The 116,817-nt window shown below is 48.3% G+C and overlaps 8 protein-coding genes and 1 long non-coding RNA gene across 15 annotated transcripts; 5 read left to right on the top strand and 4 right to left on the bottom strand.

Annotated features, from left to right (window-relative positions):
* The first annotated feature begins 586 nt into the window (after positions 1-586).
* LOC122375008 (E3 ubiquitin-protein ligase TRIM37-like) lies at positions 587-13,593 on the top strand. 4 transcript variants are annotated; one of them, XM_043354143.1, is made up of 16 exons: positions 587-778; positions 1,144-1,282; positions 3,845-4,107; positions 4,450-4,660; positions 5,032-5,178; positions 5,502-5,671; positions 6,074-6,178; positions 7,976-8,080; positions 8,606-8,785; positions 9,127-9,241; positions 9,513-9,743; positions 9,972-10,080; positions 10,314-10,489; positions 10,806-10,989; positions 11,557-11,791; positions 12,100-13,593. In XM_043354143.1, exons 2-16 carry the CDS (start codon positions 1,214-1,216, stop codon positions 12,260-12,262), a joined length of 2,463 nt encoding a protein of 820 aa, XP_043210078.1. In that variant the 5' UTR covers positions 587-778; positions 1,144-1,213; the 3' UTR covers positions 12,263-13,593. The 4 variants fall into 4 exon arrangements, with proteins under 4 accessions (XP_043210078.1, XP_043210074.1, XP_043210077.1 ...); XM_043354139.1 differs by having other exon boundaries at positions 647-925; XM_043354142.1 differs by lacking the exon at positions 587-778 and adding an exon at positions 848-883.
* Positions 13,594-13,773: 180 nt separating this feature from the next.
* On the top strand, positions 13,774-20,498 carry LOC122375006 (coiled-coil domain-containing protein 63-like). Its single transcript, XM_043354137.1, has 10 exons — positions 13,774-14,336; positions 15,030-15,232; positions 15,656-15,824; positions 16,151-16,294; positions 16,537-16,718; positions 17,016-17,200; positions 17,342-17,631; positions 17,949-18,096; positions 19,033-19,276; positions 19,750-20,498. Exons 2-10 carry the CDS (start codon positions 15,081-15,083, stop codon positions 19,916-19,918), a joined length of 1,683 nt encoding a protein of 560 aa, XP_043210072.1. The 5' UTR covers positions 13,774-14,336; positions 15,030-15,080; the 3' UTR covers positions 19,919-20,498.
* A 3,408-nt stretch (positions 20,499-23,906) lies between these two features.
* Positions 23,907-40,334, bottom strand: LOC122375007 (short stature homeobox protein 2-like). Its single transcript, XM_043354138.1, has 5 exons — positions 40,106-40,334; positions 31,634-31,860; positions 30,321-30,378; positions 26,542-26,762; positions 23,907-24,883 (listed from the first exon to the last, which is right to left on the bottom strand). The coding sequence occupies exons 1-5, from the start codon at positions 40,332-40,334 to the stop codon at positions 24,632-24,634; spliced, it is 987 nt and encodes a 328-aa protein (XP_043210073.1). The 3' UTR covers positions 23,907-24,631.
* Positions 40,335-46,549: 6,215 nt separating this feature from the next.
* Positions 46,550-60,415, bottom strand: LOC122375005 (transportin-1-like). The gene is made up of 19 exons (XM_043354136.1): positions 60,364-60,415; positions 59,707-60,011; positions 58,208-58,283; positions 57,804-57,953; positions 57,246-57,352; positions 56,853-56,989; positions 55,730-55,934; positions 55,195-55,374; positions 54,123-54,315; positions 53,595-53,747; positions 52,808-52,980; positions 52,094-52,513; positions 51,506-51,752; positions 51,115-51,213; positions 50,727-50,822; positions 49,809-49,884; positions 49,198-49,372; positions 48,823-48,945; positions 46,550-48,589 (listed from the first exon to the last, which is right to left on the bottom strand). Exons 2-18 carry the CDS (start codon positions 59,833-59,835, stop codon positions 48,838-48,840), a joined length of 2,724 nt encoding a protein of 907 aa, XP_043210071.1. The 5' UTR covers positions 59,836-60,011; positions 60,364-60,415; the 3' UTR covers positions 46,550-48,589; positions 48,823-48,837.
* A 2,048-nt stretch (positions 60,416-62,463) lies between these two features.
* Positions 62,464-66,177, top strand: LOC122375004. Of its 2 annotated transcripts, none has more exons than XR_006255317.1 (3): positions 62,464-62,920; positions 64,662-64,790; positions 65,360-66,177. It is a non-coding gene; the product is annotated as an uncharacterized LOC122375004 (long non-coding RNA). The 2 variants fall into 2 exon arrangements; XR_006255318.1 differs by lacking the exon at positions 62,464-62,920 and adding an exon at positions 63,605-64,245.
* Positions 66,178-67,290: 1,113 nt separating this feature from the next.
* Positions 67,291-74,809, top strand: LOC122375003 (glutaryl-CoA dehydrogenase, mitochondrial-like). Of its 2 annotated transcripts, none has more exons than XM_043354135.1 (10): positions 67,291-67,422; positions 70,259-70,379; positions 70,521-70,691; positions 70,926-71,067; positions 71,304-71,395; positions 71,753-71,882; positions 72,254-72,470; positions 72,712-72,941; positions 73,772-73,932; positions 74,427-74,809. In XM_043354135.1, the coding sequence occupies exons 2-10, from the start codon at positions 70,259-70,261 to the stop codon at positions 74,492-74,494; spliced, it is 1,332 nt and encodes a 443-aa protein (XP_043210070.1). In that variant the 5' UTR covers positions 67,291-67,422; the 3' UTR covers positions 74,495-74,809. The 2 variants fall into 2 exon arrangements, with proteins under 2 accessions (XP_043210070.1, XP_043210068.1); XM_043354133.1 differs by lacking the exon at positions 67,291-67,422 and adding an exon at positions 67,585-67,655.
* Positions 74,779-81,342, bottom strand: LOC122375002 (NSFL1 cofactor p47-like). Of its 2 annotated transcripts, none has more exons than XM_043354131.1 (7): positions 80,885-81,342; positions 78,548-78,714; positions 77,927-78,100; positions 77,276-77,530; positions 77,016-77,153; positions 75,692-76,042; positions 74,779-75,132 (listed from the first exon to the last, which is right to left on the bottom strand). In XM_043354131.1, the coding sequence occupies exons 1-7, from the start codon at positions 80,984-80,986 to the stop codon at positions 75,000-75,002; spliced, it is 1,320 nt and encodes a 439-aa protein (XP_043210066.1). In that variant the 5' UTR covers positions 80,987-81,342; the 3' UTR covers positions 74,779-74,999. The 2 variants fall into 2 exon arrangements, with proteins under 2 accessions (XP_043210066.1, XP_043210067.1); XM_043354132.1 differs by having other exon boundaries at positions 75,692-75,916; positions 80,885-81,115.
* A 7,848-nt stretch (positions 81,343-89,190) lies between these two features.
* On the top strand, positions 89,191-101,503 carry LOC122375009. Its single transcript, XM_043354144.1, has 5 exons — positions 89,191-89,318; positions 90,237-90,406; positions 97,828-98,226; positions 98,490-98,634; positions 98,852-101,503. Exons 1-5 carry the CDS (start codon positions 89,298-89,300, stop codon positions 101,207-101,209), a joined length of 3,093 nt encoding a protein of 1,030 aa, XP_043210079.1. The 5' UTR covers positions 89,191-89,297; the 3' UTR covers positions 101,210-101,503.
* Positions 101,504-105,430: 3,927 nt separating this feature from the next.
* Positions 105,431-112,007, bottom strand: LOC122375010. The gene is made up of 5 exons (XM_043354145.1): positions 111,912-112,007; positions 109,474-109,643; positions 108,796-109,194; positions 108,394-108,538; positions 105,431-108,128 (listed from the first exon to the last, which is right to left on the bottom strand). The coding sequence occupies exons 1-5, from the start codon at positions 111,930-111,932 to the stop codon at positions 105,723-105,725; spliced, it is 3,141 nt and encodes a 1,046-aa protein (XP_043210080.1). The 5' UTR covers positions 111,933-112,007; the 3' UTR covers positions 105,431-105,722.
* Positions 112,008-116,817: the final 4,810 nt, after the last annotated feature.

Here is a 116,817-nt window from a genome sequence, read left to right as displayed (position 1 = left end):
CCAGTGCAGTAGGTAGATGATACAAATCCCAAGTTCGCTGTAGAAATACATTACCTTCCTAAGCAGTCGCAGAACGCCAGTACCCGAATACCAGAGGCAAGACCAGACGCTTTATTTACGTGCCGAGAATCCACCCAGTGTTGTGGAGAATGCCAGGTGCGTTGCCATAGAAACGACCAGCTGTGGCAAGCACTCTATCAAAAGGATTCAAATGTGAAATCTTTGAAACCCAAATTTTATATTTTCGGGTACTTTTTAGCTAACTTTGTGATATTCTTTTATTGCTTTCAAGCTATCTAGCCTGTAGACTCATAAACATACCAATATTTTATTTTTACGTCACTTACCGTAAGTCAGTTCCCATTTCTGCAATTGCAAAAGAATGCTAATTGTGATATATTGCAGCTAGTTCAGGATAAAAATCGCAACATATTTTATTTCGAAACATTTAATTTCAGCTTCCAGCAATGTTAAGGTCAAAAGTTTCAAAAACAGAATGCAAATGTATTGTTTTACGTCATATCATAATTGGGTCGTGAACAGCTGGCAGAAATTTCTGGTTCCGGGTCTAGATTTACTTCCTATTGTGTGACTTGTAACTTTATTTTCGCACTTTGGTAGCAGGCTTTATTATTCAGCTGTTTCAATATTTTCAAACACAAACCTTACAATAAGGACATGTATATCTTTTTTAGCGCTTACTTTGCCCAAGTGTGATAACTTTCGTTGTCTATTGATTAGAATTTTTCAAGCTAGAGAAGAGCAGAATTAGTGAAAAGTACGATAAATAGTTGATACTCAACAAAAGAAAAGAGAAATTTCGTTTCTAATCCCCAATCCAAATCCCAATCCGTGTGAAATGAATGAATGAACCGAATGAGATGTGGATTCAGTGGACTCATTCAATCTTTTAACGTTTGGTCTGGTAGATGAACTTAGGGACAAGCTTTCTCCATTTGCTTTGCTTCACAAATTTCATAAATGCCTGAGATCTCCGTTTTGATAACTAGTGGCTGGTGCCTGGTTGTGGTGGGATTGAGTTCTCAGTTCAGTGCTGACTCCTTTGTGTCATTTCGCTTTATCTATTATCACCTTGTCCTGCTGTGAAAGACTGATGAATGAGTGTTTGTATTCCTTTTCCAGGTCATGCTTTTGTGAACTATACCATGTGAAATAATTTGCAATTAATACCAAAGTCAAACAAGAAGTGAAGATGGATCCCGAGGAGCCTGCCGAGAGAAAAAAGCCTGAAGAAACCAAGGAAAATGAACACAGTGTGGAGGTAAGGCTAAACTAAAGAAATGTAGTGTGGTACTCGGTAGAAGCATTTTTTTGTGGCATGCTGCTTTCAGACTTGTTCCCTGGCCTCGGGCACTTCTACCTTCGGCTTTCCACAGAGATAGTGGCAACATATAGCAAGTTACAATGCTGTGTTGCAATTCATCCCATATACTGGCATCAACATCTCAAATGTGTGATAATTTTTTGCTTCCAAGGTTCATAACATGCAAAACATGGCACAGGATCCAGTAAATGTGCAGATGAAGTATGGTGAAGATAAAAAACAATCCAACCTGACCTAACCTTACCTACTGACCTACAACATTGAACAAACCAACCTACAGCCTACAAACCTACAACCTACCAACCTAAAACCTATAACCTACCAACCTACTACTTACCAACCATACTTCATCTACACATATGGCCACTGCCCAGGATCCTGCTGAATCTTGGATCCAGGGCTCTTTGATCTGAGCTGGATCCTGTGAGTTCCTAAGAACTCAATTCTGAAGAATGCAAGAATGTTTAGTTATTTCAAGGGTTTTAGAAGGACATATTTCCACAATAATGTGCACTTAAAGACCATTCATTTGGTGATTATCTCAATTTCCATGCCTGGTTGCCTGGGATCCAGCCTCAGGCACAATCTTGGCTGGCCTGCTATGATACACTTTCCATGCCTTTGGAAGATATGGTCACATCTGTATTTCTGTATTTTAGAAGAGAACAAATGCAGTTAGCAGTGTAGGGCATTCCTCACTCAAGCTATGTGGGTATGTGACAGATGCCAACATTCATACCCTGAATGCCCAAGGCTTGAGATGTCCTTCTGGGGGTTACAACAATGTTATTACACAAGTTCAACCTAGATGCAGGCTTCACAACCAGTCACTCATTCAAAATGTTCAAGGTCTTCTAACAAAGGAAAATAAAAATTCAAATGAGAATTATGTTGGTGCAATCTTGCTTCTTATTTATTTCATTCTTTCTAACAGAACACTGCCATTTCATGATATCAGTCACCCCAATCGTAAAACTCCAGTCAACCCCTGTCAGTGCAGACAGATGTCTCATTCCTCCATAAGGCCATTTCTCATCATTTCTTTGATGCCCAATCGACTTATAACCCCTGGCAGTGTAGTGCAGAAGGGAAAGCATTCTGGGAATGAGCATGCAAAGCACTCTGAGCAAGTGTGTATGATTAGCTATGATAAGCGAAAACACCTGGATGTTGCTTGGTTGTCGTCAGTATTGTGGCACCATTTATGACCCTCATACCTACTCAATTAGTTGTATGGTATGGATTGTGTGGTGTTTTTGAATGAGAACTGGAGCCCATTTGCCCAGTGAAGAATTACATAACAGAGCTTACAATAGCATGAAAAATGCTAGTTTTGAAGTTAGATACCTGTGCTTAGAACATTCCACCTTTGCATTGCTGCCAGATGATAAGATTATCATTTCCCTGTTGATTTTAGTGTGAAAGCAGTGTTTCAGTGATTTCATTACCATTTCTTGAAAAGTCACATATATGTGTTTGTGTATGTTGGTGCTGTAGTAACTAGTAAGGCATATTTACTCGGTAACTTTTTCGAATCGTACAGCCCCTGCTTAGTCTCGAGTCAGGCCGTAGGTACTGGAACGGCCGCTATGCCCGGCGTCAGTGCCGTATCGTTCGAGGCATGAGCCGGCTGTGCACCGGTTATCGATTCAACAGAACGCCGTGGGCCCGGGGACGGATAAATAGCGCCCCGGCAATACCCCACGCACGTCTGACACGTCTCCCTATCGCCGCCGTGAATGCTTGTCGCCCTTTGCGTGGTCGATATGCCACCCTGTACTTTCTGCGTCCGATGGGGGACGTTCTCAATCGCTGGCTATCATCGGCCATTCTTACTCTGGCTGGACCGGTCTACGGTGCTCGCGAGTCTCATTCGCCGTTATTTATCTCACGTATATTATATCTTCTCTCTGTGTCACTCTTGATCTGGTTCATTTATCCACATTCCACGAGAGAGTTCGTGCATCTTGACGAAACCCGGGTCGTGCTGGTCGCATCCTGCTCGGATATTTTTGCCGGCGCCACATCTTTGGCATCTCTGTGCACGCGTGGTGTGTCGCTCTGGTTTGCTCAGTCAGTCACTGTGTCGCTAAGCTGCCATCTGGCGAGGAAGTGTAGGTCGTGTGCGGTGTCGCCATGGCCTCCAAGTCTCCGCCCGAAGAGGTAAACGACGATTGAGCTGAAAGCACTCGTAGCAATCGGTATTTTTGTTCGTAATATCTTGTTGTGTGCTTCTTTTCTGATTCTGTATAAGTCAAGTATTGGTTGTTACCTGACGAATATGGGCTGTGCCTACTCGCAGTCTTCGATCGCAACATATCGATATGGCACAATTACTTTTCTCACTACCGTTCCGAATCGTTTTAGTGTGTTCCATTCTTGTGCTCCGATATTTTCCCTTGACAGCTGAGAAGCCAGTTTCCCCGCTCTCCGTGTTCTCCGTGACCTGCTATGTTACCGGTGCCCTCCGTGACCGCCCCTCCGCCCGTTCCTCCTCAGAGCCTGGCGGAGGTGTTCCGCTGTTTCATCTGCATGGACCGTCTGCGGGACGCCCACCTGTGCCCGCACTGCTCCAAGCTCTGCTGCTACATGTGCATCCGCCGGTGGCTGACGGAGCAGCGCAGCCAGTGTCCGCACTGCCGCGCCAGCCTGCACCTACACGAGCTGGTCAACTGCCGCTGGGTGCAGGAGGTCACTCAGCAGCTGGACACGCTGCAGGCGGTCGGCGCTAACCTCAAACTGGACACCGGCGAGCGAGACAAGTGAGAAATGTCGTCAGAGGGTCGCGGGGTGGAAACGGATGGGTGTGCTTGGAGCGGGGAGGGATAGTGATAGGTGAATGGATAGGGCACATTGTTGTGATTATGGGTTTTAGAGGCCGATCTCTGAACTGTATCATTGTCATGGTAGCTGACATGTAACGTGAAAGTTGTGTGCTTTTAAACCTGACACTTTTACGTTTTTAGCGCGTTTTATTTCATTGCATAGGATAAATGAGCAGAAAGGTGTTTCATTAATTACGTTTCACTGGCTCAGGTCCGATTTGTCACATATCGTTTAATAAGCACGTTCGCATGTTAACCATCCCCGCTGTGCGCCGCCAGATGCGAGACCCACCAGGAGAAGATGTCGGTGTACTGCTGGACGTGCCGCGAGTGCATCTGCCACCAGTGCGCGCTCTGGGGCGGAACCCACTCGGGACACGTATTCAAACCCCTGGAGGAGGTTTATGAGCAGCACGTGGGGCAGATCAAGACCGAGGTGTCACTTCTGCGCAGGAGACTGATGGAGCTCATCAGTCTCGTCCAGGAGGTGGTGAGTGATGTGTCAAGGTGGGACGGTATGGTGAACTACTTCGTAGATCGCTCTTCTTCTTTGCTGCCCCTCGGAACTACATTAATAAGCTAGAAGGCTTTCGCGCCGTATGTCAAACAGTCCATAGCAGCTGGGGCCTGCTAGGGCTTAGTTTTATTGGTGTCAGTAAGTAAGAGACCGTTGCGAGTGACCAGCGTTATTTACGTGATTAAAAGTATATTTTTTACCGAAAATCTTTTAATGTCTTCATTTACCGGGTGTCATATCTGTATAACACACGCATGATGTTCAAGTACGTATGTACGTAACTGAGTAGATGTCGGGCAACATTGTCTCCGTATAACCCAGTGCACCCCTCGCCGTGTTCCCAGGAGCGTAACGTGGAGTCGGTGCGGGCCGCCAAGGACGAGCGTGTGCGTGAGATCAGGAACGCCGTGGAGCTGATGATCGCCCGGCTCGACTCGCAGCTCAAACAGAAGCTGCTGACGCTAATGTCGCAGAAGAACCTGCTCACCCAGGTGCGTGCCCTGGGACCAAATCACACTCGATATTACCTTATACGCTACGCAATGCGTATTCAGTTGCGCTTTAACATTGTTTGGGCGATGCATGTGCTGTGGACGATAACCATCGCTGGGAAGTGAATTAGAAATGATAGTGGTGAATGGGTATCACTCTTGATTTGAAATACCTATTGTGATTAGCAGTGTTAGGTTCGGCACGTGCTTGTGTAGTGTAGACAACCTAGCATTTGCTGAATATTATCCGTTTCCCATTCCCCAAAGTATTAGCTCCTCACCCCTGACATCCCAGTGCCTGACTCCCTCCCCGTCCTCCGCAGGAGACGGAGCAGCTGGAGAGCCTGCTGCAGGAGATCGAGCACAGCCTGCACACGAGCGCCCGCTCCGAGCTGATCGCCCGCTCGCCCGAGCTGCTCAACATGGTGTACCAGGTGCACAAGAAGCCGATGGCCTCGTTCGTCACCGCCCCCGTACCCGCCGACTTCCAGAGGTGAGATGACGCCCGCTCCAGAGTGTTATGTTTTGGGAGCGACAAAAGGGTGGTGACTGGTCTAGCAGTTACCATGAATGTCTGATGGGGAAGGGAATAGAAAGTCGGAGTGCATTGCTTTTTTTCGTAGTCATGCATGCTTTGTCTGTGGTTCCATCCCTTCAAGCAGAATATTCACTGTATGTATGTATGTATGTATGTATGTATGTATTGACGATCAAGAGCAATCCACAATGGAACTTCAGTTTTTATAGTGTTGCAACGATACACAATTAAACCGATGTTAATCTCTATTTTAATGGTTGAATGCTTTTGTTGCCTAACCCCAGCCTTACGTCCCTGTCCCGCCTATCTACCACCCTCTCGCCACCCGTGTTCTCACACCTCTCCCTTGTGTTTCAGTGAGATCGTGCCGCCGTACGACAGCAGTACGTTTATCATGTACCACTTCAGCTCGCTGCAGAGCAAGGCCGATCCCGTGTACTCGCCGCCTCTGCACGTCAGTGGGTGAGTACAGACACGACGCAAAGTGCTGTGGGACCTCTGTATGTCAGTGAGTGAGTGCAGACTGCAGAGACACGACTGGGGGAGGGGACGGGGGTTACAGAGGCAAGGCTGACCCTGTCTACTCGCCGCCTCTGCACGTCAGTGGGTGAGTAATTGAGTATCAGTGAGTACAGAATACACACCACTAGGGGGTTACAGAGACAAGGCCGACCCCAACTCGCTGCCTCTGCACGTCAGTGGGTGAGTAATTGAGTATCAGTGAGTACAGAATACAGATACACACCACTAGGGGGTTACAGAGACAAGGCCGACCCCGTCTACTCGCTGCCCCTGCACGTCAGTGGGTGAGTGAAAACACGACGCTGAGCGCCGTGGGACCTCAGGTGGGTGAGAGTAGAGATACCACTACTGGGGTTACAGAGACAAGGCTGACCCCGTCTATTCGCCGCCTCTGCACGTCAGTGGGTGAGTACAGAGACGAGGGCGCACTGAGCACTGTGGGACCTCTACAGTCTACACGTCAGTGGGTGAATACAGAGATACGACTAGAGGGTTACAGAGGCAAGGAGAGCCTGTCGACTCGCCGCCTCTGCACATCAGCGGGTGGGTGAAGACACGACGCATAGCGCTTTGGGTCACGTCGTGTTTTTTTTCGTGTGTGCCTGTTGTGGCGGCGGGATATGCCCATTACACCCTAATGTGATGGCTGATTAACTGAAGGTGCTGTGTTACACCCTGTCGTATATTATTTCAGGTTATTGTTTTGGCTAATTCTGTACCTATACACAATGCTGCCACGTCAGCTGAAGGTGTACATTTACAGCGGCAACTACCTGTACATTTACACTGATATCGTGTGTCGTTTCAGTCTGTCGTGGCGTCTCAAGGTGTACCCGGACGGTAACGGAGTGGTCCGCGGCAACTACCTGTACATTTACACTCATATCGTGTGTCATTTCAGTCTGTCGTGGCGTCTCAAGGTGTACCCGGACGGTAACGGAGTGGTCCGCGGCAACTACCTGTACATTTACACTGATATCGTGTGTCGTTTCAGTCTGTCGTGGCGTCTCAAGGTGTACCCGGACGGTAACGGAGTGGTGCGCCGGCAACTACCTGTACATTTACACTCATATCGTGTGTCATTTCAGTCTGTCGTGGCGTCTCAAGGTGTACCCGGACGGTAACGGAGTTATCCGCGGCAACTACCTGTACATTTACACTCATATCGTGTGTAATTTCAGTCTGTCGTGGCGTCTCAAGGTGTACCCGGACGGTAACGGGTGGTCCGCGGCAACTACCTGTACATTTACACTCATATCGTGTGTAATTTCAGTCTGTCGTGGCGTCTCAAGGTGTACCCGGACGGTAACGGAGTGGTCTGCGGCAACTACCTGTACATTTACACTCATATCGTGTGTCATTTCAGTCTGTCGTGGCGTCTCAAGGTGTACCCGGACGGTAACGGAGTGGTCCGCGGCAACTACCTGTACATTTACACTCATATCGTGTGTCATTTCAGTCTGTCGTGGCGTCTTAAGGTGTACCCGGACGGTAACGGAGTGGTCCGCGGCAACTACCTGTACATTTACACTCATATCGTGTGTCATTTCAGTCTGTCGTGGCGTCTCAAGGTGTACCCGGACGGTAACGGAGTGGTCCGCGGCAACTACCTGTACATTTACACTCATATCGTGTGTCATTTCAGTCTGTCGTGGCGTCTTAAGGTGTACCCGGACGGTAACGGGTGGTCCGCGGCAACTACCTGTACATTTACACTCATATCGTGTGTCATTTCAGTCTGTCGTGGCGTCTCAAGGTGTACCCGGACGGTAACGGAGTGGTCCGCGGCAACTACCTCTCCGTGTTCCTGGAGCTGAGCGCCGGACTACCGGAAACCTCCAAGTGAGTTCCACTCCTCCGCCGGCTCGGCTGGGCTGCTGCGGTGGCATAGTGAAGGCAAAAAGATATTGATCAAGCTGCACGCACTGGTGTAGTAGCTTATCGGAACATAATTCATGGTTTAATTAATTTTACTATGAAATGAAATTTTTATGATGGATCTACGTCGGTATGTCGACACTTAAGATCATTTGACATCGGCTACCATTGACGCCAAATGGATGGATCCGGTCGTTAACGCCTGAGGCCATTCATGTCGTTTGGCGTGGTCGCTGTGATGAATGTTTGATCAATACTTGCATTCATATTTCATTGAGGGCGATAGCGCACAGGGGGTAGGGGTTCTGATCTGAGGATCAGACACCACTTTTAGATAGTCATGGTTTTGTGCGTTGTGTCTTTACCCAATGAAAATCCGAAAGAGGGATTTCGCTCTCCTCATTACTAAATCAGCCTTACAAGCGAAGGTCATTATGTTTCATAGCATTGCTGATGTGTCCCTTCTTCATTCCCTTCCTCTCTCCCCAGATACGAGTACCGCGTGGAGATGATTCACCAGGGCTCGCGCGACACCAGCAAGAACATCGTACGCGAGTTCGCCTCGGACTTTGAGGTGGGCGAGTGCTGGGGCTACAACCGGTTCTTCAGGCTCGACCTGCTGGCCAGCGAGGGCTACCTCAACACCGACACGGACACACTGATACTGAGGTGGGTTTGTGGGTACGGGATTGGTGAGGGCCGGGACTGGGAGGTTTGTGAAGCGAGTGTTGATGTGGGGAAAAGGCGGCTTATAGATGAGGTGGTAGTGAGAACCATTATAGAATTAGGGAAGATCGTTTGGGTTTTGTTGATGCTGATAGAGGAGGACGTTTGGACCTGAATCAGGGTTTGGTGAGCTATATTTGATCAATTGCATGAAGTTTTACCGCCGAATCGGATCGATCAATTCAACCTCTTGCACTTGCTTTATCGTTGTTCTCTACCTAGCTCTTACCAGCTGATGTTACCGAGTGGATATTAATTGTGTGTGTACTCGTGTCATATTGCAGGTTCCAGGTGCGGCCTCCGACGTTTTTCCAAAAGTGTCGCGACCAGCAGTGGTACATTAACCAGCTGCAGACCATCCAGGGACAGTATGTCGCCCAGATCAACGACCTCAAGGAGGTAAGGAAAGGATCCAAATCCGGGCACTAATACTTTTCAGGAAGCCGAAATTCTTAAATCTCATAAAACGGTAAATCTCATCCTAATTGTTAAATGCTGCTACTTGCTAGGGATGTTTTATGTTGCGAACGTGCTTGGTTTAGCAATTATCATCAATACTGCTGCATGACTGTTTGTATTCTAGCTGATTACCATGCTCAGTGCTCACAAGATCACATCCATCTTTAAACCCGTGTCAGCCCACTGACCGCTCCCCGCTCTCCCCCGGCAGCGTATCGCCATGGAGCTGACCCGCGTGGCCAGCGGCAAGGGCACACCGTCCGGAGACTGTCACCAGCAGATGATGGAGGCCGGCCTGGGTCCGACCAGTATCAAAGGCCCGGCGCCGCACCCGCACCCGCTGCCGCTGCCGCGACCCAAGCCGGCGCGCAACAAGAAGGTGGAGACGGTGGGGGTGGAACTGGAGGCCGAGAGGCAGAGCAATACGTCCAGCGACTCGGAGGTACGTGGTTTGGATGTTTTCTTCACAATATCGTTGTGCGGTGATGAGCAGCTAGCTAGTGCCTTTTTAGTAGGATAAGATTGTAGCTCTAACTTCCTTGCACAGCTGTTGATTGGAGCCTGAAAGATTACATCCTCCAATTTTACCATTTTCCGCTCGAGTGCCGATCGGAGCTTTTGGCACGTGACGAGCAACTTATTGGAGTCGTCATGTTTGCTGTGTTTCCAGGACATCAGCGAAGGAGAGCACGAGGTGTTCGAGTTCCTGGAGCCCTCCCTGACACACACCGAAGAGAACTCCAACGACGAAAATGACGTCGACGACGAGGCCATGTCGGGTAATAAACAACACCGAAACGCTTCCAGTGCCTCCGTCACGTACTTTGTAAAGCCAGTTATCTCATGAATCCAGACACTGAAAAAAGATGATCGCACAGGTGATACTTTACGCTGTTACCATATCCTATGACAGCACAAACGTCGTTCCCAGATCTATCTCGGTGTCTGCTCTACTCGCGCGGCGCCTCTCTCATCTACTATTCTCTGACTCCCTCCAACCACTCGTCCTCAGGTGACAACGACGTGGAGCGCTCTCTGACGGGCTGTCCGTCCTCTCTGCGCGGCTCGGGCCAGCTCAGCCTGCTCGGTGACTCGCTGCTCTCTGCAGAGCTGGACTCACTGTCCGACACTATGGGTGCCGTGGGCGGCTGCGACCCACGCACCACATCCACCTCGCAGGATGACCAGGTAGGGCAGGGCTCGAGCGAAGATGTCAGTGAAGGTGACAACTAACTGCGATATTTGACAATTAATTGCGTGCCCTCATGAGACTATGCCTTGAGTGTCTTCGGTGAATAGGCGTTTGAAATAATCTCACACCTGACAGTTCGCATTAAGAGTAATACACTTGTTATTACATGTGAACGGCTCCCCACCAAGCTCCCATGTTGATGAGTCTGTCAAAATGTTAGGTGGCTGAAAATACGCTTAGTCGCTCACCAACGCTCATTATTGGACATAGTTTCTCCTATAGACCGGCCCTGACTTGTCGGCGCCGCTGCAGGTGATGCTGCTGCACCTGCTGGACATGCAGGAGCGGTCGGCCAGCGGCGGCCGGTACCGCGCCTGCGCCCGGCCGCGGTCGCGCTCCCTGCGCCGGCCCCTGGTCACCGCCAACAGCGTACTGCACACCCTGCAGCTGGACAGGGCGCTGGACGGCTCCAAACTGGCCGACCAGCTGGTGGCGCGTGAGTGGGGTGGGGTACGGGGTACACTGCAGCTGGACCGGGCGCTGGACGGATCCAAACTGGCCGACCAACTGGTGGCACGTGAGTGGGGTGGGGTAGTCTGCAGGGGGCCGAGCGCTGGACGGATCCAAATTGGCCGACCAGCTTGTGGCCCGTGAGTTGGGAGGGGTAGAGGAATTCATTTTTAAGAAGATAAAAATAACAGGAGATGACCCAAATTGTCCAGCTCAGAGCCGGAAGATTGTCTTCATGTCTAGCCTATAGTCGTACTGCGTACATTATCTATATTTCATTTTAGTGGCTTTCGCACCGCTATATCGCTTGCTGAATGATTACTCTGATATTCGAATGTGACCCGTTCCGTCTTGTGCCTTGCCGCAGTAAACCTTTCTGCCTTGTGTCACCTAGTTTGCAGCTGACCCTCCCCCTCCGTCCCGCCGCAGTGAACCTCTCTGACCTTCACCACCCAGTTTGTATGTGACCCTTCCCCCTCTGTCCCTCTGCAGTAAACCTCTCTGACCTGTGCCACCTAGTTTACAGCTGACCCTCCCCTCTGTCCCTCCACAGTGAACCTCTCGTCGGACCTCTGTCGTCCCGGCGTCTCCGGTCTGAAGACCAGCGCTGAGTCGGACCAGCCGCCGGCCGTGGGTGCCGTGTCGGACCTGGGCCTGGCGCTGGACCCGGTGCCCGCTGAGCTGCTGTCGGCACGGCCCGCCAGCTCGTCCTCCTCGAGTGGCACCCTGACTGCGGAGAGCGAGCAGCCGACCCGCGCCGCCGGCGGCAGGGCCTCCTGGCGACCAGGGTGAGTGGCGAAGGGTGATTAAGCCGGCGGCAGCTGACTCCACTGTTCTGTTAGCTGTTTTTCTGCTGATCCTGTGAATCGGGAGTGTAATTTCAGCTCGTAATGCCGGCTCCGAGGTTCAGTCTTGCATCCGAGAAATAATTTTTACTTACCCGTCGAAATGACTAGATATGCTAATTTGCTTTGGGGATTGCTTTATTTCGATTAATAGTATATGTTTAAGCGTGACACAGACTTGCGCCTAGTTTTGCCACCGTCACCCGTGGTCCAGTTCCCATTCGCTGACCGTCTCTCGTTCCGTCCACCAGCCGGCAGATGGCAGCAGCTGCAGCGGCCAAGTCGGAGCCCAATCCGGGCCCGGCGCGGGCGGCGGCCAGCACCGAGGTCTCCTCAGGAGCGGCCTCCTCCCAGACGGTAGTCGCCCAGCCCGTGTCAGACCGAGAGCGCAGCTCTGAGCCGGGTGGCAAGTGAGCCGATCGTCCCGCTGTGGAAAATGACACGACAGAAAAATACTTATCCCGTTGAAGGATGTATGGCGGCCCGGTGGTGCACAGACTGTCGAAGAAGAGGTCTTTGTGAACCAACACGGGGTAAAGAAGGGATGGGGTCTGGGGAAATGCACACACGGGTTACAGGAGCGGTACTGGGGTACGTGATGGCATCCGTACCGGGGTCTTTGGGCTCAAAATGATCCATCACTGGTCAAACAGGTCCGCCAGGGTGGCAAAGAGCACAAATAGAAGCAGTCACAGCGACGTCTTGGCAACAGTCGCCCTGATTCTGATGGTAAAATGATCCTTAAAAGTCTTACTCGAGTCCGCTCCAGAATGCAGAATGACGACGAAATTTTGTCCGGCCACAGAGCACTGCCCATTTTAGTAGGATGGTAGCAGCGAAACGCTCAGCTTGAAGGAGAAATCTCATATTGCACATCGGATGCTTCTCGGTTAGAGACAGCATACAAGATCGTGCACGATGCGAAAGTGCTAGGCGGATGGGATGTGGGCAGAACGTGGATAAATGTGGACAAGGCGTCGAGTGGGTGTAGACATCAAAGGGATTTGTGTTTGGATGACCAACAAGTGAGCAATGAGGGCGAATGAAGGACTCCATGGAGCCGCGGAAATGCTTATACTTGGACGTGGGCGAGACCCGAATTATGTGTGCAATGCTATGTGTGTTCCGATGTGGGATCGGGGTGGGGAAGGTCGGTGTGGGGGGGGCAGGCTCCTCCAGTCTCTGGCCTTGATACTGTCGGGGCGACCTCTCAAAGCCTCACTCCGGGTGATATACTACGTGCAACCCAGTCATCGGCGCTTGAAGCGCGCCGCTCGCATTCTCCCTGGGCCGTACGGTGTGCAATCTCTGTCACATGTCCTTGGTTCCGCGCAGGGTTGGCCGCTTTTCACCAGTCATGTTCAAATTCTAGCTGCTACCGCTCGCTGATAAGTGTTTTGTTTCGTTTTCGTAGTGGTTTTTAGAAGTGCGTAGATGTTGGCGTGAGAGTAAGGTCATCGTTAGCTTTAACTTCCGTTCTTTGTTGAGTTTGTTTGTGAGAGTCGCTACTGGTTAGGAGACGCCCGTCATACGTGCGAAATTTCTCGGTTCTGACCACTTGTCTCGCTGTGATACGCTGAATGTCATTCCCTCTCTGTTTGATTTGTGCACCTAAGCCGGTGTACTGGGTTTCACCCGGATGTGTGGGCGAACTGTCGGAGCGATAGACAAAACGGCTCGTCGGTGCGTGTTTTAACAGCGGTCGGTGTGGTCGATGGAATGGAAATACACTTTATGCTGCTTTTGATGATGTCTTTGTTTGCTCTTGTTATTGGCAGATGGTTATTACCGTTTTATCTGGTCTGTTCTGTCTACGTAATAATCCTAATAACGATGAACTTCGTTCTGAGGAATACGGCTTGCTGCCACGTATCTATTCGCTAACAAATTTTAATGAAATATTGAACACGTGCGAGTCATATATTTTGTGTTCAGTTCCTTCCCTGCGTGGAATTAGGGGCAGCATCATAAAGCTAAGACGTTGTTTTAAGTCCGGATGTCAGTTGTGATGGTGCGGCATGATTGCCTTACAATGGGAACATGCCACATTCGGAGGTGTACTTTTTCATTCTGAGTCCTGTCAATTCCATCACATGCAGGGTTTCCGTACCCTCAGTTTACCACTATACCAAGGCCATCTCACTATACTACAATGCCACGGGCCTTCAAAGCTTTCGACGTTCTGGCTTTCGTGCAGTTCGCTCGTCCGAAGGTGTAGTCGATCTCGACGGCGTTGCTAGGCAACAGAGTTGCTGCGATCGTCGGTTGGGCACGCGTGAACAGCTGGCTGCGGTCGCATTTTGTGCAAACGTAAACGAACGATATAACGAAACACTAGCCATTAAATGGTATTTATTTAACAATTTTGTATGCATGGTAAGACCACCAAATTATTGCCGATGAGTTTCTGTCATAATCTACGATGGCAATCCGTGATTGCTTTGGAATAGGCTGAATGATGTGATGAGGTGGAGACTGAAGCCTGAAGGTAAGATACAGTTCTTCATTACTTTCATAAGTTATGTTTTGAACTCTGTCCTTCAGCTGCATGCACTGACCGCCTTTTCGCCGTTGCTGCGTAGCTGAAAAATGTGCATTTCAGCATTTGCTCATTATGTGAACATTGGAGTCTTAGCCAAGTTCCTCTACATATGCTTCAAAAACCTGAAATATCTTACGAATCGTAAATAACCATTTGTATCGTTTTGTCCTTGCATTATCATTTACCTTGAAACGGGTGGGCCTCCCGTAAGAAATAATTTCATTATTGTCGCTAGATGGCGTTAGCATGGAACGCCTGAATCTGTAGGCTGTACCGGATAGCTCCTATACTGAAACACGGCCTTTGAGTACGCTGATCGATATTACGCTTACGCTCAACGCTGCGCTTTCATTTCCGGGCAACGAATCTACGAGGTGCAAAGAATAGCATTACTTCAATGGCGCTCCGGTAACCTTTTGTTGGAAATTACTGGAGGTTGATAATGACTCTATTTACCCCATTACCCAACATTGTCCTATATCTGCAGCACAGCTCTCAACAACACCAATACGGCTTAGGATGCAAGGAGGATAAGAACGGCGTAGAGCTTTGTGTTTAACTATGTTGAAATATAGTGATGAGCGAGTGCATTGAGTTGTATTTCCTAAAAGTATAAAATGACTATTCACTTATTTTCAGCGTTTGAAGAGTTAGCTTAGCATCATCATCGCCTGTGAGGTATCGTCAATTATGGATCGTAAGAAACGCTCGGAGCTGGAGGAGAATGAGCTGGAGGGGATCACTGAGACAGAACTGGCGCGGCTGCAGCGCCAGTACCGTATCATGGACAACGACAGGAAGGCCTACTACAAGGAGACGCAGACGGTTCTCCGCAAACAGAGGTTAGAGCAAAAGACGGCGGGGTTTCGGACGGCCGGTCATGGCTGAGATAGACGGCTTTTTCAGTCAGAAGTCGCTGGCATTTTAGATTTAAAATCCCATGACTTAATTGAAGACTTCATTCGTAAGAATTAAGAGTACTAGGTCTCATAATAAATCTTCAAGTAGCAGTCAAATTTTTACTTATATACGATTCCTTCTGCAGATATACCGATTGACTTAATTGATCAATACCGAACGCCTTAAGTCACAACTATAGCGTAGCAATCTTGCCGAATGCCATCTACGACGCACATCCGTTTAAAAATCCGGTCAAGCGCCCTTTTTCTGGGATTCGTTTAAGACGTTTATTGAATGCTGTTTGCTTGAGTAGCGTTATTGCCTTGAAAATTATCATAGTTCTTACACTTAATCTCATATTTCAGGCGAATTATCGATAATTTGATGGCTGAGAAGGCGGAAATTGATACCGACATGAATCTCATTAATTCAAATTACAACACACGAAAGAATAAGGCAGCTTCAAACAAGCTCAGCTCCTATGTTGGGAAGCAAAAGCAATTGCTGGATGAAATAGAGACCGAAAGGCAGCAGGTGAGGGCTAATACTTGGCAAGTTGTTTCCTTTAGACAGCTGGTTAATAGCGCACGCAGCACTTGTTCCAAATGAAAGATGCATGATAGGATTCACACAGATGCGATAAACGATGCTTCTAAGATCTCAACAATCATTGTGTTTTAATGTTTGTATTTCGCAGCTTCGACCAACGTTTTATGCTTAACCGTTCTCAAGTAATAATTGAATTATTATTTACTGTTTCTCGAAAGTCGAATTAAGTAAAATACCTAGAACAGACCTCGTACTCAGCCTTTTTAAGTTAATGTGGACAGCTTTCAACATTTTAAGTGTTTTTGTTTCAGTTGGCCGATATAGAGAGTCGCATTCGGAGAGTGGAAAGAGAGATACCGAAGCAGGCCAAACGAGGGGGTGCCAACGACGTGGTTCGAAATAAACAGTTTCAGCTGCAGAAGAAGGCACGGCGGCTCGATAACAGGCTCTACACGGTATGTGCAGCACATTTTTTTTATCTAGAACAACATAATATCCATCTTAGCATCTATTCAAGTCATTGAGGTAGGTGTGCTGTCGAAATAGACTGATAAGTCTTGGAAAGGCATATTATGGAAAGCAAACGGAAACGTGTAGCTCCATATAACAGCTAAAGTTTCGGCTTAAAAAAACATGACTTGATTTGTATTGTATAATATTTGTAGTGTTGTTTCTATATATTTCCTTTCCTTCGCAGACAAATGTGAAATTTAACTCGATGCTGGTTGAGAACAACAACCTGCGTTCTGAGATTGATCATTTGCTGATCGAAAGAGCCACGTTCAACAAACAGTACCACAAGCTGATCGATCGGCTGGCCGCCACCAAGCAGAAAACGTCGGAAATCATCGACCAGGCCACCCAGGCCTATGACCAGCGGTTCGTATCTCACCGTCTCTAACTTGTAATATTGCATTTACATATGTGTTCTGGTTTGATAAGTTTTGTTTCTGCGTTTGGAGTAGTGTTATTCGGTTCTGTGAGCTCACATAATTTAATATGAAAAAATAATAAAAACCGTAATCGCCACGCCGTATGTGGAAGGCTTGTGATGTTAATTTCATGAACTCAGGCTTGTGGTGTTGATATTTCTAGACGCATTTGCTTTTACAGATAACATTAGGCTTATTATAATTAACAAAAATAATATAAAAACCGCTACGCTTCCTTCATCAGCGATGAAGCAAATTCGAAGGCAGCGGCGTTACGGGATCGGAACACGAAGGAGTCGGTGGCGCACATGACGGAGCTGAAGGACCTGCTGCGCACGCTGGATCACGACCACAAACTGAAGGAGTTCATGTCCACAAAGGCGCATGAGAGGCAGATCGAGGAAGACGAGGAGAAACTGAAGAAAAAAGGTGAGGTTGCGCTGTGCATTATGCTTATTGTTTGCGCCTAAGCGATGCATCGTCTTCTTAGCACGTTCTTAGAGTTCTGTCTATCGCCATAGCCCACGGTAGCTTGTACGCTTGTTAACAAACATTTTTATTCACCGTCAGATCATGAAAAATCAGCAGAGAAGACGGCCGAGGAAACCGTTCAGGCATACCGCGAGGCATTCCGTAAAATCCGAGACATCGCGGGAGAAACGGACGTCAATAACCTGATAGCGCAGTACGTCAAGATGGAGGATAAGAACTTTGCACTCTTTAACTACGTTAACGAGCTCAACACAGAGGTAGAAACGCTGCAGGAACAGATCGCCATGACCGAGGCCGAGATTGAGAAAACGAAACAGAAAGACGTAGAAGAAACGGAAAATAAGAAAGAGCAGATTCAGAAATTGGAGGTGAGGTGATCGTGCTTAGTTTCAGGTGCGCCGTAACATTCCCGTACAACATAATACATTTGAAAATCATGTTTCCTCGAATTGCGAGCTTTTGCATTAACGTTTAACCTTTTCAGTGCGTAATGCCGAATGCTTGAGGCAGAATAAGCGGTAGATATGACGGACATGTTTTGCATAGAACTAGGAAATGAAAAGTATATTTACGTCCCTCATTTTGGCAGAACATCTCTCCTCCCTGATAGGCTATTCCGGCTTTTCGCCTCAGCTGACCAATCCTGTGTCATGTGTTGATCCTATAACGTCTCTGTGTTCCGCAGCGCGAGGCCCAGGAGAGTGCCGAGCTGGCGGACCAGGCCGAACAGTCGCTGGAGCGGTACCAGGCGCTGCTGCGCCAGCTCTGCCAGGGCGTGGATCAGCTCGTCACGGAGACCAAGTGCGACCGGTCGCCCATTCTCGAGCTGCTCGGTGAGTAACCGTATTGAGATGCCTGTTGCATGCTATCACTGGTGCTGGGAAGGAATCGGGGTAGTAACCGAAGGCTTGTGTTCAATTAGGAAAAACAATATTCGTTATAGAATCGAGTTTTCTATTGAAAAACAAACCTAACTTCCCGGACAGCTTTGCATGGATAACAATTGACGGATTGTGTTACCTACCATATTTGAAATCAATTGGGCACGGCATATTATTTGCTACACGGAATATGTAATACTGTGCCGCATCCGGAACACGGAATACTTTGCTTAGGGGCATTCATGGTATGGTTTCAAAATCACGATCTTGTCGTGAACTTGTCATATCTCGTCATGTCGATCGTATTCTTATTTCTTGCAACAAAACTCAATGTCAATTTCACGACTCGTTGCCCCATAACACAGCAGTGGTCGAATGACTGGTAGACAGTGGTCCAGCTTAAATGTCTTGTCCACTGAGTTCTGTAGAAACGCCCATGGCATCTGACCTTTGAAAGACGATCCCTTGAGATGGAACGTTTCCGGTCGGGTACGAAATCTGCTTCACAGTCTTACGCCGGAATGTCAGAACGTTTAAAACGGTTTTGAAAGCTATGATTTGCGGTTCACATGTCTTATGATGGGAAAATGGTGCAGTACTCCGTAATATTTCGCATAACTATGTTGCGATTTACAAATATTTTACATGCCATACGGTAATATGTGTTACATGTTAAAATGCTGCTCTAAATGAAGTACGTTATTAATGCATAAATGTTCAACCACCTTTTAGTAAGTTATTGAGCACCGCTAAACATCTGCACATCTGGATAACCATTCTTATTTCAAACAATCAGGCCACTGTTAGCAGGAATGTAATCAAATCGTATTTAACCATTCCCGAACAATGAATGCAGCATGATCGACATCATTCCTTTTTCCTCGGCAGGCGACAACCAGCAGGTGACTGAGAACAACATCATGACGTACCTGACCATGGTGGAGCAGCGCGTCAACGACCTGCTGCGGGTGCGCAAGTTCATCGACTTCCGGCGTGACTCGGCCGAGGGCCTGGAGGACTCTGAGAACTCTCCGTCGGGCTCGATCGCCTCGGTTCGCCAGCAGAGCAGCCGTATGTTGCTGCCGCAGCAGTTGGCCGCAGTGGACATCAAGGTGGCCGCGCCGTCACCGGGGTAAGTGCTAAGGAATGAGGAGAGATGGCTGAACCAGGGTAAGTGTCGGATAATGGGGAGACACGGGAGAGTAGGTGGGTGATAATGGCGAGGATGGGTATTCTAAGAGGTTTGACAGGGAGGCATGGGATCGATGGGGTTTGTAATTCGTGATTAATTTCGGGTGCATTTTACTGGCAATCCCGATTTTATCACGATTTTCTCGATTTTGAGGATTATCAAATGACAGATGTGACATATAAGTGCATGTATGGCCTAAACTTTTGAATTCATTTTAAAAGAGATAAAGTTTTGCGTTTTATCTCTCTTTGCGTTTTTGGGGTAATTTTTGCGTTTTATCTCTTTTAAAATGAATTCGAAAGTTTAGGCCATACATGCACTTATATGTTTCTCGATTTTACTTGTTTCCATGATTTGAAACCGTTTAGTTTCTGCGTCACACTGATATCTCACGTCCCTGTGACGCCTTGCAGTGACGAGAGTGAGGCCGAGAGTGACGCCGTACCGCTAACCGAGGATCAGATCAAGGAGAAGATGGCAGTGCAGGCCGAGTCGGCACAGGCGTCCGCACAGGACAAGAAGAAGAAACACCAGCGCCACAACAGCGCTCACGGGACGTCCAAACCCAAACCCATCGTCTAAGTCGGGGAATATCGGAAGTCGATGAGTTATGAAGGATCTTTTTTTTTAGTTGCCCTAAGTGTGCCCGGTAAACAGAAGGTTTTAAACACCATGCCGTGAAAGTGAAATTATGGCGTGATTTTTTTTTTGAATCTAGAAAACGCACTTCATTGCGATAGTCGTCTTACTCTGATTAAGTTTACCTGAAATTTAGGCATAGGAGATGACAACCAATAGGAATGCCACTTATCACAGTTTCAGGTTCGTCGTGTGCTGTTTTGCTTAGTTTTTGCCGTTCAGTGCTTTTCAAGATCACCGAAGCTATACAGGCTCAGCTAGTAGGCGGACGTAAGAAACGTACACCCTTAATTAGGGCTTACTTTCACTTATGCTTTCATCTAAAATCTATTTACGAACGATGATGCCTTTTGCTAATGCTTCGATCTATGCATTTTACATTATCGCTTTGACTAAGATTATTTGTGGTCTATTGTGTATACTGGTGGTTCTGGTGATCATTGATCATGCCGAAGTAAGTGAGCTTCATGTTCAATTAGCTCATCGTCAGTGGTTTTGTCTAATATACCTACATGAGCACAAACTTGTTATGCAAAACAGGTAAGTGCCAGAATCATGGGTACTGCTTCTGCTATCTGGTACCGATAGTATCAAAGATTTATCAATTGTTTTGTCTAAAATAATAGTACACATATCAAAGCCTTTTTGACAAATGTCCCACGAGCTGATTGTATGTAGAAGTTAAATGTGTTTGAAATATTTCCGTTAGCACTAACAATCAAATAACTTATCCATACCATCATGAGCAATTAATTGAGAAGATGCTGATGTCCGTGGGTATGCGTTGTGTGCGTTTGCCAATATCTTCTCCGCTTCCCCTAAAAACCACCCCTCGGCCGTGCGGTCGAGCGTTGGGACTTGTTTGTGTGTGCGCGCGCGCGCGCCTCCGCCGCCTCTGCTGCTCCACCCCAAAGTCCAGCGGCGCGTCGTGCGGTCGAGCGGAAACCGGCCGCCGGCCACCACACACATATCATCGTAATCCAATAATCGGCCCAGATGGATTAGCGCCGGATAAAATCTGATGTTTGCCAATGGCCCGTGATGCGAGTGGACCGGGGCTGGAATAGCTGGTAATAAAATAAACATGCTCGGAGGCGGCCGGCGACCGGCGGCGCCGCGAGCTTCTGGTCCCAGTAACGACTTGTAGCGGCTCTCTAATGCTGCCGTCCCGGGCAATTGTCGTTTGGGCCGCGGGCGCTGAGAGCAGGCCGATACATACAAGACGGATGGACGACTGAATGGTAAAAACGGAGCGCCGCCGGACGACGGAGAAGGGTGGGGGTGATCGGTGGTCGCCGGCCCAGCCGCGTCGATCGGACTTAGCAGGGTCGCGCAGCAAATGGAAAACTAACGAGAACAAATGTCGCCGGCGTTCGTTTCCGATGTGGCAGTTTGCAGATGGTCTCAGCTTTGTTGGCGTTAAATGTAATTCAATGTCGTCGATTCGTTTTGAGTGCGATCGGAAATAGCATTGCGCTTTTCGAGATAACAATATAAAGAAGTGAAGCGATCGCTTTTCTTGCATCTTGAAAAAACAGTCGATAAGCAAGGCTAAGGTCTTTATTTTTTTAAGAAATGTGCATTGTGGATGAGCGCATTGCGCTGGTCTGCGATTTATTATGTGATCATGAGCTGCTGGAATACTCGGCCCTGTCAGAGGCCACCAACGGTCGACTTGTGCTCAGTCGGTGCCAGTACAAATTGACGAGATGACTCCTGCGCTCTCACATTAACTATTACCACGAGTACATCGCCGAACAATTTATTTAGGGTTCCTTATACCTACACATGCACAAAGGTGGGCAAGTAAAGCTTGTGCAAGCTGGCGTGGGAACAGCATTTACATGTTAATATTGCGATGTTGGTAGCATATTAATGGGTAGCTTCCGATGTACTATATTACCCGGTAAACTAAAGAAATTCACATGTTTCGGCAAAAGCATAGCACATCGCAAACTTTTCCGAATTCGCCACACTTTTGCAATAGCATACATGACGAAATCGCCAATGAATTCAAAATAAAGACAAACATATTCGAGCTGAGACAAATATATTCGAGCTATATTTATCAAACATTTCGCTCCTGAAAATGGTTATGAATAAAGCATATGCTACGAGTATAGCGGATCTCAAAGGAATTTATCGGATATATCTGATAAGTGCCTAGAATACTTTTGACGCTTATCCCTTGCTTTTGTTATTACATACATAACTGACTAATTTTATCCCCGATTATTCATAGAAGAGATGATTGACACATATACTTTTTGCCACATAATAACTTTTACAATACCTTTAATACAGGGGAACATAAGTCTACATCTACACAGAAATATGTGTCGCTGAGCGCACTAGCACATTAGGCATACCCAGACTGACACACATACCAAAATAACAATCGGCACATAACAATTGTGCCGGGGAACGCTCTCCACAAGAATGACAACAGCCCACCCACATTGCACGTGTATCTATTTACCCCTTGATGGCACATCGCGGGTTACAGCATGCCCTGCCAGCGTCCAACTTTAAGAGGATGCTTCAGCTGCATTTCGTCCAATAAAGCACGCTACAGGCAATAATATGTCCGAAACACTTTCTGTATGCTCCCGGTACATCCGTGCCGAATAAACTCAGCCCTAACGGAGCTTGTGCCCCAACATCGCGCACAAATATTATTAAAAAAAAACGCGACGAGCTTTACCTTTTCACACAACTAGATGGACCTCTTTAACCTTCGCCCCAGTGGGGGGGGGGGGGCATATGTTACCACCCTGTCGCGTTTTTTGCGTGTGAATAAAAAACCGCGGCGCGTAGCGCCGCGCCGCTTGGGGTAGCTTTTGGTACATTAATTTTGGACAATGTGTGAAATTTTTGACCCAAGGTCATGTCAGGTCAGGTCACGAGGTCAAGTTAACTGACCAAGCCTAAAAAAAAGTTTGCAATCATGTCCAGCCTGCAGTGTTTGTCAGAAAGGTTTGAAACTTGGTGGATTGCATGCTGTTATGGGCGCCTACAATTTGTATATCTCGGATTTTTTTATATCCGTGACCTAAGGTCAGGTCAGTGGCGTGACCTTTCCATTACAAGTCAATGGAGAAAAATGAAAATGCCTCTAGATCCGTGTGTACGCATCGGAACAGTCCAAATATTTCAGAATCACAATGATTTAGTCCACTCGTGATGACCAAGGTGTCATTTTTGCTGATAGCCTCTAGACAGGTCATCCGAGGTCACTTGAGGCTACAAACAGTTTTTTGCCAATAACTCGCGATTGGAAAGAGATAGAACGCTGGGGATGGTCTCATTGTGTTTGTCTTGTTGAGACGCATCGACTGATATGCAACATGACCTTTTCCGGTAAGGTCATGACCTTGACCTGAGGTCAAATTTTCAAGTTGACCTTTTAAGGTCAAATTATAGTTCATTCGACGCGTCACGGCGAGGGGAACACGATTCTGGCAATAGAAATGTCGTGGCTTTTTGTAGTCGAAAGTTATTGTCGAAAAACACTTTTCGTAAAAACAGCTATTTTTGGAGTTTTTGCCCTCTGGAGGCTAAACCGTTGACCTGAGGTCAATATTGATAATGACCTTTTCAAAAGAAGAGTTCAAAAGCTATCGTTTGCTCTTCCATGCGTTTTTTCTAGCTACCATAGTTCCTGAGATAACGGCATGTTTTCTGAAAAATATAATGACAATTGGCAAATTTTGACCTTTGATGACCTCTGGTGACCCCAATATTGCTCTAAGGTGAAAAATGACTGAAATACTTTCAAACGTACGCATTGATAGCTATCGACTGCTTTTTACCGCGTCTTTCTAGCCCTCTTAGTTTTTGAGTTAGAGGTGGGTGGTAACATATGCCCCCCCTCACTAGGGCGAAGTTGGCTGAGACCGCCACTGGGGCGCGGGTTAAACCACCACTCACATTTAGGCGCTTGAGATCTGTTACTTTTCAGAGATCACTATGAGACCGTCGTAATGAGCTCGAGTAGGTATTTGTGGTGCGAAAATAATCAGTTTATCAACTAGCGTTCCGTGAAGTTAATAGCAATACCAGCAATGTTTAACGAAAATTTTGTTATTTATTCAAGCTGCACTGAGAGCAAATAAAAGTTGTAGTTACTTGCACTAAGCACATATCACTATACCAGTTTATGCAGCAAGGGCACGCTAGTGCAGCACTGACATTGCAATGACTCCATTTAATGAACGTTTCCCTATTCTGACTGCACTCCCTCATTCAAAACTGCTTTTCTGGCAATTTGGCTCATCTGAAGAAGCCTCCTGGCTCACCGACTCACAAGTTCAGGTGTCTAATGACTCTCTCCTAGTGTGGCTCAGACCGTACTGAGACCCCTAAGACTCCAATCGGTGAGAATCTGGCTCTACCGTGACTCATACCAGCGAATCTGACACTGTTACTCAAACAGGAGACTCCGACTCCGTTGTTCAGATCGACTCGACTCTGAATTCAGGACTCATACTATTAAAAGCGCCTTTGAGTCTGACTCTGGGACTCAGACTGAAGAGACTCCGGAGTCCGTGACTCATACTGGTGAGACTCTCACACCAGGACTGACTGAGGAGAGTCCGAGGCCAAGTCTGGTGAGACTCAACCATGACTCAGACTGGTGAGACTCAAACACCAGACTCAGACCGGTGAAAGTCGGGAGCCAAGCGCCGCTCCCAGACTCTCGGCGTGTTTGCGGGCCTTCATGCGCAGGTCGGCGATGCTGCTCGTCTTGGAGGCGAGCCGGCCGGCCGAACTCCATACGGCAGAGCCCAGTCCCAGCGGGTAGCCGGCGCTCGGGTAAAACAGCAGCGGTGGCGGGGGTGGTGGTGGCGCGTGGTGAGAGCTCGCCAGAGAGGTCACAGCTGACAGAGAGGCCGCCGCGGCCACGTACTGAAACGACAGCGGAAGGGCACGTCAGAAGGGGTCCGCAGAGACAGCAGAAACATGTTTGGTGAGTCTGAATAATAGGCAGTAGGCACCTAACAATTTAACACAAGTGCAAAACGCATATATTTTTGTCATGCTGGCCAGTGACCTGTCATTGCAGCATCCAATTGATCATGCGATGGCGTAAGATAGAGAGTGTTCACTTGTAACCAACCGCACTTATGCCCACTTTGGTGTTATTAAATTCCTTGAGGTTTCATATTTGGTTTTGAAGTGAAGCACTAGCCATTGCGGTAAATGCAACTGCTCGTATTGCCGTTAATCGCATTTTAAAAGGTCGACCGACCCTTTGCTAATACGATGCAAAGACATTCGACCACCGTAATGAACGCAAATTTTATGCGCCGTCACCGAATATAAATTGTCCCCACCACTATTCAAATGGGCTGCCTTCAGCTGGCTAATCATTTAGCTATACAAATGGAATCATTGGCGCGTATTTGCCCGCGACTCCAATCTGGGTATTAGATTTGGTGTGACGTATCCGAGGGGGCAGCCGAGCCACGGGGCCGACGGCGGCTGTCGACACGATCGCAACCGACATACGCCGCACTGGAGACGCGTTGCCGTGATGCGGCCCGACAGGCGTGATCTCAGACATGCAAATTTGAGCGCTTCGACAGCCACGAGGGTGTATATGCAGATCGGCGCCGGCCGCGGCGCAATTAAATGTGATGGGACCGTCTTATGTGGATTGTAAAGAGATTTACAGTAAACACGGGTTAATGTGGTAAAGAACATTTAAACATTAATTATTCAGAAGGTTTATAGCTACGCAATACACATCCAAAGAAAACTGCAATAAATGCGATTGGGAATTTATTTCAAAAACTTAACTGCCGTTTTCGCTTCGAAAACATGAAATCTAGATTCTAGAAAGTGTATCGCTCCGCATGTTAACTACAGGTAAGGCCACATCAAAGCGCGTTTTTCATTCCTTCAATGAAAAAAAAAAGTATATTTAGGCTAGCAGCACGAATCGAGTGTGCCTACAAATGGACTGACTACCGACTCCTAAAATGAAAGCAGGTGTATAATAAAGGCCCGGTGGCCGGTAGGTACTGAAGTCCCAGCAACTCTGAGTCTGCTTTGAGTCTGCCGTCCGGCCGGCCGCCGCCGGCGCCAGCCGTCAGATGTCGCTCGATCGATGCAGGGGGCGGAGCTAATACAAATCTCATTACCATTGGTCGAATGAATAAAACGCCTGATGACGGACGATTCTCATTGGACGTAATTCGATTAAATGTTTCCACAGGGAGAGAATGAAATGTCGCGTCGCGGACGCCACTTTGCCGGGCCCCGGAACTGGGAGAGGGTCGGAGGGCACTGGGAGGGTGCCGTAGCTGGCAGTCTGAGAGAGGACCCGATGGTATGTAGCTAGGCAGAGATGACAGGAAGAGAGCCAAAAGAGGACATACAATTGTTATGTGCCAACTGTCGGGTTGTGGCTTTGCTTTTGTAAAATGCGGATCTACGTCATATAGGTAAGTAGGTATACCACAAAACAACATAAAAAGACACTGCACGTTATTTAACGTGTATGTACAATGTACATTTGTGCTACAGTTCTTCGTCGATCTAATGACGTATACGCGTCATACCTGGAGCAGGGCCGGGTCGAGTGCTGACAGCCGGCTGACGGCGGCGGTAATCTGATCCGGTGGCGGCACCAGGTGACTGCTGTGAGCCGCCAGTCGGCCCGGGTACGGGCTCAGGGGCGTCATCGGGCACGGCTCGAGCGGCACGCCGGCCGGCCGCGCCGCCGCCCCCGACGGGCCCGACACGCCGGCGGCAGAGACCGTCGGACCGAGCAGCATACCGGCTGGGGAGGACGGGCATAGAGAGGTGTTAGCAGTTAGAGTCCGGCATGCGGGCAGAGGGGTGTCAAAGGGTCTGTCGGTAGTAGAGGTGGCAAAAGGTGAAAATTTTGGGAACCAGACTCGAACCAGACCCGACTCGGTATTTCTGGAACCAGTCGGACCCGGTCCAAGTTGGAATGGGAACCAGTTGGACCCGTTCCCCAAAAGTCAATTAATACAAACTATTCGTAGGTAGCATTAATTGCATCATGTAAAATAGCCTTTTACCCACTGGAAATACTCATGAGGTACAGTGTGCAAAGAAACATACATGAGCAAATGTTTTCTTTCCATTTACTTCATATTTTGCAATTATTTGTATTGTGCATGATGTATGGTACAGGGTGTTTCACAATAAATGTTACTTTTGAATAGCTTAACCCTCGCCCGTAAACGGCGATCTGCCACCTTCGCCCATGCAGGGGGGGGGGGGGTTGGTGCTACCCCCCCCTTGGCGTTTGAAAACGGAGCGTTGTAGAGCTTAGCGGAAAAGACCAACGGATTGCTCTCGCCGAGATCTCGCGATTGGTGGTATATTTTTTTGGTCCTAGGTCAATATTTGACCTACTTTTGACCGGTCAAAGGTCAAATTTTCGGAAAAATAGACTTTTTTTCAACTTCCCGCGGCGATTGCGGCAAAACGGTGGGAGATATCGACTTGAAACCTTCACTATCGTGTTCATTGATCAATTCTCTATCGTTTGGTATGTATTTCGTTTCCCTAGCTCTAAAAATGGCGCGTTGGGAGCGCCGGAAGTCGGCAAGGTCACAGTCGGCGGCAGAAATTCGAAAAATCAAAATTTAAATTTTTGAAATCTGATTGTATTTTTGGATTTGGGAGGTCCATTTGCTCCCTATAGAAGCTAATATTGCTGCATATTCCCATTGAGGTGACAAGAATTAGCAAAATAGTGGTTCGGGCGCTTTTCAAAAATAGTACTGGACGCTGTTCCTCTTGTGACGTCATAGCTCCGTGACCTGACCTGACCCGGTCAAGTTTCTTATACCATATGATAGCCAATACTTGCCCCAACATGCATGGGAAGTTTCATCACGATCCATCAACCGATGTCCGTACCACCGGCAGGAAACCTCGGGCGTTGGCACTCAGTTTGTGAAAATCCGGCCGGAGGCTGTTCCCTTTGTGACGTCATAACTCCGTGACCTGACATGACCCGGTCAATTTTTTTTTATCAAAAGATGCGCAAGGTTTGCCCCATAAGGTACCCAAAATTTGGCGGCGCTGCGCGCCGCCGTTTTTGCACTATTTCCGAAAAGCTTCAGGGGGGGGGGGGTTGCACCAACCCCCCCTACATGGGCGAGGGTTAAATGAAGATCTTACTTGTTCGTAAGCGCGTAAATTTTATATGCATTTTGCTGCAAATTTGTAGCGGTTTTTAGTCCTTACATTTTTTTTTACAAACCGTCAACGGTTCCATCAGTATGGACGTGCAATGCCAACACCGTCAAAACGGGTCAATTCGCCGTGTACAGATGATGAGGCGTTATGGGTGGTTATGCATTACGGCGCTTTGCGGAGTCTGACCGCAGTGCGACGGAGTTTCGGTAGCCATTTAAAAGGAGGAAGGATATTCCGTCAAAAATGTCTTTCAAACGGGTCGTAGAAAGGTTCCACAAGACTGGAAACACGAGACCAGCCCCGACTCCTGGCCGGACGGCGATCCCAGAGAATCTGGTTGAAAAAGTCAGACGGAAGGGTGGCATAGTGGAGAACCCGTGAAGGGTGCTGAACTGAAAGTTATATGTTCATCAGTCTTACTGTTCTGCTGTCTCATGTGGTAATACTTATGAGCCATATTGTAATACATGTCACTGAAACATCGTCGTTTGAAAAGCAACATTCATTGTGAAGGACCCTGAAGCTTAACAGCGAATTGACCTGTTTTGATGGTGTGGACATTGCACGTACATAAAGAATGCAGTTGGTGATTCGTCATAGTTTTTGTAAGGATAAAAAACCCGAAAGAATTTGCAACAAAATGGATATGGAATTTATGGGCATACGAATAGCTGAGGTCATTTTAAAAGCTTATCAAAAGTAACGTTTATTGTGAAACACCCTGTAGGACCCGGTTGGACCCGTCAGAAAATTTCCAGGAACCGGTCTGGACCCATATGGGCCCAGACCGGTTCCTAGACCCATATGGGTCAAAATGTCAAGTGGTGCGATGTTCATTGCTTAAAACACATAAAACTACCTGAATTAACTGATAACTACTATTTTTTTTTTTATAAATTTAGTCCGAACCTTTTGATGGGAAGGATTCACAAGGACAGAGCCACCGCTAAGCGAAGCTTGTTGCGGTGACCCTGCCCTCTACCCTCCGATCGCGCAATTCCGATTCTATGGCAGAATTTAGAGTCCAAAGTTTAACGTGCGCACAAAGCCGCGCACGGCCGGTCCCCTCGCTGACTTCGCCTGGCTACGGCCTGCCACTAACCGCAACCATACCTGTCAGGAGGCCCATAAATGTCGAGCGCCCGTCGCGCTTCGAACCCGGACTGTCATAACCGGGAACGCGTGCTCTCACCACGTGGAGTCCAACGCTCTAACCAACTGAGCTACGGGACCGGCAAATAAATATCAACATCATTGCATAATGCATAGGCCTAAAATGGGCACACAGTACACACAGCCCTGCATCGAATCTACGGTGTGTTTCTACCGGCCAAGTGTCTCACAAAATTAAATGACGAGATTTGTAAGCACACTTGTTTCACAGCCACCTCCCAAATCGTTTCTCCGAAGTGGTTTAGCGTCCCCAGGCGACGCACCATCTCTGAGTGTCACCATCCCATAAAACGTCCCTGGCCGAGCCGGCGCAGATTCATTATCATTTCTCTCGCGCCCCGCGGCGATTCCCGATTGCCGGGCGCGGCCAATTCAATTGGCCGATTCGAACGCAGCGCGTGTCAAGCCGCTTTCAAAGGGCAAATCAACTGATCATCCATTTGGGCGTTTTTTATTGAATGGACGGCGGCGCTCTATTGGATTAAGATCCCTAGGCAATAAAGGGAGGTATGCATAAACTCGTTAGGCTGAGCTGGTTACACACAAATCTGCGGCGCCGGCTCTGCGGGATTCGGGCAGATTGGATTATCTAAATGGGGTAAACACACCGCAGGAGGCGGACCGTCATATGTGGAATCGGGGCGGCCGAGTGTCAAACGGCGCGCCGCCGTGCCGATAGCAGACGGAGTCACGGAGCGCTCAACGAGGCTATACGGCCGAGTGTCAAACGGCGCGCCGCCGTGCCGATAGCAGACGGAGTCACAGAGCGCTCAACGAGGCTATAACGGACTGGATGTGGGTAAGAGGAGTAACGAACTACTCAGCAATGTGGGTAAAGCGAGATGGACATCAACTTGCTAAACATTCGTGAAGTTGAGTCATTATAAGAACGACTGCAAATAGGCTTCGTTCTGCTTGCTAAGCGGATGTGTGTGTGCTGCCAGTATGATTCTTTGCAGTGATTTAGGCAGCTAAACTTTTAACTTACCTTTGTGTATTTGACTTTCATGTTTTCTGCATTTGGCTCTGCGGTTTTGAAACCAGACCTGAAAGAAATTAGATACAAGTCAGAGATGTATTCAACAAAAGTAATTAATTATTTCATATCTGGTCATTACCCTAGTCCTTGGCACGTAGTGCGCGAAACAGTAAGGACTGATTTTGCCGTTTAAAATTGGAATGTATTCGTAAGTCCGTAAATTGTGCACACAGCTCAGTGCACAACCGTTATAGACAAATGCTCCGAATGCCTACATACCCTATGCAGCCACTTACCGGGTTAGGTCACACATCCACCCCTCTCCATATGCCTGCCACAATCTCCACCATCAGGCACAATCTCCGTGCCGATGACACCCAGCCCACCTCCACCTCTGCGCGAGGGCAGATCTCAGTTCGCGCCCGGCGAGTGAGCTATATGTTTTGGGTCCACCGGCCGGCCGACGTCTCTCCAAGGAGCCATTCCTCGGAACGCCTCCGGGCAATTGGCCCTGACGGCTGCTTACTTACCGGCGTTACTGTCATATTAGCCGATTTATCCGAGCAGCCCACGCCAATGATAATCAGAGCCGGAACCCGGAACGACCCGGCCCACTCGGGAGATCCCCCGTCCTCCCGCATAAGGACAGGAAGGCTGCGGTGGCCCTCTTATCCTCCCTCCCTCTCTCTCTCTCTCTCTCTCTCTCTCTCTCTCTCTATCTCTCTCTTTCTCTCTCTCTCTCTCTCTCTCTCTCTCTCTCTCTCTCTCTCTCTCTCTCTCTCTCTCTCTCTCTCTCTCTCTCTCTCTCTCTCTCTCTCTCTCTCTCTCTCTCTCTCTCATGCCCTGTCTCATCCCTCCTCTCTCGTCGATGTTTCGGCACAGAGCAGTGAATATGGAAAGGGACGGGGAACGGAGTGGCTGTCAGGTTACGGCCGTCAGTATTGATTGAATACCATTCGGCTGATATTAGATATACATAATAGCTGACAATGTATCGGGATCACCAGGGGTCAATATTGATCAGTCGCTAATGATTTTTGCACCTGAATTTACTAATTATGCATTTAAAGCTAATGTCACGCAACGTTGCTTAAAGTTTCAATTTTTATATTTAGGTTTATTTCTACAAGTCGTGCTACCATTTGGAAGTCAACGAAAAATTTCGACCAATCTTTTCAAATTTTAGCGGAGTTTCATTCTAAAACAAAATACATAAAGAAATGTTATCGGGAATATTGTTCTGTTGACCCCCGTCCCCTCACTGACCTGAATTCTTACCGCCCTGAACTCCCACCTCACTGAGTGACCCCTTCTCAACTGACCTGAACCCTGGCCTCGCTTAGCCCCAGCCGCTGGCTCAGCTCCTCCCTCATGAAGGCGTCCGGATAGTGGGTCTCGTCAAAGAGCCGCTCCAGCTCCGAGAGCTGCTCCAGCGTGAAGTTGGTTCTGCTGCGCCGCTGTTTGACTTTTGAGGAGCTGGAGCTGGAGTTGGAGGGGTCGGCCGGAGCGGCGGCCGAGTCGCTGTCCTCCTGACGACTGCAGGGAGCTCCTGAGAAGGAGGAGGTGGGGTTAGGTGGGGGAATTGTGTGACAACGGGAACGGCCTTTTGAGAGACAAGATAGAGGCAATGGGAAGAAATGTACTAGGGAAGGGAAAATGTTTGAGAGCAAAGATAATTAACCGATTGTTGAACACCTCGAGGACTGGAACGAGAAGTGGTTTAAATAATTTGAATATAAGATATTCGATGTTGACAGTTGAACTCCTGTATGACAGGTATTTGATTGAAACAGGCACATAAACAAACTGCTCCACCAGAGCTGTTCAGCTTCGGTCATGGTAGCCCAAAAGAGTTCTCATGAAGTAAAATTTTACTCGTACGTGTTGAAATGTGCCGAGGGGCGAGGCGTACCTAAATTATGAAACAAACTGATATGAGCGAACTTAGCATGAATTATTATGAGAAAATAGCCTAGGTGCTCATTGGTCTTGTTTTCACCGTGCTTTGTATTTTGGCTGAGAATTAGGAAGCCATTTTCATTAGTTGTAGCGGTGTCTGGATAATTATCACCACTTAACACCATTACCCAAATCAAATCTGCGCCGGTATCTCGGTTTATTCGCCGGTCTCGGCGGCGCCGCGCGACCAAAGTACCTCCCCGATGTGTTCCGGCGTCATTAGTGCCATCTCCTTGGTAGGCCAGCCGGCCGCTCTCGCCGCGCCCGGGTCGCCCTTTGGGTCCGTACTTCTCTCCATTAGCCCTGCCCGGCAATTGATTTTATCTGGCCGCCTCAGTTAGATGGTCGTGCGCCCGGGTGATCACGCAATTAAAGCGATATAATCGCCCCACTAGTCCGAAACGCCTCGGGGGACGCATTTGTTGCCATCGCCCTGATCACATTAACTACACGTTGAGTGAATCCCAAATTAATTTAATCACATTAACTAAATGGTCGTACAAAGGCCGGCCCTCAGTGCAGCGCAGCGGCGCGCTGGCCGCTCTGGGGAGACCAGCCGGCGCCGGCGGCAGGTGGGTCTGCGCTGAGCGCCGACCGGTGCTAGCCAGCGGAGATTACACGTTTTTATCCAGCGTTTGGGTCAATCGGTGTAATGTAGTAATGTCGCCCGGGGGAGCGGAGGTTGGAGGCGAGGTCTGCCCCGGCGCCCCTCTCGGTTCGTCTCGGAGGGAGGAGGGCTCTTTGTGCCGCCGGGAGAAGGTTCACGGGGAGCAGTGGAAACTGAGCGAGTGCAGCACGGCAGGCAGGGGAGAGATGGGACGGCGGACAGGATGGTCAGAAGGTCAGATGGGACAGATAGAACAGACCGGAGGTCAGGTGGGAGGTCAGACTGAATAGATGGGACAGCGGACGGGATGGTCAGGGGGTCAGACGGGACAAACAGGAGGTCAGCTGGAAGGTCAGACCGAATAGATGGGACAGCAGGGATGGTCAGGTCAGACGGGATAGACAAGACAGACAGGAGCTCAGATGGGACAAATGGGAGGTCAGGACTCAGGGAGATCAAAGTGGATTAGACTGGACAAATGTGACAGTGGACGGGATAGAAGGGAGAGCAGACGACTCAGGGTGAAAAAAAAAACGGAGAGACGGGATCATGAAATGGTTACACAGATCACGAGGGACAGAAAACGGGACAAATCGGAGAGCAGACGCGCTAATGTGGATCAGAGGGGAGAACAAAATAATCACAAAGGTCAGCTGAACAGACAGGACGGACTGTTGGCACTCAAGGCAGGCCAAAGAGATCAGAAGGGACACAGGGATTGGGTTGAATACATGGAAGAGCAGAAGAGACAGAAGGTAGGGAATGTCAGACAGTTCAGACGAGGTTCATCAATGACGAACAACAGATGCTTGGAAAACGGACAGTGCTGTCTGTCTACTGGTTCTGATGGTGGACTGGCCGGAGTGTCCATAACTTCGGCGAGCCTCCCGGAATAGGGCAGTCGATAACTGGGGCGTTCCACGACAGATCGACCAAAAAATATCGCGAAATAACACCCTACCTCTCATATTTTGATGAAATTTCGTCTACGGGGTTATCTATCCTGGTGATTCGTGTTGTGACATTTTCAATCTCATTCGTCGAACACTTTGGGAGATATTGCCCCAGGCAACGTAATGGATACCATAAAAACTCTAAGTTTCATCTGCAGATATTTAGCTAAATACTTATTAGATTCTTATAAAACTGCATATCATCACAATTAGAATTAACCAAAGATTTTGATGATATCAACTGTTTTTGAAAATTTTGATCTTTTTATTTTTTAACATAAAATTGATTTATAAAAATCAAATTTTGAGAACGTGGCCATCTTTTTTTACAATTTATTTTTTAAGCAAAAGTCTTCTCAACGCATTTATTTTCAATGATGAAAGTATAAAAAACATGTTTTTGCCCTAAAGGTCGCTATACAACATTGAATTTCGTCGTACAGTGGAAAAAATAACAATAACTGTCAACCGGTCTGAACGGAGTACGGTCAAATGCGATCAAGAGATCATTGCAACGCTGTTTATTCTTTTTTAAAGATGCTTAAGACACCTACGAAAGCTAAGTTAGGACCCAAAGATTCAAAAACGTCATAATGGCGTATTGTTTTCAAGAGAGCGAGGTTTAACCCCCTGTGGCCGAGGGAGCGAATGCTGTCCACCTTTGACGGGTTTCTCATCGCTGCTGGGGACGCATTGGCGATAGAGTGCTGAAGCCGGAAAGTTATTACAATTTATCTAGTTGATTTATCTTGTGACATCAAATGAACTTTCATATAAGGTCACTTTACTGAACTATGACGTCATGTAAGTGAACCTATCTAATGCTTAAAAAATGTCACTATTGCGAAACGCCAAACAATAGTTTACGGGGAGAACGTACTTCACGCATTTTTTTGCAAGGTCCGATGCAGGATGCTTTAGTTTTGCTGGTGGACCTTGCGTGACGTCATAATGACGCAACGTCATTTATGACGTCACTAACGCTGATTGAGTCGAGTTTTTCGTTAATAGATTCCGAACAAAATGACGACATTGAGGGGAGGGACATCAATGCACTGAGAATGAGCTGTCGAATCGACAGATACTTTTGCTGTAGGTAGCCGTAGGTATTATCTCAATCGACCAGTTTCGTGACCTGAAATATTTTGCCAGATACCGAAATGACGGTGCTGCGAACATTTAGGGGATTTATTGACCGAAAATTGGATCCCTGCCTCAAGGCATTTGACCTGACCTCAGAGGTCACCGGTTGGCCGTAATGATAAAACTTTATTTTGAAGAGGTCAGCTTAAGATGTTTTCCTCAGGTCGAGGCCACATCAAAACCGCTGAGGTCAAGAAACTGGTCAAATGAGGCCATTTCAGCCGTTTTCACGACGGATATCAGACGAATCTAGCCAAAGCTTTTACTGCAGCTATTTTCATAACGTAATTTTATTCCCATGTTTGAGTAAAAAGTAACTACTGATAATTTGATAAATAAGGTCAATAAGCAACTAGCGCAGCCTAGGCTAAAAACAATTAAGAATCAACTATGAACCAAATTTGACCGAATCCCATCAAATATCAGTAAATGTGTGTCAGATAACCGTCGTGAAAACGGCTATTTTAAGTATATGATTCGGTTCAGCAGGGTTCCCTGAGCTCACTGGTGGCTTACTCGACTCGTTAGATAAATTCCATTCAGTCATTGACAAAAAGAAAACCGATGACCTCACACGACCATACAAAGTAACGGCATATATGACGCATTGCAAGGTCCTCAATGTAAAACCTAAGAATCGCTCATTGCAAAAGTGTATGAAATCACGATTACAGGCGTTTGAGATGGGCTTGGATTATTTTCGGCATCCAAATAACAGTTTCAATGTGTCAATATTTCCCATTGACTTATATTAGTGAAGTCACGTGACCAGCTTGACCTCGGGTGAAAATTTAGGAAAGTTGATGGAATCGATGTTGTGAAATCTCAAGAGCCGTTACTGCCGTTACTTGTTTCATCCCCTGCAAAAGGTTCCCTTACACTGAGAGCACAGTGCAAAGCTGCAACGTTTTGCATCATTCTGAGATTTATTTGTGACGTCATAGGTCAGTAAGCTGACCTGAGCCTGTTCTGTTGGCGTCAAACAGATTCGGATTAAATCAATGTTGAAGTATGTAAACTTTCAGCTCTCAAGCTTTACAGCGTTGCAAACAATATCGAGAAAATCGTTGGGGCTGCACATCAAACCCTCCCCTTCGGCCGGGTGGGAATAAAAATACCAATAAAGTGAATGTTAGTGAAACATGGAGCATCCCAAGCCACTCACTACCTCGAAATGCATTAATTTCAAAACGTTAGGGATGCTTCCAGTTCCAAGAAAACAGAATACAATATCGGCGAGTTTTCAAGTACTTGTAATTTTGTCACCCCCACCCACTCTGACCTGGTCACGCCCCTGGCAATTGCAATCAATTACCTTCAAGCCGCATTTTGGTACTCATGTAATTGTTTTTTGTGTGCCAAATTTATACATCAAAATTACTGAAAGTCCGTTATTACCAGGACAGAGCGAACTTCATGCGATTATTAGCTAGAGCCTTCTCCTCATTTGACTCTAACACAGCCTCGGCTCTTATGAACGGAAGTTGTGTAGGTATGTCCGGCCACAACGTTCGATTCACAATGTTGATAATTCCTAATGTTTCATTGGCGGATCCAGCCGGACTTTTTTTTTGGGGGGGGGGGGACAAATGGCCGAAATAGCCCCTTTAAAACTCGGGTCTTTGGGGGGGGGGGGGGGCAAACGGGCTTTGGGGGGAGCATGCCCCCCTTGGATCCGCCAGTGTAAAGTTTCATCAGTGCAAGCTGCTTAGAACCATATCAGAATTACATGCGAGGCAGCCGATTTCAGTGTTAAGCTCAAAATCAATTTTTTGGCCGTCATTGAACAATGTTCGAAACTACAGCGAAAGTGAAGCAAAAAAACATTCAATTAATCGCATGCCTGGTCTGTGAATGTGAGTGCCAGGCTTTTATATCTAAATTTCATGAAACAGTTCGAGGGTATGTGGGTAAGAGAATGATTGGCCCTGGAAGGCATCATCAAATGTTCCCTTTTACTACAAACATTGTCGTAAACAAAAAAATATATAAAAAGTTAAAGGCAAAACATGTCTCCAATTTTTTGGACTTTAAATTTCCATATCCAGAGGCATCTTTTGGCATAATATTTTTGTCAAAAATTAAATGGCCACCTTTTGAAAATCGAAAATAAAAAATTAAATATTTCAAAAAATCTTGTAATTTTGAAAATTTTCAAAATATTTTGGTGAGTGAATTTCCTACAGTCAATGAGGATTCCAGTGATATACATATTAATGTAGGTTACTGGCTATATTTTTTGATAATACGAGTTTAAAAGAGGGTTACTCTGGGCATTTTGAAAAATGCCTCTGGCTATAACTCGTAAACCCTTCGTAGTATAACGCTAAAAATAGGAGATTATGAATCTACGGTACGGATAACCCCATAGACGCAATTTCATCAAAATCTGAGAGGTAGGGTGTTATGGCTTGGTCGATCTGTCGTGGAACGCCCCAACTGTCTCCGAATATTGCTCCCGAAAGTTGATCTATCGCTAATGACACGGCTTATGTCCATAGCTGACGATTCATTTTTATGAGGAGATGAGATTTATTTTATGGTCATTGGCCCTCCAAAATTCACTTATCGTTCTGAAGCGGTAGATGACGCAGGATCATAACTCCATTGCCCGGAGACCGGAACCCTAAAAAGTTGAATTTGTACATATTTCTTATCGTGAAATCAAAGTCAAACAACAGGCGGAAACTGGAAAGGGAGTTAAGAACATGGTTGGCATAATTAGTTAGGGCGTGTTATAAATCTAAGCATAGGGAATATTGCGTGTTGACCGAATGAAGTACGTTTTTGTCGCTAAGGCATCATCATAGTTTGATGAACATAAACGAGTTCAAGAATTCTGAGGATGTAAAGTGTATGACATCGGCCATTTTCCTACCCTCACAAGCATATTCTGTCGTGGAGATTTTAGACTTTCTTTTAATTTTGCGTGCTATTTTCTTCTCGTCAAGGTTACATGCATGAGGCGTCGATTTCTACTGCTATTCTTCTTGTGTAGCTCTCTTTCGGAATTATCGTCTCTTTTAAAAAGAAATGGACAAATGCTAAATATATTCTTTGGTGCCTGCAATTTATCCCCTGCGCAGTCAGCACGGACACTTTTTCAGAAATAATTAGTATCAAAACAAACTCAAATGTTTCGAGGACCATGAGAAAATCCATTGTCATCATTCCTGTATGATACTTCATTGTAAGTGCCTTAGATTACAAAAGGTATTCCACACGGGCTCCCACTGCAGGAACCACGAACCGAAAATAGACCGACTTTGCAGTAACTATGTGCAAGTAGTGTTCTTGGGTGTTGAGTGTATTTTCTTTCACTTGGTGTTTCCCGTACCCACAAAAAGAAACGGGAATGCAAAAGCAAAGCCCACCATAGCACGAGTCACGCTGAATGATTGCACATATAGATAACATTAATCAAGTTATTATCTATGGGAAGTTATCTCTGTTGCAGAGGATGTAGAAGAACTAAACCGAATAGCGATATCGCGCCGCGATCCATATTTTCAAAATATCACACAGCATCCAGGCTTCGCATATGTAGTAGCTACTAGCTACATTCTAAATTTAAAACCGAAGCTGGAAGGTGTCTTCCCAAATGTGGTAACCTTGGCATAGGCTCACCTCGGCCTGGCGCATAGGCTCTTCAGCCGGCACAGAGCGCAAGCGACGCTCAGGCGCGGCGGTCTAATACCTGCGGTGGTATACTGTGCCGCTGCACACGCGAGTTAGGCGGGCTAGTCTACCACTCGCCGTCCGGACTGAGGCGGAGGCTGTCTGCGGCGGCGCTTTGAATCGGGATGTTTTCAGCTAGCAAGTGCAAATCTTCGCTCCTCATTAAAGAAAATGTAGCCCAAATTTTTCAATTATCGGTTTGACAGACCCAGATCCCACGCCAATCAGAACTAGCTGCACGAGCCGGGACCGCTATCTTGCGAATCTGTGATCAGGCAATGCCGGGTAATCGAGAGAATTTGAATGCCAAAGTTTAGCGGGCTCTTCAAAGCCGAGCATGGTCCGTCCTATTGAACTTATTTCAGCTTACAGTGACTGTTCTGACAACCACGGCACAAACCAATCCTAAAAGGAGCCTCGAGCGCCGGAGACTCGAGCCCGGGCGAATACCGTGAGTCCAACGCTATGCCAACTGAGCTGCGAAACGGAATTGTTGCTGAGCTTGAATAAAATGGAGAGATTTTGGAATCTTCCATCAAAAGTCGTCTGAATCTACGGCGCTTGAGGTGGACCTACTCACCAACACTACTAGCCAGTCCACCAACTTCATGTGAATGTTGTCCACAATGAACGACTATCCGCTCATTGTCAACTGAACCGAGTCGTTATGCAGCTTTCTTTCATAACAACGATTATTCCAACAGCAATATAAATCTTCAAATTACTTAACATTTACAGGGCTCACTTAAATTTTAAAAGTTCAAGTTCTTGACTTCTAGCGAGCAACCTTTTTAAGTTTACATTTTGCCACCATTTTCAAACGTTCAGATTGAAATAAATGCGCCTTGCAGTCATTTTTCACAATTCAGTTTGAACAGAAAAGCCATGATCGAGCGGCTAATCGAAGTGCAAAAACCATGAACCCTCTGATGCATTCTAACAAAGGGTACATTGAATAATTATGAAGGTTACTTCAGTAGTGGCGGAACACCCTCAATTAAAGGGGGGGGGGGGGGGCACTGCCGACTTTTGGTCCCATTCTTTCCATGCAACTCCAGTAGGGCTAATGTTAAAATGCCAAAATCAAAGGGGGCACGGTGCCCCGGTGCCCTCCCCGTTCCGCCGCCTATGGCTTAGCTCATAGGAAATCTTCTTATTTAGATGTTGTCTTAATCAAGAGCTTTCATTACTATGTAAAAGTGAAGAATTGAAGGACCTTGTGGCTTGTTGCAGAGCGTAGTACGCACTTAAGTGAGAAAACTCACAACAAAAAGCAAAAACAAGTTACGACACGTGCTAGATGTTTGCATTGCCGAAGGCATAACACAGCCTTACCTACTGTCTAGAAGATATTAATGAGATAATGATTCACTTAATTTTCATGCTTTGCAATAATCGAGACAGATCAAAGGTGTCCAAAATGACCGTCATCATATTCATTTTCATTGCCGTACCTTCCGTCTCATCTGACTTGAGCGTCGGTGAGGACGAGTCCGGCAGCACGGCCGTCCTCATGTCGACAGGCTGCTGCTGGTCCTCCTCCTCCTCCACACAGTCCTCATCGTCCTCACTTTCCTCCTTCACCGGCGGCGGAGGGAGGAGGGTCACCTCCTCTCGCGTCGCCGCCTCCTCCGCCGCGGCGCGGTCAAACGATTTACTCACGAACTCAGTCAACTGTTCCATGGCTCACAGTGCAGAGTTCCGTTAGCCCGGTGTCTGAGCCCGCCGTGCCGCCGCCCGCCCCGCTCCGTCCTCCGTTGAGCTGTCGCCACGCAGCCAGCCGCGACCGGCCGACATACTGCCTCGGGGCTTTATACTGACGAGCTCCGGGCACAGCCGACCAATGGGCGGCGGCCGGGGGCGGGGCCTAGCGGCAGCGCCGGCCGAATTAAGCCACGTAATGACAAGCGGTCGCCTAGTTTATCTTTGTCGCCGCGCTTGCATTGCGAGGGTCCGTCGTTTGTCTCCGTAATTATTTGAATACTTGGGCCAAATGGGACAGATGAAAGCGATGATGAACAACAAGTGGTAAGCATTAGCGCCGTAATGCAGGCGGGGTCGGAGTTTGCAAAGCTCGTTAAGAAACGAGACGTATTTCCAAGTGACTGCATTATCAAATCTACAGTGTTGAGCCGAGTCCCTTGTAGAGTCCACATGTGAAATTGTGACAGAAATGCAGCAACGTGTGGTGCCAAATTTTGAAAAGGTTATTGTTTTTCGTATCATTCGCTGCCATAAAAAGAGCTTAGACAATACCTAATCCCATTGGATATGCATTAGACGCGATTTCAATTAAACTTTGACAAAAATAATGTTTGTGCACACCATTTCTGAATTGTTAACATTCATGGAAACGGCAACTCGTTTTAGGCTTGGCTATTCGTTTTAGAGGCGAATGGTTAAAAAATGTCACACTTTGCAACCCCATCGTTAAAATCATAGTTTCACAGCTCGCTTCTTTCATGTCTCCATGGATAGCCTTTGAATTTTGTCCCTTGGGTGATACCGGTTATTTGAGGTGATCAATATTTTTTTCCATCGAATTGAGCGAGTCACGATGGACGACATGGCTCAAAAGAAGCCGCAAAATCAAACGATGCCTTCCTTTCTACGTAACACGACCATCATAGGCTAAAGTTCTGGCTTAGCCCGCCTTAGCCGTTGAAAACCGTCATACAAAAACCAAGGATTTCGACGCGGTCGGATGTGACAAACAACATGGTTCAAGTAGATGCTCTTGGTTTGTCTTTGCCAAAGCTGTTCAACAAAATACAATCAGACTTGTGGACCGTTGCCCAGACAACAAAGGTCTCCAACAAAAAGTTGTCCGTTAACTTGAGATCTTCGAATTTGACACTTTTCACCACGTTTCTTGATGACCAACGCGCTCGTTTTTTTTCTGCGACGCTCTAGCTGAATGAGGGACGAACTAGCAACCGCGAGGGAATCTCAACCACCACTTTGTACCCCTGCAACTTGAAAACTGACATGAAATCTCTACTAAACTTTCAAGTTTCAGATTAATCGTATCAGATCAGTTATACACGTAAATATAAGATTTATATCAATATCAAAGGCGTTTAAAAACACGCAGTGTTGAGTTGAATAACGGGTGTGCACTTAGTTTCTGGAAAAAGATTGATCATCCGTATCTTTAAAACTATTAAAGCTATCAAAACAAACTTTCGTATAGTGAATAATCATTCATTTTGTTATGAGCATGCCAAAATTCAGACCAAACCGACTATTTTTTCATACAGAAAGGAGCTTACAACTAAGTCATGAACGCGGAAAAGAGTGGCGGAATTTTCACAAAAATAACAAAAATTCCAGAGAAACAACTTCTCTTCCCATTGGCGCTTTCTAGGTATTGCTAGAAAGAAAGCTTGTGCCATTAGAGGAACGGCACAAGCACGGGGAAGTGCGTGGCACATGCACAGTGTGCAGGTGTGTTGATTCGTGGCGAAAGTGCCCCAGCAGAAGAGGCTCGTTCTGGTAAAAGGTATTCACCATCTTGTGAGCGTTCCCGATACGTTTCCCGTCCTCCCGTTTTCCATTTTTCGAAGAAAAAATTCAAATTGTGATATTGTATACCAAAAAGGGTAGAGATACCATGATCCAGCATTCGGCAGCCGATAAAAGCAGCAGAGGAGCAATGAGACATGGATCTGTAAGCTATCATGATAAATGCTCAGTGCACAGACGAATCAAGCAATCACCTGTGGATGCTGGAATTAGATCGCCTAAAAGGGAAATTTTATGTAATGAAGATGGGGTAAAACACCACTTCGAGAGGCAGGCGCTCACAAAATGTGGAACCTCAGCCTGTTGACCACTTTTGACGCAATCTCCTGGTCAGTGGACCGCCAAATCCCCACGTGCGGTATCCAATCTTATGTTAGCCCTATGTAGCCAGTGCCGACATCGATATCTTTTGACAGCAGTGCTTAAATAAAGAAATTTTGTCACATTGGGAACATCACTACCCCAGGAAAGTATAGGTGTCATGATCACACCACAATGCAGTCACTGTGCGCGCGGAGCGCTGGATCTACGGGTCGCCGCACATGTAGGTACCGTTTGTGAGTCGCGAAGAGAATCTTCTTGGCATATCTCAACGGCGACCGAATGTGGACTTTTGAAGACAAAATAGTACTAAGGAAGATGTTAAGTGCATATCAGCGTCTATTTGGAGTCCATAACGCGCTAGCCATCGCCACACCTGGACCTGGAGGTGCCGCGCAATGTCAACAGGAGGCGTCTGTATAGCACGTGGGCTCTAGACCGCCTGGGAGGAGAGAGCGCCTAATTCTTTTGACAGCTTTTAACTATTGTTGCAATTTATATATGTGCCAAATATCATCTTAGTCTAAGTTCAAACACTTAAGTTATGGCAGCACAAACTTTTTCCAGAAACTAAGTGCACACCCGTTAGTTATCGATAATCGAGCAGCTTGGTTCTCGACAATTGTCACTTGTCACCGACAAAGGATGCGTCGAGCTATCAGGGACTCTCACGCATCCAGTCTCTTTCCCTCAAAATCCGCTGCAGCCATACACTTTGTGACATCGAAGAAATCCGAGACATCTAAATAGTTCATGTTATTTGAGCTACTAATGACTAGCCCGTTTACAATCTACAATAATTACACCCAGCAGCAGCCGGCTGGTTGCACCCCATAATCACCCAGCGCACCCCGGCACCCATTACACCCGTCGTTGGCACCCCGCAGTGACCCGGCGCACCCCTGGCACGGCCACATCGTTCCGCACACACCACTTGCGGTTATGAATGGCAGTCGTCTCTCCGCCCTGTTGCGGCCCTACTGCTGGTAATATCACTGCTGACCGTGTAGCACGCCGGCGACTGCGGTAGACTACCGGCGGACGGCCGGCGGCGGCGGCAGCGAGCGCTTCATTTGTCCTAGTTACCACTGAGCGGGAGGTGCGCAAGACCGGAGCCGGCATGCGGGCCGCGACGCGTCATCAGTCATCCGTCGGACCCCCGCCGGCGCGCGCCGCAGAATAGATAACGCGCCAGGCTTTTAGTGGTTTGGTAAGGCGATTACGATTGCGATTAACCCAAGATGGATGGGAGGCGCTTGAGAGCGACGCTCGCGGCGCGCCCAGCATGTCGGCCGCTACGACAGCGCGGCCGTAATCAGGTTGGCGTGACGGTACGGGCATCGAGGGCGATCTCCGACAGCCATTCTCCGCAGCCGCCGCCGCCAAAGAGACATATTTCTGGCGAGTATTTTGGGGCGAGATTCGGGTGGCACGCTGGGTACTTCGGAAGTGGTAAAGTGGTTATTTACTGGCGTCCTTAGGGCGGCTTTAGGGGTGGTTTGGAAGTTTCGCGGCCGATTTCTGAGACGGTCTCCGATATGGTCGACTGACGCCATCTTGCTGCTCCGTCGCCACTGTGTCGCCTCCCGTAAAACGCTCGGTAAGTGATTAGAGCCACCGAATAAAGTTCAACGGTTATGGCGATCGGAGACCAAGGTAGGTCCCGCGGCAGCCCTTCCATGTCGGCCGGGTCCATCAAGTAAGAGGCAGTGGCCGACTGAGAGCGAGCGAAGCATTATATCCGGAGCAATTCTGTGATAGCAAATTGAGATAATCATTGTTCACTTAATGACAGTTATGGCTGCAGCGATTTACTCGATGTTCGGGCGGCCAACTTGAAACGAGCACCGCCCGACGTGGACCATAAAGAGAGACCGTCTCGGCCATCGCAGCGGACTCACATCGGCCGTGCTCGCCGGCAATCCAATCGGCGGCGAGGGGACCTCAATGACGCTGTCGCTCGGTTGCCGACAGATGCTACGAGCCGATCGGCTGGGTCGGAAAGAGATGGGGAGAGGTGGGGGAATGGGGAGAGGGTTAGTGGTTACTGATCTACCAAGCAATAGAAGATGATTGATACCATGTGTCTTTGATTTTAACAGGGTCAATTCAGATGCAATGTACGGGGCTCGAGACGTATGATAAGACGCTATGACGCTATTTATTTTCACGAGACTGAGCCATTTCGCAGTTCGCCCAAGAGCGTTCTAGGCTCTAAGTAGGAACACCAGAAAATAATTTTTAAACCTTTTTAGGACAAAGGACTTCATTAATTAATTCGCCAGCAAATAGTTTGATGAAATCATTTTAATAGGGGATTACCTCTCGCCCGGCCGTCCTCCGTCCCGTTCACCGCTCGGCGGAGATGGTAGACTGTCCCGCAATACACAGCTGCCGCGCGGCACAGTATGACGCTCGATTCACGACAGAATGGGGTCTGGCAGCGCGGCGCGTGGACCGCTTATGATAATGGTGAGTGGACTGGTTGAGCGTTGCTTTTTTACTGACGACACCCATGGAGAACACAATGCCAATAAATATTCTCCCATCAACCTTCCGAAAATATCTACGTTGATGTAACAAACGGGAAGGCAGGAGATACGCCACATGCCGTTTATCCGAGCCACTGACCAGATGTACCTATCTCGGCCGATCTTCTACCGCCGCGCTGCCTACCAATACCTTAAGGTAAACGAGAAGCTGAATTCATTCACTTTTGTAATTGCTTTGCAAACAAGAGCGCTCTTTCAACTGTTGGAGCCTGTTTGTTCAGTTTAGGGCGCGGTCCTTTTCCCAAGCACCGTGCTGCCAGACCCCATTCTGTCGTGAATCGAGCGTCATACTGTGCCGCGCGGCAGCTGTGTATTGCGGGACAGTCTACCATCTCCTCCGCCGAGCGGCAAACGGGACGGAGGACGGCCGGGCGAGAGGTAATCCCCTATTAAAATGATTTCATCAAACTATTTGCTGGCGAATTAAACAATTAAGTCCTTTGTCCTAAAAAGGTTTGCAAATTCTTTTCTGGTGTTCCTACTTTTAGGTACTAGAGCCTAGAACGCTCTTGGGCGAACCGCGAATGGCTCAGTCTCGTGAAAATAAATACCTACCTACCAAAGGAATAAAACTTCATCGTAGGTAGGCATACCTAAACCTGAACAAGTAATAAGCTAGACTTTCAACAGTGAAGCCGACTTATTCTTGCAGAATGCTTTTTGCAAGATGCCCAAAAGGACGTCCCGAAAGCGTTTTTGACACTGCATGTCAAAAACAAATTCTACAGAAGGACCATCCTCTGATGGGCCCATTCTGAATTCGCCAATCGGCAATCGCCAATGGTTGAACAGTGAAACACCGATCCAATATTGCACTACGCCGATCGGGGTGGGGGTGAAGAGTAACAGGAGCAGTTAGTCGGGGCGTGCGATCCAAAATCTAGTTAGCGAATGAGCGTAACAGGGTAGGAAAACACGACTAACTCAATGTCAACGGACCTGATTTGGAGCCAAAGTTGGACCAAACGGGGTGGTAAAATGGGTAGAAGGCGGAAGGACCCCTTTCACAATGTAAACGTCACTGATTGACAATGGAACGAATTTTTTCCTAGACAAAAGCAAACTTGTTTCACAACGTGAATTGGACGGAGAAGCCAGAATGACATGCACGTACACACTACACAGTTTTACAGCGATCAAACAGCGAGAAGACGAGAGGGTTGTTAGACCTGGTGAATTCTACAGGTCACGGCGGTGGCCGCGTGCAAGACGTCATTGCGACTTGCGAGGGCTTCGCCGAAGAGGCCTCTTTCAAGATTGTTTCCTTACGATTGCGTTTGTGTTCTTGGGTGTCTTGACTGGCTATCGCCGCCCAGCGCTGCTTTGCGGCGTTACGTCTGCCGCTGGCCACCAAAACCTTTCACTTTCGGCCATAAGGATCATGGCCGAAAATGAAAAGTGTGTAACTTATAACCCGTGTTTGTGTTATAGGCTGTAGTCGCCGCGTTACTCTCACCAAAGTCCCGGAAACGCCAGATCCTCTTCACAGACACATTCAGATTCACCGGCAAGGTTCAGCCACCAGGTGTATTATTTCACAGCGCAAATCAAAGCCGTGACACATGGTGAAACGCCTCCCTTTATTTGCTAGTTAATAACCGACCGTTCTGGACAATCCCGAAGCTGGACACCGGCTAACGGAGAATTTTAAGCCTAGGAGACTTACAACAGAGAACGTCAAGCCTTATTGTATGCTTATCAGCTACCCCTCCCCCCACCCGCTGCTGTTCCTGTGGGGACCCTCGCACCCCCTCCCTCCCGGGGGACCCACTTGGCGACACCTGACCTCAAAATTTGCCTAAAAATACCCCGGCCAGCCACCGGACCGGCTGGCGATTCGGACACCAGCCGGCGCGGGGCGAAAGAGTAAGTCACGCGTCCACACACTCCTAAGCGTAAAATCACATGAGGCGCGGCGCGGCGCGGCCGCTCCTATCACAGACCTCCCGGGACCGCCGGAGACGGCGCGGGCCCGGGCACGCGGCCGCAAACACCGCCACAGCGGGCGGGCTGCGACCGCGCCGAGCCCGCGGTCTCACTGCGAGTGTGTGTGTCTGTCTGTAGGCGGTACAAACACAAAAGCGCGTAACAGATTATAGGCCAAATGGCGAGCTCACGCTCTTATAGCCGTGCTGATTTCAATTAATTTCGATAGAAGCCTGCAAGCAACTTGGGTACACACGTTACGCGCTTTTGCGTTTATACGTTAACAGCGAGTGTCTATGTGTACGTAATTACTGGATACATGGAGAAAGCATGCAACGCCAACGAAAGGCGAGTAGAGGCGGCTCAGTCGCCACAAGGCCTACACACGCACACTGACGCGCCCGCACCCAGGCGCACGCGGTTGTACAGGAACTAGTAAGATGAGGCGAGCGCGTCGTCCGGTAACGCGCGGAGCGAATCAGGCCGCAGGTGTGGCCGCCGAGAGCGGCGCGACGCGGCGCGAGACGAACGAGACGCACGACGACGCGCGGCGGCGCGGGACGGCCGGCGTACACAGCGCACAGGCAGCTGGTAATTCGGACCGGTTGAGTGCATCGTTGATATCATAGCTGTACGACAAAATGCGGGGCACGTATCAAGTAGGGCGGTTTGAGAACAGACACGAACTGTCCGTGTCCGTGTGTGAGCGGGTCTGAGTGTTGCAGACCAGAAGAGGGACCTGTGCCCGCGGCAGCCACCCGCGGTCCCCACGGCCAGCCGCCGGACATAAGGCGGCACGGTTCGGGCGCGCGGCCAGCGCGAGTTGAGAAACGACGACGGACAACCACGCACCGTCCTAACACTGGTTAACGCGCCTAACAGCTCGACAAAATGACAAATAAAAAGACGACGTTCATGCACGCAATCAACATAAATACATATGAGCGACGCTTCCCTGAAATACGTTAAAACACGGAGCGCTCGTTAAACGACCTATCACAGACCCACCCGCCCGCCCTCGCGCGCGGCGCACCCTAGCGCGCCGTGAGGCAGCGCACAGCAAAAATACGGCACAAGTTGTCACGACGAAACGACGACGGCGACGACGACGACGGTGACGAAGGCGCTGACGGCACCGACGGCCGCGCGCACCCGCGGGCGATGGACACGGCAGAATGAACAACGTAACGGTGCAGACTATGGTACAATTTGGCCCGCGATCAATGAATTGAATACCTATCACAGCCAAGGCACTTCAGCATTACGGTGGTGGCGGCGGCGCGCGCGGGGTGCCGGTCGGTCGCGGCGCGAGCGATCTGCTTCGATTCTCTCCGTCTCTCGATGCGAGTAGCGCGGCGCAGTTAGTTGCAAGGACGGTTGGCCTACACGTATCGCACACACGCAGAGTCAGAGCAGGCTAAAACACGCAGCAGAGTCCTAACTAGATAACACGGGCGAGGACAGAGAGGACGCGAGGCGCCTATCGATAGGTGTGTGTGTGGGTGTCTTAACGTAGCGCGCCCACCCGCCCGCCCGCCCGCAGTCAGCTGATATGTCGCCCCCACTGCCCGCTTCCCGCCTCCCGCGCGACGGCCCGCCAATTGTTTGGGGTTCCTGTCGGCGAAAAAGGGGGCCGTGTTACACGAGAGAGTGACTACCTACCCATCACGATTTCAGAAAGTGTACGCTAAACAATTTAAAACGATATTTTGTCACAAGATGTCTCAAGCATCATAATAACCACAGAACCGAACGGAATGAGATTCCCCCCTCAAACAACCATATAACTACCATATAACTACCCTCCCTAAGTTAAGCCAAAGCTCTGCCCGACCCGAGTCTCTCACCTAACGGCATACGTCTCAGACGTTGTAGTTGACGGCCAGCCGCTCCTTCAGCATGGGTGGGAACTGGTCGCTGAACCGTCGCCAGTTCTCCTCGCCCACCTGGTCCTTGAAGCCGTGCAGGATCTGGATGGGAGAGAGTAGAGGTTAGAACGACAGACGGCATTACACGTCCAGTGGTCATCTGAAGAACTCACCTCCCTCTACAGAAAACAATGTCAAAACAGGTCGGTGACAAAGTAGAACAATAAAAAAACTTCCCGTTAAATGTAAATAATACCGCAGTCCCTCAGAATTTGCAAAACTCAAACACATAAAAAAACAGGAGTGTCTAACTTAGCTCTCAGCATTAGCAAACTAGTTGCAGTCAACACTCACGCGGTGGAACATCTCCTTGAGGTCGGGCTTGGGGTTGACCCAGCTGGCGACGGCGTCGCAGAAGAAGATGAAGTCGGTGATGACGCCGCTCGGGTTCAGCGTGATCATGTGGCACACGCCGCGGAACGCCGAGTCCTTCTCCTCGTTGTCGCGGATGTTACGCAGCGAGGTGCACCTGCCGCCGCCAGCACGGCACGTCAGATAGTGCGCAGCAGTGAAATGTAGATAAGGCATTAATTAAAAATATCGAAGAGCATTGCCTCAGTCCATTGTCCAATGGCCAATCCATCTTACTGACAAGCTTTATGCTTCCTTTTATAGACTGCGTAAATGATCATATAAGGTATTTACAGATAAAGCTACTACTCTGAACACGTCTGCAAGTTCAATAAATTAATGGACAACACAATTAGCAAAATGGCGCACTTCATTGCAAAAATATGACAAGGCACTAAACTAGCATAACTGACCAAAAACGCAAAACTGCTGACTGAAAACAACTTAGATCGACCCGCATTAGGCAATAGCCACTACCAAATCCTTTAAATGAAGATAAGACGTGCGCGCAAGGTGCGCAAAGACGAGCGGACCGTCCGGTCCCTGGCACGCACCACTGACGAATGAAGTGCTGCAAGTGGGGCGCCACCTCCTTCGGACAGACAAGCCCCAGCCGACCGATAGTGATCGCTACGACCGACCGGAAAAAGAAAGAAAACGCACCAATCATTCACTACAGCTCATACGGCAGTTGTCGCGGCGCAGGTGCCAAAACAGCCGCGGTCGAGACGACAAATCAGGGCGGCAACATAGGGCGTCTGGTCGACAAAGCCATATTCAATACACTACAAGCAAAATCAGTAAAAATGACGGCAGACCAACGCGCTGGCACACAGAGTGTTTTCACTCATCAGCCATTTGGAAGTCAGGATAAGTAAAAAGTAATCCCATTCAAGGAGGATGTCACTTCTTCATTCAAAGAGCTATTTTGTTGATGATGATAAGATTACCTAGTCAACTGTACAATAGGAATATGGGTCCTCAAACGTCAAAAAAGGTCATTTACTAGGGTTACACACCGAAGTAGACATAACACTGGTGCAAACGATCAAGGATCACTTTCACCCGGCCTAGACTGGCCACTGCTAACACCAGCTGCTCGACATGTGGTTATGATAAATTTTATATCATAAATACCGTAAGGTGGGGCTATTTGAGACAGTATTTAAAATTGTTATAAAATAAAAACCGTTTGAAATTTATGCTTAATTTTTGCTCAGGCGATTTACTGCTCGGTTCCACACCTTCCTGAGCAAAAAGATCTCATAAAAATCAAACGCTCTTCATTTTATAGCGATTTTAAATACTGTCTCAAATAGCCCCACTGTCTCAAATAGCCCCACTTTACGGTACACCTGAATTCAATAAAAATCAATAAAACATTTAGATGCCATCACGCCCTATCGACCACTCTTTCATTCAATACCTGCCTGGTGCAAACATTGGACAACTGGGGCAGCGTGCTCACTCACCGGTGTTTTCGAGCAGCGTTTTGGGCGTGTTGGGCCGGTTGATGATGAGGATCAGCTGAGGCAGCACCATCGGAACGTACGTCTGCATCTCCTGGCCTGTGGCACATACAGAAAGTCGATCAGATTCAGACACGAGGCATTCACTTCTTTGATCAAAAACACTAAATGCATCGTCACCAAAAGAAATGTTTGATGTCAAGGACTCTCATGTCAAATCAATGACTGACCTAACTAAGTAAGTGACCCTCGGAATTCCAGCAGCCAAGTAACAGCTAGATCGATGCTGAGTTCAGGCGAAGTAGAACTCTGTGCACATGCGAGCCCCAAGGGCAGCCTGACGGTCTCCGGCCCGCACAGCCCCATGCGGCCGGGCGGTGGCGATGCGTACCCATTTTGACGGCGATTTCTCCGATGGCCCAGGTGGCGTTATTGCACACGGAGATCAGCTCAGGGTTCAGGTTCTGCGCCAGGCTCGTCAGGAAGTCCGCTGTAAGAGGAGAGAACAAAGCACAGTGTCAGTACCAGTCAGCTAAGGCGGCAGTTTATAACACTGACACTTGTGGCTGGCGATATAGGCCACATGTGACATCGCAACAGTGTGTTTATGCCCTAAATCTTTGAACTATACATAATTTTCTGTGAAATCAGCAGTACTCAAGTTACCAGATATTCATATGCTAGTGTAAGAAGTCGAGTAGAATTATCGTACAAATATCCCCGAGATAGAACCGAAATTACTTCTGGGCTCCCACCGCTCTCCGAGAGCCCATTTCACTTACAGATGTTGGGCGCCACGTGCTGGAAGCAGGCCTTGGTGAGATCGCCGAGCAGAGCAAAGCTGCTCTGGCGCACCTCCGGCATGAAGTCCTGCATCGACTGGAACAGCAGCTGCATCAGGTTGGAGGACTTGATGAGCGGCTCAATGTGGGCGCCCAGGCCCTCGGCCAGACCCGACAGCAGGTCGAGCGCCACGATCATAAAGTCCTTGTCGGGAGCGTCCACCTGCTGGGGGTTCTGCTGGTTCGCCTGGGGACGGAGGAGGGGGAGGGGGTGTCAGAGGGGCGGGAGGGATGCCGCAGCTGTCGACTCTAGTGCGGGGGGGGGGGGGGTATGCAGCCTGTCAGTTCTCGTTCCGAGTGATGCCTTATCAAAACATGAGCCACCTCGGGGGTATATCACTCAAGGCCGCGGTATCGGAACGATAAATCGCTATCTGTTTATCATTATCATCGAAGATACGACCGATTAATCGGATGAAGTGCGAAATAAATAAACCAAGATGCCTCGAGCAGTACCATTAGACACATGACATGCCTAGAGAGCTCCCAGTCATCAGCCCTTCATCCTCCATTCTCCTATCCACTCACCACGGTGTGGTTGATGGTCTGCTCCACCAGAGACACACAGCGCCGGAACACCGGCTCAGCATACGGCAGGAAGCCGCTCTGCAGAGCCGTCGCCACGCTCGACAGACACTCGAGCAGCGGAAACAGGTCCTTGTCCTCGTCCTTGAGCACGTTCCACTTGACGATCAGCGGCGGCATCAGCAGGTCGATGTACTCCTGCTTGTTGAGGTGGACGCCCACAGAGTCGGCCAGCGTGCCAATGGCGTCGTAGAGAATCAGCAGGTTCTTGGCCTGGTACTTGCTAAAGGCGTACACCAGGGTTTGCAGGATGAAGCCCAGGTAGGGCACCAGCTCGGTACAGGCCTCCTCCTCCAGTGTTGCGAACGCACTGCACGCCGCCTCCTGCACCTTCTTGTTCGGGTCCAGAATGCGCTTCAGTAACTGGGGAAGGAAACGGGGAATGTATGCAAGTTAGGCAGCTGTGTGGTAGAGTAGCGTAGAATAGACCTAGCAGCGTTTACCATAGAACGTTTGTCGTTTGAACAGACAATTTTCATTATTCAACTTGGAAGGATCAGTTAACGATGTTCACACTATTTTTCTGTCAGACTCTGATAAGCATTACCTGATAATGGCGCAGCGTCATACAGCACTACTTGCGACCGCCACACCTCCAGGTTGTCCTGTCATTCCCTTTCCTGTCCACAGCCGCCCACAGTTAGCCCAGAGTCTCACCTCTCCCATGAGTGGCTTCAGGTACTGCTCATGCGGCTGCTGTACCACCCAGTGCGAGTACCGACTCAGCGTCCAGCATGTGATGGACCGCACCAGTGCCTTCTTGTCCGACAGTGAGTTGATCAGGTAGGGCACGATTTCCGGCAGATGGGGGATCATGCCGCCCATGCAGCCTGTCAGGGAGAGGGCGGGGAAGAGATCGGTCGTTAGTGCACAGGGAACAGTGCAGAGGGGACGCTACAGGGCCTTAATAACAGCCCCGGGGAGCGAGGATAGAGATAAGTGCAACGGTAGCAATGTAGAAAGGGACGCTCGGAGTGCGGGTGGCATCGTAGGAAGGATGAAGGGAAAATGACTCTGTGCACCGATGGGGTAACAGCACGAATGGCGGCGCTCGAGGCTTAGATTGCAGGGCAAAGGCGTAGGAGACTTGGGGGCGCGGTTGGCAACACGGTGAAGTGGGCGGGTCCGCTCAGGACCACCCAGGTGTCAGCGCCGTGCGGAAACCCGTCCGGGCGGCATCCCCTGTTTACGGAATGTCAAATCGGAAGACCGGAACGGCTGATTTCGCAACCGCCGGTGTCGGACCGGCCCGGATTGCGTCAATGAATCGGTTACCGGATCGGGTTCAACCAACCCGGGCGGGGAACACATGTGGCGAGCGACGAGCATTACGATAAAACAATACGATAAAGCTGTCCACACCCCCGTTATGTAATAGCAGGTCGATTCTGCACGTCGCATCACAGCCCGAGTGGCTCGTCACGCGGTTATATCTATAACTCACCCTCTGCGATGGCGCCGAGTGCCAGGATGCCCGACTCCTTGACGACCCACTCCTGGTGGAAGAGCGTCTCCTTCAGGATGGGCAGCAGCACGGGCAGCAGCTCGCCGTGGAACACGTTCGCTAGCACGTCCAGAGCCGCCGCGCTGCACTTTCCTGAGAGAACGTGAGGAAGACGAGGGTGAATAGAATCCCTAACGTAATCCAGACAAGAAGCCCAACGAAGAAATGGCGTAATATTTGAATACAGGGAATAGAGACAAACGAAAGGCCTAAATAGTGAATAGTGCACACACATAGTTGAGATGTAATTTGGTTATAGAGTCGCAAACATATTTCGGTTAAAAAAAGAAAAGAAATAAAAACGTCGGAGACTAAGCGCAATCGGTCATAACCTCAACAAAGCACATCACTATTCCTAACCACTTCACCCCCACTTCATGCTGACAAGTTAACATCCTCCTATCTCTCAGCCTATCATCCCCTACCTCATCCTTCACCCTCCACCCCTCCTAACCCTGTCGAACTCACGGAGATTCCAGTCAGACAAGGATCCTTCCTCGTCGAAGCCGTCACCGTCCTCATCCTCATCCAGTCCGCTGGCCCCCTCGCCTCCGGCGCCCCCGTTACTCTCGTGCTCCAGCTGGTGGGTGCGAGACCGATGGAAGCGCGGCCGGATGTCCTCGTCCCGGTCAGGGACCATCGAGTCCTCCTCCACGTCGCCCTGTGAAGGGGGGGGGGGGGGGGTTAGTGGGTGTAGGGAGTAGTGGTGTCAATTTCAGAAAACGTATGTCCAAAGTCCGTCCAATGTCCAATGCTTACGTCGATTGTCCGTTCAAAAATGTCCAAGCCAGCCATTTGTCCAAAGAGGTCCGACAGCTACGCAATAGTTTACACTCAACACTGTTATTTAATTTGCTTTTCATGTAGGTACCGTTACAAGCTCAAAAGTGTTAATCATATCGAAAGCTGAGCTTTCTAATAGCCAATCAATGTTAAACACGACTACTTTTTAAAAATGTTGAGGTGTAGCAAGCGATTGTCCAAAGTTGTCCAAAGCCTGCGGCCATTGTCCAACCGAATTCCGAATTGGACATTGGACAAAATCGGAATTCTGAAGATTCAAGTTCCGATTGACACCACTAGTAGGGAGGGTATAACGCTGGCTAGGCTGAACGACATTTCACGGATATAACCAGGAGACGATCGTTATGACATTCAATTCCATCCGGTGTATTTAGCAAAATAATGAATGTGCAGTAACACGACCGCCGCTATTCAGACTTCGAGATACTTAAGCGGAATATATCGTTCTCAGAAACTGAACTGAAAATTTATTAAGATCGATTCGACTTCTAAGGGTAAGCAAAAAACAATCACCAAATTTCCGCGATTGAAATTGATTTCTACCAAACATGCATCGATGCAAGTCGACGGCAACCCTGGTCAACTAGATCGACATTAGTCGTAAGATTTTTCGACTTCTCAACAAAAGCAACCCTTCTCAACTTCATAAAAAACGACACAAGATCCGTATCTGTATGAAACACACATCATTTCACTAGCAGGAATCACGAGCACCGATCGATTCGGTGTTCCGTACCTTGAGCAGCATGATGTCAAAGTCGGAGTACTTCATGCCGCGGACGAGCACCGGTATGAGCCGGTTCAGGTGGGGCGAGAGCGCCTCCTTGCAGACGGGCTCTTCGGCCAGCGAGAGCCAGAACTCGCAGGCCTCGATGGCCACGGTGTCGTCCGGATCCTGGGTCCGCAGCAGCATGTACTGGAGGCACAATGGGGAGGGGAGAGGGGTCAGTACTCAGTGGGTGGGGGAGGAGAGTATAAGGAGAAAACAGGGAAATAAAGTGGAGACAATCCAATCTTTGGGGTCGCTGGGTTGTGTCAAAATCACGCATGTAATAATTTTAGATTCTGTTCAAAGTATTTATTTGCGAGAATGATATCGAGCTGAATCACCTTAAAAACCAGTTTAGGTTTTGCAAATACAAACCAATCACACTTGATTGACATTCCAAGCTCTAACCAGACTCCATCCTTTACCGTTCATAACGGAAAGTCACGCCCGTGACCCGTCCTGGTCAACACCACCTCACCCCCACAGTTCCACGTCGTCTCACCTCGATGATGTTGTTCATGTGCGGGATGAGCCGGTCCATGCGCACCTCGACCAGCATGACCAGCGCGCGGCACACGTTCTTGCGCACCTCGGCGTCCTCATCAGTGGCCAGGTGGAACAGGTTCTCCACAAAGGTGTCAATGTTCACCATCAGCGCCTGCGTCCGATTGATGATGAACGGGTTCACGCACGCGATCGCGTGTGAGCTGAGAGAGACGCCGGGGTGGGTCAATAAAAGCGGTGGAGTGACGTGAAACGACGGAGTGGACGGTTAAGTGGTTGTTTGCGAGAAGTTTGAGCCGCACACGGTTGTGTGCTGAGGCGTGACTTTGGCGTGGCATACGAAAAATCGAAGTCACACAAAATAAAAAATAAGTGTCGTATTTTATCCCAGCTCTCTGGCATCGAAGAGATATATTTTCCGTCTTTTCTTGTGTTTTGCATCGAAATATTTTGCATGGGAATGAAGTCATTGATAAGAATGTTCCGGGAGGAAATTGGCTAGAACATGCAATGCACGGATGCATGAGCATACGTGATGAACTAGGAAAAACGAGCCACTCAGCACGTCCGGATATATCTGCGGTGGTTTTAGTAAAAATTCCGCATAACACGCGAGCGAAGCCCGTTTGCCAGTGCGACAAAGGCATGGGAGGAGGGACCATGAGTTCCGGGGGGAGGGGGGGGGGGGCAGAGGATGGCATGTGTACCCGATCAGCGCGATTAGTCATTTCAGCCTGCCATGAACGGTATCAGCCCGCGGGGCGCCGGGCGGGGGTCGGGTGCGCTGGGCCGTGCATCCCACTCGAAACCCACTGATGGCCCGGCTGAGTGGGGGATACTCCGATTGACGTGCAAGATAGAGCCCGCTGCGCACCCCACGCGGGCGCCAAACACGGGCGCTTCATGCACTCGACCGCACCAGGAAACTCCCCGGCACCACTTCATGGGTACAAACTCGACGGTCGGAGGTCGGCCTAGTCCCGACGACCCCGCAACAGTTAACAGTCAGTCGCAACAACAAAGAACACCGATAGACAATCTGCTGACTAAGACATCCCGGAACTCGCAAGGGAAGTTCCCGAATCGCGCCGAGTCAGCGAGACTCGGCAGTCAGCACCCACCGGATTTTTGGGCTGGTGTGGCGCACAAACTGCAGGAACTTCGGAATGAGAATGTTGAGCGGTCGGTCCGGGAGGGCCTCGCTGTCCAGCATCTCGGTCGAGTCCTCGCAGATTTTCTGCAGAGCTCCGAAAGCGCCCTGTGAAAAGATACAGAATAGGCTGTGTTATCGGCGAACATGTTCAAGGAGACTCTGAGGAAAAAAGAGTGCAAACTACTTTATGTAATGGGCAGCTTCTCTCGACATGCAAATGTTGACAAAAACTATTTCGTGTCCACAATAAAGAATAATTATGAATTATTATAAACACAAAAAACTGTTATCGCACTGTATTTCAACAGGCTACAATACATTCAAAAAACTTATCAATCCGCCCATTAGGCCAGCCGCGCACCTCGCACACATTGTAGTCTTCTGAGTCGAGCAGATTGCACAGCTGCGGCAGCAGCTCCGGCCACGAGGTCAGCTCGCCCTTCTGGGTGATGGTCGTAATTAAAATACCTGACAGATGCACAAATACAGGTCAGCTCGCTCTTATGGGTGATAGTCGTAATTAAAATACCTGACAGACGTACAAATACAGGTCACTCCTAGTGGGTGATGGGTAATTAAAATACCTGACAAATGCAGGTAAGCTCGTTCCTTTTCCAGTACTGTCTAATCCCAGCACACTTCAAACAGAGAAACATCAAAGCTACCAGGTTGTCTGGCTGGTACAGCCATACATTTACATTTACACAGAAATAAACAAAAGGGAATTCAGAAAGCATTTTGCCATGGCGAGGATGCAAAATGGTGGTCATAAATTTGTGAGTGATTTCCTAAAAAATACCAAAAGTAAAACTAAGCCTATCAACATGATGAAGACTAAATGGTACACATTTATGTATTCATTTCTATAATAAAAATGTATCAGCAAGGGTACTCTGAAATATTAATAAAATAACAGTACCTATGGTTGCCCTGATGAGGGGTGAGGGATCTCCTATTGCATTCAGGCATTCCTGCTTGATAAAGCTAGCAACTTGAGGTGGTAGCTTCTGGAAGTATGTCCTCACATTGTTCTTCAATATCAGTCCACTCAGGGACCGTGTTGCTTCATCTACAATTGGGAGCAAAGATACCATTCTGTCAGTCACATAACCAGTATAAAGCACAAACTTAAGTCTGCATGTTTACTGAGTATGCATCTGTGACATTTGACAATTAAGCTTCAACCACAAAGTGACTGTAATAATATAACATTAAGGTTATCAAAAATTTATCACAGAAACTAAAACCAAACAAAAAACTCCAATGACCATATTTATATGAAGAGTTGAATCACTTCTCAGAATGATGGTACCTTCAACTTACCCTCAGTTTTCAGCTTTGTGAGGACATAGACCAAGAAGTTGTTGAAATCAGGGTACTTGTTGAGCTCCTCGAGTCTCTGTAATTGCTGTCAAGGATTCAACAAATAATGTGTGCATGATAAAATAGCATAGCTCACTCTTATAGTGGTTCTCCTAAAATAACCAGAATGATTAGGGAAAAAGAAAACTAAAAAATCTTAACTTTTCATTTTTCATTTTCTTTCACCTGAGTTTGTTCTTGTGTTTTGGGTGCATATGAATGTCAAAATATTTGTTTCACATCTTTGTGCCGTAAGTTCATAAAGCATGAAACAAAATGTTAATGGAAAATAAATCATGAGATAAAAATCATGAAAAACTTGTGGTCAAACAGCACAAATCCTCTAGGGAATAGGTTTGTGTGCCATGCTCTCTTTGTATAAAGATTTTTTAACTCTTTTCCTGGACCATAAAGGTACAGGCCTCAAGAGAAAGGGTATTTATGGTTTGAAACTTCATTAAAAGACATACACATAATTGAAAAAGGTAAACTTAACTTCAAAAGCAAGAATAACTAAATAAAGTTCTATAACAGTTTTGACTTGAGGAGTCCATCTTATTTATTTCAGGGCCATTACATAAATGTGCCGATGTCTAGATAAAAAGCAATATGCTTGTAATGGATTGTATGACACACTTGCTTCTACTGATCAGAAGCAGCATACAGCACTGCATTTAAGCAAGTGACAAGTAAGTAATACAACATTCATGAAGCTCATGTCAGGCATTTCTGTCTTTAAAATGCCTATTAAATAGGTAGAAAGTGTTAGTAACCCCTAAGCAATAAGCAGAGTAGGTATATCCAGAAAGTTGGAACAGCTTCCAAGAACTCTTAATATCTAGAAAAACAGAATTCACTAGCCTAAAATGATATCATTACTAAAATATAAAATAAGTGATGAAATAATGTCAATGGTGTTCCATAGGTAAGCTAAATTCAAATTTAATCAATAATGATGGCATGATATGCCACAAGCAATTGAAAGCTAGCAACAAGATTCAGAGTCACTGATAGCTAATCTAAACTCTTATATGCAAGAATAATTTTGGTATTTCATGCGTGTTTATTAGCATTAAATACATATTGCCGCTAGTTGGATTTACAATATCTCGGAAGTCAAAACTTTAAACCCGAGACCTTTAAAAGGCAGTTTCCTGAGTTTCTAAGCAAGTTCAGCAGTGAGATAATGAAAAAAGTAATTGCAGATGTAAAGAACATACACTTATTTCCTTATGATACCACATAATAAGATTTAGCATTAAAATTGCAATGCAGGATGAGACGTGACAAATGCGGCGCATAAGCTTTGGAGGTAAAAAAAACATCCAAATACTAATTGCAAACTATATAATTCAACCCATAGCACCAATTCAATGTCAAATAAGCCTTCCAAGCAAGAAACAAATGGACGTAAGCTTTTCGCCCTTCACTAACGGTCGATGAACCTATGAAAAGGATACACGTTGCACCGCCGCCTGAGTTTCCGTATTAGGCGATTGCGACTCCTTGAGAAGTTGCAAAATCTGCTTCAAACCATCTTCATTTGGTTGCCAAGCCATTTCTTGAGCGCAAGTAGCTCCTTGAGTCATTCTTCAGCAAAACGGGCGATTCGCCATTCACCCCACACGTTGTTTTTCGTCGCAGGCAGCTACAGTATAGCCTTGGCCAAGGCTATATAAACGCCTTGGCTACAGCTGACAGGCTAGTGATGGATGGAATCAAAAACGGAATGCAAGTTCAAAAATATATTTGTTTTGGTATCTGGCTGAAAAACAAAGCGAATCAATATTTGTGGAAAAAATAAAAATGAAATGAAGAAAAAATTATTTATTTAGGCCTAGTAAGGGGCCCCTTCCTTTCTTTTACCCCGACTTCCTCCGCCCCTCTTCCCCCTCTTGCCCTCCTCCCCGCTTCCGATTTTCCCTCCCCCTCTATCCCCCCGCCGCTCCCGCCCCGCCCGCGCTCGAAGCACGGTATATATACCGGGGTTACATGAGCGATCCGTTCCAAATACGCACTACGCTAATGCGCATCAGCTCCCCACAAACGGATCTACGGCACCGGTTACATGAGACTAATTCGTTTTATCTACGTCAAACGGATCTTGTTTGGCTCACCCGGGCTGACTCCTCGACGGCCGGTAATTCGTATCACAAACGGAATAGGATTAGCGTACAGTCATGGCGCAGTTGCGGCATTTACCGGGACGACTGAGCTAAATTTTAAATACTTATATCAATTGATAGGCTCAAAAACATTTAAAATTAACATGAAATCAAAAAATGAAAACAAAGTTTTCTTGTTTCAAGTCAGTGGGCACTGATTCGCCATGCAGCGACAGCAGGGTGGTCAGAAAAAATTATCTATAAAAATATTTCATTCATTTTATTTCACATGCAAAGACTAAACCAAAATACCAACATTTTTTTTGCTATTTTCTACGAGGCAGCCAATAAAAAATGCTTAGTATTTTGCATTTTGACGCTTCCAGTCAGCAAAGAATAGTCCTTGTGAAATACGGCCCGAATCGTGTGCCTCGGACGTTTCGGTTACATGAGCGATCCGTTCCAAATACGCACTACGCTAATTCGAATCAGCTCCCCAAGAACGCATTCAGTGCACCGACTACATGAGCAAATTCGTATCAGTGACGTCAAACGGATCTAGTTTGGCTCTCGGCCCGATGCGCATTACAAACGGAATAGCATACAAATGTGGCGCACTTCCGTAGCAATAGAGGTGACTAAATTAAAAACTTAATATCTTATGTCTTTTTTGCATTTAAATCTGCTCAAAACATTCTCAATTAACTTAACAAAAAAAAGTTAAACATAAAGTTGTCTTGCTTCGACTCATTGAGCACTTGCCTCTCTTGATTCGTCCTAGTGCTGTCAGAAAAATGTTTCAACTGAAAGTACTTTGATATTTTCTTTTTGGTTTTCACTCTATTTATTTGTGAGAACTTGACAAAATACCGACATATTTTTTCAATTATTATTTCAAAAGAAGCAAATGAAAAAAATACCCATTATTTTGCATTTTAATGTTTCTTTTTGGAAAGAAATAGTTCCTGTAATACGTATCTTGGTCCTATTCGCTTCTAAGCCTCTTTCCCTGCGGATTTTGTTCGGACCGCCGATTCGTATTAGCAGGTGGATACATGAGTCGGTAGTACGCTCCTGATTCGCATTAGCGGTGAATCCGATCGTGATACGTATTTGCTTTGCTCATGTAACCGCGGATCGGATCACCGATTCGTACTAGCAGGTGGCTACATGAGTCGGTAATGCGTTCCTAATTCGAATTAGCGGCTAAATACGTATTTACTGTGCTCATGTAACCCCGATAGAGAACTAGGTAAAACCGGTTCGAAATTACAACACTAAGGTATTTTGACCACTATTTTCAGCTGACCTTTAAAGTCTAAAAAAGAGAACTAAGCAACACATTTCAATGAGTTTTATTATTTGTATATATATTTTTGATTTATGATCAGACAGCACGCCATGTATGAATCTGTGAAGCGTTAACGAAAATAAATTGTTGGCTATCTCCGCCATTTCAAAAATTATATATCTTAAAACGCAAAGCTCGTTCATGGACGAAATTAATTTTTCACAGTCAAAATTTGAAATTGAAGGACAAAAAGTAATATCGAAGGCCGACATTCTTTGATTGAATTTCGAAATTATCATGGTTCTGAGCTGTTTAGCCTACCGGACCTGCCAATACTCTACCATGAATATGCGAGTAATTTCAGTGATGTGGGGCTTCAATCATGGTCAATAAATATCAAAATTAAATTCTCTTTCAGATTATGTCAGTTTTGTTGCTTTTTAAGCATTGGAAACTGCATTTAGTTGATGTTGAATGCACCACCGCCATTGGTGTCCTTGGTCACCCTGTTCCACTAAATGTAATATTTTTCGAAAACTAGACTATGTCGGTGTCTAAAAAGTTTACCAAAATTTACAAAATTGGTAACGCTATTACCTATCAAAACGTTGAAGCGCTATGATGTTGGGAAATTTTAGAAATGTATTTACGAATCTCGAACTTATATTTTTTGGAACCGATTACTCCTGAACAAAAACATCTCTATTTGGTAAACTTGTTAGGCATATGCCCTTAAAACGTCTATATCAAAATGAAAATTCATTTTTCTTTAAAAGTCCGCATATTTCATTGCAGTTTCGAAGATGTAAGGTATATTTTTTTGGCCTAGATTGAATGATCTTCCATTCTGCTGAAGGTAACACTATGACAATTAATGGAATATTACTAAAAAACAAGACAATGTCGGTGTCTGGTTCAACCTTAATAATTAACATAAAAGAATTCTCTATCTTTTGATATGAGTCATAAAACAAGATGAACTTGGGAAATTTACGAATTTCGGTATTGAAAACCGCAGACCACCCTCAGTTGTGCTTTGTCCACTGTACTGTAAATGCTGCTAATATACCTCTGTCGCTAGCAGACGCATGTCTTTGCATTCGATTGGTTGAACGGCATTTCGTTTGCTGATGGAGAACACCTTTGTTTTAATTTGTATTTTGTCATCGGTTATGTTATTTGTTTTGTCTGTTACACTGAACTCTATAGTGGGGTCTGTTATTTGAATTGATTTTGTTAGGTAAAGATTGAAGGCACTGTGACTATAAATAATGGAAGGTAGGTGTTGGTTTGGTACCTTGTTTAAAAACTTTTTTTCCTGAGATTTTGCCTGTGCGAGCACCAGGCTGGGTGATTTTGTGTTTTAGATCCTTTTCTGAATTCTGTGGTTCAGTTGAGAATGAGATTCAAATCAAAATAGGTAAAAGGTAACTAGGCCAAGGCCAAAGGTAGTTGATGTTTTGATTGATTTGTCTTGTAGTTGTGGTAATTATCCTACCAAGTATGCTCTGCCCCAACGGCCAGTTGACGTGACCGGTGATAGTGATAGCAGCACGCTGCTATTAGTTATTACATGTGTCAAATTAGGTTTCCATAGAGACATCAACAAGCCCCATTCACATTGCTCCAACACAACCACAAGTGTGACGTCAGCAGAATAGCAGCATGCTGCTATCACCGGTGAAACACCAGTACCCTGGTGACGGACTTGACGGGGTGTCAATAAAGCTGGAGTCACCTTCAGCGCTAGCCAGTAAATGTGTAGATAAAAGGAAGCTGAAATTTAAAAACAATTTAACCTTACCTAACCTTACCTATTGGCTATTAACATACTAACCTATACCCTACACCCTACCAACTGATGGTGACGCCAGCTTTACCATAAACCGTAGGTTGTAGTTTAGTAGGTAAGGTTAGGTCAGGTTAGATAATGCTATGTTCTGTTAGACTAGGTAGGTATTTGATTAGAATTAAAAGCGAATTTTGTGTAAATGTCTCAAGAACTGGAGAGTGTAGCGACTTCACAAATGGGTGGCAGCATGTGAGATGCCTGCTATATGAATACCAGAAATCCTTCTCTATGCCTCAACCCCCTGTTCTGGGCTGGGCAGACACTTTCATCCCATGTGGGAAGCTCCCCTAGGAGCATACACAGAGCCAGGTGCAGTGTCAGGGGCTGGGTGCCCTGTCCACTGGATGGGCTCAGCCCCAACCCAATGACTTGTATCAGGGTGCTTGCCCATACCAATAGCTCCCCCTAATTCCTATCATTCCTCCAACTCTGTAGTCTTTTTGTGCCAAAACTTGAAAGAGCCCAACCCAACAAAACTTTAAATTGATTTTGTAACTTGTGGCATAGTACTTACTATTTTGCCAGTCTGGCAACATCCCATTACTGCCTTGACTGGCTTTCTTCTCTCTCAGGCTGATCCTGTGTCACAGAGCCACATAGATGAGCAGCTACCCATCGTAGGATGCACACTCAACCTCCTGCTAGTTTCTGAGCCAAGTCAGCTTGACAGAGGGGTCTGCTAATGCACAGCCATCTAGCCAGTAGCCCCTGCTGACTAACAGATGCTGGCTGGGACAGACGCTCATCAAAGGTGTGCCACACGACATAGGCATTCTCGTTCTGCATCAAGCCTCAAGGTGCCTCAGCCAAACGGCAGTGAGAAATAAGGGTTGGAATAAAAGAAGAGGACTGAGGGGAAAATCCATTTACCACAATTTTATCACTGTGGGCCATCGCGAATGCGTAGTGTAATATACCTCATCATGGAAATGCCAAAGCACACAGCTCAAGCCATGCTGCCATCCACATGACGTGCGGCCAGGTATCCATTATCAGACTAGATATGTGACATCTGAGTTTTATAACATAGCCATTTGCAATCTTTTGTGGCGATGGAACTGTCTTAGCATAAAAGACCGCCGTTGTGTACCGTGCCTGTGGCCAGCTTAGCCGTTTCCATTGTATGCTTTGTGGTTTTTTAGTGCTGAGCATGTTATCTTTCAACAGGCTCGTTGCTGTCGGCGGTTCTGAAGACAGCGGTTCGATCCAGCTGAAGGACGTCACCTGGCAGAAAGTTGCAGAGTGTGGTGGCCAGTATCAAGCCACATTGTCCAGAAACCATCACATTATCTCCAGGTCAGTAATTGTGTGAACCGGGGGGGGGGGGGGCGCAGCTGCGCCTTGGTCACCACTGTGTCGAGTTGTGGACGCCTGGGCCACTGTGTCGAGTTGTGATAGGAAAATCCTGCAAAATTCCTCCCACTTCTCCGTAGGTCTCTGCTGCTTTAACACAGGTGTCCAGTCCGTGTCGGTGAGCTGCCAGTTGAACTGGTAGGGATCGACCCGCTGTAAGCGCTGGCGTTGAACCGTCGGGCCGGTCGCGCACGCCACCGAACCGCAGCCCCACGCGGGTAATAATCGGGCTTGGACTTCTTGGATGAGATGTTTATGCACAGGCTAATGTACTGTAATTATGACTGAGTGTGCGACAGAAGACGTTGTGACTATGAGTCATACTCGCCGTGGCTGGTATTTGATGACCGTCGTGACCTGTGACGGTCGCCGTGACTGCTGTGTGACGATCACCGTGACTGTAATGTGACGGTCGCCGTGGCTGGTACGTGATGTTCTCAGTAACTGTTTATATAACGGCCGTCGCGACTGAAAGGTGACGACGTGACGTGACGCGACTCGCTCTGTTACAGGTCACTAGTCGCCGGTGCTCGAGCTGATGGCGTCGTTCAAGGGCTCCACGCTGCCGCCGCCGCCGCGACCATCCGACTCCTGGGCCCTGTTTCACGGCAGCGTACTGCAGCGCGCTACGCAGCGCTGCTGTGTTAGTGCGGCGATTGAGACGAATTCGGCTCGACGCTCCAGCGTTGCGAAACACCCGTGTCTATGAAGGATACGCCGATACGTCCCCCAGCTTCAAGCCCTTCCTGCCCCCCCCCCCCGCCCCGTCCCAACGGTGTTGGCCGAGATTGGGGTTTGGTATTGTAACGGGCTCTCCGATGACGTCCCGCAATTTGTGTTATATAATTTGACGATTATGTCGTAGTCTCATTCTGTCTCGATATGCTAATAAATGATAAATGGGACGGAGGTTGGAAGTAAGGTGTGAGTGGCTGTAACCGGCAGGTTTTGGCGAGCGCGATATTAGTTATCGTGAGCGCGCCAGCTGCAATCAATCGCGCGCTTCTGGCGAGAAAATACTTGCTCTGGAACCTAGAAGTTTGTCGTGAAATCTATGTACCTTTGGATTGAATTATTAGAACATAATGTACTTTCGGTGTCCAGCACTGCAGCTCTGGAAACAGAAATATGGATGTTGGCTGTTTGATGTAGCAAGGGCTAACAATCCGCGTCAAGAATCAAAAGCTGTATGCAAATTAAAGTGAATATATTTCAATGAATTTTTTAATTTTGTGATACAAAACATAAATGTGTCAACTACTGATTACACCCGGCTGCAAACACTGTAACGCTTGCAATGCTGTACGGCAAATAGATAATATAGATTCTCTGGCGGCCAACTGGCGCGATCCGAGGCTGCTGACTGTTGTTGTATAGGACAACACGGCTGAATGGCTACGATCGAGAGTACGGAACGGTGCTGGTGACTGGCGGACCAGCGAAAACAGGAAAGGAGATGAATAGCTCTAGCTCCCGTCTGCGCGCGGAAGGGCGCTGATTGGCGTGGCTCGCAGACTCCATTGGCTCATCAGACTGTTGTTGGTCTTCCTCCTCCCCTCCCACAGGCGTAGCCAAAGCGAGCGGCCAGAGCGGCGCTAGGTGTCGCCCTCCCAGCGACCGGGCAGTGCAGCTGGTAGAGGTGGCAAAAGATGAAAATTTTGGGAACCAGACTCGAACCAGACCCGGCTGGACATTTCTGGAACCAGTCGAACCCGGTCTTAGTTGGAATCGGAACCAGTTGGACCCGGTCCCCAAAAGTCAATTAATACAAACTTCTTGTAGACATTATTAGTTGCATCATGTATAACATTAACAGCCTATTTCCCACTGGGAATACTCATGAGCTACTGTGTGCAAAGAAACATTCACTTCATTCACTTCATAATTTGCAATAATGTGTAGTGTGCAAGATGTATAGTTTATGGTAGGACCCGGTTGGACCCGTCAGAAAATTTCCAGGAACCGGTCTGGACCCATATGGGTCCAGACTGGTTCTTTGGACCGGGTCCTCGGGTCCACATTTTGCCACCTCTAGCAGCTGGACGTGCCGCGGATGGTCCGCTTCTGATCTCGGCACACTCGGAAGAGTGCGGCCGGACACTCCATGGAGTTGCATAGCGTCGATAGGCCGTATGGTGTCGCTGTCGTAATTATAAAAGCGTAAGTAGAAGGTTGAAGCAAGATATAGAATGTTTTTCTTTACATTTAATATCGCAAAGCTTTATGCGGCTTTATGCGCTGGCTACGATATGTGCGCGGCGGTTGCGGCATTAATCATCGAAGAAATATATGGTTTATGAACGTTTCTTGATCATAAAATGATAAAACATTGCAATGTTTGCCTGTTGTGAAGAAAACTCCCATACTGCCGCTCTATCGTCCGGAATTATTCGTGTTTGATTACGGCGATTCCGCCACTCTATCAGCTGATTTTTGTTTCCGAGTCACGTGACCAACCGGTGTCTCCCTGGCTCGAAGGTGCAGGGGTGCAGAAGATTGGGACGTCTCCGATTGTGAATTCGTCCACAGCTCAGCGATTTGAAGTGACTTTGTACAATTGGCTCTCCTGCTAAAGGTGAATATACCTACATTAGGGTGGCACTTAAAAATCAATTTTTGATTTTTAATGCGTGCGGGTGGTTTTCCGGTTCCATTCCCGTAAAAAATAAGGGAGGCAATTTTGTATGGGAAAATATTGATGTTTAGAGGTCGCGAATCAAGGTCAAAATTGAGATTTTGGTAGCATATTTCAATATCATTAAAATCGCTTCTGAGTTTCCTATTACGCCATAATCGGATGATAATAAGGCATTTCTTAGTCATTTTCATATTGTTTATTGATATTCCATGCAGCTTCGGCCACGCCAGAACGCTGGTCTCGGAACTCCACTACTCCAGTTCCTCCTCTTTAGTAGATTATTGGCGCCTCATTGGAGGGAGGGGTATCATGGGCAACGGGCACCCAGATCACTTTGTGTGTAGCCTGGTTAGCAATTGCAGTCGATCTTCGGGTGTCAGGTTAGCGTTTTCTGTGATCTTTTCAACGACATGGAGGAAGAACTGGCGCTAATCTTTGTCTTCCATGAGTGCCAGTCCTACATCAGCGCCATACCGCGCCTGGTGAAGTCATTCACCACCCGCAGCTCCCGGACTACACGAGCTGCGGTTTGGTAGCTGCTGTCCTCCCACTGGCCTTGGTCATTGATGATGAGCCCCGCGTCCAGGTCGTGTATCCTTGAGAGCTTTTTGAACGATGGTGTTAGGAAGCTCGCCAACGTCTCGGTCGCGAGAGCGGCGTTCACTAAGGACTTATGGGGCGGGTCCCCTCTCCTACAAGTCTGTTGCCCGCACCATGTCTTGATTGAGCCCGAGGGTCGGGGTCTAAAAGCTCCAGAGTCACCAGCCGATCACTCAATTACTACAGATGACGGCCGAAGCCACCGGGACTGTCGCCTTCGACAGCTCCTTGCCGGGGTAGGTGCAGAGCGAGTTCACGAAGGTCAGGTCCAGAGCCGGCGCAATGGCAGTAGAGTCCCAGACCAGGCGGCGGCGGCGGCGAACTTGCAGGCAACGAACAGCGCATAGCGTCTGATGACCTGGGCCTCGGCCGCCGTCAGCCGGAGCCGCTCCCTGAAGAGGAAGGCATCCACGGTACGGATGGTCTTTGCCATCCACCTAACTCAGTGGAGTACTCTGAGGTGGAGAAACGGATGCCGTGCTTGGAATTCCACCGAGAGCAGTTACGCAGAGCTCCAGAAGTTTTCGGTAGTCTTCCCGGAGCTAGGCATAGTCCAGCGATGGAAGCGATGGAAGCTGACCAGCAGCTTGTCCCACTCCGGAACGTCGTCGACGGCGAACGCCACCGGTATGATCCTGTCAATGAAGCATGAACTCCCACCCGCCTTTGAACCTCTTAAACAGCCGGATGTAGAGGCCGCTCGAGATTCTACGGCAGGTGGAGAAGGCCTTCTCTGGGACCAGCTCTTACACGTGGTGCCGGCAGGCCAGCTGGAGGACGGGCCGATCCAGCTTCTGCTCGATAAGGGCTAAAGTACCGTTCACCAGCATGCTGTTCGCCGTCGTGGCGTCGAAGCAAAAGGCCGCAGTTCCGCTTCTCCAGTTCCTAGCCCCCCAGCGCTGTGAGCATGGCCTCCTGTGCTTGGATGGAGGGGAGCTTGGGAACGGCGAGGAGCTTGGACACCCCAATCCCTCCCCCTCCCCGTCACCAGGACCTAGAATCGGTCGACGCTCCTTCTCTCGCGGTTCAGCCGGAGTCGTATCAGAAGTTCCGTGCCGCAGTTGATAACAGGTTCACGTGTTCTTCACACATTACGGTTGGGCAGTTTGGCCCGGTCGAGGCCAGTTCACTGTTGGGGACGTCCGCTCGCCCGCATGCGCTTGGGAGTGTGAGTCGACGTTTCTCTCTCATGGTCGCCATCGTCAAAGACGTTCCCTCCGTGTGCGCGCCGCAACGGCCGGGTAAGTCTGTTGCTGGCACTGGCACTATGTAGAGTCTGAAGAAGCGCCCACGGAAGAACATCCCGAAAGCACAATAAACCAGTGCAGCTCAATGCCCACTCTCGCCTCTGCTTTCCCCCGCCGGCGATAGGCTGACTCCAACTTCTTCACATTCTCTTTGACAGAAAAGGAGCATGTCTCAAGAACCGATAGAACTGTGGGGCTCGTCCTCCCTTTGGAACAGGAGAGACCGTTCACTCCTCACACTTATAAGAGGATATGACCTCCACTGTGAGAAGGCACCGGTCGCAGGCCAAAAACAGGCCTGACATGGGTAAAACAGCCCAGATCAGACCTGTCTTGGCCTGACCTGGACTGGCTACGATCGACCGAAAGTGATGGGATAAGCAATTGTTATACAAATAAAGGTCAAAATACGTCGGATATGACGCTTAATGACCACATATGTCATTCCAAATAGGTTTAAAGTAGTTTCCAAAAAGTTGAATTTTTCCCCAAAACTGCCAACTTTGACCTCAATTCGCGACCCCTAAATATCAATATTTTTCAAAATCATTTTGCACACATTATTTTTTACGGGAATGGAACCAGAAAACTACCCGCACGCCTAAAAATCGGATAACATAAAATTCACCCTATTGCTAAGTGCCACCCTAACCTACATGCTGCAAGCTTTTGACATGGGAATGCCTTTATAGCTGCAGTGTTGGATGCCAGCTTCCTTTGGCTTATCGTTATATAACCGAATTTGAATTCTTAGCCCAGTATAACAATGATATTTCATGCTGGCTCCGCTTTGCATATGCTTATTCTTAGGCTTATGCTTATGGTTATGCTGCTAAAACATGCTTTAGTTGACCAAGGTTTAATTGTTTATTTGTAGTCCCAGTTGCATTACAATTGCAAGTCCTGAAATGTGCCTTTCATTTCAGATGTCTTCCAGCAAAGCTTTGGGGCTCTTGGGCCAGATTGTTCTGAGACAAAAGGCTGGCGTGGCCCCTGTGTCCAGCATATGGTCAACAATGTGCAAGCGCCATCAGAGCAACAAGCCAGGTATCTACAGTTCACCAATAAGTTAAATCTCATGAGCCTTGTATATTGAACTGACCTTGTGCTGAATGTGTGTCACTTTGGATTGTGATGAGTTAAATGCTGTATAAGCTGTGTGTTACTGTTTTCTTTGTCTCATTTTAGCTGAGAAGATAGTGGAAAAGGCACCCACTCAGTGGGCTAAGTTTGACTGGAGTGATGCACTGAACCTGGAGAGCCAGCTGACAGAGGAAGAGATCATGGTCCGGGACACATTCAAACAGTACTGCCAGGAGAAGCTGATGTCCAGAATCATTATGGCCAACAGGAATGAAGGTTAAGACTCTTCCACCTCTTCTTGGTCACGCCTGAGGTGTTAGCTGGCCCTAAGCAGACCATTGCATTTGCTTTTTATGCGATTTCCCATTCAAAATTTCCTGACTCCCTGAAGTGAGCAATCTAGTGAGTTGAGTACCAAATGTTTTTGTTGCTTTCTATTGGATATCCATGTTCTCTTGTGTGTCATCAAATCTCTGTTGGAGTGTGTCAATAACAGTGCTTATCCCACAGTGTTTGACCGGGACATCATGACCGAGATGGGCGAGCTGGGGGTGCTGGGCCCCACGATCCACGGCTACGGCTGCCCGGGCGTGTCGTCCGTGGCGTACGGACTCATTGCCAGGGAGGTGGAGCGAGTCGACAGCGCTTACAGGTCAGTTGTAGCCGAGCAGACACGACTAAATTGGGGTGATACATGATTGAATCATGTGGCTGAGCTCTGTAAATGACGGAGTACGGGGCCTAACGAGGGATGGGTGTTGTGGGCTGGCCACCGGCCGGTGGCTTACAAGGCTAAATTTGTTGAACGGAGCGCGATCGGTCCGATTGGTTCAGTGTTGTGCCATGATGATCATAGGGTTATTACTCATTTGTGACGTTTTTTTACAGGTCGGCGATGAGCGTCCAGTCTTCCCTGGTTATGTACCCCATCTACGACTACGGAACGGAAGAGCAGCGGGAGAGGTTCCTCCCCAGACTCGGTAAGGATTCCATACTGGGTAGGGTGTCGTTGATGAGTTTCTTTTAGGGATTATCCGGTGTGGAAATAGAACGGGAGACGATAGTTGAGTTGGACGATGGTTAGTGTGAGTTAATAGCCCACATAAGGTATTATTGAAAGTGCAAAAAATAGATACCTGATACCACTGTGGTAAATAACAATTTTCCATTTTTATCGTTATCGCACTTTGGTCTCGCCACTAGCTTCCACAGCTACTATGCATTCACGTCGTATAATGAGTATTTTCAGTATAATATTTCGCTCGTCTCCGCTGTTTGCCACCGTCACCGTTCGCCTACATCCCATGCACTAACCGCATCTTTTCGCTCCGTTACAGCGCGCGGCGAGCTGGTGGGCTGTTTCGGTCTCACGGAGCCCAACCATGGCTCCGACCCGGCTGGGATGGAAACCAGGGCCAAATACAACGCGGCGGACGGCACATACCTGCTCAACGGATCGAAAACTTGGTGAGATGCACAGTGCACACATCGGAATGGTAGAACGATTTATCGATGTGATTTATGCGTGCACAGATACGTGCCATCAGAATGGATTCGAGAAAAGTGTAATGGAAGCGCTGATTTGTGGCAGTTTGACATGCATGACTCATTATATGCCTATGTCAAATGGCGAGTTTCACAGTCGTAAAGAAAGGAGAAAAATCTGACTTAAAATTCATCTTTGTCGACATGTTAGCGTTTTATTTGCATGTTTCATGCCATTGGCTCGCCACACTCTCTGTGCTGATCATTTCGAATCGGTTCTCTCCACCTTTACAAGTGACTATCTCTACTGCGCACTTTTACCCCAAACTTACCCCATCCCCTTCGCCCGACAGGATCACCAACTCTCCGATCGCCGATATTGCCGTCGTATGGGCCAAATGTGACGACAATCGCATCCGCGGCTTCATCGTCGAGCGCGGCATGCCCGGCTTCAACACGCCCAAGATCCAGGGCAAGTTCTCTCTGCGCGCTTCCACCACCGGCATGATCGTGCTGGATGACGTCGTGGTACCGGAGGCCAACCTGCTGCCCAACGTTCACGGACTGAAGGTGGGGAAAGGATGAGATAGGGTCTGGAGGGGGGAGGGGATGATTGACAATGGTGTGGGAGCTGACTGTGTGTTGGGGGGGAGGGATGACGAATTTGCATAGATCGGGTAAACAGACAGGACCTACTATGCGAAATAGTGGTTGATGGAATCAATGGAATACTTGTTACTAACATCATGAGCTGAGTATGAATGAAATTCCGTCCTCCGCTTTGACCTTTCCTCTCTCGTCTGCTCCTCAGGGTCCGTTCGGATGTCTGAACAACGCCCGGTACGGTATCGCGTGGGGCGCGCTGGGCGCCGCCGAGGCGTGTCTGCACACGGCCCGTCAGTACACCCTGGACCGTCAGCAGTTTGGCCGGCCGCTGGCCAACACGCAGCTCATTCAGAAGAAGATGGCCGACGCGCTCACGGAGATCAACGTGGGCCTGATGGCCTGCCTGCAGGTCGGACGGCTCAAGGACCAGGGATTGTGAGTAAAGGGAGCAGGGGAGGAAGGGAGAGGACGTTGGGAGTGGAGGAAGGGTGGGACGGACAAGGGTAGGGGGGATGGGGGGTCGGTGCGAAGGAAGGGTTGGACGACTTAGGCCAGCAGGCAGGACGGCTTTGTTGGCTCTTATTGTTGGTTGCGTAGAAAAACGGTGGAGTTAGAGAATGGAAACACTAAACCTTGCGTTAAGACTTTTCGATAAACATCAACCATGGATCCGTATCGCAGCGATCCTCTGAATCTACAGTCGCATCTCTGCAGTCCGAGGGTGTGTCCTTACGTCACAGCCCAGCCCACGCGACCCAGACCGCCCGCCGGACCGTAGTATTTATAGGAGGCGAGCCCCCGGCCCGGGCAGTCCGCCAGGGATGTCTTCCCTCCCCTCCCCTCCCCGGCGTCCCATGACTGACCGCAGGCCATGACCTTCGGACCGACGACGCAGTTTTTATGTCTGAGAACAGACGCCTAAAAAGTGGGATATGTGACTGAGGCATATGGAAGGACTATAGCGCCGCTGAGTGTTACGTGAGTGTCACGCGTTTGTTATGTAATGTAGTGAAAACGAAATTATGTTACGCAACACACGGATTAGCTCTACTCTACAGTCTACACTGTACAGTCAACTGCCCCTCATATTATTAACTTGTTCCGAGATTCTGATATATCAAAAAAAAAAAAAAAAAACAGGCCAAAAACTGTATTTTCATTTCTTGAATCGATCTGGCTATGTTCGTTTCTGTGAAACCCACTCTCTCCTCATGTCTTACCCATGATCCAACGTTCACTCCAACCCACCCTCGTGTGTGCCACAGGGCTGCTCCCGAGATGATATCGCTCATCAAGCGCAACTCGTGCGGCAAGGCTCTGGACATCGCCCGACAGTGCCGCGACATGCTGGGAGGCAACGGCATCAGCGACGAGTACCACATCATCAGACACTGCATGAACCTCGAGGCCGTCAACACCTATGAAGGTGAGGATAGAAGAAGAGCTAGATCCTTTGCCTTGTTTGTGTTCTGCGATATGACATGTCTGTGAGAACTGCGTGTCTCGAATTTGAAGAATGTCCTAGTCGGAAGTGAGTGATATTTAGCAACTGATAATTGTAGTGATAGTACGAAGTTGGCAGTGTACAGTTGCAACGTAAGAAATCTGTCGTTCGCGGTATATCGTCGATGTCTCATTAACATAACATTAACATTGACATTCTGAAAATTGACATTCTGAAAATTGACAACTATCCGAGCCAGCTTACGCATAGTTTTATTTTACCAAGAACACTGCACAATCATCACAAGAGCGACTGCTGTGGGCAGTCGGGAAGCCGGCGGCGATGTCCGTGGACACTAGACGGTCGCCGCCGGCCAACACAGCAGAGAATATACCGGAAATCCCCGCCTACGGGGCCGAGCCCCACCGTCACTGGTATGTGACCGCCGCTTCTGACCGTCCCGCTCCTCCCCGCAGGCACGCACGACATCCACGCGCTGATCCTGGGCCGCGCCATCACTGGACTGCAGGCCTTCACTGGCTGAGAGCATGACGAGGCCGCCCGGACTGATGGAGCTCCGCCGGCTGGGCGGAGTCAGAGTCTTCCATCGCAGGCGGTTAGACGGCTGGGCTGTGGCAGTGCCGCCGAGGACTGAATGTGATAGACGCGCGCGAGCGCAGCCACGCGCGACAGGTGCTATATTGGAGCGCGCGCGGGAAGCCACCGTGCTGGAACCTTGGGGTAGCTTGGTTTGTAGGCAGGCTCACGAAACGATCGTGACTCTTTACTTGCTGATGACCCGACGTGAATGCCCTAAATGTAGGCTAGTCCGTGTGCGAAATGTATTTTACCATCATAACTCTGCGTATTTGTGTAAACCCCTCTGCGGCGGGCAGTCGTCTCAGATCCTGGCCCCACATCACGGTAGTTCGTTTTCTGTATCAGTCTGTTACGGGACGTCTCGCAGAGTCCAGCGGTAGCTCGAGCCGACCGGACCGGGCCCGGTAACACCAGAGTCGTCCTGAGCGTGGCACACGGCTGTGGGTCGATCACTGGGCCCTCTGCAGGATGGCGGCGTTCAGCAGCGCACCGTCCTTTACTGTGACGCTGTCGTCCGTCAGCTCCTTGCTGGGGAAGGTGGTGAGAAGCGCGAACGGCCGCGTGGCCAGGTGGGGGCGCGCACTGATACAGAGAGTTAAGGAATGCGGCGACTAAGATGGGCAACAGTCTGGTGGTAGGGTCGTATACGGGCGCATTGTCTCAAGGAGGGTGTGTATTGAAGGGGGAAATCTCACGAGGTGCATGATTGTAATCGTGAGGCTTTCGTAGATTAGACAATATCTGAGTAAACCGCGATGAAGGTGTTATAGAATAATGAGGGCACTTTAATACGCTGTTAAGTGTATATGTGAAATGCTGCCTTATTAGGATCTAAGACAGGGATTACCGACAAGACAAGTCGGAGTAAGCTTGTGCAATAGAAATGTATGCTTTTCTAGTGAGTACTGAATAAACACGGCGAGTTTTCTCCCGTAAACAAAAAATACTTTTTTTTTGGCTCATTTGCACGATTACTGAAAGGTGTTCCCTCTTATTTTCCCCATTAATGGTTAAAAGAAATACAAAGTTGATCTGTAATGAGTAAAAAAGAACTGCAGTGTAAACGAGTCTACAATGAAGCAACCCCTCCCTTCCCCTCGACCGCCTCTCCGCCCCTGTCCGCGGCGTCACCAAAGGATACGTGGCGATGTACTGGCGCAGGTCTCCGATGGTGTGCGTCAGGTTCAGTTTCACCACCAGCCGGGAGCCGTCCGTCAGCCGCACCTGCACGCTGGTCGTCGGCTGCGACTCGTCGAGCGCCAGCGCGGCGCGCGCGGCCGCCTCGCTGGCGGCCGGGTCGCCGGCAGAGGCGGCGGCGGCCGGGGCCGAGGAGGCCGCTCCGGCGCCCACCACGGCCGGTGCCGGGCTGAAGAATCGCCACAGCACATCCATCAGGCTGAACAGGAGACCGAGAGCGGCCGACAGGGCGGCCGAGAGAGACCAGTGGCCACCGTCGGCGGCCGCGCCCCCGCCCGCGCCGGCCGCCGACGGGCTGAAACATGACGCAGTGCGGCAGCGGCAGACGGCGCCGACCCCACGCACACACAAAGACAGATACAGATACAGAGACAGGCAGGCGTCACTAGCGGGATGGAGAGGACGGGGCAACGCAGGCGTTTCATATGGCAGGTTAGTTAAAGCATCGTGAAAGACTGATTCGAAGAGAAGGGACGGACAATGGACATGGGCTTAAGAACATGCGAAAGTGCGATTGAGAAGAGAACTGCATGGAGTTAGGCGAGTAGCAGTTTGAGTAAGGTGTTCAAAATACCCGCCTCCAGCGACAAAATGAAGCGATTTAAATTAATGATATACAATCAATAAAGGCAGAAATCTGACGACGGCGGCCATATGTTAAAGGTTTGGCAAGAAAGTAGACGAACAAGGTTAAGTGTTATGCAAAACTAATGCCATGCTACACCATAGGCAAGACACAGTAAATGAACAAGGGATTAGGAGATGCCAAAACATTGACTAATGTAAAAAAAAACATCAACGATACTCCAATCAAAACCCCTACCATACCACAAGCAATATCTGCAAGACAGTGGAAGTATACCCACGAATGTCCAAAGCAGATATCGCCCTTCCCTGGCGACATTTATAGCCGCGGCTGCTACGGGCGAATTTTCGTCGTGACATGCCCTTTCGCCAGCGACTACCGAATATGTCAAACTCTGGCGTCGCATGCTGCGTTCTAGCGATTGAACGATAGTTTCTCGTGCGGAAGTGTCGCTCCGGCATTTGCACAAAGCAGCAACTCATGCATCATGCGTTCATATCAAAATCACCAGCATGCATCCCAAGAAAATTGAGCAAATGCAGAGGACGTAGGATGAAAATGACTACAAATGTCAACCGCACTTCAACAGGAGAAACACACACACACACAAACTGCAACTATCAGCTGAAAACAGTCAAACATAAAAACCCCACCGCCTCCGTCTATCTCGGAGGTCACTGACCTGCCCAGCACATGTCCGACGCCGGAGAAGGGTTTCGGCTTGGCCTTGGGCTTGACGTAGTCCTCATGCCGGTGGTCCTCCATGTCCAGGTGAACCTCGCCGCCCTGTGCGTCCCGAATCAGCTCCAGGGGAACTTGGCTGCAGAGTGTGAACGGAAAGGGGTCAGCTTATGACGACCATAAGTCACAACAATTGTTCACAACCGATACGAAATTTGCTACCCCTCCCGGACCGGACATCAACTCTGAACAGTAACTCACCCCTCTCGGACCGAGTTGAGGAACTCCTGGTTGGCCGGGTCCGAGTACTCGCGCAGCTCTCCGTCATCCACGCTGAAGCCGGTGCGCCAGAGCCGCAGTTTGACGGTGCGCGGCTGCGGGGGCCGGTTGTCGGGCGCGCCGGGCACCACCTCCGAGTCTGAGCCCGTCTGGCCGAGCCGGTACCCGGTGCCGCCAAACACGCGTCGGCGCGGCTGCGGCGCCTCCTCGGACGGATCCACCTCCTCGGCGCCGTGACTGAGGTCAGAGACGGCGGCCGGTCAGGTCAGAGACGGCGGCCGGTGAGGTCAGAGACGGATGAGGTCAAAGGTTGGCGGGGATGTCCAACCCGTAACTGACATCACCGGGCATTGTTGGATAAAAATCGTGTTTATTTACAAAACAGCCGTGACTGACCGACACAGACGAATGAGGTCAGAGATCAGCAGGGATGTTTGATGAAAATAATGTCTACTGAGAATATTCCTTTGTAGCTTATGGAACTCAAAACAGTTACCGCACCAAATCAATGCAAAGCCGTCTGTTGAATAATGAATGAGATATCCACAGGCTAGTCCAGTGGCATATTCACTATACACTAACTACATGAAACAACAACTTTGCCACTGCTGCGCGCCCAGCGTAACACCTCACCCTTTGGCAGCCTGGAACATCTCTTTGACAATGTCCTCGCCCTTCTTTTTGCCCCGTTTGGGACCGAGGATCTGCTGTCCACTGGTCTCTGAGCCGCCGGCGAAGAACGCCTGTCCCTCCTCGTCCGAGTCCGAGTCCGAACCCATTAGACCCTGGAACGTCCGGATTGTGGCCCTGGCGAGGGAGGGGGGGGGGGGGCTGTCAGCAAGAGCACACACCGACGGACTGGCAAGATAGACGTCGATTGGCGCGAGAGAGACGAGAGACACAAGGACACAGAAAGCAGCCGTGTTACAAGCAATGCAATGAAACTATTGGTAGAGGAAACTTGATCAAATAGGTTCGCATGAAATCACTCCTATAAGCGTGTTTCTTGACGGTACGAGTAAAAAGAGTTTGGTGTTCGATTTACCAGCGAAGTCAGCACAAAGTCGAGTCAGCAATCACTGCAAGAGCCCGATATTCTGACCCGGGTCTCCATCAGTATTCCATTTACCCGATATACTGTCAGGGGTCAGACCTCGCACCAACCGCTGCAGTACCCAGCACGCCCTCACCTCGTTACCCAGCGCTCTGCACAACAGTCAGCCCACCACTCATCCGCTGCAGTTTCGTACTCACCCGGCCTGTCGCTGCGAGCGGCGCGTCGGCTGCTCGGACGGAGCCGCGTCCGACGAGGCCCCTCCTCCGGCCGCCCCCGCCGCTGCCGCTCCGGTCACCTCGCCGGCCTCACGCTGCTCCTGCTCCCCGGCGCCGCCGTCGTGGTCGTAGAAACTCCCCATGGCAGCCTGATGAGCACCAATACCTTGAGTCGTAACATGGCCAGGGTTTTCACATTGCACATGTCATAGGGTTTGTTCCCGTCGCTCCTCTAACCTCCTCCAAGCTCCTCTAACCTCCTCTCGTTTCAAAAAATCGTTCCCGTCGCTCCTCCAAGCTCCTCCAAGCTCATCTTGATTTCACATCTCACCACCACTATTTGCCTCCTCCCTCATCCCAAACGAAAGTTGGTTTTTTGGAGGAGGCTCTTGCGTAGACATATTTGGCGCACGTAATACAAATGTGAATTGTTTATAAATGAGATTTGAGGGAGTTGGAAATGATTTTAGTGATTGATGATGATTGGACATCTGTAAATAGTAATGTTTGATATTAATCTAAGGTTATTTTATTAGAAAGCGATTATTTTCTCTTGATTTATGTTTGCGCGCCATAAATCGCCGACCGTTACAGCCCGCAAACAGCTGATTTCCTCGCGAAAATGTTCCCGTGGCCCCTCTGAAACGGCTCTCCTCCAAGCTCATCCAACCTCATCCGAGATTTTTTGGGAGGAGCGACGGGAACAGACCCATAGTTCAAAACTTTGAAAATGATTGACCAGAATTAAGAGAAAATTCACTTATTTGCAGACTGGCATATCATCTGATTGGCAACTTATTTGGTACCTATCTCATTTTCTTTGTTAACATCTCCTCATCCTATTTGGGGAAATTTCCTCCCAACTAATAAGTCTTAAATAAAACAGCAGGTACCATGCTGGCCATTCATTTCCATATTACACTTAAAAAGAGTAAGTATGTGAAACTACAGTATAAATAGTGTAGCACATGTAAAAATTAAATGTAAATAATTCAATAGTTTTGACAAAATCATCTTTTGAAACCTTTGTCAATTTTGGCTCCAGTAAAGCTGCTGCTTACAGTCCTACAGCTATTATCATCTGATCAACTACCTACAAATCCTGTTCACACTTTTAATTGTAGAAACAGTTCTTCTTCATCTTGTTAATAAAGGGATATCCTACTTAATAAGGCAACCAATTTGGCCCCATCCTTGATCTGATAAGATAGGTACAATACAGGGACATCCTGTGCATACCAAATTAATTTCAGCCAACTATACCCATTAGCCATTAGTTGCATGGCAAAGTTCAGCTAGAAAAGGAGCCTGCACCATGCATTTTCCCAAGATTAGATGGCCAAGCTTCCACAAAGTATGACCTTCGATAGTGTGTGCAATTTAAATGCCTCTGAAACCAAGACAGACACTAAGTGTAAGTGAAGACCCTGATACAGCAAGTCACCAAAGAAACCCAGGGTTTGTTGCACTTTTTAGAAATTTAGAAATTATTGCATAAGCAGGCAAGCAAGTTACTATGTCAATGTAGGTACCTACCTGCCAAGGCTTAAGAAAACACAACAAAATGATAAACAAGGGAATAGGCAGGTAACAAGTAATTGCTCCCTTCTAGAATTGTACTAACTACCAGCATGAATGTATCCATCCATGAATCCATGAATGTATCCATTTCTGTATCCATACCAGAAATGGATGATTTCTGCCCACTCACAGGTGCCCTAGCAGAGCTCATCCAATTCCATACCTGCTTAACTTTTGAAGCTGTAACACATGACACAGGTCATTATTTCCCCAAGGTTGCTGCAGATTTGTAGTGCTCAGGCACCATGACTCCACAAATTGACACCCATAGGTATGGTACCAGTGTTCAAAAACAGAAGAAAGAGACATGCCCTTCATTAAAACATCATCAACATGGATATGATACTTGGATTTTGATTCATGTTGTTTCTGATGACACATCAAATTTGGGCCCTGTTTCACCATCCAACGCTGCGTGCACTGCAGCGCGCTTGCGCTGGGAGCTACAGCATACCATAACCAAACAATAACTGAATAACATCACTTAAATGACATTGCATGTGATCCATTAGCTGATGATGAATCACATTTGGAACAGAGGTCCTAAAGAACCAAGTACAAAGAGAACAGAGGTTTGAGTGTGAATACTCCTAGCATGCTGCTGCCGCCGCGGCACGCTAGCGAACTGAGTGAAATTTGTTGATATTGCCATGGAAACCCCATGCGCTGATGTGCAGCGCACTGAAGCGATCTGCCATGAAAAACCACCCTGATGACTGATGAGACAAGAAAACTTACATCTAGGTTCCAGCCAGCGGATTCCAGGTAAAAAGTCGCTCTGTCTGTGTCGACACCAGTAATTGCCATAAACTGAGCAACTAGTCCCTCCTTATCAGCCATTTTTGCAGAATGAACGTGCAATTTCAATCCTTCTCAAAAGTAACATAAGACAACGACCTATACAAAATCGATTCCAAGGTCGGTCGTCGTGACTAGCCGAAAGCACAAACGCAGCGCAAAAGCACTTCTGAAATGATTGTGTTCATTTCGTGTCCCACCATCCTGTATGAACTGTTCACGTTGTGTTTTCCATTTACTTCAAGATAAATTTTTTGGAAAGAATCTGAGTTCAGCACGTTTTCTTTGATAAATTTTAAATCAAATGTCACAATAAGAATTTATGTGTGTATTTTACATTGAAACGCAAATCGAACAAAATAAGGTTCGACCAGGTTCGACCAATGTGCTTCATGTGTGCTTCTATACCAATCTGTCAGCAGGAGTTTTGAACATATTTCAAGCATTTCACTCGCGCAGCATTTGAAGTAAGTTCGCCGTGATAGCAGCCAAAAAGTATATAAGTTAACCGAAATACTTTAAATATCACCAATATAAATATCACTAATTAGCATCACCAATGCCCAATTTTATGTCATATTCGCGATCCAAATTCCAAAAGGCAAATACCTACTATGAATAGGTAAAGGAAGGGCGAGAAAAGAATGCGGTCCCAGCTCTTAGTTACTCAAGGCCTTTGAAAGCTTTGTGCCAGTTGCCACCCAAGATTCTTACAGATAGTGCCACCCATGCCACCCACCTTCCTCATTGCTCATTTGGTACGGCAATGATGCGAAGTTTGGATTTTCCCATACCTGCTACATTGCATGATCAAATCGAGACATCCAGGCATTTAAACGGCACGTGCACTGTACCACACTTTTCAAAGTTTAATGCCATGCTTTAACATTACAAGCCGTGTGGTTCAAGGGGTGTGGTTAAACACGTTGGCGGTTGAACCACACGGCTGCTGACGTCACTATCATATAGTTGTGAGCTTTGGCAGGTATGGGAAACACCTTCCAGCCCTAAAGACCGGGAATTCAATAAATGTCACCTCGCTTTTTTATTAGCAAAATCACCTCGGGCCTAACGGCCCTCGGAGTTTTCGCTAAAAAACCTCGGTGACATTTATTGAATCATCCCGGCCCGGGCAGGAATATATTATCCCGCGCCCCGCTGAGCTCCTCAATTTTCACGCTGGTGAGGAAGGGGGAGGGGGTGTTTGAACTCGGCTTCTGGGCCACGTAGGCTACGTGGCCCAAGCGCCAAGACGCTACGTGACGTATAGCGACACTCGGAAACGGGCAGGCGTTGAAAGAGTGCAAATAAATAACTAACAGATTATTTAACTGTTAATTTCGGTCGTTATACTCATTTCCTGGTCCAGAGGTACCTAAGTTTCACCAACAGAAAAATCGCCGGCTTTAGTTATTTTTGCCTATAGTCGCTCTCCCCCGACTTTCGCCAGGCATGTGAAAAAATAAAATAAATCTAGCTCGAATGATTGAATGAATGGATTGACATGCAGAGCCAGAGCCCACGCCAAGCTGAGCTTGTAATGCATCACACAGGCCCCGTGACCCCTACCGTCCGATATCACAATGCTGGGTAACGGGATAATTTCAGTCGCTGGTTCAGCTGCCCGTTTGTCGTCTAAGACACGTCTGTACCTAAGTTATAAAAAACCATGTGTTTCGTCTGGTCTACCATCGGTGCAGTGCGTAACAATCGATCGGTTCGAGTTCAACTAGGACGCTGTTCATTTTGAACCACGCACTACGCAGTGCTGAATGGTCCTACTAAGTTTGAATTAGATACATCCCGAAATTTGTTTAGTGCTTGCTGAATGTAAGGCATTTAAATCGTTTAATTGTTTTTGAATGACCTCCTTACAAAATTACACTTTTCATTCATGTATTTTTTGTTTTAGATGAATTTTCGGTCACGGGCCATGATCACATCAATGCCAAAAAATAAGAATATGATACAAATAAATATTCGTATCATATTCAATACAATTTGTGCAATTTGTACAATACAATTTGTATCATATTCTTAATTTTTTGGCATTGATGTGATCATGGCCCGTGGCCGAAAATTCATCTAAAACAAAAAATACCTACATGAATGAAAAGTGTAATTTTGTAAGGAGGTCATTCAAAAACAATTAAATATCCCGAAATTTCTCTTTGTTCGCTTCCTCAAGGGCTGGTAAACAAACATTCAAAAACAGCAATATTATCTGCGATTGATGTAGGTACCCATCTATCTAAATGTTTAACTTAAAAACAATTTAACGACTAACGATTTTCAATTAATGATTTAATGATGACTCTAGAGAAACGATTTACGAAAGGTCTTGCTGCACTTACTTCCTCAGCCTTTCTAATTTCAACAACGGTGTCAGCGTTACAACCAACAGTTTCATGTTACCTATCGGGTGCAAAGCGGCTGCTTTATACGCCGTCGTGACGTGACTCGCTAAAGTCACGCTGCATGTCAGTCAATCCGTATCACTGAGATGAAAGTATCCATGATAGGTAGCTTCATAGCTCTTCTAAACGTGGTAGCCTCTATCAGAAGTTAATGCCAAATAAATCGCCAGTAGCCTTTTAGTTTTTCATGCCACTTCATAACTTATACAATGGATGATGAGACCTCATCTCAGAGCAATAATTGATTAACCACGCTTATCAGTGACTCCCGATCTGCTAAGCCGAACAAATTATCATATCGGCCGATCGAAACACCCTGTCTTGTCACGCCACCAAACTCTCTGCTCAAGCAGTCCGGTCTCGTCGAGATTGTGCATCACGACGCGTCAGCTCTAATTTTGTCAGGATTGTGTGCGCAAGGATGCGTCAGTGCCTTCACAGTCGGCCGTAAAGAGGTTACACACGGTCAGATTGGTATCCACTTCTAAGGCTGACGATAAGAATTTTCCTCCCTAAGCCTCCGAATTGCAAATGCAGCAAACCCCCTGGTGCAGCACTGCAGCAAATGCAGCAACAAAAGACAAATATGGGAAGAGCTCTATTGCTCGGATAGGTGAAACAACTACATATATACCGGAATGCCGAACAAAACTTGCCCTTCCAAACGGACTAAGTGAGTGAGCACAGTTTCATTTTATAATTTTGGATTGATGGCGACGGCTCAGCGCTGCAACGACGACATTTTGTTCAACCATTCGGAAGTTTATTTAAATGTTATCATGCTTGCATTTAGTGGTTATCGTACCTACGTGTCCTCTGTCAATTTGAATGCGTTTTGCCCCACTAATAACACAGCTGGGAGATCTTTGTCTCGGGCGGATGCGCGGGGTTTGTCCCGTGCATTACACCCTGCGTGGACGGGATAGAATGGACAGCTCCCAATTTATAAATTGTTTCCGCTAAGACAACAAACGCTATTGACACTAAAAAATGTATTGTCACACGTTTATCTCGGCTACTTTTCAGTCACAAAAAAATGCAATTTAATGTTTTCCGTGAATGTCCTTGCATTGTACGCCTACAGGCGGAAAGATGACAAAATAAACATCCATTTTCGTTTCGACCTCGTTTCACCAAAACCTCTAGTGGTACTTACATGATACGACTATTCTGTTTCTCATATCGGGGCTTTATAAGTCGCCGGTGGTCCAGTGGCGGCGGAAGCAGGGGGGCAAGGGGGGCAGCTGCACCCTAAAGCTATGGAAAGGGGCGCCTCGAAAATCTGTAGAGGAGGCAGGAAGTTAAGAGGTACGGCAGCCATAAAGCTGAGCAGTGCGACAACGCAACTGATAAAGGCACTTGTGACACGAAGAGGGTGGCAATGACGTGGGAAAAGTATCTTTTGATATGCTGAAGAGTGGAGGGCATCCTTATCTGAAACAAAGGCAGATGCTGCCGACCCTGTCGAATATAATCTTGCCAGGCGATAATCTTGCCAGGCGATAGCTTATTCACTAGTCCACACGAAGGTATTGGAACCGTGGAACTCTTTTCGATATGCCTTATTCGGAGAATCTTATGATATGGTGATGAGGTTGTTTCTAAACGAACATTATGAAGGTTACATTTACGCTATGGAATGTACCTAACTATTTCTCGTTACATAAAAACTGTAATCCTGAACGTGTTAACAGGACACAACACATTGTCAAACGTCTCTTCACTGTTTGTGTTACTTCAACCGTGTATATGGTAAGGGGCGCCCAGCGGGAAGGGGCGCTTCAATATCGTTTGCACCCCTATCCTAGAATACCTTCCGCCGCCACTGCGGTGGTCGCTTTGCCCTTGGGCATGGGGCTAAGCTAAGTGGCCAAAATGCATAGGTGTAAGGTTTTGCCAATATCTCCTACATGTGAATGCCTTTAGTAATGAAACGAAGTTGAAATACAAGGCAATTTAATAGGGATCACATTGGTATAGAGAGAATCTTTCCAAACGTCAATCAAACATCGGCATCGTAAGAAGCGTTAGGGTGCCCTCTCTCCCCTATGTACAGCCCACCGCTAAAGTAATGTGTGGTTTTACCAATCTCAACGGATGGCTTTGGCCGACGATTTTTAAATGCGGACCGATTGAAAAGAAGACGTCAATAGATAAAGTTGTAGCTGCAAGGGTGAAGATACATGTACCTAAGCTACATTTAAAGTTTCGTTGCAGTCTGGCTGATCGTTCCTAGGCTTCAGAAGCAGAACATACCCATGACTGAAACCACATATTACTTCTGCTGTGGACTGTACGTATACAGTTAGCTACAGGTTGATGGTCCACTACTCTTAATCCACCGGGTTACTATGGCTCATTGGCTCAGCATTGGCAGCAGCCGCCTGGAACCGGTAGGCTGTGCCGCATGACCCGAAAGTTAAGCGGCACAGTCTACCCACGCTGTTTGAGGGGGACCATCAAAGCGTCCAAAACCGCAGCATCCAAAGTACGCAACATCCAAAACCGCAACGTCCAAAGTACGCAACGTCCAAAATACGTCCAAAATCGGGTATATAGGGAGCATTCACAACGTCCAAAACCGAAACATCCAAAACCGCAACATCCAAAAACGCAACATCCAAGGACGCATCATCCAAAGTACGCAACATCCAAAGTACGCAACATCCAAAGTACGCAACATCCAAAGTACGCAACATCCAAAACCGTTAGGTTAGGTTAGGTTAGGTTAGGTTAGGTTAGGTTAGGTTAGGTTTCCTTATCCCCGGTAGGCAAAAATCAGTAGGTTAGGTTAGGTTAGGTTAGGTTGGGTTAGGGGTAGGCAAAAATCAGTAGGTTAGGTTAGGTTAGGTTAGGTTAGGTTAGGTTGGTTTTGGATGTTGCGTGCCTTGGATGTCGTGGTCTTGGACGTTGTGGTTTTGGAGGTTACGTACTTTGGATGTTGCGTCTTTGGATGTTGCGTTTTTTGGATGATACGTTTTTGGACGGTGCGGTTTTGGATGTTTCGGTTTTGGACTTTGTGAATGCCCCCTATAAACCCGATTTTGGACGTATTTTGGACGTTGCGTACTTTGGACGCTGCGGTTTTGGATGTTGCGTACTTTGGATGCTGCGGTTTTGGACGCTTTGATACGGACCCGCTGTTTGATATCGGCTCAGGTCGCCGGGTGGGGTGCTTTGCAGACCAGCTGTTGCGTCAGACCAGCGCGGTGGGGGGGAGGGGGCTCGTCTCGGTGGTTTGCGTGGGCTGGCGAGAGGTGTGGGGCGTGTTAGTGGACCATGGGGGCTGGTCGGGTGTGTGTGGTCACTTGCTGCATTGCACATTTTGTATCGCTTTTCAATCGTATTCCTGCTTTTGCTAAGCACAATGCACAGAAGACCCAGCGAATATAATTTACTTTACATGTGCATTGTGCAAAACGTGTTTCGGTACGGTATCGAGGCAACTATAGGTCTTGTGCCATATATATGTATGATATTTAGGCAATACATTTATGAAAATGGTGGATTGATGCTGGATGTCCATTCGTATGCTAAATGTCGGCAAGTACCTATTGAATGAATGAATGAATGAATGAATGAATGAATGAATGAACCAATCAATCAATCAATCAATCAATCGACATGTATAAACTACCGTATATATGGCTCACAACCACTACTAACAACCAAGCCATCCTAACTCTGAAAAGCAGCCAGAGCCCCGATGAGGAGCTCGAACCGGGACTCCACTACGAAAGTTTGGCCAATAATCCATCATCATTCCACCAAGTTAGAGTGGCCGGCACCTGAGCCGATGCGATCTTTTTCCGGTCCTGAGCCTTTCCGATCACGACATAACACGGATGACGCAATCATCAGCGATTGGCGGCAAATTCGTCTGCGGCCAAAGCCGCCATCTGGTGTCGCTCAGCGCAGGAGTACCTACTCGACTGTCAAACTGACCGGTTGCGAGAAGGTTCGAAACGCTCCGGGTGCTGGATATTTTTTTTTCTGGGTGGGAGGCTCTGTGATTAGTCCACTTTTCAGAAAGACTATTTGGTGACTGATCTTTCTTTGCTGCCATTCATGAGGAGACCGTATGCACCCTTACCTGTCCTTCCGCACCCCACTTGGGAGATTAGCGTTTGAACCTCCCCTGGGTTTTGTGCATATCTCTAAAACGTATTTTTTGGAGGGGGATGCGATCAGTTCTATGCGATAAGTGACGAACCACACACGCCCAGCCCCAGGCCTGCTCACTCCCTCCCCACATCACCCCCGCCTCACACCACACTCCACCACGCCTCATTCACCGAGCCGAGTCAAATCAACAGGCCCTGCCCCTCCCCCTTCCTCAGCTGGTGTGACGTAGCGTCCGGTCAAAACGCTCTACCAGGCGACCCGAGACGGTGTCGCCGCTTAATCCGCGCATGACTGGGGTATTTTCCATAACGCGAGTGACTGAGGGGGGTCTCCACAGCCCCCTCCTATCTCCGAAACTACTGGGCCGATCGTCAAAATTCAAACGGCGTCTGATAGCCGTGGAAAAACTGTCGGGTGAAACCTATTTTCATTGACTTCGAGGTCACCGATGACGTCACAGGTCAGGTCAAAATAAAAATTATCAGCATTTTTGCTTGTTCACAAGTTGGGCTCTGACTGCCGGCTGACAAGTCCGATCAGGCTCATTTTTTGGTTTACGCACTCCTTGATATATGATTTAGATACCTTGCGGGTACCGAACTTTTACTTCGAATTTTTCAGGTCAAGGCCAGGTCATCCTAGGTCACGAAAGTTTTATATCATGTATCAGTCACGTGACACAGGTTTTATGGTCCATTTTACTCGTAGATTTCGAAAACCGTCTGTGTCATTTGAGGTCATTTTCAGCTGAATTTATCGGAGGTCAGGTCACCTGCATGTCAGAAAAGGTCAAATTTCGATAATGATTTTTTTAAACAAAAAAGGTGTCTATCAGATGCAGTTGGAGCTCAGGAACACGATGGTGCCAATTATATTGCTGTGCGATGTCAAAAGCGTACCTACTGAAAAATGGTTTTGAAAAATATGTAATTGTAAATTTTAACAATAGGTAATGCAAATAACTTGGCTATTTTTGAAGATATTGGGCTAAAACTTGCTAGAGTAGTTTATCGGTGTGTGTTCTATCACACGTATTCCGGTTTTGCGAAAAATTAAACTCTTTGAAAAAATAAAAAAAAATACATTTTGTGTAATTGTAGATACATATTACATATTTTTCAAAACTTTCACAATTCTGATGATTCGAGACAGCAGTTTCATAGCTACGTGCATTTGTAGTCCACTCATGCAAAGAAATTGGGCCTAGCTTTAAAACTGAGCTCTTTAGAGTGTTTGCCGTAAATCAATATTTTGCATCAATCGGCCGGCATGACGTCACTCCGACGTGATTTTCGGCCAAACTATGGTAGATAGAAAGTTGAAATTTTAACGCAAGGTGTCAAATCGATGCCTCTGAAGGTAAGTACCACAAGTTTCGTGTTGATCCGTCAAACGGTTTAGAATATATTGCCGAAAAACGGGAGGGGCTCTGTAGGCCCCCCCCCCAGTCATGCGCGGGTTAACTCTCGGATCATGCGGCACAGCCCTACCGGTACCAGGCGGCTGCTGCCAGTGCTGACTGCTGAGCCTTAGGGACCCGGTGAATACAGAGTAGTGGGCCATCAACCTGTAACCGACTGTACCTACTGATCAGTAAGTTTTTTGGTCAGACGTTCAACCGGCAGCCCCAGGAGCGTGCCGTGTCCCACCGCGCTGTGCGTCCGGTCCGCCCAGACAGGTTGCCTGACAATATACGATGCTATATAACCGACGAGCTGGCGGCGCGCCAAGCTTAGAGGGCGCCCCGGGGGGCGTGCGCGCGTGCAGCTCCCCCGATAGAGAGACGACTCCGCGCTGGCGACTGGCCTCCGATGAAGGTGGCCATTTTTACGGTGAGAGGATTTAGTTCATATGGAAAGTTGATGTGAGAGCTGATCAAAGATCATAACAGAACAAAAGTTCTTGCATGCTGTTCATTTGGAAATGAACTCAGATGTTAAGTGCTATTTTAAGAGGGCTGGCCTCAGAGGGCTCATTGTCTCGCGCGATTCCCTAATTGTATCGATTTTAAACACTCCCCAGCGCTTTTAAACACTCAACAAAACACTCAAGTATTACAACACCCAACGAAAGTCATCAAGTAAACAAAAAACTGAACGATTTAACGATTAACGATTAACGACTTTGACAATTAATTTGAAAAGTACAGTCAATTGTAACGAAAACTGTAAAAAACATTTTAAGCCTTGGTACATATTTTTCAATGCTCTAAGTTCGGCCGTTGACTGATATACAAGCAATGGGAGAGGTTTGTCATTAAACTTCAAAGAGTAGGCTTGCCAATGATTGCTCTCTTTTAATAGGCTCGCTTACCGTAACATTACGATTAAGCGAGCATTACCGACAATTGGTTCAGTCAACTAAATCTATCTCAAACAATCTGCTTGTTAAATGTTAAGTTCTAAATAAAAAACATGTTTTGAAGAAAAAACGTGAGCCTTGTTTCCATGCTTAAACAGAACAACGTAAATTTTCAGCATCTGGAAAAGTGTGCACTGTTCAAAGAAATCAGTAAAGTACAATTACTCTAAACACAGAACTGCTTAATCTTGGAAACGATAATATGCTGCTTATCCGTCTGTCCGCCGTCGGACGGTCGGACGGACGAACGGTTTAATAGACAGACAGAGACAGACGGCGGATTAATAGACAAACAAAGACAGACGGAAGGATGGACGGACAGACAGACCAAAAAGTCGTTCCAGCTTCTGCTGTCCATTAGAGCAGGGTATTTTTGTTTTCGTTTTCAGTTGGTGCTGGCATCCTTCTGGGTGCGGCACCAGGCACAGGAGGGCGGCTGCGACTGTGTTCCCCGCGATCAGTGCCTCGCTGACCCGACACCGGAGAGTTTCACCGCCTGCACCACCGTCAACGGAACGGAGGGCGTCTGTTGCGCCAGTGTCGCTCAGCAGCGTGGCGGGTGAGAAAGGTCATTCATTGCAACATGAAAATGAATTGAATAGAAATAAAGGTAAAAATGAGAATTAAAAAACATAACAAAATAATAAAATTGTCAACTACGAATAACAGAAAACTAACGATAATAGCGTTATTAACCCTCGCATGTGTGCGGCGTTTGTCAGCTTCTAACGTATAGGGGGGGGGGGTCGGTTGGACCCCCCCCTTGCCGTTTGGCCCCTGATCGAGCTAGAGCTTCGCGGAAAAAAACGAGCGTGTTGCTCGTCACGAGACGAAGCCGATGACACCCAATTTTAAGGTCCTAGGTCATTGGTTGACCTTCCAGGTCAGGTCAATGTCCCAAAAGTCGGGAAAATCGGGGCCTGTTAGAAAGTCGTAAAGTGTGGCTGCTATGGGGTTTCTCGGGGTGCTGATCACGAATATCGTGTAAGTTTTGATCAGTGATCACAGATGATGTCTTTAAGCATTGAGACCAGGTCGGTCAGGTCAGGTCAGGTCAACCAGTAGGGATAGTGGCGGGTATTCGTAGTAGGTGTCAACCGCCTCTGACAGCTTCGTAACATGTTACAAAGGCACTAGAACTGCTTCGTAACTGTTCAAATGGTTTTTAAATTCGAATTCAGCTCCAAAAACTAGCCTAGAAACACGTAAATCTCGAAAAAGTGAAACGAGGTCACCAGACACCAAAGGTGAATGACCTGACCTGACCTTCAGGTGACCTTGACATCCACCCTAATGCATGGTAGCAGCATCGAATCACATGTTTGAACGCTTGAAACCACGAAAAGCTTGCAAACGCGCGGCTAATGCGAGCCGACATACGCCGAATCGCGATTCCGGCCAAACATGGCCTCGAGAAATAGGTCACAGGTCAAAGGTCACTCGGGTCAGGGTAATGAAATTTTCAGAGTAGGTGTAAAATTGATCAACTCGAGGGTACTGAAAGCGTCGTCGCGATCGGCCGCTTTTTGCCTGAGTTATTAGCGAAAAACATGGGTGAGGTTAAATTAAGTTTTACCGATTTACAAACAAACTGATCATAGGCATTAATTGCATTGATAATTAACGTGTTTTATCGCATTTTATTGCATTTTCATTTTTAATGAAATTTGGATTTTTGTTTATTTAAAGTACTTGCAGGTACTAATTGACTTGTATAAAGACAAAAATGTTTTTTTATACGCTCACAAATGGCAAAAGAACAAACCTGATAATTCCTGCAAGTTAAAACACCAAACGGCTATACTCAGGCCAGCATATCCTGTAAATCGATTTAAACCCGCGCTGGGCTGGAGGGTGTTTGGACCCCCAATGCGGTTTTTCGCAGATATCTAAATAAAAACGGCGGAGCGGAGCGCACCATGTTTGGGACACCAGAGGCCTCCTGCACCAAAATCATCTTACACTATTCCTTGGCTTCTGTTGCACCCTGTGCACCCACAAGACTACTGTGACAAGTTACCTACCAGTAAAACGCCTTTTGGGCGAAGAACGAGCGAGCGAGATAGTGAGCCCTGCACGTGCGGAAGGGCGAGAGGGTACTTCCAACGGGCTTGTGCAAAGCACCCTTCTAACCGGTCGCTAGCGGTGTACCAAATTTGAACGCAATCGGCCCAGCCGTTCCTGAGATCTGGAGACGGCATTCTGCACGTGCGCACGTGCAAACGGGGTCCAAACTGACTTTTGCACGGCACCCTACTAACTGGTCCCCAACCGTGTACCAAATTTGAGCGCAATCGGCCCAGCCGTTCTCGAGATCTGGAAGCGCTCCCTGCACGTGCGCACGTGCAGTAGCACCTTAACCGCAACACATGGGAATGCATTGCCTGGAGGGTGCCTACCTGTATGCCAAGTTTCAGCGAAATCGCCCCAGTAATTACCGAGTTATTAAAATGGGAACAAATTTGACACCTCTTATTGTTGTATTTTGCACGTGCACTGGGGGTGACCCACATGCATCGAGAGTATCCTATTTTTGGAAGAAGGGATGCTGCTACCCTATAAAAATTACCGCAAGTCAATCGCCCAAGCGGCTGCTGAGATATGAGCCTCTCAAAATCACTACTTTTGCATAACAGCTTGAACACCCTTGACTTTTCACGTGGCACGTGCCACGACGGTCACTGAGATGTATCAAAAGTAGTCAATTACGGGGTAGACGGGATGGGGCTACCCAGCAAAAAAGACCGCAGGCCAATCGGTCCAGCGGTTGCTGAGATATAAGCCTCTCAAAAGCGTTACAGGCCGGGCCGGGCCGGGCCGCTCATACTGAGATTTTTCCCTTATATTGAAAATTGTGTGTTATCCATGACAGATATATATATATATATATATATATATATATATATATATATATATATATATATATATATATATATATATATATATATATATATATATATATATATATATATATATATATAAAACGACAATATATTCAAATACACAATTAAAAAACAGAGCTTTCGGTAACAAATACCTTGATCACTGTGTGTATGTCTTCATTTTTCATTCCTTCATTTTAGCATACACACAGTGATCAAGGTATTTGTTACCGAAAGTTCTGTTTTTTAATTGTGTATTTGAATATATTGTCGTTTTTTATATTTATATTGAAAAGACTCGCTTCGCTCGCTGCGCTCGCTCGCTCGTAATAAATTCTACCAAGTACCAAGCCACGGACGTATAAATAAAAGTTTTATACGTCCGTGTACCAAGCACCTAAAGGCCTACGTACAAAATAAAAAGGCCTTACGTACGTACAAAATAATTTACCACCATTAGGCTAGCTAGCTCTGAAATCGTTTTTTCGATTTCACCTACCTAGGTGGTTTGGTGCAAGACGCCTCAGGTCATGCAGTTTTTTTCATGTGCTGTGAAAATGCCAGATCCAGGTCACCCAAGGCCAGGTCACCGAGTCATCTCAAGTGATCTCAACTAAAAAAAGTTACAATGCTCGCCGTAGTTACACCGACTGAACGATCGCTTTGAAACTGTCAGCGATTAATGATAGCAATGGTTTGTATAAAATTTTCATCTCGAAACTTTGATGGCGGTGACCTAAGGTCAGGTCAGGTCTGTGACCTCGCCATTATAAGCTAATGATAGAAAATTAAAACGTGCCTCTTATGGATGGACTTATAAATACCTAACACTCTCAAGCATCGAGTTACCATGACACACTGAATCGGAAACTTGCACCCGTGACCTCGCTTTATGGAAATGCTCCAGCAGTTTTTTTTTAAATGACCTCTTCCAGTCAGATCATGGCCTTGACCTTAGGGTACCTAACCTTTTAAATTGACCTTTTAAAGTCAAATTAAACTCATTCAACGCGATTTAACGTGAGAAACACGGTGCTGGTTAAAGCAATCTTGTGCCGCTCCAGACTCCAGAGTCATAAGTTATTACTAAACAAAACATGTTTTTCGTAAAACGGCAATATTATTAAGTTAACGGCAATATGAAGAATTTTGTCCCCTGGAGGCTTAACTGTTAAGACCTAAGCGTGGCATTTTGACCTACTTCGAAATGACCTTGACCTATATTTAGCTTTTACGATGGTATCCTGCTTTCTCATGCAATGCATTGAAAGGGCGCCACCTGCTCTCATTTCATAGCTTGTTACGAGCGAGCGAGCACAGCGAGCGAAGCGAAGTCTTTTCAATATAACGGAAAAATCTCAGTATGAGCGGCCCGGACCGGCCCGGCCCGGCCCGGCCTGTAACGCTTTTGAGAGGCTTATATCTCAGCAACCGCTGGACCGATTGGCCTGCAGTCTTTTTTGCTGGGTATAGCCCCATCCCTTCTACCCCGTAATTGACTACTTTTGATACATCTCAGTGACTACGTTTCCATGGGCAAGGGGATTTGTATCCGGATCAGTGAAGCCGCTACTGATCCGGATGACTGGGGCCGTTTCCATCAGGGGGGCGACACGGCTATTCGCGCAATGTATTCAGTTAAGAGCCGCGCGGGGCCTCGGGATGACGCGGCTGGAGGCAACTGCTCAGCCCGCTAGGATACTTCTGGCGGGACCGGGCGCTGAACGGTGTGCAATGAATGGGCTATGGGCGGGCAGACAGAGATGAGGTATTGAATTGGAATTGACATCAGCAATCGGCTGGGGAAGGAGAACGTTTCTTATCGAGCTTGGGCCGGGAAAGCCGAAAATGTCACGATCGGCTCAAAGCTGCGTCAGGGCCGGGTGCCGTACCATGTGTAGTATATTTAGGCGGGCAGACAGAGATGAGTTATTGGATTTAAATTCACCTTACCATCGGTTTCTGGTGGGGTTTGAAGACGTTTTAAGTTAAGCTCGGGGTGTGGCAACCCACTGGCGGATCCAGGGGAAGGCATTTGGGGCAAATGTCTTCCCCCACAACCGGGGCAGCGCCCGAAATCGCTTTTCGAGAATAAAAGAAAACTTCACAACTTAGCTGAGGAAATATTGGTTAATCACACAGCACAGCAGTACGCAAGGAATCGAAATCCGAGTTTTTTAAATAAATTCGGAGAAACCTTTTTGGGGTAAGCCCCCGCAGTGTCAAAGACCGACCGCTTCTTGGATCCGCCACTTATGAATAAGTCACGGTCGATACCGAGCTTCGACGGGACCAGGCGCTGTATTACGTTGTACCTACAAGGAAGAGGTGGACACTGGACAGACACCTAACCCCACATCCTACTGCTATACCCGTGCTTCTGTGGGTGAAGCACTGAAGCATCACAGAATCCCACAGGACCTGCAAGTCGACGAGGTGGCCGCTTTGGCCGCCGGGTACTGCAGCTCCCTGGAGTTGCCTGGGACCGATGGTAAAACAACAGCTCCGGCGGTGCCCCTGTGGGTCGTAGTAATTAGTGAATTCCCGTAATGTAGAGATCATATCCTCAATAATCTCCATTATGATTTTATATTCCTAAACAACATGACAGACTACTTATGCTTTCCTACGTTCAGGCATTACCTCTGATGGTTATACGCATGCACGAGTACAACATGCGTTCGGACGGGGTGATCTTTCTACAATGTGCGCACCATCCATGGGCCTAGGATGCATCGAGGTTTAAAAGAATGCAGTCTATAGATCAATCAACATAACAATGGTGGTATGCAACCACATTAAAATATCTCCCCCGCTCCCGCAGCGTTCCAACGCCCCTCCGTTATGCATTCGCCTTATGTGTCCGCCGAGCCGGCTTGCCTCCAATGACGTCATCGGCCGGCCGGCGGCGTTCAAGGTCAAACGGCTGGTGTCCTTACCTGGAGTTCTATAGCCTTGGTTTCCATGGGCAAAGCCGGTACTGATCCGGATCAGTGAAATAAGAGCTCAGCCGCTACTGATCGGCTTAGGAGGTGCTTAGGAGGGACGAGTATGGCGCACTTTGGCAATTAATAAAAACTCCAGCTAACATTTTTGCCTGGTCTTGTGCAAAAATCGACTAGGATCTTCCGTCCTGAAGATTGGCTTTCTTTTATCATACCGATAGCAAACTCGGCTATTGGGAAAATCTTCCAAACTCTCTACAATAACTAATTTTTCAGTTCGATTCATGTTAAAAAATAAAAATAAACAAATAAATTTACATAGCAATTCGTCTGTCTTTCATTACTTCAGAAAACGTTTCGGGCGACCCCGAGTTTCGAACCCGAGACCTTTGGCTCAAAAAGCGAAAATCATACCGCTGCGCCACCGCGGCACTCTGCCGCCGTCGTCCTAAACTTATATATGAAAATAGTTGACAGGCAAATGATGCAACATCGAGAAAGTCTACATTTGTGCTGTAAGGCATGGGTGGAGAACCTGCCCCAGCCACCCCGGCCGTGGCCGGGGTAACTTTCAGCCTACCCCGGCGCGGCCGGGGTAACTTTTCCACTCTTGTAAATCCTAGAAGCTGTCTCCAAACGAGAAAAGAAAACTCATTCTTCAAATGTTCACTGCCATGGGCGTAATCTTGCAAATCAGGTAACTAACTATTTATTAGTTAGTTTATTAGTTATAACTAACTATTTATTAACTCGCGTGTTACAGAAAAACCTCGCTCCTTCGTCGCTCGGTTTTTCAGTAACCCGCTTGGAAAAGATATCCTTATCTTCCACTCAAAAGTTATCCTTATCTTCCACTCGGAGCCGTGAAGAATCCTCTATGTTCTTTAACCCTCGCCGGCACGGGGGGGTTGATGCAGCCCCCCCTAAGGTTTTTCGCGAATAACTCGCGTAAAAAGCGGCCGATCGCAATGAAACTTCAGTACCCTCGCATTGATCAATTTTACACCTATCCTGAAAATTTCATGATCCTGACCCAAATGACCTTTGACCTGTGACCTCTTTTCCGAGACCATGTTTGGCCGGAATCACGACTCGGCGTATGTCGGCTCGCATTAGCCGCGCGTTTGCAGGCTTTTCGTGGTTTCAAACGTTCAAACATGTGATTTGATGTTGCTCCCATACATTAGGGTGGGTGTCAAGGTCACCTGAAGGTCAGGTCAGGTCATTGACCTTTGGTGACCTCGGGTGACCTCGGATCACTTTTTCGAGTTTTACATGTTTCTATGCTAGTTTTTGGAGCTGAATTCGAATTTAGCAACCATATGAACATTTACGAAGTAGTTTTTGTGCCTTCGTAACATGTTACGAAGCTGTCTGTCAGAGGCGGTTAACACGTATTACGAATACCCGTCACAACCCCTACCGGTAGACCTGACCTGACCTGACCCGACCTGGTCTAAATGCTTAAGCTCCTCAGAAAAAAAGATGAGAGGAGCTTTGAGGAGGAATTGGAGGAGGCCGTATTTCGTCCCGATTTCGGTGACCACTGCAACGCAGTTCGGAGGAGGTATCAGCTGTTTGTGGAAAGAAATTTTTTGCAAACCTGGCGCATTTCACTCATAAAAGCTCACGTCTGATATTTGCACGTCACGATATTTGCACGACGATTAATAAAATTCGTTCGATTATTGGCAAACTTGCCTAATTTTATCCGATAACTACGCACACCGATAACTAGGCAGCACGGTGCACCTGTTTTGTATTTGCCGCGCCATTTGTGTCGTCCATAGCCTCCTCCGAAAAACCACCTTTCATTTCGGAGAAGGTTAGAGGAGGTTTGAGGCGAGTTTCAGAGGAACTTTGAGGAAGTTGGAGGAGCCACTGGAACGATTTCATGAGCTTTGAGTAGCTTTGAGGAGAGGAGGTTAGAGGAGCCAATGGAACAGGCCCAATGATGTGCCCTAGACTTTTTCAAGAGATGATATTTGATGGGCTGTTGTTTGCCCTTTGTACCTAGATTCCAAGCAATATTATATTTATTATAGCAATATTTTTGTCAAGCAATAGTAATATTGTTATCCTTATTATCATTATTAGATGAGGTAGGTACCTGAACTCAAGCCTGTCTCTAACACGTCACGTGCTCTGCCCAGGCCGTCGGCGTGCAGCGCTCCGATCCTCTGTCCGTCGGCACAGTGGACGGACGCGTCACCGTGCTCTCTGAATGACGGCTCCGATGGCGTCGTCTGTCCGCCGGGGGCCGGGCCCGCCGAGCCGGCGCGCCGCCTGGCCGGCCAGCAGCAGGTGCTGTCGGCGGACACGGCCTCCTTCTCGGGCGAGCGGGCGGTGCAGGACGCCTCGGTGGCGGCCGCCCGGCTGGCCGAGCTGGAAGCCCGGCTGACGCCGCTGCTGCAGCGGCCCGTGCCCGACGGTGTCGACCTGACCGGCCTGGACACGGCCGCCGCCGGCGACTGGAGCGTGGCCCAGGAGGTGGGAAGGATCGGCCTGCAGCGGCTCTTCACCGTGCAGGCCGTCAGCAACCAGACAGAGACGTGAGTGTCAGCCGTAGGAGGAGCCGCTGGTGCGTAACAGACCTTCAGATATTTTGTCAATAAATTGGTTGTCAACGGTTTCAACAGTTTGCTTTAAACAGCTGAAAATAAAAAATATATCTGCGCTTTTGCTACCTGAGAACGCTAAGTTCCGTTTCTGTGTAGTGTCAAGGAACCACTCGTCCTGAGTTCCTCAGTGGCGGGGTCGCTGATGATACCTTGCCCTGCCGACAGGATGTTTAAAATCCCTTCCCTGCTGCCAGAATGTCTGAGACCGTCTCAACCTGGCTGGACACTGGTGAAGATACTCGTCGCCGGATCCCCGGCTGTGTGCCCGCCACTGAAATATTCTGCGACCGATCCGCCGCTGCTATACGGACCATCGGTGGCCAGTGTAACAATCTGGAGGTGAGCTGGCGTCAGCGCTGATGACGCTTGAGTTTCATCACGACGCGACGCATACTCTAATTCACTTTATTTGTGTCAGTCATTTTAAAATTACTTGAAAGAATAAGATGTCTTGGGGCAAGTAATATTTTTAAGCAGTTTCTTTTACTTGTCCGCCAAAAATCACGTCATGTCCTTCTCCAAACACACTGACAGTTGTCGTTGGTCTCTCCACCAGCACCCGTTTCTGGGTCGAGCGCTCACTGGGCTCGGTCGGCTGGCCAATGCCACCTTCGAAGACGGTTTGTACTTCTCGCCCCGCTCGCTGGGCGCCGAGGGCTCGCCGCTGCCGGCCGCCGATGCGGTCGGGTCGCTGGTGGCGGCCCAGCTGCACTCAGAGCCGCTCGGCGACTGGGCCTCCACCGTCTCCGAGTACCTCAGTTTGGACCTGGCGCGCATCGCTCCGTACCGACTGGCCAGCGGCCGCGAGCCCGACTGCTGCTCCGAGCGCCACCCGGCCTGTCTGCCGCTGCACGTGGACGACCGCTGCGTCAGCTTCGTACGCGCGCTACCGGCGTCCGCACTGGATTGCGTGATGCGTCCGGCGGCGCCGCTGTCTGCCGCCTCCTCCTACCTGGACCTGGAGACGCTGTACGGCAGCTCCGAGGAGGCCGGCAGGCGACTGAGGACGTTCCGCGGGGGCCGGCTGCGCGCTGACCGCGGTCTCCTGATTGGTATCCTCGATCAGGTACTGGACCTGGACTACGAGCTGACAGTGTCTGCCGAGCAAAGCCCGAGTTCTGAGAAAACGCCCAGCGCAGCACCTCCTGAGCGCCAGGGGGACACCGAACGGCAGCTTGGCATAGATACAAAAGTCGTGACTTTTGTGAAGGGTGACAAGGGGCAAAAAGGTCGACGAGGAAGAAAAGGCAACAAAGGCAGCAAGGGGAGGAGAGGCAACAAAGGAGTGTGTGGCATGAAAGGGAACAGCGGAATAGACGGTGACAAAGGTGAGAAGGGCATAAAGGGAGGAGATGGTGCTAAGGGAACCAAAGGTTCGAAAGGCGCTAAGGGTGCCAAAGGAGAATCAGGCGAGAAGGGCATGAAAGGCATGAAAGGTGACAAAGGAAGGAAAGGTGAAAAGGGTAACAAGGGCGATAGCGGTGAAGACGGCGATGATGGCACAGATGGTTCAATCGGTGAAGGTGGCAGTAAGGGCTTAACAGGTAGGAAGGGCAGAAAGGGAGGAGTGGGCGATAAAGGTGTAAAGGGTGATAAAGGCATGAAGGGTTCAAAGGGAGAATTCGGTGAATTAGGCATCAAGGGCAATGAAGGTATGCAGGGTGCAAAGGGTGTTCAAGGAACAAAAGGACAAAAGGGTTCAAAGGGAGAATTCGGCATGAAGGGTGACTTTGGGGGAGATGGCTCTAAGGGAGATCGGGGACTTATTGGCATGCAAGGCGTCAAAGGGCGAGTAGGACAATGGGGAAGGCCTGGAGCAAAGGGCGATGAAGGCCGTAGGGGGCCCGAAGGCGACCAAGGCGACAAAGGGGAAGATGGTCACAGGGGAAGACAAGGTCGTCCGGGACCTCGCGGCTTGCCAGGGGGAATACGAATCATCCTTCCCAATGATTATTCGAATTCGGGCCAAAACCAGCACGGCTCGAGACCGTGGCGACCGTACGGGCGGAGTGTGGGCTCTGCAGACCGTCCCTCCGTGCCCTCCCCGGACCGGCTCAACCAGATCCTGCTGCGCGAGCACAACCGTGTGGCGGACGCGCTGCGACGGAACAACCCCTCCTGGGAGGACGAGCGCTTGTTCCAGTCGGCACGCCGCGTCGTGATGTCCGAGTGGCAGCACATCATCTACCACGAGTACCTGCCGCATGTGCTGGGCACCGCCGCTGCCGCCGGAGTCACGGCCCACACCGAGACCAAAGCAGAACACCCGGCTGACCCCACCGTCAGCGTGGAGTTTGCGCTTGCTGCGTTCCGCTTCTGGCAGTGGCCGCCCTCCGAGGAGGCTATTCAGGCTGCGCCAAGGGTAAGCAGCAGCGCCGCCTTCCTGGCGATGGTGCGCGGCCCGAGCGGCACGCCTCCCAACGTCACCGGCGCCGAGCTGGCCGCCGTGGAGGTGCTGCGCGGCAGAGAGATGGGCCTGCCCGCCTACGACACCGTCCGCCAGCTGTGCTCCGGCACATCGCTGACCAGCTGGGAGGAGCTGGGGTCAGTTTTTGGCCGGGCAGAGCTGGAGGCGCTGCGATCCATCTACGCCAGTCCCGAGGACGTCGACCTCTGGGTGGGCGGCATGCTGGAGCGGCGCGCTCAGTCTGCTCGGGTGGGCCCCACCTTCCAGTGCGTGATCGCCGACCAGTTCCGGCGGCACCGAGATGGCGACCGGCTCTTCTACGAGCGCAGCCTGAGTGACGGCCAGCTGCGGGAGGTGCGCAAGGCCAGCCTGGCGCGCCTGCTCTGTGACAACGAGGAGGGCCGCAGTCGCGCTGCGCCCCTGGCGCTCGAGCCGCTCACCGAGTGGAACAAACCGACCCTGTGCACATCGAGCACCATCCCGCAGCTGGATCTCAGTGTGTTCTGAGTCTGAACAGCTGTCAGTAGCTTCTCTCTTGTGAATGGCATTTATTAGAGCTCTGCATTCTTATAATGCGATAAGATAGCTAGCTCTTTGATGTAAGTAATTATGCGTTTTTGTGAAACTCTTAGCCATGGGCATACTCGTAAGCTGTTTTTGCATGTGGTTCCACGTTAGCACGCTGTTTTACGTGTGGATGCTTGTGTTTTATCTGTTGCCTGGGCATTAGAGGTTTAGTGCAGCGCAGCTTGGATAGCAATTAGCAATATGCAGTTGTGAAATAAAAATAAGCGTACCTTACAGCTCGACTGTCTTTTATTTGGAAACGAAGATCCTGTTGGATTCGCTCAATTTTCTTTGCCTCCGAAAAAAATGATGCCATAGCCCATAAATCACTTTGTCTATCTGCGTCTTTTGCTACATGAGATAAGGCCAATCCAATTGGAGAGAAGATCGTAATTGGTCGTGATATAGCGTAGTCATAGTTATAGCGAGTAAAAAACACATATACGTCAGGGTTGAATGGAGTAAAAGGGGTAAAAAGATCATCTACACTAAGCTCAAAATAACGTAGTTTTCGCCACCTTCACCTTTTTACGCCCAATTTAGGCGGAAGTGCACACATTTCAGTAAGAGTGCAGGTGATTTCGAAGGTTCGGCATAGTGCGTTCATGTATTGAATCGCGGCACGATATTCGTAATTGTGCACCCCACTCCGTCATAGTGCAGTTAAAAGTGACCCAGGTCTGACATCTTAGACTTAGTGCAAATAATTCGTCAGGTTAGCTCCATTTCGACATACGGCATGTGCATACGGCAATGTTCAAACAACTCAGGCACACTGGCGGTCGCAGGGGGGGGGGCCACGGGGGCCATGGCCCCCCCCCTTTGGTGCTGAAAGGTGGGGCCATACTATCTTTTGGCCCCACCTTTCAGATCGAACAAAAGTCCTAGAAAAACTTTTCGTATGTTTCATTTTCTTTCTTGCGCCATCAAAGGACGTAAATTTCACTCATGAGTGGGCTCAGTTTCGCATTCTGTCAATTTGGCGGTCAGCGTCGCTGGCACCGGTTCACGAGTATGGCCGGATCTTATATGGAATATCAGCGTGGGTTTACTTGAGGCTCTCGTAGGCCCAGCATTCAGCAATGGCTGGCATGAGACCCTCTTCGGCAGTGGTGGGTGGGCCCTGCTAAAGGAGATTGGCTCCAAGACACTAAAGTAAGACCTCATGGGTTGGTGCTGTGCACCTCAGAAGCCCGGTGGTGACGCCGTATGCCGGCTTGGTTTCTTAAGGATTAGCGTGGGACCTCCGGGGCCTGCATAGAGTTTGCATGAGCTAGTATGTAATCTCAGAGGCATGTGTGTAATGTGTACACAGTGGCGGTCGCGGGGGCCGGGGGGGCATCAGGGCCATGCCCCCAAAGGTCAATAAAGGGGGCCATCATATCATTTGCCCCCCCCCTCAAACAACCAATGGGCCCCCATATAGGTGTATGGGGCCCTGGCAATTATTCGATCGTCACGAGGCTAAAAAAACCCACGCCCAGCTATTAATATAGCTCCCACACCGGTCTTTTAACGTCCTACACTGACCTCTGAGGGAACTTCAGTGGCGGTCAAGCGCCCACGTTGACCGCTAAGAGCCTACATCAACCTCTGAGGCCCCACATCTGGCCTATGAGGGCCCCTTACCGGCCTCAGGGGTCCCAACCGGCGTCTGAGGGTCTCACACCGGTCTCTGGTGGCCTTATTTCTGTCTCTGGTGTCCCAAGACGAATCTTTAGGTGCCAATAAGGGCCCCGCACTGGCTGCTGAAGACCCGATGCCGGTCTCTAAGGGTCTGCATTGGCCTCTGAGGAGGGCCCATCTTGGCCTTTGAGGGCCCTCTGCTGGCCTCTAGGGTCCAACGACGGCTCATGCCGGTCTTTTAGGGCCCCACGCTGACCTCTGAGGGCCCATGCTGGCCTGTAATGAGTAAGGACCCACATTAGCCTCTGAGAGCCCAACTCGGTCTCTGATGGTCTCAAACTACTGGCCTTTGTAGTTTGCAGGCCCTGTACTGGTCTCTGAGGGCCCTAAACTAGCCTCTACATGAAAACATACATGGGTGGGTTTCTGAAGATCAGAGGGCTCACGCAGTCTCCGGCACAGCCTTACGTTGGTCCTGATCGAGATTGCTTTACGTCCTGATGGTCCCGCGCTGATTCCCTCATATTTCGAGGTCGGGACCCCATGAGCCGGTGTGGGTCCTGGGGCTGGCAGAGACTGATGAAGTCCTTAGGGCTCAGGGCCAGTCTTTTTAGCAGTAGGACTAGGCAGGTTGAGTGAGCCCCAACAGAGCCGTTGCGAAGCCCCGCAGGAGTCGCGCGCGGCCCTCAGATGCCAATTCTGAAAGCTCGGAACCTGTGGGGGTCTCCAGAGGCCGGTGTACCTACTCTCTCCCGCCGCCACACAACTAGGTACCTATATGGGTAAATGTCATAGTCTAAAAATGCTCTCTGGGTTTCACATGCTTGTTCAAAGCAAGAGGTATCTGTACTTTTTAGCAAGATGTATCTGTACTTTTCCGAATTGTTTTATAGTGGTAAGGTCATGAATCCGCGTGCCTGACCTTCCAGTATACCTATGCTACACCGATCCGTCGTCATGGACGGTGCAGCGGCCCGACCGGTGGACACACCGTGAGACGGTAAATGGAACTGGTGATTTTGCCTTAAATTGAGCTCAAAGATTTCACGCAAGAATGAGATGGATGAAGCATAAGTAATGCCAACTGTGCGGCGCCTCGTGAACGTAAAAAAATTTGCCGATCACCCCCCCCCCCCTCCCGGTGACGGATAAATGTTATGTCCCGCGAGTGTGACTTTGGCCCCCCCTTTTGCTAGCGGCTGCGACCGCCAGTGCTCAGGCACGGTATAAATATGCGATTATGTAAACAAATCTCACCTTCTTCCGCAACTTAAGCGTTTAGCAAGGCTCTGGAGCTAATGATGAATGTGGAATGTCACGTGAACGTGAAATGCGCTACACTTTTTTACGGCCAAATATAGAAATAGTGCACACAGTTCAGTAATAGTGCAACCGATTTCGACAGTTCGGCATAGTGCACTGCTAGTTCGGCCAAGTGCATGATATTCGGTAATCCCTGATATCCTGATTCATGGAAAATACACCTTGTTGCATCCCATTTCAAGTTCGGTGATCCTCATAACCCTCCAGTTACCGTCCTTGGCGTCCGATGTCCAAAATTCCTGTCATAGCCAGGATGATCGAACGTGTGGTGCAGCGACGGCTGTATTGCCTATCGCCTACATGTACGACAATCATCTCTCCTCATCCCATCACTGCTTCCGCCCCCACCATCGTACCAAGACCACTCTGCTCTCTGTAAACTCTCTGTTAACTGTTACGAACAGCATCTTTTCTAACGACCGTATCCACCTACCTGTGCCGTGAGAACTTAGCAAATGTTTCGACGCTATTCATACTTAGCCCCTTAAAAAGTCCAGCAATATAACATTGTTATAGCCAGACATGTGCATGGATCCGAGTGATGGATCTATGATCTCAGTGGATCTCGAAACAAAGCACAGGTTGGGATCTATGATCCCACCGGATCCGGCGTGAAAAATACATCTTGGATCTATGATCTCATATGACCTGACGATAAATTAAGAACATGGATCTATGATGTGAGTGGATCCCACCATGCACCACATTTGAAACCATGTTTTAAAGGGTTTCTATACCAATAAGTGACACAAAACTATGGATTATGACGTGCGATCACATAAAATCACTAAAACAGAACGTTTGTGAGTTGAAACAAGTGTTTTTTGGGGGTATATGTGTTAACAAAAATAAGTGAGGATCTATGATCTCACTGGATCTCAAGCAAAAAATGAGACTCGGATCTGTGATCCCTATGGATCTCTCGATAAATTACAGAGCTGGATCTATGATCCCGACGGATCCGAGATCAGGATCCGTGGGATCAGATCCCAGAACCATTTTCTCGGATACATGCACATGTCTGGTTATAGCCTGGTTTTCTTCGTATTATTTATGGTCACGTCACTCCCAGACAGTTCCCACCTCCTCTTCAACCGGCGCCTGCAAGCGGTATCAAATCCTTTTATTTTATTAATATTTGTCAGACATCACGAAATGTGAGCGACTCCACCAGAATACTCCTTTCCAAATTAAAACAGCGCAGCAGTAAGGAAGGTATGCCTTTCTTTTTATTTTACAACTCCATATACTGCTATCCAAGCTGCACAGCACCAAACCAAGCCCCAGGCAACAGAAAAACAACGACACAAACATCCGCACGTAAAACAGCGTGCTAACATGAAAGCATATGCAAAAATAACTACATAACTCATGCCCAAGTCCAAGAGTCTAAAAAATACCACATGAATTATTTACATCAAAGAGCTATCTTATCGCATTATAAGAATGCAGAGCTCTAATAAATGCCATTCACAAGAGAGAAGCTACTGACAGCTGTTCAGACTCAGAACACACTGAGATCCAGCTGCGGGATGGTGCTCGATGTGCACAGGGTCGGTTTGTTCCACTCGGTGAGCGGCTCGAGCGCCAGGGGCGCAGCGCGACTGCGGCCCTCCTCGTTGTCACAGAGCAGGCGCGCCAGGCTGGCCTTGCGCACCTCCCGCAGCTGGCCGTCGCTCAGGCTGCGCTCGTAGAAGAGCCGGTCGCCATCTCGGTGCCGCCGGAACTGGTCGGCGATCACGCACTGGAAGGTGGGGCCCACCCGAGCAGACTGAGCGCGCCGCTCCAGCATGCCGCCCACCCAGAGGTCGACGTCCTCGGGACTGGCGTAGATGGATCGCAGCGCCTCCAGCTCTGCCCGGCCAAAAACTGACCCCAGCTCCTCCCAGTTGGTCAGCGATGTGCCGGAGCACAGCTGGCGGACGGTGTCGTAGGCGGGCAGGCCCATCTCTCTGCCGCGCAGCACCTCCACGGCGGCCAGCTCGGCGCCGGTGACGTTGGGAGGCGCGCCGATCGGGCCGCGCACCATCGCCAGGAAGGCGGCGCTGCTGCTCACCCTTGGCGCAGCCTGAATAGCCTCCTCGGAGGGCGGCCACTGCCAGAAGCGGAACGCAGCAAGCGCAAACTCCACGCTGACGGTGGGGTCAGCCGGGTGTTCTGCTTTGGTCTCGGTGTGGGCCGTGACTCCGGCGGCAGCGGCGGCGCCCAGTACGTGCGGCAGGTACTCGTGGTAGATGATGTGCTGCCACTCGGACATCACGACGCGGCGTGCCGACTGGAACACGCGCTCGTCCTCCCAGGAGGGGTTGTTCCGTCGCAGCGCGTCCGCCACACGGTTGTGCTCGCGCAGCAGGATCTGGTTGAGCCGGTCCGGGGAGGGCACGGAGGGACGGTCTGCAGAGGACTCGCTCCGCTCGCTCGGACCCCAGGGCCGTGGCTGATGCTGGCCATATCCCGAGTTGGGGTACTGACCGACAGCCTGCAGGATTCGCACCTGTCCCGGCTCACCGCGTGGACCGGGCCGACCATCATTTCCCGTGGGACCTTTATTGCCCCGGTCACCTTTTTTTCCTTTTGGCCCCCTGGGACCCTCGAAACCCGTATCGCCTTTGTCACCGCGATGTCCTTTTTCCCCAGAATCGCCCTTAATGCCTTTTTCTCCAGCAACTCCCTTGATGCCTTTCGCCCCTATCGTACCCTTAGAGCCCTTAGCTCCCTTCATGCCCTTATCTCCCTTCATTCCTTTCATGCCATCAGCACCTTTTGAGCCTTTTTCGCCCTTTTCACCCTTTTCGCCCTTTGAACCAAAGTCACCTTTTGCGCCTTTTGCGCCTTTTCGACCTTTGATACCCTTACATCCCTTTCCACCTTGTCTACCTTTTTTACCTTCTGCTCCCTTAATTCCCTTTGATCCATCATCTCCCTTCATGCCTTTTTGACCCTTTTCACCCTTGTCACCGCTTGTACCAAAGTCACCCTTTGCACCCTTTTGACCTTTCTTGCCCTTTTCACCTTTTTCTCCCATGGAACTCGTGTCTCCTTTAGATCCTTTCTGTCCCTTGCCACCCTTGTCACCTTTGTTGCCCTTGCTGCCCTTATTACCATCGTTCCCGTCATCACCTTTGTTTCCTTTCAGACCCTTGCAGCCCTTAAGACCTCGATGACCTTTTCTGCCCTTACGTCCCCGACGGCCCTTTTGTCCCTTTTCACCTTTTTCCGGGCCGTCCCTTACCGATATCTGTCTCCTTACTCGTGGTTTGCTTTCACCGTTTCTTGTGTCAGCGCCGAACTGAGGCGCAGAGCTCCTGCGGAAGCGGCGCAGTAGTGAGCCCTCGGATGCCTCCACTGAGCTCGTGGCTGGTTCAGCCGGCTCGGGCAGGTGATAGTCGAAGCCCAGCATCTGATCGGTCACGTCTACCAAAAGACCACGGTCAGCGCGCAGCCGGCCCCCGCGGAACGTCCTCAGTCGCCTGCCGGCCTCCTCGGAGCTGCCGTACAACGTCTCCAGGTCCAGGTAGGAGGAGGCGGCAGACAGCGGCGCCGCCGGACGCATCACGCAGTCCAGTGCGGACGCCGGTAGCGCGCGTACGAAGCTGACGCAGCGGTCGTCCACGTGCAGCGGCAGACAGGCCGGGTGGCGCTCTGAGCAGCAATTGGGCTCGCGGCCGCTGGCCAGTCGGAACGGAGCGATGCGCGCCAGGTCCAAACTGAGGTACTCGGAGACGGTGGAGGCCCAGTCGCCGAGCGGCTCTGAGTGCAGCTGGGCCGCCACCAGCGACCCGACCGCATCGGCGGCCGGCAGCGGCGAGCCCTCGGCGCCCAGCGAGCGGGGCGAGAAGTACAGACCGTCTTCGAAGGTGGCATTGGCCAGCCGACCGAGCCCGGTGAGCGCTCGACCCAGAAACGGGTGCTGGTGGAGAGACCAACGACAACTGTCAGTGTGTTTGGAGAAAGACGTGACGTGATTTTTGGGGGACAAGTAAAAGAACCTGCTTTAAAATATGTCTTGCCCTTAGAGTAGACATTTTATTCTTTCAAGTGACCTAAAAATGACTTTTAATAAAGTGAGTTAGAATATGCGTCGCGTCGCGTCGTGATGAAACTCAAGCGTCAGCGACTGAAACTCAAGCGAAACCCAAGCGATTGAAACTCAATCAGCGCTGACGCCATCTCACCTCCAGATTGTTGCACTGGCCGCCGATGGTCCGTATAGCAGCGGCGGATCGGTCGCAGAATATTTTAGTGGCGGGCACACAGCCGGGGATCCGGCGACGGGCGTGTTCACCAGCGTCCAGCCAGGTTGAGACGGTCTCTGGCACCCTGCCAGCAGAAAAGGGTGCCAGATGTCAAACATCCCATGTATAGGAGAAAGGGCTAGCACATAGGCTCTGTCAGAGACACGAATTCGCTGTCACCGCTTACATTATTGAACCTGCTCAGATAGCATAATCTTATGTTTTTAGTTGTCAAAAGCAAGCAGTTAGACATATGACACAACCATTTTCGTGACCAAATGTCTGGGTTATCTGTTACGCACCACTCCGGCTACGCCAGCGGCTCCTGCGGCTGGCACTCACGTCTCTGTCTGGTTGCTGACGGCCTGCACGGTGAAGAGCCGCTGCAGGCCGATCCTTCCCACCTCCTGGGCCACGCTCCAGTCGCCAGCGGCGGCCGTGTCCAGGCCGGTCAGGTCGACACCGTCGGGCACAGGCCGCTGCAGCAGGGGCGTCAGCTGGGCCTCCAGCTCGGCCAGCCGGGCGGCCGCCGCCGAGGCGTCCTGCACCGCCCGCTCGCCCGAGAAGGAGGCCGTGTCCGCCGACAGCACCTGCTGCTGGCCGGCCAGGCGGCGCGCCGGCTCGGCGGGCCCGGCCCCCGGCGGACAGACGACGCCATCGGAGCCGTCATTCAGCGAGCATGGTGACGCGTCCGTCCACTGTGCCGACGGACAGAGGATCGGAGCGCTGCACGCCGACGGCCTGGGCAGAGCATACCACGTATTAGAGATGGGTCCGTTGGCGAGAGATAAAATTGTGGTGTAAATTACACAAGTAAACACCTAGTTATTTCCAACGTCACCGGTTAATTACCGGTATGGCGGTGTAGATTATACAATATGAGGCGATGAGGCAGCTAGGTCCGGCCTCGTCCGTCCGTTACCCATATATCCCGTTCTGAGTCAGTTCTAAAAAAAAATTGATATCAATGTCGGCAAAGTCACTTGATTGATCACACAACACCTCCTAGTCTTTTCTCACCCGCCACGCTGCTGGGCGGCACTGGCGCAACAAACGCCCTCAGTTCCGTTGACGGTGGTGCAGGCGGTGAAACTCTCCGGTGTCGGGTCAGCGAGGCACTGATCGCGGGGAACACAGTCGCAGCCGCCCTCCTGTGCCTGGTGCCGCACCCAGAAGGATGCCAGCACCAGCTGAAAACGAAACAAACGAGTTTTATTTATGTGTGGAGATTGAAACATCCAAAGACGTAACATCCAACTGTGTCATGCGGCGATGTATATCTGCACATTGCACGCACGGCTAAGCGATATAAGATAGCGTTTGAATATTGCGCGTAAAATGTGTTTTCCTATCTTGGAGCCTTGAAATTCTTAGCTACGCTTATGTATGTAGCATTGCTAAGCATGTCCATCTTGAGACTGATGTAAATTGTAGGTAATCAGTGGACGACGACGCATGACAATTTTGGTAAGAACACAAGTTTTCAGTTCGAAAGAAGGTTGTGTGTATAACGATAAAAGGATTATTCGTGCGACGATCTTATTTTCAACCTCATTTATCAACCATCAATTGTCTCTTATTTGGAAAATGTAGGCGGTTATTACGGAGTGAGCGAAGCGAGCGTAGTCTTACTTTATGATAAACGGAAATTTCTGAGTATGAGCGGCCGGCCGGCCGTGCGGACGCTTTTGCGCCCGAGGCTTGAAACTCAGCAACCAATTGACCGATTTACATGCGGTAATTTTTGTAGGGAAGCTTCTTTCCTTCTACCAAGTATTGGACTATTCCCGTTGCATGTGGGCGACCCCTTATGCACGTGCCAGTGCCACGTGCAAAACGAAGAGATGTCAGTTTTGTAATGGTTGCAATATCTCGGTAACTACTTGGCCGATTGTGCTTAAAGTTGGCATGTAGGTAGGCACCCACCAGGCAATGCATATCCATGTGCCAGAGTTGGGGTGCTGCTGCACGTGCGCACGTGCAGGGGTCGTTTCCAGATCTCGAGAACGGCTAGACCGATGGCGCTCAAATTTGGTACACGGTTAGGGACCAGTTAGCAGGTGCCGTGCACAAGTCAGTTGGGACCCATTTTGCACGTGCGAACGTGGAGGATGCCGCTTCCAGACCTCGAGAACGGCTGGGCCGATTGCGTTCAAATTTGACACATCGCTAGAGACCGGTTAGTAGGGTGCCGTGCACAAGTCAGTTGGCGCCTGGCGGTACCCCCCCCCCCCTTGCAATGTCGCACGTGCAAGGCCCACCCTCTCGCTCGCTCCATTGGTCGCCCCAAAAGGCGTTATACTGGTTGAATATGCCTGAAAACAAAAGAGTTGAAGCTAACACAACACAACCATATAACATTCTTTTATTCGGTGCGCTACTGCCGAATATCGAGTTTCTTTTCGAGGACATCGAGTCCGTCTTTTTTCGCGAAGCTCTAGCTCAATCAGGGACTGAACGACTGGAGGGGGGGGGGGGGGTCCAACGGACTACCTCCTCTTTACGTTAGACGCTGTTTAAAAAGGCCAATACGGGCGAGGGCTTAGGCTGTTTTGTCTTTATTAGAACCTGCTTTCACCACCTGATCTCCGAAAATGATGAACCAATTTTTATGAGTGAAAGTCATAAAAAGCACGACGTCCTTTTCCAAACTGTACATATTCATACAGTTAATAATTCATAATTCATACCGCCCACTCACACGAGGTCGGCTCAACACAGACAATGTCCGAGGCAATGGGTGGACCGCCAACACCGCGAGAGGGGCGGACTGACAGTTGACACCAGAAAAAGGAAAAGCCCGTTTAGTTCTATGCTATGTGACAAATGCACGGAGCTCGAAGCGAGTCGTTTTTCATTACGGAAAATGCTTTATTTTCCATAAAGGCAAGCTCAACAACATTATCAATGCTAGCACGAGCAAAGGAATAGGTATATAATGATCACTTGACCATGCCCTTTGAAATGTTTGGCGATGGTATATTGTCCGAAAACAGTGTAGCTAATAATCAAAGCAGAAAAGGTAATTTCATGTATGATTATTAGTCAGGATTAACAATTATTATTTTCCATCATATTGGGACATCCTGTTGAAAAAACCATCATCAATATAAGTCCAATAGTTAGAAACATTTGATATGACAAAGTATGGGAGGGTTTCGTCATTGATATAATACGACAAACGTGTTCAATATATACAATAGAATCCGCTTCATAAATCCATCTTGGTGACACGGAGTTTTAGATTTATTAAGCGGTGACCTTATTAACCGCAGTCAGTTTTGCTTCATAGATAAAATCCGCTCAAGTGGCCACAATAACCGGCTGTATTTATTATCCGAGGAGGGGTTCCAGGGTAAAAGCTTAACTACATAATGTCTATAAGTGTTATAATCTTATTTTGTTTTTCTAAATTGTAATTCAGTTAAGTAAATGTCAACAAATAAATACATTCTCACCGTAAAAATGGCCACCTTCATCGGAGGCCAGTCGCCAGCGCGGAGTCGTATCTCTATCGGGGGAGCTGCACGCGCACACGCCCCCCGGCGCGCCCTCTAAGCTTGGCGCGCCGCCAGCTCGTCGGTTATATAGCATCGTATATTGTCAGGCAACCTGTCTGGGCGGACCGGGCGCACAGCGCGGTGGGACACGGCAGGACCCGCCTCACATCCGATCGTACCAACCAGGTACCAACCATGTGTTCATCAGGTCACCTTTGCAAAATCAAAGAACTTCAGAAGAAGCGAGTTTACATATAAGACATGTTCTTGGCTTGGCTCGAGTCCAAGCTTTTTTGCTCGGCACTTTCTCATGCATGACAATTAACCGCGCCCCATTGGGGTCTGCGCATTACGCGCCCTACTGGGGGCTCTTCATAGCCCCCTCCTAACTCCGAAACTACTGGGCCGATCGTCAAAATTCAATTGGCGTCTGATAGCCCCGGAAAAAACTGTCGAACAAAACCTAATTTCATTCACGTCGAGGTCACCGATGACGTTACAGGTCAGGTCAAAGTAAAAATTATCGATGTTTGGCTTGTTCACATTTTGGGCTCTGGCCACCAGCTTACAAGTCAAATCAGGCTCATTTTCGGTTTACACACTTATAAACACATGTCTAATGGCCGCCCCACACTGGACCTCGCATGCAGGTTGCGAGTCTGCGAGTTTTTATTTGCGGGTATAATACTCATTCACGGCATGATTAATTAAACCATTCTCTTAAGGTCACTACATGAATGCAGTGAAGCCGGTACACCCTCAGTAAATTGCATATTATCGCAATAACAGCACAACGACCCAAAATTCGGCTTCAACAAAACCCACCAAAACTCGCAATCCTCGGCCCTCGCAGTGAGGAAAATCTAAACTTGACTCAAAATCAACTTTTGGAATGCGATGCAGGTTGCTAGCATGCTAAAATAATGCACACTTGCTTGTTTCATGGTGGTGTGGGTCAATCAACATAGAGTGTATGTATGTAGGTACGTACCTATTCTTTTGGAAGAAACCCGAAAACCCAAAAACTCGCAACCCGTATGCGAGGTCCAATGTGGGGCGGCATTAACCCGCGCATGACTGGGGGCTCTACAGAGCCCCCCTCCCGTTTTTCGGCAATATCTTCTAAACCGTTTCACGGATCAACACGAAACTTGTAGTGTAGTACTCTCAGCTGCATCAATTTGACACCTTGTGTTAAAATTCAACTTTCTAGCTACCATAGTTTGGCCGGAAAGGACGTCAGAGTGACGTCATGTCGGCCGATTTTGATGCGAATTATTGAATTACGACAAACGCTCTCAAGAGCTTAGTTTTAAAGCTAGATCCATTTTTTGTATCCGTGGACTACTAATACATACGTAGCTATCAAACTGCTATCACGAATTTTCAAAATTTTGAAAACTTTGAAAAATATATTTTCACAAAAACAAATTTTTTTCAGAAAGTTTTTGACTTTTTGCAAAAACTGGAATGTATGTAATAGAACCCACACTGATCAACTACTCTAGCAAGTTTTAGCCCAATATCTTCAAAAATAGCCAAGTTATTTGCATTATTGTCAAAATTTTACAATTATATATTTTTGAAAACCATTTTTCATTATGTTTTTCATAGAGCAATATAAATGGCACCATCGTGTTCCTGAGCGCAAATTGCATCTGATGGGCACCTTTTTTGTTGAAAAATTTCATTTTCAAAATTTGACCTTTTCTGACCTGAAATTGACCTGACCTCCGGTAACTTCAGCTCAAAATGACCTCAAATGACACAGACGACTTTATTTTCGAAATCTACGTGTAAAATGGACCATGAAACATGCGTCACGTGACCGATACATGATATACAATTTTCGTGACCTAAGATGACCTGGCCTTGACCTGAAAAATTCGAAGTAAGAGTTCGGTACCCTCAGGTTATCTAAGGCATATATCAAGGAGTGCGTAAAGCATAAATGAGCCTGATCGGACTAGTCAACCGGCGGCCAGAGCCTAAATTGTAAACAAGCAAAAATGACGATAATGTTTACTTTGACCTGATCTGTGACGTCATCGGTGACCTCGAGTTCAATTAAAGTAGGTTTCGCTTGACAGTTTTTCCAGGGCTATCAGACGCCGTTTGAATTTTGACGATCGGCCCAGTAGTTTCGGAGATAGGAGGGGGGGGGGGCTCTGGAGAGACCCCCTCAGTCACTCGCGTTATGGAAAATAGCCCAGTCATGCGCGGTTTAAAGGAAAAGGGCCACCTTTAACGTGGGGATTGAAACTGAGATAGCCATCTTGTAGCCCGTGTCCGAAAACCCTCCAGTCCAGTCTATCTCCTTACGGCCGATTTCGGCTTCCATTCGTAGGTATCGGCAATTTTAAAAGAGGAATGCGTCCTTATCCCAGGAATGCGTCCTTACCCTGTAATACAGCCACCCGCGGCGAGGCTTTGGTTTTTACCAATCAGCTCCAATCAGCTCAGCTTTAACCAATCAGCTTATCTGACACAATCCGACGAGTCTGTCTTCTGGACGCTGATTGGCTTGAGTGTGACGTCATCGCTATGCCATCATACAGTAGGTGCCGTAGAGAGTATCAACATAGTACCAATATGTTAAATAGTTTTAAATACTTTTTCGCGAATTGTGCACTTCTGGCACCAGTTTTAAAAAGAAAATGAAAAATAATAAGGTCAAAATGAAAAACAACGATATCTTCATATTTCACGAAGGTTTTCCTTTAAGAGAGTGTAACAAACTTGTACTTCGAATTTTTAAGGTCAAGGCCAGGTCATCCTAGGTCACGGAAATGTTATATTAATTGGTCACGTGACACATGTTTTATGGTCCATTTAAACTATAGATTTAATTTTAAACCATAGACCTGTGACATGTCTCCCAAGACCTTGTCAGACCGTAATCGTGATTCGGATTTCGGAGTAAGTCAGCGCACATTATCCGTGCGTTTACAAATTACAATCTCTTTTTGGTTGGTAACGTTCCAACATGTAGATAAAATGGTGTTTCCCATGCATTATTGTGAGTGTCGACATCACGTCATGTTCCGGTCAAGGTCTGGCTTAACCCGCGCATCGCTGGGGGGGGGGGGGGGCAGAATCTGCCCCGCCTCCCATTTTTCGGCAATAACTTTTAAACGCGTTGCGCCAGCAACGTCAAACTTTCAGTACCTTATCTGACATCAATTTGACACGTTCCCTGAAAATTTGACCGAAATTCTTCGGAATTTCTTTGAGAAAATGATGTTTAAATGACGTAATGTCAGGCCATTTTCGCCTCAAAAACTGCAAAACTTCAAACACTGCTAACATCTTCATTTTTAAAGGAACCAAGACGTAACAAAAAAGGATACTGTGATTCTAATTTGTCTATCAAAAGGCTATCTTGGTTTTTTTCGAAAAATTGGATTTTGGCCAATTTTTTTCTTTAAAAAAACTGACTTTTTTGGGAAAATAATTATAAAATTCAATTTTGGTGTATAAAAAAAACGGAATATATGCTAGAGAAGTGGTCTATGTGCACCTACATATCAATTTTAGAAGAATCGGTTCAAAAATGTGTTAGTTATTCAAAATTGTATGACGTCATCACGCACATTTTTTTGAAAAATGATTTTTTTGGAAGTTCTAGACCTCGTACGGAAACAAAAATAGCTTTATTCGATTTGCCGTGAAAAACTGCATCAGATAGACACCTTTTTAGGTCTTAACAACCAACTTCAAAATTTGACCTCACTTGACCTCACTTGACCTGACCTCGACCTGAAAATCACCCAGATGTGGTTCATATCACTTATTGAGTGTGCCTATTGAATTCTATGAATAAAATGACCCATAAGACATGTGTCGCACATGCCCTTTTCTATATTTCGTATTTGGTGACCTGACCTGACCTTGACCTTGACTTGTGCATGATATTGTATGCAACGAATATTGTCTTGGTAGCCTAAGAACACGTTTTGGGCAATCAGTCTCAGTTCCTTTTAGGCAACTACGATGCAAGGCCGATACTGTAGAAACTTGCATCTTGTACCCTTGACCTGGCCTTGACCTGACCTCTGACCTACTTAAGCAAAAAAAATTGGCTCTTAAGATCCGCCTTGATGAGAGCTTTCGATTGCCTTTTTCCCCGTCTTTCTACGACCATCGATTCGGAAGTTAGATGGGGGCAGAATCTGTCCCCCCCCCCCCCCCCGCGGGGCGCGTAATGGCTGAATAGCCCAGCGCGGCGCGGGTTAAGATGACCTTGGCCCACTTTTACGAGTTCTACGTGTTTGTGTAGTTTTTTTATAGCCGATTCGAATTTAGCACTTCGGCTGTCTATTACTGGTGCCAATCGGAACTAGGACCTTCGGAATTCCAATTTTATATTATGTCCAATTCGAAAATCGTTTGGACAAAGACAGCAAATCTTGAACAAAAATAGACAATCACTTGCTACACCTCAGCAATTTATAAAGTATTCGTATTGTGAATTTTTGGGGGTCAAAAACCCAAAATTTTGAAAATCCGAGATAACAGTTTTGTAGCGCCGCTTTTTGTCTACGACCATATAAGAACTTTGTAATTGCTTGGTAACTGTAGATTTGGTGAGCGTTTCAAGATTGCATGTTTTTGCTCATTTTTGCTCGAACATGACCTCAGTTTGGCCTCATAACTCCTGACCTAAGGTGACCTAAGACTTGAAATTTGGTGTGAAGGTGTCAAATTGATGCCCGGGAAGGTACTGAAAATTTAGCGGCGCTGCGCGCCGCCGTTTTCTTTCTATTCAGGAAAAACCACAGGGGGCCAGATTGGCCCCCAAACGGGGCGAGGGTTAATTATGTAACACAAAATTTTCCATAAGATTTTTTTGAAGTTCTAGAAC

Source organism: Amphibalanus amphitrite, unplaced genomic scaffold (genome assembly GCF_019059575.1).
Source record: "Amphibalanus amphitrite isolate SeventyFive unplaced genomic scaffold, NRLGWU_Aamphi_draft 001756F_arrow, whole genome shotgun sequence".
In the NCBI taxonomy this organism is placed as follows: Eukaryota; Metazoa; Arthropoda; class Thecostraca; order Balanomorpha; family Balanidae; genus Amphibalanus; species Amphibalanus amphitrite.
Note: the sequence above shows the minus strand (reverse complement) of the source record. Positions and strands in the feature narration are given on the sequence as shown.

Coding starts and splice junctions, on each gene's coding strand:
- LOC122375008 (XM_043354143.1), top strand. CDS start 1,214: ATGGATCCCGAGGAGCCTGCCGAGAGAAAAAAGCCTGAAGAAACCAAG. Junction 1,283..3,844: donor AAAATGAACACAGTGTGGAG/GTAAGGCTAAAC, acceptor GTTCCTCCTCAG/AGCCTGGCGGAGGTGTTCCG. Junction 9,242..9,512: donor AGATCAACGACCTCAAGGAG/GTAAGGAAAGGA, acceptor CTCCCCCGGCAG/CGTATCGCCATGGAGCTGAC.
- LOC122375006 (XM_043354137.1), top strand. CDS start 15,081: ATGGATCGTAAGAAACGCTCGGAGCTGGAGGAGAATGAGCTGGAGGGG. Junction 15,825..16,150: donor TAGAGACCGAAAGGCAGCAG/GTGAGGGCTAAT, acceptor TTTTTGTTTCAG/TTGGCCGATATAGAGAGTCG. Junction 17,201..17,341: donor GGAGAAACTGAAGAAAAAAG/GTGAGGTTGCGC, acceptor ATTCACCGTCAG/ATCATGAAAAATCAGCAGAG.
- LOC122375007 (XM_043354138.1), bottom strand. CDS start 40,334: ATGGAACAGTTGACTGAGTTCGTGAGTAAATCGTTTGACCGCGCCGCG. Junction 30,379..31,633: donor TAAGCGAGGCCAGGGTTCAG/GTCAGTTGAGAA, acceptor AATTTCTTTCAG/GTCTGGTTTCAAAACCGCAG. Junction 24,884..26,541: donor TCGACCCGGCCCTGCTCCAG/GTATGACGCGTA, acceptor CTGTCGTTTCAG/TACGTGGCCGCGGCGGCCTC.
- LOC122375005 (XM_043354136.1), bottom strand. CDS start 59,835: ATGACTCAAGGAGCTACTTGCGCTCAAGAAATGGCTTGGCAACCAAAT. Junction 57,954..58,207: donor CACAAAGCTGAAAACTGAGG/GTAAGTTGAAGG, acceptor TCCCAATTGTAG/ATGAAGCAACACGGTCCCTG. Junction 51,214..51,505: donor GCACGTGGCGCCCAACATCT/GTAAGTGAAATG, acceptor CTCCTCTTACAG/CGGACTTCCTGACGAGCCTG.
- LOC122375003 (XM_043354135.1), top strand. CDS start 70,259: ATGTCTTCCAGCAAAGCTTTGGGGCTCTTGGGCCAGATTGTTCTGAGA. Junction 71,396..71,752: donor GAGGTTCCTCCCCAGACTCG/GTAAGGATTCCA, acceptor GCTCCGTTACAG/CGCGCGGCGAGCTGGTGGGC. Junction 72,471..72,711: donor CCAACGTTCACGGACTGAAG/GTGGGGAAAGGA, acceptor TCTGCTCCTCAG/GGTCCGTTCGGATGTCTGAA.
- LOC122375002 (XM_043354131.1), bottom strand. CDS start 80,986: ATGGCTGATAAGGAGGGACTAGTTGCTCAGTTTATGGCAATTACTGGT. Junction 78,101..78,547: donor CGCTCGCAGCGACAGGCCGG/GTGAGTACGAAA, acceptor CTCCCTCGCCAG/GGCCACAATCCGGACGTTCC. Junction 77,154..77,275: donor CTCAACTCGGTCCGAGAGGG/GTGAGTTACTGT, acceptor CACACTCTGCAG/CCAAGTTCCCCTGGAGCTGA.
- LOC122375009 (XM_043354144.1), top strand. CDS start 89,298: ATGAAGGTGGCCATTTTTACG. Junction 89,319..90,236: donor TGAAGGTGGCCATTTTTACG/GTGAGAGGATTT, acceptor TTTCGTTTTCAG/TTGGTGCTGGCATCCTTCTG. Junction 90,407..97,827: donor GTCGCTCAGCAGCGTGGCGG/GTGAGAAAGGTC, acceptor TGCTCTGCCCAG/GCCGTCGGCGTGCAGCGCTC.
- LOC122375010 (XM_043354145.1), bottom strand. CDS start 111,932: ATGAAGGTGGCCATTTTTACG. Junction 109,644..111,911: donor TGAAGGTGGCCATTTTTACG/GTGAGAATGTAT, acceptor TTTCGTTTTCAG/CTGGTGCTGGCATCCTTCTG. Junction 108,129..108,393: donor GCCAGTGCAACAATCTGGAG/GTGAGATGGCGT, acceptor TCTCTCCACCAG/CACCCGTTTCTGGGTCGAGC.